Genomic DNA, 144,179 nt, shown 5'->3' with positions numbered 1-144,179 from the left:
AAATTGCTAGGACATTTTATATAGCTTTTAAATATACAAATGATGAATGGCTTCAATATTTTATCCCAGACCCATAGCAAAAGAGTCCTTAAGGAGAAATGCAGTCTGGCAAAATATGAGATACCTCTTCAGCACAAAGAAATATTCAGCCTGTCAATTGCAGGTTTTTAAATCTGTGGAGATGACCTGAATGTGACTGAAGAGAAGTAATTCCCTCATTTATACATGGTTTGATTTGGGATAGCTTCTGGTGTGTGTGTGTGTATGTATTCTTTTCCGCTCTCTCCCCAACCCCTAAACTAACCCTGCATATCCCCTTTTTTTTAAAAAAAATTCATACTTACTGCTCCTCGGGAGCAGAAGTAAACTCCACACGCCGGTCAGCTGCCTGCGCGCACTTCCCCAGGACAGCCGCTAATGGTGCTGTCCTGACCTGCCCCTTTTGCAGGGCCCAGCACTTCTGCTCGTGACGGGGGTTACGCGTGTGGCTGGGCCTGTTCTAAAATGCACGCAGTGCGCGCAAGGCCCCACCACGCACATAAGCCCCGGTTTTTACGTGCATGGCCCTTTTAAAATGGGGCCTATAGTTGATATTTTACAGACTTTGTTCAGGTCTACAGGAAAAGGTCTTGCTTTAAAAGAACACCTCCCATTTGATGGCTTTATTAAGACCTTTAGGTTGAAGAGTGTCCCGTTTGTATATGTATCTTTGCTCACATCTTTGAAGCTGAAGAGATATATTACCACCACTATTGTTGGTCATTTGTTATATCAGAAAAAATGTCAATTCCTGAAGAGTGTGATAATTTTTCATCCTGATGGTGTTTGTATCTTTTTTGTTCTGCTGTAACTGGCGTGCTGGGTAATATGCATTTCTACTCATCTCTTTGTGTGTCCTATATAGATCTGATGGCATGGACAGATCCCATGATCCTAGCCTTCAAAATGCTAGCTATGAAGGGTATAGGTGAAATGGAGAAGAAATCTCTGAAAGTGTTTTATAACTGCACAAAACATTAATATATACAGCTTGTAAGACTTTACAAAATGACAATTCTATTTTTATCTGCCCAGCTGACAAGGGTGGTGGGGGTTCTGGTTTTAGACACTTTTAAATATGAAACAGAGGCTTTATGCTAACTGCAGGATACACAGTTTTATGTTCTCCTTCTAAATAATCCCACTGAATGGTTAAACCGGGAGATTATAGAGGTTTGGGAATCTGGCAAAGATTAGTGTGTCCTTATTATGGGGTTATAAAGACAACGGATCAGACCCTCAGTGGAGAGAAATTCTGGGTAGAGACAGCAATTCATCCACTAGTCTGAGTTCCCAAGGACGTGCATTTATTAAGGTAGTTAGTAGTAATTCAGGGAAAAGAACATTCAATATGTACAGAAGTCCAATAAAATATTTACAGTTGATGATCCTTGGAACAGTTAAATATGTACTGTCAACTCTTTCCTTTTTATCTGAGCCATTTGTAGATTGCCACATTAACTTTCTCCTTAATTAAGGGACACATTCCTGCTTCTTAGGTAAATGCTAATTTATTCCTCTTGTACTCATTATATTTGCAGTGTTCCCTTGCACGTTCAAGAGTGCTGCTTCTTATGAGGTAATTGATTCCATTTTTTTTTCCAGCCTTTTTGATTAAGTGCATTCACTTATTACTTTTGGACCACCAGGTCGGTGCTCTTGGGCTGTCGCTGTTTTGGTGATACCATAGTCAAGGGAACTTTTCCTCAGCGTTCCCATGCCCTTTAGTAAACCTTTCACGATCTCTTCAGGCCAGCTTCCTCTGGTCTTCCTGCTCTCTGGACTATCTATATGGATGGCCCTGTTTGAAGGAGAGTGCAAATGGTTCTCCCTCACACTCCCTGCGGACTATTTTGGACATCCTATAGGTTACTTTAAAAAGGAAATCTTCTCCTGCTCCTTTCAGCAGCTCTCTTCCTCCTTTCTATGGACCACCCAGCTCCCTGTGCTGTTCAAGTCCTCTTTCTTTCTCTCTAGAATTCTCCTTGGAATACGTTCATAATCTGCTGGACTTGACTGCCTCTTAGATCACTACAGGGTGGAAAGAGAGTTGGCCCATTCCCTGTGTTAGGGACTTTTATTTATTTATTTATTTTTTTACTTTGTGTTAGGTTTATGGGTCTTACATGTAGATTTATTGAAAAACATATTACTTGACTTTAAAGAGAAAGTCACGTTACGTATTTTCTTGCTTGCAGTACTTATATTTATCTAAAAATTATTTCACGAGAGACATTTGAAAGTTTTCAAAATGATTCTGTAATAAGTTTTTCATGTAAGAATGGAATCAGTGTTTTTAGTTTATTGAAGACTTTAAAAAAAAATATTTGTCATATAAACGGATACCAATGACTGAGGAAAACAATCTTTAAACTTTGTCATGGCTTCTTGCTTGCATCCAGACTCCTTAAGAGTTATTTCACTGTTGAAGCTGCTGAAATAAATGGTGCAATCCTTGGGTTTTCTGACCTTGATCAAGGAGGAGAAAACAGCTGAACTGTGCAAAACTGCGGAGATGACATAAATCAAATCTGGACAGCACATGCTTCATATATAAAGGAAAAAGTTTTTCCTGCTCAGCCATCAAGCAGAAGGGCAATAAAACTTACTTTTGAAAAAATAGAAGGGAAAAAAAGCTTTAACCTTTAGCTTGTCTTGCCTTAATTCACTATTGCTTTGAAAGCTGTATTTTAATACATTGTGCTTAAAAGTAGCTAATCAGAGGCATTGATAGAAGACGGTGAAATGTGGGTAAGATCTTTGAACATGGACCAAGCTGAAAAGCCAGGCTGGCTGCTTAATGGAAATGGAGTGCTTCAGTAAACAGAACCATTTTAATCCATTTTCTTTCTGTGGAAATAAAGGAACTGGTAACGAAGGGTAGACAGTGATCACAGTTTATATTATATATGAAAAGTCCACATAGGTATTAATAGAAGGAATTCACTGATAACTGAGAAAAGGTATAGAATAAAAGAACTTCATAAAATCAGCTATTTAAAATCAACAAACTGATACTAAATCATAAGATCCTCCCACTATCCTTGTGTATGTGGCTGCCTCCCATTTTAAGTGTTAAGCAATGTAATTTGGAATTAGAAAATAGCATTTAACCCACATGGTATATACAGCTTTTAGAATAATCAGGCAGTGAAATAAACTATACATAATGGGGGAATTAGATCATATGCTTTTATATATATATATATATGTCAATATATTATATATTGACAATATTTCTAGGAAATGGCCAAACTGGTGAACTAGCTATTAATATCACCTTAATCAACAAAGCATTTTAGCATGCAAATGCCAACCATACATCAGGTTTTTTTTATAAGCATCCTCTAGTTCAGGGGTGGGCAATTCCGGTCCTCGAGGGCTGCAAACCGGTCGGGTGTTCAGGATATCCCTAATGAATATGCATGCGACTGAGGCAGAGTGCATGCAAATCTCTCTCGTGCATATTCATTAGGGATATCCTGAAAACCCGACCGGTTTGCGGCCCTCGAGGACTGGAATTGCCCATCCCTGCTCTAGTGGTTTCTAAAACCATTCATTTTAATTCTTACAAAACAAATAACTTCAATTTAGAATATTGTGATATCAACACCCAGCTGGCCGGTGTGAAGGGGAGTTACTCTGTTATCTTCACTTGGGTAACTTTACTGGGATGTTCAACATAACCTAGCCGGGAATCTCTTCTGCTGAATATACCTGGTTACATTTACCTGGATCTTTCTAACCACACCTACCTGGTTAACTTAACTGGGTCGTACTTAATATCGGCACTACCCAGCTAAAGTTCAGCCTTGTCCTGGCATGTCCCCAGTGCAGCCTGTTTTTATCCAGTTACATTTTGTGTGGGTATTGTTACCCAAACAAAATTTTGCCTGGGAGGAAGGGGACATTTTGAAATCTGTTTTTGTTTGGCTAACTCTAAAAAGGTACCCAGTCAAAGCCTTGGGATACCAACCTCTGTTTTTCCTTGTTTTCACACTCCCAGAAATCAAATATGAAGGTAAAATCTCTGCAGAAAGAAGACATAAGCGTAAGATGCTTTTCGCAAGTGTTCTAACTTATGATCTTGGGCCGTGTGAAGATTTTTCAGGGATGTTAGGAAGAAAATATGCAAGCATGACATATATGTATAAAGATTGTAAGAAAAATAATTATGATTTTAAAGAATTCTCCAATTTTTACTTTTTATTTTTATGGGTATCTTCATTTTTGATATGCCCATTACTCTACAGTTCATCCCAGCAATGTGAGTGCAAGAACAATACCAGCTGAGCAGGGATGGACACATCAACATTTACAACCATCAGATCTTGACCCACAAACCTCAACTTCCTGACTAGAGGACCATAATTCATATGAGAGTTTTTATTTCCATCCCTATAATTAACAAACTACAGTTTGTGAACCATACGTTTGTGCTTTCCAATTTTGTTTTGGGACTCGGGAGTTTTTCTTTACTGAGTGACAAACTTTTTGGCTTCCATTTAAAAATATACAAAGTCCCTATTCAGCAGCGCAGCTAGCGGACAATTTATCTGGCTAAAGAAAGCTGGATAAACCATCCGGATATTCACTGGCATACTGCTGATTAGGTGAGTTGCTGAAGATAGCTGGTTAAAATCCCAGCTAACCAGATAGACTTAGCTGGCAACTTTAGGTCTTCGCTCTCAGAGTTTGTCAGATAATATATTCACCTAACTCTCCACCCCAGAATGTCTCTAAAATGCCTCCATCTTTTCTGGTTAACTTTTTTCCAGTGAAACTGTTAGCCGAATATATTGGAGGTGGTCAGAATGGAGAGGAATTTAAAATCTATGGTTTATCTGACTAATGGCCAGATTTTCAAAACCCAGCGTGAGCCGAAATGGGGGGATACACGCGTGGCTGGGCTGAGCGCATTTTCAAAACGGCCCGGCCAACTGAGTATCTCTTGGTATGCACAGAAGTGCCGGAGTTCTGAAAAGGGGTGGGGCAGGGGCAGGGGCTGGCTGGGACAGTATCATTTTGCGCTATCTCAGTGACTCGCGCGCCAGCAGCCGGCCGGCGTGCAGAACCTACTTCGAAGAGGATATAAGTTTGAAAAATAAATTATTTTGGGTAGATAGGGTAGGTTTAGGGGTCACGAGGAGAGGGGAAACGGGAGGGAGCGGACTGGGAGGGAACTGGGGTAGGCCTGATCGCATCGCCGTGCATTTTTAACAAAAATTCCCCCTCTTGTGTGTGCGGGTTTCATATTTTATAACCTGCGCGCGGGGAATCACGCATGTTATAAAATCGGCATGGCCAGGTGCATGCATGACTTTTAAAATCTAGCTTTAAGTCTTAAATAATATCATCTGAATTTTGACCCTGAATACATACCTAGCACAAGGCAGAGTGCGTCTAAATATTATTCATCCTCACTCTCTGCTATTTTGGCTAAACATGATCTGCAAACCATGTTTCCTTTAATTGTGATCTGTGAATCTCTCAACCTGCATTTTATAATGTGATATAGAGGTTAATGTTCAATAAGATTTGTTCAGGTAACTTTTGTTACCAGACAAACTCCAAGATGTTAATTCAATTCCCTGCCCACTCATTGGCAAAATTTTAGTCAGGTAAATCATTACATTTCTACAATTTAGCCAGATAAAGAGGCAGGTCAGGGGGCATTAGCCAGATAAACTTAGGTGAGTAAGTCTGTTTAGAAAAATCACTGCCTTAACTTTCCCTGGGTAAACAGAGCCATGTATATTCAGCAGAACGCTTACCCTACTGAGTTCCACCGAGTATCCAGGTGCAGTTACTTGGCTAGACTTTTCATTCCATGTCTTACTCAATATGGACCTCTTAATTTTTTGGAGTCCATCCAGTGATTTCTGAATTATGATTTGGAGTGTGTGGTAGGGTCTTATTAAAACACATTAATTTTGCCCATTATCATAACTAAGGGGCGGATTTTAAAAGGCCCGCACGCGCCGGCGCGCCTAAGTCCCGGGGCTTTCGAAAAAAGGGAGGGGACGTGTCCGGGGGCGTTCCCGCAATGATGCGGCATTTTGGGGGTGGGGGCGGGCCGCCGGCCCGGGGGCGTGGTCGAGGCCTCCGGACCAGCCCCCAGGACCGGAGGACGGAGCGGGGCTGCCGGCGATGCGTGCAAAGGTAAGGGGGGGTTTAGATAGGGCCGGGGGGGGGGGGGGGGTTAGGTAGGGGAAGGGAGGGGAAGGTGGGGGGAGGGCGAAGAAAAGTTCCCTCCGAGGCCGCTCCGAAATCGGAGCGGCCTCGGAGGGAACATGCAGCTCGCGCTGGGCTCGGCGCGCACAGGTTGCACAAATGTGCACCCCCTTGCGCGCGCCGACCCCGGATTTTATAAGATACGTGCGGCTACGCGCCTGGTGCGCGGCTTGAACAAAAGTACACGCTCGCGTATTTTTTAAAAATCTGCCCCTTAGAAAAGAAAGACTCTGAAGAAGTAGGAACATGTATTGACTACTCTTGTCTGTCTGTCCCCTTCTCCTTTGGCAATTCATTTTAGCTGCTTTATCAGTTTTGTGTTAATAACACTGTTGTACATCATACTGCTTTAGGGGTACCTCCAGGTAGGCTAGGAAATACTGGGTAAGACCATAGTATTGAAAACTTAGAAGCTGCTGATTGATTGAAGCCCCTCGCCCTGGAAAATTACTTTGAAGGAGTATCTTCTTTTTGCATTTTGATTTAAAAAAAAAAAAATCAGTTAATCCATTGTTAAAATAAAAGGAGGTAATCTATGGTTTTGAACATTCTGTAATTAAACCATATTCCTGCTATCATTTTACATAGCATTTTGCTTCTATTTATTTGTAATTATGAAATGTATTTTAGACCATTTTTAAGACCCTCAAACTATTCTTGTAATTCTACTGAGAAAGCGAGAGCAGGTAAATAAGGACTAAAAGGAGCTGTTACTGTATGAATGAAAAAGAGCTATTTTCACTAGAGAAATAAATTGCGAGAACTATATCGGCAACATCAGGGAACTGGAATTAAATAAAAATTAAATGAAATGCCTGGAAGCGGAGTAATGATCCAGCTGTTCATTATAGCCTACCATTTTCAATCAAAGACAAAATCTCATTAAAAGTACATCTTTGATTAGGGAACAAATTTTAACTTCATAAAAGTTGCATTACTTTGTTCATAACCAAATGAACTGTGGAAGTATAGTGGGTTACTTAAAAAACAAAATAACAAAACAAACAAATAATTAAGGTTTTATTCATTTTGTATTGGAATAACATAATTTTTAGGCTGAAAATGCCTTTATTTTGTTAACAAACCTTTTTGTCACTATAATCATTGAAAGTGTCACTACTCTTTTCTCTCTGGCTTTCTGTGACCCTAGCAAATAGTAAAGTACATAATCAACTTTTCTTAATTTTTCTCTTTAAGTTGAGATTGTCTTTCAATGAGCATTCTTTTTTTATTTTTCCCATGTCAGAAGATCTCAGGAACTTATTTATTTAAAATTAAAATAATGTTTACATTCCCTAGAGCTTTACCATCCAATTATTTCAATATCAAGATCACCTTTTTTCCTAAAAATTTATCAATCAGTGAATTTAGAAGATTTAGGATTCTAAATGTTTAAGCCTTGTGAAACTAGGTGCTTACATTTAAAGCCTCAACTCTAGTTGGACCAACTGCCAAGGTTAGACTTGTGTATTCTTTGAATATTGAACACTGAGTCCCTAAATTAGGGCACCTAGGTTAGGTGCCTATTTAGATCCAAACTTAGGTGCTTAACTTTTCTGTAGAAAATGGTTGCTTAACTTCCAGCTCCTAAAACAGAGGCACCTAAAAGGCCTGCAGTTCAGTCACCTACATTGTTCCTAGGTTGTTATGTTAGCTGTCTAAGGCTGAAAATCAGTGCTGGGTGCCTAATATATGTATTCAAACCAAGCCTCACTCACTTTTTAGGTACCTAAATTTAGGTGTCTGGTAAAACTAGGTGCCTAAATTTAGCACTTAACAGGGGAATATTTTCCATCTCGGAAGATCTACCCATCTAAATCCTTAAATTAGGAGCTTCGATCTTGGGAATATCAACTCCTAAGGGGCAAATTTTAAAAGAGCTTAGGTGCCTAACTTTGAGAGTTAGGCACTTAAATCAGCCTCTTTGAAAATTAGCTAGGGTTGAGCTCCTAAATTTAAGAATCTATTTTTAATAGCCTTTATAAAGTGGGTGGCTATGGGAAAATAGGGTAGAAAAAAATGATAACCACTTAGCATTGATTTTCAACACTTAAGTTAGGGGGGTTATTTTCCAACTCACATTATGGCCTTTTTGCATGTGAAAAGCACCATAATTCTTGGTGCAATGCTAATTTTGAAAAGGGGGAGGAGTTTGGGGTGGGATTTTTATCAGAGTGGGCTGGCTTTGCAAAGCCATATCACACAGTTTTAACACCAGAAATAACTACACATTCTTCATTGGCATTAAGCTGTGCAATATACCCATAACACAGATTGCACAAATTTCACAAATTGCATTTTGGGGCTGGGAGGGAGAGAGAGAGAGAGACTAACTAAAAGGCCCTTCTAGTAGTTAGCTCTTTATATCTCTATAGGAGGCTCCCCTAGTAACTCGAGGTGAGGTTTAGGTAGTAGTGTAGGGGTTAGGGGCCACTTTGACATGCAGAGTGAGACGTACAAATAGAACAGTGCACTCTTGTGAAGATTTGACGTCCTTCGGAGTGAGGAAACTCACACAAAGATGAGATTTGTACAATGTTCTCTGAACCTAGCTTGATGGACTCATCATAATTGTGGAACTACCGCAAAGTGCAAAAAAGTTATCGCACTCTGCGGTAACACCTATGCGAAGCGCTAAGATAGTGCACATTGCGATAAATGGGCTATTATCATAAAACACGCCCCTCTTCCTTTTGCATGTGATAGTTTGATGAATTTAGCCCTTAGGGGTCTATTTACAAAGCAGAAAAATCATGATATCAGCAAATAACACACTTTATTTGCCTATTTTACAAAACAAATCCAATGTAAAGTGATTAACATGGTAATGAAAACAGAATAATGTGACTCACAATAAACATTAAGAGCCATGTTATTTTTGGAACCTTAGTTACATCTGATGAAGTGTAGCTAATTTTTCCCTAGAAATATCACCAAGCTATGGTTTTGTAGAATAATGGAGTAATTTATTCTTATGTTTGTTGCATTGACACACAAATATTGAAAATGAAAGGGCTGAAGACTTTTATTGACGTTTCTGCATTTCTTTAAATACACTACATTGGCAGTGGTATGCTGGAGATTGATAAGAACTGCTGAGGATCTGAAATAGCATGCAATATGCTGTTTTCCATCAGAGAAAGATGCAGTCAGGGACTGTTTAAAAATACTGCAGATGGACATTTGTTGCTATGTGCTACAAAATAGCCATGCCTATAGCCATAACTGTATATGCCTAGTAGCATTATATAGCATGAAGTCCTTTTATGAGAGAAAGACTTGGAACATAAAACCAATTAGAAAGAGACACTTGTTGTCAACTACATTTTCAAGGCATTGAGAAAAAGGTACTGTTAATATTGTATCATTGGAGACAAAGAGAAGATCATAAAAAGACGACACCTTGAAAAGCAATAAAAATCGTTAAACATAAAAAGACGACATCTCCGCATCCTGTCTCCCTACCCATCCTTATTAACCCATCAGGATGATTTGGAGAAAGTGTCAATGCAGAGATGAAAGACAGGAATTTAGAATTGCACGACATTACTATTATTTTACACACAAAGATCCCTAGACAATATTCAGGTAGATTTTAAAAGTGCCACACATGCACCCATAAACACACACAAAGATATGTGCTATTTTATAAACTAGAGGGTGAATTTTAAAAGCCCTATGCATAGCAAATCTGGGAGATACACATGTGACTGGGAAGCGCGTGGGCCGCATGGATTTTAAGAGGCCTGCAGCCATGCGTGTATCTCCCGATACACAAATAAAAAAGGTTTGATGAAAAAGGAGTGGGACGGGGTGGGGCATGAGTGGGCTGGGACTGCACCCATGAAGTCAGTCAGTTGCACTAGCATGCGCCAGGATCCCACAACTGCACAACTTGCTTCTGCTATGGACAACGTGTAAGTAGTTAAATAAAAAGGGTAATCAGTGAGGTTTTAGGGGTCAGAGTTAGTAAGGTAAAAGGGAGGCAAGTTAGGTAGAGGGTTTAGGAAGTCTTCTCCTTTACTGGGACAAACTGGGAGGGAACTGGGAAATAGGCCTATTGCATCACTGCTCATACCTACTAAAATCCCCCCCCCTTACGCGCTTCAGACGGGATTCACGTACACATGCATGATCAATCTAAAATCATGTGTGTGGATAGTCATTACTAGTACATATCACGTCGGTTTACATAGAACCAAAGTAGGAAATTACATCGAACAAGAGGGTACAAATAACAAGGTTAACTTCGTACAAATAGTAGATAACAGGCAGAGAACAGGCTTCAAAACTGTTTGAATTACAAATAAATGTCGATAAACTTAAACTTGCCTCAAACTCCACCCCTCTTGTCAAATCATTCCCTGGGGATTATTAATCTCCCCAAGTCCCTTTTCTCAGGTTTAACCATAATCAGAAGTGAAGAAAAGGGGAAGGATTGATCCCCTTCACTTTTTTTATTGCAGTTGCCCTAATACAACCTGGTGTAGAGTTACGCATTTAGGCTGCAAAAGGCAGAGAAGGATACAATATGGGGGGTGAAATTCTTCTAAGCACGAAAGAGGAGCAGGATCGAGGTGTGGTCGTATTGTAGAATGATGGAGTAATTGATTCTTGTGTTCGCTGCATTGACACTGCAGATACTGAAAATGACTTGTTTAATAACCAAAAGATCTGAAGACTTTGATTAAAGTGTTTCCATTTGTTCAAATACCAGACAATGGACCAGTAATACGTTGAAGACTGATGAGAATCTGAATAGTACACAATGTAATGACTTCAGTAGAAGAAAATGCAGACAGGTGACTGTGGGAAAAATACTACAGATGGACATCTGTTGCTAAGTACTACAAAATAGCCATGACTGTATAGGGCCAGTACTGTGTAACCTGGCTATTCATATAAATGTTGATTTTAAAACAAGCATGCGTGTGCCAATACATGTATGTATCATCGCGCGAGCAAGGATATACTAGAATTTTCAATTGTGCCCACTCTTACATGCTTATGTTTTCAAATGCACCAGCCACACTAAGTATGATCCTAATTTTAAAAGATTACTCAAGCACAGCTAGCAATCATGTGTCTTCAATAGGGTCATGTTGGCTTTTATACAAGTGCATCAGTGAATTTTAAAACATGATCATGTGAGGCACATTGTCAGTTTTCCAATTAGTCCACCAGTTTGACCAGTTAATAGCAAGATTTTTCAGACCCCTGTGGTTCTTCTTCCTGCATGCTGCCTAGTTGACCTTGACCCAGACCCCTCAGCATGTCTTATAAGTCCTAAAACTTGAAATCTACAGACTTGCTGCTCATCAGGAGCAGCAGTAAAGTTATACAATATGTAGCGTACACATGCTGAGGGTTTCACTTTTAAAATTCAGAGTTATGTGCGTAAGTATTGGCCCTGTCCCGGAATGCCTGTGGTCCGACCCTTTCTACCTCTTTATTCCTTATGCACATTTGTATATGTATGCACGTATTTTGTGGCTTTTTAAAATCTTCTTTGCTCGCACAGGGCCCACATATGTACATATGTGGGAGTTTTTGCATGAGCAAAGTTTTTAAATATCAACCTGAATAGGATGTTGTATATGAAGTCCTTTTATGAGAAAAAAACTGAACAGACATCCAATCTGAAAGAGACAAGCATTTGCAACTGCAGTCTCAAAGCATCTAAAAAAGCACTGTTGAACTTAAATCATCAGAGACAAAGAGAAGATTGAAGGAAGAAGACATCTCTGCATATTCAGTCTTCTCATCACTTAGATTTCTGAACCTCCTGATTTGGCCCATCAGAATGATTCAGAGTAAGTGTCAATGCAGAGATGAAAGACAGGAATTTAGAATTCCATCATATTACCTCTAGTTTGCCCTTAAAGATCCCTAGGCTATGTTATAAGAGAAGCTACTAATACATTATGTAAACTGTAATTAATAAGATAAGGCTTGTTTACTTCTTGTCATCTATCAAGTTTAACAATATATTATCTGATGTCCAAAACAATGATAATTTTTCTACATTTTCATAATTAGAATAAATCTAAAATGTTATATACACCGTTAGAAGTGATTTCCTTTATTATATTCTCCGATGACAAACAGGATGGCAGTCCTCACACAAGGGTTGATATCATTTTATTATGTGTTTCGTTTACAGAATTGTTTTTAATTTATTAAGATTTGTGTTACAAATAATTGAATTTTGTAAACCGTTATGATTGTTTGTCAGAACGATGGGTTATAAAGAAAATAAATAAAACATCGAATGGAGCCTGGCCTGGAACTTTGATCTCAAAGATTCTAGAGCTTTCAAACATGCCCTACTGAGCATATGCAACTGTAGTTATCACCCTGCCCCCTAGTCAGAGGACACACAAACTAAGCTACAGATGCAGAATTTGTTTATTAAGGAATAGAAGTAGACTCTGCCAAGCTGCTCAGTGACTAAGGCCCACCATGTGTCTGCAGAAAGTTGAAAGGAAGAGAAAAAATAAAATAAAAACCAAAAATAAACTACCAAAAGTAAAAGAAATAGAAAAACAGCTTCAGCTCCAGAAAAAATCACAACAAAAACTGTGAAGACAGAGCCAAGCTGAATATCATGATCACATGGCTCCTGCAACCAAATGGTTCAGTGGAAAAAAAAGACTGAGGGACTCTGCCTAGGGGGCAGGATGATAACTACAGCTGCACATGCTCACTAGGGAAAGCTCTAGAATCTTTGAGATCAAAGTTCCAGGCCAGGCTCCACCCGATGATGTCATCCTTGTATGAGGACTGGCATCCTACTTTCCTTGGAGAATACCTGTGACAGATAAACAACTCTGATTTCTCCGCTACAGTATCTGATGCTCTTAAAGTGGCCAAATGCATGGATAAGGTGACAGCAAAAACCAGAAGGATGCTTGGTGCATGAGGAGAGTAATGGTCAGTAGAAAAAAATGAGGTGATATTGTATAAGTTTCTTGTGAGACATCATTAGTAATATTACATACAGTTCGGGAGACCACATCTTCAAAAGGATATAAATCAGTTGGAGCCAGTTCAAAGTGTGGCTACTAAAATGGTAGCCACACTTTACCAAAGCATTTGGTGACAGACTTAAACATTAAAATATGTATACCCTTGAGGAAAGGCGGGATATAAAAGAGATATTTAAATACTTCTAAGATTTCCATGCTTAGGAGGTGGACCTCTTTCAATAGAAAGAAGGCTCTAGCATGACGCTGATAGGGGATAGACTCAGGAGTAATCTAAGGAAATATTTCTTTACAGAAAGGGTAGTGGATTCATAGAAAGGCTTCCCCATGGAGGTGGTAGAGACAAGGATGATATTTGAATTCAAGGAAACTTGAGAGAAACACAAAGGATCTCTGGTATGGATTGAAAATCTGAATATTTGGTGTGGATGAGTAGACTAGATAGCCTGTAATGATCTTTTTCTGCCACCATGTTTCTATGTTTCCATGTTGCTGGCTGACCCATGGGCCAATGTAGAGCTGCTGGTCAGCCAGCAAAATTTCAGTTATGGAAACCTCAGGGCAGAAGGGGAGTGGAGATTGCTATTGCCCCATTTTCACACTGCTGATTATGGGGTAAACTGGAAAGGGGTTTGGGAAAAGGGGGACCCATGGGGATCATTTGACAAAGGAGCAAGGTTTGGAGGCAGTGGGTGGGCTTAATAAAAGACACATTTTAAAAATATATTTATGAGTGAGGAGGAAATAGAATTGGGATATTTTCTCTACTCCCACTGATAAACAGGGAATTTGAAGAGAGGTAAGGGAAGGCCAATTTTCATTGCCTCCCAGTGCCTTTAATTTAGTGGTCCTGGGTAGGGCTAAGAGCACCATCACATCTTGCCATATCCAGGAGCACGCGATGTTCCCAGCCACAATAACATGAGTAAAATTCCTGTGATATTGACTAAACTGAAGTACTCTGATACCACAGATTAATAAATCCTGCAGGAAATAAATCACTGCAAAATAGCTTGAAAATACACTATTTTCTCACAGGTTATTAAATAGTCCCTGGGGGTCAGGCCACACCCCCCTTCGCCACCAGCCATTCTTTCAAAAATTCATGTTTCTTATTGTTTTGGAGGTCTAGGAGAGTGGTCTTCTACCTACTGCATGCACACAGATTCTGCAGACAGTTCTCAGGAGTTTCAGAAATATGTTGAGCATTGGTATTTCATGAGCATTGGTATTTTCAAGTATCCCATGTTGGTTCACAGACGTTAATTTGAGTCTCATCTTTGGTTTGGGGAATTGTACTTGGAACCTTGCCACATGTTCTAGGTCCAATATGTATTTCAACAGAACCAAAACTAACTGCCAAACCACTAGCCTTCCCCTCTCTACTCCCTTTTTCTATGACCCTTTGGCTTGTGAGATGTATTTTGCGTGTATTTTGTGGCTGCATAGGACGTTTTTATTTTTTTCATCTCTTTATAGGGGCAAAGCTATAATGATATTAGGTCAGAAATCCAGCCATGGCACTCTCTTTTTTAATATATTGTGAGGCTTTAGTTTTTGGTTTTTACCTCCTATCAGTAAAAGGCCTCAGTGAGTCCCAGGCCTATCTGGTTAAACCTCTCTGCTCTATGGCCCATACTTCCTGATGATGGCCACCTTATTACTGTCTATACTCACCTTTATTTCTAGGCTTCCAGTCTGTTTCTGCAGCCAAGTCCATAAGCAAAGCACATCAGGCAACACTGTTTGAATTTTCAAGAAAGCTCAACACTCAGTAAAAAAAAAAAAAAAAAATGTTGCTAGCTGCAATTTTTATGGGGCCTGGGGATAACTGCATGGAGCGGCATTTACTACCCTTAAGAGAAAAATGGGAGTAATCTTCACGGTTAATACCTTAAGAAGCTTACTGGGTAGACTTGATGGACCATTTGGTCCTTTTCTTCTGACATTTCAACATTGCTATGTTTCTATGTATGTTGCAGGTTACCAGAGCTCGGTCCTATGTTGGTCCTTATCCTCTAGCCTCATCTTTGGACTCTTGCTTCAAGTGTATGACTTGCTACTCTTGATTCCAGTATTTTAGGTTAGTCCTTCGTTGCAACCAAGGGCCCCAATTTTTACTGTCTGGGGAAACAAGTATGGGGGTAACTTGCAGATGCTGTGGTTACTACTCTTAACCAATAAGACTGTTACTTTGATGCAAGTCAAATATTGTTCTCTGCTTCAACAACAAGGCATAACAGGGGACTGAATTCAACATCAATCAATGAGGACTAGTCCGGGAAATAGATAAGCATGGGGTGGGAGGGGTAACAGGGAACTAGATTCAAACAGCAACCAATGAGGGCATTGCCTTTTATTGTCTGGGAAATATATAAGCATGGGGTAACCTAAATGGCACAGCAAAAACTACCATAAGCTTACTGGGCAGACTTCTAAAATATCTAAAACAAATCTAAAAAAAACCTCTCATAGAACAGTAAAGCATGTATATCAACTTTTAATTACAAAAAGTTTATCCTGTCAAAAAATTACATTTCTCAATCAAAACGTATTGTCCTTTCATCATTAAATCTAATCTACTAAAAATTCATCATATACAAATCATGTCCAAATAACCTCTAAACCTATCAAAAGCACACCTGTTACATTGAAGACCTTTAAAAACATGTGCTAATCATAACCATTACAAATACATATATAGTACAACAGACATAAACAGAAAAAAGGCTCAAACAATGACACCCCAAACAAAGCACAAAGACAAACGCACAACAAACACTGAGATTTAGTCCAAAACCATTGTGGCTGAAACACCCTGGGACACAATCAACCTAAAAAAACAGATTGGTATGACATATACAGAGTCCTAATAAAAACATTCTTGATTATACTGTCTCTTAAATGTCTTGCAGCTCTAATGATCATCCATCACTCCACATAGTTCCATCATGTTGATGTTATATCTATAATCAAAATTAATATCTGAAGATTTTATTTATTTATTTTATTTATTTATTTAGAGTTTTTATATACCGGCAATCATGAAAACATATCTTGCTGGTTTACATAGAATGGGGGTGCAATAAAATACATAGAACTTAAGAACAAAGAACTAGAACTGTGGTGACAGAAGGTACAGTTACATTTAACAAGGTGGCCAAACTTGGAGTAGGAAAAATAGAAAAGAGGATAGAAAATGGTTAAACAATATACAATTTAAATGTAGTATACAAAATAGATAAATGTTATAAACAAACGGCAAGGTGATTTAGGAGTTATTGGATTGTGTCATTGAGTTGTGTCCGGAAAGGCTTGCTTGAGTAACCAAGTCTTAAGTTTTTTCCTAAAATTTGGGAGGCAAGGCTCCTGTCTGAGGTCTGTAGGAATGGAATTCCACAGTAGAGGGCCAGCTGTGGAGGTGGCACGATCTCTTACGGTAATGTGTTTGGTCGTTTTCGCTGGAGGAACCAGGAGGGAACCTCTATATGCATCTCTGGTAGGTCTAGTGGAATTATGTACTTGGAGAGGGAATTGGAGATCGAGAGTGGTGAGTTGATGTATAGTTTTATAGGTGATAGTTAAGGCTTTATACATGATGCGGAAGTATACGGGTAACCAATGAAGATGTTAGCTCTGCCGCATAACTTTTATCATGGCAAATACGGGCAGCAAAAAACCTTTTGCATATGTCAGTTGCATAGAAAGAAAATGTCTCCAATTGTAGATAATGTAGAGAAATCCAATCATAAATAATGCCAGTATGCACGGATACATGCGTGATAATAATAGAAGTTGACCTCCCGTTAATCCAAGAATGGCCCCAAGCCTACAGATCTGGCACATACCACTTTAGGAGATCCTGATTTCAATACATCCCGTAAGTAACTTTAGCGGATCCCAGCTTCAACAAGTCCTGACCCTGCAGCGTTTTGGCACAGAAAAACATGCCTTCATCAGGTGAACCCTCATGTATCTCAGTAAGCAGTGAAAAGCTCACGACCATCAATCTGTTGGGAAGCTTGTTCTGGGCAGGACAGGGGGCAAGCTTGGATAGATTTGTTTTGGATTTTTTTTAGATATATATATATTTTTTTTTTTAGAAGTATCACATCAGGACATATTAATAGAAACATAGAAATGATGGCAGTAAGGTAAAAAAAAATAAATTCTAATAGTTAGGTATAGGGTAGGGTTCAGAGAAGAGAGGGGAAAATGTAGGAAGGTTAGCTAGGGGTATAGGGAAGTTCCCTTCCAGTCTGCTCCTTAATTGCAGTGGACTGGGAGGAAACTGGGGAAGTCCTACTCGCGTCGCTGCACTTTGCTTTGTAAAATTCTCTCATGAGTCTTGGGCCGCCTGCACATGCATGGCCATCAGATTTTATAACGTGCACACATGTCATATAATCTGCACTTCCATGTGTGTGCACCAGGAACTGCGAGCACATGGACACACAAGGTTCTTAAAAATTGACCCCTTTGTGAATTAGATCCTTAGTATGATAGTGTCCCACTGATGGTCCTCCTTTTGCCAGGTTTCTATATAGAAATATAAAAATGACGGCAAAAAATAATGAAATGTCCCATCCAGTCTTTGGAGATGCTTATTATCTTTGTGCAGTGCCGTATAGTCTAATTCGCAAATTTCATTCCTCAGTCTCCTGACATTTGTATACAGATATTTTAAATTATGTTTTTTTATTTGTTTCTATTTGTATTTATATTTGTGTGCACAACCTGCTTATTAGCAGATGATTTAGGCAGTGTGGAGTCATTCATATATTGTACACTTTTTATTTAAATCCATTTGGGCTACTTCAACCTTTACCACAGTCTCACGGGATATTCTGACTTCGCTGTTTTGCCAGTATCCTTCAAGATCCCTCCCTTCAAACTATCAGCTTTCCTTCATGACCTAGTTTAATAGCGGCTCATTCTCCTTTCTTAAATGTAAGCATTAGCAGCCGGGTTCCACCCTTGTTAAATTAAGCTCATCCCATTGGAACACCAGAATGACCCCCAGTTCCTAACAAATCAAAAGTCCTCTTCTCAGCACCATTGCCTCATCCATGTATTAGGATCCTGGAGTACAGCCTGCCTCCATGTGTAATGGATAATATTTACAACCTTGGAGGTTCTGGATTTCAATTTCCTACCTAAAGACTAAATTAGCTTCCAGAACCTCCCTCCTGCATCTTTCCATGTCATTGGTACCTACATGTACCATGATAGCCATCTCTCCCTGGTGTTCTATAAAATTCTATCTAAGTGACGCTAAAATATCCTATGTAGGTGACATATAAGGTCTACTACCTTTGTACCAGGCAGTCAATTATCAAGTGAGTTTTATGTCCACCAGCCATCCAGCTTTCTATATTCCTGATGATCAAATTGCCAGCTACAATGGCAGTCCTAATTCTTTTCTCCTGGGCATATACCCCTGGTAATACATCCTGAATGCAAGAGAATACCTCATCACCTGGAAAGCAGGTCCTATATAGAAGTTAATCTCCTTCCATACCAAGTTGATAGTCTCCTATTATGTGATCTTGCATCTCCAAAGCATCACGGGGGCTACAAGACTAGAATTGGACTGCTCTATTATGTCCATGAAGCTCTCTTCTATATATTTCTCTGCCACAGCTCCTCCAGGTCTTGAGAGCTAGGAACTCTTTGCATTGGGTGCACACAGGCAAGCTCTCTCCAAGAGGTAGATAATCATTCACATGGTAAAAGAATGGATAGTGCTCACTTTACTGCTGGTCTTTTGTCTGCATCTTCATGTTACTGAGGAGTTAAAATTATGTAAAGATGTTTAAGGAGTAGGCATGCTTAATCTAATTTAGTTGTGTTATATGTTAGCTTGTAAATGAATTGCAATAGGAGTAAAATCAGTCAATTACTAATAACAGGGTTAATTACACATTAATTTAAATTCCTAATTGATTCTTAATTAACTCTTTAATGGTTAACAGTCTACATACAGTATAAAAATGTGAATGGGGTGGGTGGGAATCAAATTATTTTCCCATCATACACTGCTATACTCAAAATTGAATTTAAACCCTAAACTAAACACAGAATGAATTAAAATACTTTTAAACTATTTTGCTGCACACAATATTTCATAACAATAATTGAACTATCAATTTCTATTGCAACCTTAAAACACAGAATTTTTTTTCAGGAAAACAAGTCTTGTTTACAGACCAGCAGATGCAACTTCCACTAACAGAACTCCTTGAGGCCTAGCAGTTAGGGGTATAGATGTAAATGTTTTTATTTTTTTAAATTTATTTTTCATATTTATTTTGTGCATTGTTTATTTGATTTTAAGACTAAAGCAAAAGAAAAAAAGGAGAAGAAGCAGTCAGATTTCCCCTTTTCTTTATGGAACTTGCTTCCCTCAGCACATCAATAATAATAAAAAATGACACCCCCCCCCTCCTATTCTATTTCCCCTTCCCTGACATAGCTTAACTTATCTCTGGGGTTCTAGTAGTCCAGTAGATCCCCAGTCACTCCTGCCCTGATTTGAAAATTGCACTGGCTGGCCTTGAGGCCAATGCCATTTTCATGTATGGCCAGCTGGCACCATATTCACATTGGGATCTGGTCTGGTAGGAGATCACTCCTGTCCTGTTTGAACTCCACAGATGAGGTAAGCTACATTGAGGGGTTAGGAGATGACCTGGTGAGGTAATCATTTTTTTATATAGCACTTGGCAGGAACGTGTGTGTGTGTGTCGTGAGGGGGGGGGGGGGGCATTGACAGAGGACAGAGCTGGGAGCAGTACATAACAAAATGAAAAGCGCAACAAATTTCATTGCTTAAAAATTGTTTCATTTTCAGATGACATGTAATAAAATGGTATGGTTTGTTACATTTGTATTGAGGTCAATATTCAGAACTAAACATTTAAATGGACAACTTGGAGTTAGATGGATAACTTGTGAGCTATCCAGCTAAATGGCTTTGAATATTGACCTCCATCATTTGAAGATGTATGCAGACTTCTAATAGCAAGGACGTTATGCCTTATCCCTGTTTAGGATCAATTTTTGGCTCCAGTACTCTTCCCTTGCTGTGACAAATACATAAGAATAAGCTAACAAATAATCACTTCCTACATACGTGTACTATGCATTCCTTGAATTTGGATCAAAGTGGAAGGATTGAGTGGGGACACAGTCAGAGAGGGGTCCACAACATTAAAATAGCTGGAGGTCATGTTGACCTTTAATGTTGTCCCCTTAATCCCACCTCATTTTCGTTTCCATGCTTGGTCTTACAAGCCCCAGGATAGTTGTGTCACAAGTAGGGATATACATTTGTTTGAAATGAAACAGGAAAAGTCCACAATATTTCTTATTTTGTTTCATTATATTTTCAAAATATAATTTTGTTGGATTTCTTTTTGATTTATTTTAGAAAAAAAAAAGAAAATTCTCAGAAGGGGGGGGGGGGAAACTGCTGCAGCCTACTTGTGGCCTCCTCAGGGTTTCCCCAGGGCTTCCCTGGGGCCTCCCTGGAGTTTCCCCGTGATCTCCCCTGGGCTGCCTAAAAAAAGCTTGCCAGCTGGGCTTCTTCCTTCATAAAAAGCATCCCATGGCCTATGGCCTGAGATCTCCAACCCCCTCACCCTCACACAAAAAAGGTGCTGAGGCCCCTCTGACCCCACTCCTGGAAAAGTACTGGAGCCGTGAATCACTCTGACCCCCACTTATCTCATCTGTGGGGGTCCTAAACAGTAAAAAAAAAAAAAAAAAAAAGAGCAGGACACACGCCCACTCGCATCCTGCCCCTTTAAAACGGTGCAGGTCAGACCTGAGACCAATGCTATAGTGACATCAAAATGGCACTGGTCTCAGGGCCAGGGGAGCATACATTTCTTATATAGCTGTATAAACATATGGCCAAACAAAATGACACCAATAGGCCCTGAGACTGGCAGCATTTTTATGCCAAATTGGAGCCTGATGCCATTTTAAAGTGATTATCCCTCTTGCCCCTTTCACTTATCTGGACCTCCACAGATGAAGGATGTTGGGGACACAGTGGTTCCCAACCCTGAATCCTTTTTCAGGGTACAGGGCTTCGGTCCTCCTGTTTTGTTTTATGTTTATTTCGGTTTGGCAAAGGAACCGAAATGAAATAAACCTTAAACAAAATGATTTTTGGGGAGGGGGGAACAAAACAAAAAAATACAAAATGGAAGTTTTTGGGGGCTTCACGTCACTACTCACAAGGAATACTGGGAGGGTTGAGGAGGAGGGTGTGCGGAAGTGCCAGGCGGCCACAATCATCTTAAAGCATGGTTTCCATACTCTTTAGCATGGAGTCATTTCCGGCTTGTTTTCTGATACAGTAACTCACATTCTTATGTTTTGTGAACGTGTGTAAGATACGCACATACCACCCCCCCCCCCCCGAAAACCTACCCCAAACCCCCCCCCTGTGTGCGCTGAGCCTATTTTGCATAGGCTCGGCGGCGCGCGCAAGTCCCGGGGCTTTGGAAAGGGGGCGTGCCGGGGGGGGTGTCAGGTGGGCGGCACGAATTTTGGGGCGGGGCGGGAGGCGTGTCGGGGGTGTGACGCCGGCCCGGGGGCGTGGTCGAGGCCTCCGGACCAGCCCCCGGGTCGGGTGATGGCGTGCCAGCAGCCCGCTGGCACGCGCAGATTTACGCCTGCTTTTGGCAGGCGTAAATCTGCCAACAAAGGTAAGGGGGGGTTTAGATAGGGCCGGGGGGGTCGGTTAGGTAGGGGAAGGGAGGGGAAAGTGAGGGGAGGTGGAAGGAAAGTTCCCTCCGAGGCCGCTCCGATTTCGGAGCGGCCTCGGAGGGAACAGGCAGCGCGCACCGGGCTCGGCACGCGCAGGTTGCACAAATGTGAACCCCCTTGCGCGCGCCGACTATGCGCATATCTTATAAAATCCAGCGTACTTTTGTTCGCACCTGGTGCACGAACAAAAGTACGCATGCATGTAAATTTATAAAATCTACCCCTTAGTGCATGCGAGTAATGTTAGGGTATAGGCCAGAGAGGTCTCCTTGACAGTCCTTTGGTAAGACAGGCCCGGCTGGCCCTAACCATAGACTGCCTTTTTGGTAGCAACCCCTAGCATTTGGAACTTTCTTCCAGAGGTATTCCACTTAACAAAGGATTCAAAGGCTTTTAAATCAATGCTTAGAACTTATCTTTTCAAACAAGCCTTTGAATAACCACTTTTGCAGGATTCAGGTATTTTTTTTTGTCTTTATTTTGTTGTCTGAAATTCTTTAACTATGTATGTTATAAATCACTTAGGTATCTGTAAGCAGTAAAGAAATGCTTTCATCATATTTTTTCCCATCGTAGAAGACTTCTTATTCAGTTTGTTTCCCTTTTTCTAGTGTTTGAATGAAAAGCTGAAGGGGTAGTCCTGGCCTCTCACTGTAACTTAATAACACTATTATTTCTCAATAAAAACTTAGTTTAGTACACCTTCCCTTGCTATACAGTTGTAAGAAGTCAATCCAGCGATTGTACTGTCTTTCTACAGATAAGAATTATAAATGCAAATAAATGACTTAGAGTTGAATATTCAAAGCATTATGAGGATAACTTTCAAAACTGCTTGTTTGCACCCAATTACACTTATATATGGGTGGACACAAAGTTGCCACTGTATCGTATAACTGGTGTGGATGTGATAGGTTGTAAAATGGGAGAACATATACGCATACAAATGCTCGCATATATAAAAAAACAAGAGCCGTGCAAGCTCGGGTTTATCCAGAAAAGTAGAGGCACTTATCTGGATAAGTTCTGATTTATCCGGCTAAGCTGAGGTACTTAACCGGAAAAGTATAAAAAACGCTACTTGTCAGTCTAAGTGGCGCTTTTTGAACTTATCGAGGTAAGTAAGACAGTCAGATATGTTTAAAAAAAAGTATTACTTATATGGCTAAGTTCAAATTTGTCTGTCTAAATAGTGGCAACGACATTACTTAGCTGGATAAGTCAGAATTTAGCCAGATAAGTGTGCGCAAATAGTATAACTACCTATTTGTATTTCCAATTTTAAAGGGAAATGCAAGTATTTATTTATTTTATTTCTTTAAAAAGTGTATAGGCCACATGTTTCAAAGCAGTTCACAGGGCTTTCATATTTTACATACATAATTATAGATTTTACTTGTGTTAAGTCAGCTTCTACATGCATAATTCAGGAGATTTTCTAACGTATGCGGCAATAAAATAACCGGTTTTAACAAATAGTCTACCAGTTTGCCCAGCTTATCTGCAGCTGATGAGGACCTTCCTGTTTCTTTAGCCAGGATAATGTCAAGATGTTAATATGCGCAAGTAAATGACTTGCACACATCACTTTAACAGGTTGTAAAATAGCAACTTATTTATGTAAATGTAGGCTCCTCCCTGGAACGCTCCTGGCTTGCCTCTGTATTGCATATGAAAATTTATTTGCAGATCCTGATTTACATGTGTATATTGTGGACTTTATAATGACACATATATATGCTTATATGCACGCAAGTGCTATTTTGTTATGTGTGCATCTTTTGAAAATTCACCTTCATGTGTGTAGATGTCCATATTCAAAAGTCATTTATACAGATAAAAGTAACTCATTTCAGGGGCATTCTGGGGAGGGGGTTGAGTTATCTGACTGACTTAGCTGAAAATCGCATATATCCAGTTAAGTATCTGCTTCTGAGTAGGTCTAAAGTTATCTGGCCTTGTATGATTGGATAACGGGCTAAGGAAACAAAAGCATGCAAATAGATGGGGCAGTAAGCCAATTCCCTCCTTCATATCTTAGAAAGGCCCTGTCGGGCTGTCCTCTCCTTACTCAAAAAACCTTTTAATGAAGTATAGGCCTCCTGTCCTGGTTTTTTATAAATTGAAAGAGAAAACTGCCAGCTTCCCACAAGGATAATAAACAGCAAGGATCACCTTCTTCCCATCCCTCCCAATACCTTCTTTTTTATTGCTGAGAGCAAGGGACCCTCTGTCTCACTCTCAGAGAGGTAGCACTAGAGCGTAAGCTTAAAGTATGCTTATGGGTTGTAGGGATATGCAGAGGGACACCATACATTGCATTTGGGATTCATATTCGTCAGGGGGCAGATACGTTGCATTCGGCAAGGGCCCCCCCCCCCCCCCCCCGATACGTTTATACGTTAATTCCTATTCATTTCCCCGCTAAAATTAAATTAACTATGACCCCCCACCCTCCTGACCTCCCCCCCCAAGACTTACCAAAACTCCCTGGTGGTCCAGCGGGGGGTCCAGGGGCCATCCCCTGCACTCACACCCTCGGCTGCCGGTTTCAAAATGACGCCGAAAGCCTTTGACCTACCATGTCACAGGGGCTACCGGTGCCATTGGTCAGCCCCTGTCACATGGCCATCAGCGCCATCTTGTGCTCCTACCATGTGACAGGGGCTGACCAATGGCACCGGTAGCCCTGTGACATAGTAAGGGCAAAGGCTATCGGTGCCATTTTGATTACTGGCAACCGACGGCTGGAGTTCAGGAGGTCTCTCCCGGACCCCTCGCTGGACTTTTGGCAAGTCTTGTGGGGGTCAGAAGGGTCCCCCAAGACTTGCCAAAAGTCCCTGGTGGTCCAGCAGGGGTCCGGGAGCGCATAAAATAAAAGCTCTGTATATTTTTTTAAATATATAGGAAAAGTATGCACAATGTATTGATATAAGTTCTCGCAATGCATTGCATGTATTCGTGCATAAGCCTACATATATGTGTATATTGCAAGACAGAAATACTCATATTTTATAAAATGCACAGGTTCTTAGCATAGATCTGCTCATGCCCATACTGTATATACACATATATGCCTCTGCGTGCATTTGTTTGAAAGTTATCCTCCCTGTATTCTTTGACCTACTAAACACTTAAATCAGATTTTATGTATAAAAATCTAAAGAATATGAATGTTTTTCTCACACACACACACAGGTCCGGTGCAAAGGGATTGGGCACCCTAGGCACCTTCAGCCTTGTTCCGCCCCCCGGTCGCAGCCCTCACCCTCCCAACCCCCCCAGAAGAAAACTTACAAAATACCTGGTGGTCTAGGTGGGGGCCTGGGAGCGATCTGCCACTCCCTGGGCCTCTGCTGCCACTAACCAAAATGGTGCCGTGGCTTTTAGCCCCTACCATGTGACAGGGGCTACCGGTGCTATTGGTTGGCCCCTGTCACATGGTAGGGGCTAAAGGCCACTGGCACCATTTTGCTTAGTGGCAGCCGAGGTCCCCGGAGCGGCAGATCGCTCCCGGGCTCTCCGCTGGACCACAAGGGGGGTGTCGGGAGGGTGGCACGGTGAGGTGGGGGCTGGCAGAATTTTGAAAGGGCACTTTTGGCCCTTTCAAAATTCTGCCACCTGCCACGGTGCCCCCTAAATTGCGGTGCCCTAGGCACAGGCCTAGCTCGCCTAGTGGTTCCTCCAGCCCTGCGCACACACACACACACACACACACACACACACACACACACACACACATACACATGTATATATTTTACAATAGTATTAACAGTACAGATTAGGGGGTATGATGCAAAAGAATTGGGTCTCTAGATACTTAATAGCAATTTCAATGGTAATCATTTATTACGATACTAATGCCAGTTTATGTACAATATTGTTTTCTCAGCTACTAAAATATAATATATTTATTTATTTGTTTATTGACATATGATATTCTGCTTTTTATTATGAATGGCCTCAAAGCAGATTGCAGTGGATTTAATATATGTTACAATAGTATTAAATCAACAAACAATATTGGTTGAGGATCTATTTATTTAAAGACAGATACATAGTTAGGCCATTTTGTTGTTACTGTAGAAATAGGAATGCTTCAGTGGTAATTAGGTTGCTGGAAAGGAAGTCTCTGTGGGGAATGCTTGGCTAAAAAGCCATGCTTTAGCTTTCTTCCTGAAGATGAGGTAGCTGGGCTGCAAGCGATGGGATAATGGAAGCATGTTCCAGATCTTTGATGTGTAACAGCTAAAGGCCCGAAGCCTGGTGCAGGACAGTCTAGAAGCCAGAGGCGGGGTAGAAAGTAGAGCCAGTTGGGAAGACCTGAATTCTCTCTTGGGGGCATAAGTGAGGGAGTTGCAAGAGATATTCTTGGGCCTGTTTTTTCATGCACTTGAAAAGAAAGCAGAGTGTTTTGAATGTGATACTGATGTCTATTGGTAGCCAATGTAGCCGAGATAGAATAGGTTTTATACACAGTGAGGGCAATATTGCAAAGAATCTAGCTGCCTAACTACAGAGTTAGGTGGATAGATCCTTGGAAATGAAAATTGCCTTCTACTGAGCAGCTAAGTCTGCTCATAACGTGGACATTTTTGGGGGTGGGATTGAGCTGAGGGAAGAACAGTCAGTTAGCACTGTTTTTCAGTGCTTGTGGCTAAATTCAGGTAAGCTAGATTTTGTACAGCCAGGTTAAGTTTCAGTCTTTACCTGACTAGATTGCAACTGAAAATTAACTTAGCTGGCTAAGTCGGGCACTTGTACCCTGTTGAAAATCCACTTCACTACATATGTGGAATATTTATTTATATATATATAGATAGATAGATAGATATATTGTAGAAAAACAATTTGGAAAAATAAAATGCATTGACTTTCTAACCTGAAATGGTTAGAATTAAAATGTTAATTTGATGATAGATAAACTGTAAATTGGCTTACTGTGCTGCTTTAGCTCACTCATATAGCCATAAGATGGCAGTAAAGGATAAAGAATATGGTTATGGTTAGTACATTTACTGTACAACTGTAATTACCTAAGGGATAAATAACCTAGTTTATTTGATATGGGTAATGTTTAATACAAGTATCTAGGATTTAATTTTCTTTGAGTCCTTTCTTTTCCAAGTAGCTGTTAGAAGCTATGTAAAATGTCTGCTGCTTTTCAGCAGTGAACACTTTGCCTACTCAATATTTCTCTATCTATCTATAAAAATGTTATTATATATAAATTGATGTTAATCTAGCAACAATTGATTATCATTGAAAAAAGTAAAATCCTTCTCTAGAGCCCTAACTCTTTCTTATCACTTCCACTAATATGTGCTATTAATACTATCCTAAAACATACACAATAATATACACACATTTACATATTAACACTTATAAAGATTGATATAAGTGTTAATTAGGTCATAGTATACTAAATCATTTATTTTCAGTTAGAAATCTTACATATACCTATATTTTTTGGTTAGACAGACAAATGTTGAATGACAGATATAGATTTGTTTATTCCAGATAAAGGTGATCATAGTTATATACTAAAATTCTTCCACACCTGTGGTATCAAAATGTCATCTGAAAGAAGCATTGCCTTTGTGGTGAACAAAAAATGTATAATTATTGCTATAATTTTTAAAGAAAAGGTTATGCTGTCGTTTCAGTGGTCAGAGTAATATTACTAGAAGAAAGGCAAAGGGTCTTCACTGTCTTCAGTAACATAATGCTATAAATAATTATTTTGTCATGAGTGTTGGGGACACTTTATTGACATGAGTATCTATGAAAGGAGGACAATTTGTAGTTGGGGACACTATAGAACCAGTTACTGTCATGACTTAGAAAGTAGATTCCACTGAAGAATTGACCTGTCAAAGAGGCCTTACATACATAGCGAGTTATAATTAAAATAAAAATATTCTCCTTATGAGGAGCATCTCTTCATAGCATGGAAAACAAAAACATGAATGTGAAGATTTATGGCTAATGCACTATTTGGTAATGAAGATAGTTCAGAAATTCTTATCTCTCGTTTTCCCATGTGTTCTTCTCAGCTATAGTAACTGTCATAATTTCACATATGTGTTAAATGAAATTATGAACATATTAATTGGATATAAGAAATAATCTTCTTTACAAGAAGTGCAAAACCCATAGATATTATTTTCCATCTATGATTTACCATGAGAAAATGTCTATTTTTCAAATTTCAGTGACAATATCTTTTTTAACATGTTACCTGTAGGGATTGTGCTGAATTATCCTTGTCTACCTTTGACCCATTAAATTAATACTTTAGGGACACAGATTGTTGACTACCATATCCTGTTTGACACTTCCTTTTGCAATCCTACTTCCATTAGATCATTGAATACAAAGCTAAAAAAAGTGTTTGATATAATAATCACAGGGATATTTCATGAAAGAATTACCATAGAAAAAAGTACCCAAAATAAATAAATAATAGGGGAATTAGAATGAAAGTTATCACTATTGTCTGAACAAGTCATATTGCAATCCTTTGCAAACAAAATCTTAAAATTATTTTGGATTATGAAAGCTGTAAAAGCAGTTGAAATGGTAGAAGAGAGCCATCAGAAACTAAAGTTTTTGTTCTGGCAATAAAACTGATAATTCTGGAAAGAATAACTTGATATCAAGTAGAATACTTTGGAGATTTTAATACCTTACATTGTGTTGGACAAACTAGTCATACAGAAATACTATTGTATATTAGTGTTTGGGTCTCATTGCTCCCTTCTTCAGACCTATTGCTTAGTTCAGTAAAAGATATGTTAACCTCCAATGTATCTAATCTTTTTAGAGACCCAATAGCAACAAACATTTTAATCTTCTTAGGAAAAAACAATGTTCTTATAGCAGGAATCAAATAGAAGCCTGTATACAGTGAAGTGTTCTGTTCCACTTGAATGGAGCAGTGATTTGGATCTATATTTTCTACTTTCGATTAATGTTGACTAGACTTAATATTAACAGAATTAATTTGCATAGAGAATAATTTTTTGTAGTCTGTGTAAGTCATTCTAAGTCAGTGTGTCTAAAGTTATAGCAGTATTCTATAAACTGTGTGGTAGGAACCACTTGATTTTTAAAATACTGAGTATTTCTATCTCCATAGAACACGCATTTGTTTCAGTATGCACATGTATTTTTAATGCAGGAAAATGCATACTTTACCCATTTTGTAAAAGTATGGTAAAATGTGCACATAATAACCCTGAGTTATATGTGAGGGGTCATTTATTTTATAAAGAGTGTATATATTCTGCTTATGCAAATACTTTAACCTGGGCAACCATGACAATTTATCGCAAGGCAGGGGCGAAGGCCGCATGCACTCAGGACACGTTACACACAACCAGGAGACCTTCAGACCACAACAGAGTCTGACAAGGAACTGGTAGAAATAGGCTGCAGCTTTATTGCAGTAACTTATATTACAATGAAGTCCAAGGAACCCGGGCCATAACAGAGACTTCTAGCCAATTGTCAACAGGCAAGCAGCTCAGTAACTCTGGACTCCAGGGCGCGCCACTCTCCAGCAAAGCCATATCCATGTGCGAGGCACTTGATCCTCGTGGGCATACCGGTCAAACCTCCATGGACAAGCAACATGATGGCCCAGTTGGATGGGACATCTGGTTTGCTATAACCTGGGATCATCCAGTCCTGACAGCAGACAGTCCCTAGCGAAATGGTACAGCATATCAGTCATGCCACACACTGCCTCCAATAGTAAAGGACCACCGAGCCAGCTCAGGTACCCCCATCCCAGCTGCAACAGGAGGTTTTAACAAGGTATAACATTGGAAACTAGATAACACTGAATGTTGACTAACTACGAATCTGGCGAACTGGGTAGGAGGGTGGGGTGAAGTACAGGAGAGTAGGAGCAAAAGGGACAGATAGAGTCCTGGGCTCAGCCTCCCTGCATGGCAGGTCCACCCCTCCGCCTGCCCAATAATTCAAATCTCTTAATGGGGATCACAGCGCCTCCCTGGACCACCTCAGCTCCTCCCCAGGCCCTCCCTGTGCCACCCATGATCCTGCCTCTTGCATCCAGGGTCTCCTGCATCCCTGGCCCTACATCACCCTACAGTGAAGTCTCTACCTGTGAAACGAGGTGGCATGGGCCCAAGGCTCTGACTTGCAGGCAAGTGCATGGCCTGAACCTCTACCCACAGCTCCAGATGTGGTGACAGGGTAACAGTAGCATCTATGCACTGGCTTAAGCACCGTGTCCTAACCTGGGCAGCCATGACAATTTGTCTCAAGGCAGGGGTAAAGGACACTTGCACTCAGGACATTTTACACACAACCATGAAATATGCCTCGGCTTTATTGCAATAACTATATTACAATGAAGTTCTAGGAACTTGAGCCATAACCGAGAGTATTAGCCAATTGTCAACAGGCAGACAGTGGGTTAACTCTGGATTCTGGGGGTCACTGCTGTCCAGCAAAGTCCTGTCCATGAATGAGGAGCTCGCTGCTCATGGGCATACCGATAAACCCACCGCGGACAAGCAAGGTTTCTGCCCACTTGGGTGGGAAATCCGGTCTGTTATAACCCGGGGCCATCTGGCCCTGATGGCAGACAATCCCTAGTGAAAAGGTTCAGCATACCAGTTATACCACACACTGCCTCCAATAGGAATGATGAATCCTGCTAAAGGGCCCAGGTAGCAAAAGGCTTCCCCGGGAGCCTCCCCCATACAACTGTGGCCTCTGTTTCAAGCTGCAAATAGCACTTTTTAAATGGCCAATTTCAAGCTGTTCAAAAAGAGATCCTGGGCCATATCAGACAGACATATGACATCTTTGTGGAGCAAACCCATTCATGTTGGATGTGATGACCCCCCTCTATGCTCGTTGAAGTTGCCTATCTGTTTATTTAACTTGCCCAGGCAATGCCACAAAAGCCAAACATGTTGGAGCCAATGATGTGGGATGATCTCAGGCCACAAGACCCTTGTCCCAGGTTATGATGAGCCTGATGTTATAGATTAACTGGCATCTGGGAATGTCCCCCAGATTGTTGCCTCCCAGATATATGATGAGCACCACAGGTGGAGCCAATCTGACCAGCAGGTGTTGCAGAAGTGGGGATAAGCTGATCCCAGTGCTTTCCTCTTTTGCCCAACCATCACACCGCTTGGGGCTTTGCCTAAATGCATGCCGAGGGCACTCTTCTGCCCAAAACACAAATGAGTGTCCCGCAATCCATACCATCCGTCACCACCAGTGAAGACCTAAAACAAAATGGCCAAATTAATTAAGTCAAATGCCTGAGCCCAATGCCTGCTGATGAGCTAGCCTGCCAGGTTGCACAATGAGTGGGAACACCATCCCACTGCCTGATGGAAGATAGGTAAGCTGGGGAGCGCCACCTACCAATGTACTAAGTTGCATCACCGGGAAAGCCGGATGTGGCCACACTCAATGCAACACTGATGCTGAAAGTGTGCATCCCAAACTTCTCAGCCTGCATCCCGGCTGCATATAGTGCATGCCTTAGTATGGCACTAAATTGGAATCTGCTCAGCGGTAGTAAATTAGTGTGTACCAGAAACTGTACCCCCCTGGATGGGCTAATGGCAAAGTGTGCAGCATTCGCCACCAGGCACATTGGAGCTCCTGCACCGTGGCCAAAGTGATTGCTGCAACGCAACCTGCCTTGTGTGTCTTTGATCTCCCAGTTCTGCGTGTTAGCCTCCCATTGAAGACTGAGACATCTGATCTGGCATGAATGCAAATTTTTGGAAGGGGTGGTATCAGGGAGGACTTTGGGCAGGATTTAGGAAAATGAGGGGCAATATCACACTGTGTGATAGCATAACGCATGCAATTCGAGATACATTTTTAGATTTGCATTTCGGCCATTTCTGGGCTTGGGAAGGGAGAGGGGAGAAGGAGTGGAGAAGAGAGAGAGCGACAGACTCTGGGGAGGCTCTCAATGTGCAATTATTTATAACTCAATAGGAGGGCCATTTAATAGCTTGAGGTGAGGTGTTGGTGAAGGTTTAGGGACCAGTTTCTCATGTAGGCTGAGATGTCCAAACAGCACAGTACACTTCGGTGAAGATTTGACATCATTTGGAGAGAGGAAAGTCTCACAAAGATGAAAATTTGTACTATGTTATCTTGCCCTAGCTTGATGGTACCCTGTTATAGAGTCCATCAAGCTAGGGTGAGAGAACATAAAAGGAATTATTGCGGGGTGTGATAAGTTTACCACACTATGCGATATTACCAGTGTGCAGTGGTATGTTATTGCAATGGGCGGTAATTCTAAAATGTCCCCAAACATGCCCCTTTTTCTTATTGCGGGCATTATTAATGCATTAATAACACATTTTGATGAATCTAGGGGTTAGCCAGGCAGATGGCACTGAATATCAACCTCATTCTGCTTTGAGGGCAACTTTCAATAACTCATGGAAATTGGAAAATATAATGCACACTTGATGAGGATAATTTTATAGTACTGCCATTAACTTATGCAGCAGTTATGCATGTAAGTTGCACCAATTTTCAAAGCAAATATATGCACATAAGTTTGATTATGTTCAAAAGTAGGCACATAAACTCACCCACACAAAGTTACATATGCTCTGTGCAACATATAATTTGTGCAAGTGAATTTACATACATGCTTTCAAAAGAAAATATAATTCTAAACTCCACCCCATTGAAGGCCTCTCTTTTTGTGGAACTACAAGTATGCCCCTGACGCAGATTCATGAGAAACACAGGTCCGTGTCGGGGGACCTCATTGAGAACTGTATTATATTACAATGAGCTTTGGTTGAGCCGTATTGAATTGATGAACAATTAAAAGAAGTTACTTTTCATTTCTACAAAAATTTGTGGACTGTGTATATATCATTTGCACCTCCCTTTCGTTTGTGTGGATAATTTTTGGAGTGTTGTTAGTGCCTCCTGTGTGTTTGTTCAATTTTGTAACAAACCATTTTCTCCCATAAAACAGTGTTCTATGCACGTAAAAGGTTTTGGAAATTTACCTAGTATATGCAGTCCTTGAAGCTTATTTTCAAAAAGAAACTACTTGGATAATTTCACTTTGAATCTTGCCTAGAAGGTATCAGATGGATTTTAAAAGCCCTGCATGCACCAAAAGCAGGAGATATGCCCACAAGTTGGGCTGGCATGCACTGAACGGATTGTATAAGCTGCCATGAATGTGCGTATCTCGCACTACACGCACAAGTGAAAAGATTCTTAAAAGGGGTGAGGGGTGGGTGTAGTTTGGGCATGGGCATTTTGGGGGAAGACCAAGAGATTGTGGTAAATACATGCACAGGCGCACGTCTGGGTCCCCTGCTGTGTTTCTTTACTATTGCTATAGATGGCGTGTAAGTAAGAAAACAAAAGATCTAGGCTAATCAGAGGGGTTTTAAGGGTTGAGGCTAACAGGCAGAAAGGGTGGCTTTTAAATTAGGGGATTTGGAAGTCTTATCCCCTAACTGGGCGAACTGGTAATGGACTGGGAAAATGGCGTCGGCGTGCATCCCTTACAAAATTCTACCACTTGCGCGGTAGAAGCGGCATTTGTGCGCACATGTACATGCATCCAGGCTGTTTTATGACATACACGCATATTCAAGCATTTGTTATAAAATTGACTCGTCTCTGAATGTGGCAGGCCTACGCGCCTGTTTAAAAGTTACCATCCATATGTGTATCAAGTGACTGTGCACATTTGCACCTGACATTTCTGTGGGTGGCCGATTAGGGTAAAACCTTGTGGTGTTTGGAAAATCAAGTATGCACGCAGAGTTTTCCTCCCCCCACCTCCCCAGGAATGTTTCTTTTTAGTCCAGAAGAAACTATGCATGCTGTATTGCCCTTTTATTCTTATTATTATATTACATGTCTAGTCTCTTCTTTTGTACTTGATGTTTTTTGAAGATATTCATGTAACAATAGAGGTGAGCAAATATAAATTAACACAGAGGGAATGGGTTTCATTCAGATGCACCTGTTCTTCATTATGCTACTATATATTATCAAAAATAATAGGTAAAATGTCTCAAAACAGGTGTGAAAAGCTCTGCAAAATGGAACCTTTCGTTAATGCCTATTGTAGTTTACATTTATTGCTGTAATTTTCTTAAGAATTGAAAATGTCTCGAAAGTCAACAGACCACCTTAATGTAAATTCACTGCCTTTATTTCTATTATAGTTATTAGCTCCTCAGAAATATTCAAGGAAAACCATGAACAGCCATGATAGAAGAATGTCTTTTAGAAAATGTTCCTGTGTTCTTGGAGAGTTATATAAGAGTGAAGAATATTAGAGATATGCATCAGGTGCCCGATCGTTTCTGCTTTCGGGTTCATGTGGCCACGGGAAAATCTTGTATTCCCATGGATCAGCATTTTTTTTTTTTTTTGTGAAAAATCGTTTTTCGGCTTAGTGCGCGCTAACTCAAACTAACAAAAAGTAACAAAAATGAAACCCTGTTAGCGCGCACTAAGCCGAAAAACGATTTTTTACGAAAATTCGGGGAAGTGCAATCGTTTTATCGGTTTCCTGATCCATGACGATTTAGGAAATATCGTACGAATTTCCTAAACAGCAAAAAATGATTGCACATCTCTAAAGAATATATTTTTAAGAAGAAATTGAAAGTTTTTCTTTTTGTATGTGTATGTATGTAGATATGTATTTGTTAGCTATGTTCTCAAAGGTATTTTTTATAATAAGAACATAAGAAATGCCATACTGGGTCAGACCAAGGGTCCATCAAACCCAGTATCCTGGTTCCAACAGTGACCAGTCCAAGTCACATGTACCAGGCAAGTACCCAAACATTAAATAGATCAGAAGCTACTGTTGCTTATTAATTACTGTAATAGCAGTTTTTTTTATTAAACCTCTAGGAACGTATCCAAACCTTTTCTAAACTCAGTAACACTAACTGCTGAAACTACAACCCCATGGTGATGAATTCCAGAGTTTAACTATGCACTGAGTGAAAAAGAATTTTCTTTGATTTGTTTTAAATGAGCTACTTGCTAACTTCAAAGAGTACCCCCCTGGTCCTTCTATTATCTGAGAGAGTAAATAACTAATTTATATAACTCGTTCAAGTCCTTTCATGATTTTGTAGACTTCTATCATATGCTCCCCTCAGTCATCTCTTCTTCAAACTGAACAGCCCTAACTTCTTCAGCCTTTCCTCAAAGGGCAGCCATTCAATGCCCCATATCATTTTGGTTGTGTTAACCTATGCTGAGCGGCGAGTGGGAATGCAATACCACTACTTTTAAAGCCTTTGCTTTTAAAAGTACTTGATCAGAATACTGTTTTAAAAGCCTGCTGTGTAATACTTTTCTGACTTTGCTACGCGATAGTTTTGAGATGATTTAAGCCAATTCAAGTGGCTTTTAAGCCCCTGAGGCAGCTCTTTGAGCGAAACTCAGCCAGAGTCAGGCAAGCTTCAATAAAATCCTGTTTTACACCGATCCATCCACTTGTGTTCATTGCTGACAGCCACCTTAGATCGATTACCGGTTTGATTTCTCGGACCATCACTTTGCACTTGTCCATGTTAAACGTCATCTGCCATTTGGAAGCCCAATCTTCTAGTCTCACAAGATCCTCCTGCAATTCATCACAATCCGCTTGTGATTTAACTACTCTGAATAATTTTGTATCATCTGCAAATTTGATCACCTCACTCGCCGTACCCCTTTCCAGATCATTTATAAATATATTAAAAAGCACCGGTCCAAGTACAGATCCCTGAGGCACTCCCCTGTTTACCTTTTTCAACTATGAAAACTAGCCATTTAATCCTGCTCTGTTTCCTGTCTTTTAACCAACTTGCAATCCACAAAAGGACATCACCTCCTATCCCATGACTTTTTAATTTTCTTAGAAGCTTCTCATGCAGGTCTTTGTCAAACGCCTTCTGAAAATCCAAATACAGGTGAAATAATGCTGAGGACCTGGATAAAAAAGGGGTCAAAGGAAAAAGTAGTGAGTTTGGAGGAGGAGGAGGGAAATTCCCTCCACTATGGTCTCAGAAAAGGAAGAGAAGGTGTCAGGGGACTAGCGTAAGAGGAGGGGAATGAAGTAGTGAAAGGGGAGGTAGTGGTGACCTAGCTTTGAACTCAAGACTAATTTTGTGAACCTTGTCATGGATTGGGGGAGTAGCCTGGTGGTTATTGCAGTGGGCTGAGAACCAATAAAGCCACTGTTTTGTTTGAGCTTGGGCAAGTTACTTCACCTTCAGTGCCTCAGTTATAAACTTAGAATGTAGGCTTTATGGGGACAGGGAATATACCTACGGTACTGAAGCATAACTTTCCTTGAGCTACAAATGAAAAGGCATGAGATAAATCTAAGGAAATAAGCGGCTATAGTCTGGGCATCCAGACAAGGTGGTGGGGGTGGGAGTTTGAGGAATGAATTGAGTGTGGCAAAGTGATGAAAAGTGTTGGAGGCAAGAGAGTTTGTCAGATGGGCATACTATTCTTGATTGATAATGTATTTATTTATTGGATTTATATTCTGTTTTCAGCACTTCAATGCAGATTATATTCAAGTACTATAGATATTTCCTTATCCCCAGAGGGCTTACAATCTGATTTTCAAAAGCATTTAGACACTTAAAGCTGGGTTTTACATGTGTAAATGTAATTTACCTCTGTAAGGGGCTTTTGAAAATTGCTACAAAATATTCCATTGAATTGTCAATAGGTTTTACCTGCATTAAGTGCACTTTACACAGATGCTTTTGAAAATTGCTATGATAGTATGTTATATCTACATTCATAGATCCTTTGAAAATTAATTTGTATATTAATACCTGAGGCATAGGAGGGTAAAGTAACTTGCCTAAGGTCATAAGGAGTGAGAGTGGGATTAGAACCCTAGTATCCCTGGCTCTTTGCTTGCTGCTCTAACCACGAGGTTAGGTTACTCCTCCATAGCAGATTGGATGGAGCTCAACATGAATTTGAAATATATGAAGTCTCTATTTGTACAATATTTTAGCCAGAAACATTCTGCAGAGTGGGCATAAGGTTGTAGAGTGCAAATTCAGTGAGTGAACCAAGGCTGGGGTTTGGTTTGCCTTACAGAACAGGTAAGGGGCGGAGCAAGAGTGTCTGAAGCAGAGCAGAATATAGTATTGTAAGATGAAACTGCCTCCTCAACTGAATCAGACCATGTACTGGAGGAGAGGAGAGATGAGACAGTAGTAGAAAGAATACAAGGGTTGATAGTCTGGAGATTTCTGAAGTGGTTGGTGGTGATGACTGGGCAAGGCTGTTGTAGAGGATTGTTTAATGTGAAAGTTATCAGATGATGGTCTGAGAGGGAAGAATTGAGTTGGAGAAGCCTGTGAGACAGCAGTTGGAAGAAAGAACTAGGTCAAAGCAGTGGCCATGCTGGTCAGTAGGGGCAATTGACCAGAGCTGGAGGTCAAATGAAGATGTTAAGGCAAAGAGTTTTGAAGCATAAGAGAAGGAGAGGGCACTGGCCTGGAGGTTAATGTCCCCAAGTATCAGGGAAGGGGATGATGTTTCAAGGAAGAAGGAAAGTCAGGATTCAAAGTTGGGTAGAAAGGAGAAGGGAAATTTATTAACTACCTAAAAAGGTAGTGAGGTGAGTTGGCAAATGAACTGGAATTACAAAGTGGGACTAAACAGCATTCTCCGTCCCTTATATAGCCTGAGCATTGTTAGTAAAGTACATTCTCTTATACTGATTCAGCCATCAAATAATTTATATGCAGGTGCACTTTGGAGACCATATAACATTAGTGTAAACTGCATTAAAACGATATGGCAAGATTGACAACTTTTGGATCTCTTAATAGTCAATTAATACAGTTGTCTTCACGGAAAATAGTCTGCATTGTGCAGTCATTATTTACTTGGCATAAGCCATAGTAAAATAATTTGGGTCTGACTTCGCGAATGATTTTTTTTCCCATAGGCACAGAATGCAGAATGGTGTAAAATACATAACAAGTCACTCTTGGTTTTTATGCATTAGACATTTTCAGTTCCTGATCTCAAGGCTTGTAAACAGGTCTGTGTTTTAATATATATCTACAGTAAATATTCATGCAAAATACTTATCTATGTTTGGTTCACAAACTTGACTAATTTGCATAATTGGATAGAACCCCCTCCCCCCCCAAAAAAAAGAAATGCACAAAGAAAGCGGGTTGCTATAAATATAATACAGTACAGCATTTAGAGCCAGAAGGTGTTTGATGTGAGGAATCATTTGACTATTTGTAAGGACTAGAAATTAATGAAAAAAAGCTGAAATATTAATTTCTCTGTCAAATAATGTTTTGTAGGTTTACAAAAAATGTTTTTTTGTTTTTTTTTTTATGGGAAACAATCCAAAAGCGTTGATATACATTACTGTGGAAAATACAAAATCCTATGCAGAAATAGAATTCAAAACTTTAATAAAGTGGTAAAGACAGCCAAAGTTTTGAGCTGAACCATCTGGCTAACTAAATACATTTGCACCTCTTGCTGACTTGTTTACCACTTTAGTCCCTTAGCTGCCATTAGCAATCAGGTTTACAACATGGCCAGTGGCCTGGCTCTGCCTCAGGCCTTCCTTGCTTTCCAGCAACTCTTCTCATCTTTAATGGAGTTTAAGCATGCTTGAGACAAATGCAGAGTGCAATGGTAAGAGCAGGAGAGAGAAGAAGTGGCAGGAAAATGTAAGTTTAGAACCTTAAACTTACTCCAATCTTGTGCTGTAGGCAAGAGACACAACAGATAAAACATGGAGGAGGGGCCAAGGGGGAGACTTGAGGGGGCTCAGGGCATTGGAGAAGGAAAAGGGAAGTGAGGGAAAGAAGAGTACAGAGTAGGATGCAAGGGAAAAGTGTGTCACCCCATTCCCCCCCCCCCCCCAGATGCCTTGCTCTACAAACCCCCACCTTCACAATCTCTCACCCGCACTCTACCTACCCTACATCCCCTCACAGATACCACACCCATACAACTCCCCACACATGAACTGCAGCTACCCCACCCCAACTACCTCCTAGCCACACACAAAATCACTCCCTGTAACTCACACCCCATGTCCATTCAACCATGTGCACACCCAGACACACTTCCCTGTACCCAGCCATACGCAACTGCTCCAGCCCCATTCTTCCATCTCTGCAAAGAAACTTCAACCCACATACACAATCAGCAATTTTGTAACACACACGCTTGGATCATATTCAGGTTATAGAATCATAAAGTGCACTATTTATTGTTGCATCTCAATTCTAGACTTGTATAGTTTGAGTCTGAAACCAACAGGAAGAGTCATTGGACTCTGGAAACCAGCTGATAGCTGAGGGCAGGGCGACACTATGGCTTTGTGTTTTTTCTGCTTTTTTGCAGAATTTACCATGTCTTCAGGTCGCTGATCTCCCTCAATTCCTTCTGCCCTGATTTTGTATGACTTATACAAATCTGAATTATAAGAATTCTGTTGTCGTATTTCTTCCTTTTACCTGGTTTCTAAAGTTTATGTGAATCTTTAAGAGGGAAGTACAGTGAGGGGTGATATTTGATTTGAGTCAGTCAGAGATTCCAGCTGCCTTGCATTATGCAACAAATAGTATACGGTAAGTAATGTTTTATCTCCCCCGCCCCTTATTTTTAGAATGTAGAAATGTTTTGTGTTAATGGCCTACTGCACTTGCTAACATGTGGTTGTGTACAGAATTTTGTGCATACAACTTTACTCTTGATTTAACAAGGCCTTAATTCACAAAAGAGATGGTATAAATGTGAATAAAACTGCACACAAATTAGTGCTCCTTTATGCAAATCTCATGTTAATCAAAGCCTTAGCTACTGCTGCCCAATGCAGAGAGATACGTAAACTTAACTCATGATTTTTTAACAGTGGAAATTTAACTCCTGGTCAGAGGTGGAGGAAGGTTTCTGGTGCTAGTGTATATCTATGGGGCTGAACTCAGGATTTATATTCATAAAATTTCAATTTGTACTCAAATCATGTTGCATGTACATTAAGCATGTCTTTGTGTACATCTTCTCAGCAAAGCATGCATTTTTTAAACGTTGTGCTTAAGCATACCTTTAGCTTACTACATTGGGAGTTAACTCATTTTTTAGCGTACGAGTAAAGAAAATGTGTGCTAAAGTTCAACGCCCATTTTTTGCTCACATCTTATTGCATCTGAGCTAACAAAAGTATGTACTGAGTTCGCAATATTCCCTTTAGATTTGAGTTGATATTTTTTTTAAATTGATGCAAGAAAATGAGGCACACTCTATTGGATCATAATCTCTGATTTATTAATCATATTTATATTAGTTTGCATCCAAAAAAAGGAGCCATAAAACCTCAGAAGTTTCAAATATGTTTGAGAACATTTTTAAAATGTTCTTTTTTTGATGCTTAGAAAATAATTAAGAACATAAGAAACATAAGAAAATGCCATACTGGGTCAGACCAAGGGTCCATCAAGCCCAGCATCCTGTTTCCAACAGTGGCCAATCCAGGCCATAAGAACCTGGCAAGTACCCAAAAACTAAGTCTATTCCATGTTACCATTGCTAATGGCAGTGGCTATTCTCTAAGTGAACTTTAATAGCAAGTAATGGACTTCTCCTCCAAGAACTTATCCAATCCTTTTTTAAACACAGCTATACTAACTGCACTAACCACATTCTCTGGCAACAAATTCCAGAGTTTAATTGTGCGTTGAGTAAAAAAGAACTTTCTCCGATTAGTTTTAAATGTGCCCCATGCTAACTTCATGGAGTGCCCCCTGGTCTTTCTACTATCCGAAAGAGTAAATAACCGATTCACATCTACCCGTTCTAGACCTCTCATGATTTTAAACACCTCTATCATATCCCCCCTCAGTCGTCTCTTCTCCAAGCTGAAAAGTCCTAACCTCTTTAGTCTTTCCTCATAGGGGAGTTGTTCCATTCCCCTTATCATTTTGGTAGCACTTCTCTGTACCTTCTCCATTGCAATTATATCTTTTTTGAGATGCGGCGACCAGAATTGTACACAGTATTCAAGGTGCGGTCTCACCATGGAGCGATACAGAGGCATTATGACATTTTCCATTTTATTCACCATTCCTTTTCTAATAATTCCCAACATTCTGTTTGCTTTTTTGACTGCCGCAGCACACTGTGGAATGAGGGAATGAATATCTTGTCCTCTGGTTTCTGATCTTCACCAACCAGAAATGGTGGTGTTCTCGCTCATTTTCTTAAAGCGCAGTCAGTTAAACAAAGGTTTAGCCTCCTGACCAGCTGCCCTTCCTTCTATCATGCAATCTCTCCATCTTGCTGTCTTTCTCCTAAACACATATTTGTTGAGTTCAGATGGTTCACTGTAGTACAGCCGTAATCTACTCCTGCCTGTCCTCATCCATTACTACACAAGTCACAGCTCATGGAAATATATTTATGCATGGTGCATAACATAAGGTTTTGGATATGTATTATCTGCATTCAGGGTTTTAAAACATGAAAAAAGTCCAGTCTTTATGACTGGATGATTTGGCATTTGCTGGTATATAAATCCATCCCTGGGCCTTAAAAAATTGTCTTTTTTTTTTTTACCCCTCCATTCTATACCTATGGATAAACTATTTAATAAGGAATTATATTTGAAATGCACACCAGGCAGGAAAGCTCCTTATGGTGTAGCTTTGTATTATGTAATTTTTTTTTAAATGTGCTTTTTAAACTTTGTCCAGGATCTGTAGAAATGAAACTACTTGAATATGGACAGTTGCCTTTCTTCATGGCTCTAATGGGAGATATGCAAAGCAATAGAGTTCGCCATTTTATATAATCAACCCCAGATCTTATGAACTGCGGCACCAGACTGATTATAATCCTAAATCATAAAATGACTGCATTAAAAAAAAAAAAAATCTTTCATAAAGCTAGCTTCGTCTTTTTAAATAATGCCATGGTAAATGAAAGCTCCTGGATTCTTTCCTTTCCTTGGGTTTTCCTTGGGGTAATGAAAAATGAAAAATTTTGTGCAAATGTCAAAAACATCATAAAGAATAAATCACAGGGGTTGGCTAATGAAACCTTTCTGCCTGGTGGCAAGCAACAGGGTCTCATCACAGCCACAACTAGGATGCTTTCAGCTGTAATATCTTAAGGAGTGTGTGCTGCATTCTATCACTCGTCACCAGTTTGTCATCTCCTAGGAACCTGGCTGAGACAAACAAAAAGCAAACTGTTCTTTCAAAGATTCACACATCCCCACTTAAATGTCTTTTTTTTTTTTTTCTGATGCGCTTAACTCCAGTTTGAGCATTCTTTCAGCATGTGAGCCCACACATCCTCTCTGTTAGCTTAGTGACCCCCTCTATTTACTTTCTAAAATGTGGATATCCTATTTTGAAGATGGGTAGCCAAAACTGAACCCCACACTCCAAACATGGTTTGGCCAATGCCTTATATAGTGGTTTGATGACATCTTTTTTTTTTCATTCCTTGCTTCTCCTCCTGCATGTATGTGCTACTGGGTTTGCATACACATTTCAAATTTGTTATTAACTAACATGCCCAAATCTTTTTCCTGCATAGTGTTAGCAAGCATTGCCCCATTTGTCATGGTTGTTTTTTTTTTTTTTTTTTTAATCAATACGTTGTTGAATCCTTTTACATTCCACAAACATACAGGGAGATTTTACCATACCTTGTTAGATTCTTGGTGAAAATAAAATAAACACTGTGGATCCATAAAGTCTAGAGGATGCGAAGAAGAGTGGGTGGCACGTGGGAAGGATGGCTACTACCTGGAGATAATACCCTTATTCAATAAACATACACACGGTTGATGCGACTCCAAAATTGCTCTAAGCTTCAACAGCAAGAGGAAATGTGGAAAAAAAGGATTTGCATTCACAAAAAAGTGGGGAGTAGCTTGCTTGTTACGGTGCTTACTACCCCAAACCAAATAAGCCTGATACTTCATTTTCAATGCATATCCAGCATGGCTCTCTGCTTCAATGGCAGGGGAGAAAGTCTGATACTTCACGCATATCCAGCATAGCTCTCTGCTTCAACAGCAGGGGGAATGAAGAAAAGTGGATCTATATACAGACAACAACCAACAAGGACTGAATTACATAGTCTGGGTCAACAAATAAGCATGGGTGTAGCTTGCGTATTGCGGCGGTTACTACCCCTAACTAATTAAGCTAGATATTTCACTTAGATGCAGTTCCAACACTGCTCTCTACATTAATGGAGGGGGTAGAAGGGAAATAGAACCAAAAGGTTACTAAGAACCAAGAGTAACAGATAAATATGAGGAAAAAAAAGTGTGAAACTTGCTGGGCAGACTGGATGGGCCGTTTGGCATTCTTCTGCCGTCATTTCTATGTTTCTATATGTAAATAACTGATTAATAAAAACAGCTAAATAAATAAGTCTATTAACAGTCAAAATAAAAACCCCTTCCTGTAACACAATAAGAGATGCACATCAACAGATCTAAAAATTATATTTAGATTAAAGTAAACCTACAGTTATATATAAAATAATCCATCATCAAAAACCTATATAAGAACAAAATGAAGGACAAGGAAGGGTTTCATAGAATAAAGTCTGTTTTTGACTGTAGGAGAGGATACCAAATTTTATTACATTTTTTCATCTTTCCTAGCAGTAGCTCCTTTGAAGGCAGCTGTGATAAAACATCTAGCCATCGATTAAGCATATTTTTAGGAATCATTTTCTAATGTCTTAAAATAATTCTGTGAGCACCTGTGTTTTCTTGGTCTATCCATTTAAATATAGAAACATAGAATATGATGGTAAGATAAGGACGGTCAGACGTCCTTGTGCAATGCCACGAACCCCCATTGATCTCTGCATTCTTCTTCACAACTAAGGATCGTTTGTACTTATCCCAGACTTTCTTGAACTGTTTTATAGTTTTCCCCTCCACCACTCTATTGGGAGACTTTACCCATTGCACTTTCCGAGAAGAAATATTTTCTAAAGGTACTGCTGAGTTTACCATATGTGAGTCTCATATCATGACCTCTAGTTGTAGATGTTCCTTTGCAATGAAAATATTTGCTTCTTGTACATTATTTATACATATCAGACATTTTGATGTCTATCTTATGGCTTTCTCTTTTTTTCTCTTCTCTAGGGTATACATGTTAAAGTTCTTATATTTCATTTCTTAAGGATTTTAATATTGACTTTGCACGATTGTGGTTGCCCTCCTGCCAGTTCTTTATATTCTTATGGCGATATGACCTCCAAAATTAGACACAATATTTCAGATGAAGGCTCACCAAAGACTTGTACAGAGGCATTTTCACTCCTTTTTTTTCCTACTGGCTATGCTTTTCCCATAGCACTCTAGCATTGTCAGGTCCCACAGCTGGGTTGTGAGCAACTGACAACTGGGAACCCAGTTTAGGGAGTTCATGGCTGATACAAACTGTAGATAAGCCAGAAGCATGTTTTATTGCAAGAAGGCTCTTAAAGCACATCAGGCAAATAGCATATCCTTACCATGAAAAGAGTTCAAGCAAAAGAGCAAGATTACCAGCCAAGAGTTAGGCAGCTCTATTTTTTTTAAATTATTTATTTGATAAATTTATATATGGCTTAGACACAGTTCAAAGCACTTCACAATCTAAAAACATACATAAAACCTTTAAACAAAATAACTTTAAATTATATAATCTAAATTCATAAAAGATCATTAACCAAATAAAACATACTAAAATCACCACTAAATATCATTAAAAACCTTCAAACAAAACTCAGTAAAGAGCTAAAGAAGGCTGGGCAAGGGCAAAGCAAAGTCAGGAGCATGAGCAAAACAAGACCAACAGAAAGGGTTCCCAGCTCATGACAAGACAAGTTACGTACTTTTCCAGCCCCAGTACTAGGGTATAAAACTAATTCAAAGCCAAAGGGCTTTTAAAAAAAAAAATTCTTTGTCAGAGACATCTTACTTCCTTAGGCAGGGTGTTCCATAGGAGTGGTTCTGCAGAGAAGAGAACACATTCTCTGGTTTCCTCAAGGTGTGTGATATTTGGAGATGGGTCATCTAATAGCATTAGGTTTGCCAATATGAGGGGTCGGGAGAGAGTGTGTATTTTTTTATTATTGAGGAGGAACTCCATAGGGATTGTAGATTCTGATTCAAGGAGTGTAGGATCATGGTGAGTTTTTACAGTATACGGTAAGAGAATGGGAGCCAGTGTAGTGATCTGAGTACCAGGGAGATATGTTCATGCAAGGGAGTGCTAGTAAGAAGTCATGCAGTCAAGTTTTGAATAATCTGCAGTGGGTGGGTCACGTATAAATGTGGACCTGCTAGGAGGGAGTCCATACCAAAGAATAGTAGTGATTGAGGGACAGACCAGAAATGAGAGCGTTCAAGAAGGGGCTTACGGTGACAGAGTAAATGTAGTTTGTAGAAGGAGGAGTTAGTAATGGTTCTTATATGGTTGCACATAGAGATTGAGGGGTTGATTGTGACAGCCAGATTATGTATACTTTGGGAGATGGTGATGGAATGGGGATCAAAGGAGACAGTGTTGGGAGTGTTACTGATGGGGTACTGTGATAGAATAATGATTTCTGTTATAGAGATGTTGAGGCTAATTTATTGCTGTGGAGCCAATTTTTGGATGGTTGTAAGACAGTGAGGGAGGAAAGATTCTGTAAGGGCCCATGTTTCTTTCAGGGGATAGAAGAATTGAATATCATTGGCAGGTAAGTGAGGATGCAGTATAAACGAGTTAGGTAAAGGTTAAATAAGGCAGCAGAGAGATCTTTTGGTTGAGAATGGTTTCAAGGGGACAAGTTTATCAAGGGTAGAGGTAAGGGAAGAGTTCCAGAATTCTAAAAATTCTGTGGGTGAAATACAGGAGTTCTTGTCAAGAATAGATGTGAGGTTGGATGCAAGGGTCTCAGGATCTAAGTCCCCTCATTTCATGGTGGTGGTATTATTTCTATGGGGGATTCATTCAAAAGATTTGGATCTGAGAGTTAAGGTGACGAGGAAGTGATCACCCCAAGGAATTTCAGTGGGGGCTGCATTTGCTTCATTTATGAGGAAACCAATGGGGTTCACAAATACCATGTCTAAGCAGTTTCCTTTCTTGTGAGTGGGAGAGGAGATGATTTGTTTCCAGCCACAAGAGAGGAGGGTATCAAACAGGATATGTGAGGGGGATGCTATAGATGAGGTCAGTGGGTGGAGTTTAAAGTCATCTAGAATTATGGCTGTAGAGGGATTCAAGTTGAGCTTAAGGATAGACTCACTCAGGGGGAATGTGTTTTTGGCAAGTAGCACAGGAGGGCTGTAGATCAAACAGAGATTAATGTGTTGACATTACAGACACAACAGCTCATATCATGCACAAGTGGAGATATCTGTCATAGTAAATTTCAGATGAGATTTGAAGATCACAGCTAAGCCTTCTCCTCTTCACCCAAATTTTGGATTATGAATGTATGAGAAGTTAGGTGGGCAGCAGTGGTTGAGAATCAGAGTGTCATAGTCTTTCAACCAGGTTTCAGTAACACATAGAGAGTCATAAGTTCCAGAGGCAAGAAGGTCATAAATAATAGCAGATTTTATTTTTAATGGATTATGCATTAGTAAGTAAGAAGAGCAGGACAGTAGTTACAATGACAGGCAACATGGTGTTTAGCTCAATGTTGGTGAGAATTCTGGCATCTGGAGGACTGAACTGCCATCTAATAGTGCTTGCATCATAGCATCCCTGGCCTGTGATTACAGGGATAGAGAATGGAAGTGGAATAGATGGTACATTGTACTCACTGTTGTCCATGCTGTTTATGGTAGTTTAGTATGGAGGCACGCACGAAGGGACACATAAAGGGGCAGGCTCCTTTGTGCACGTACCTTACGGTGCAAACGCCTTCGGCATTAGCGCCGCGATTAGGTTTCACTGTGGCTGCTGATGACATCAGCAGTGGGTGGGGTGGTCCCATGAGGTGCGGGAAGCCACCCTCCCTCCTTTGGTGTGATTGGGGCAGTCTCCCTCCCTCTCTTGGATCATCAGTCGGTGGCCGGAGAGTCACAGTGGTGTTTGGGGATGTGGCAGCAATGGCGGCTGCTTCTTTCTTGGCATCTGTGGGGCAGTCCCACAAGGCACAGGCAGCCTCCCTCTCTCTCTTGGAGCGACGGGGCAGTCTCCCTCCCTCTCTTGGAGTGTAGGTTGGTGGCCGGAGAGTCGCAGCGGTGGTTGGGGACACAGCGGCAATGACAGCTGGTTCTTTCTTGGCATTGGCCCTCAATCACTGGAGATTTGTCAGCTCTGTAGTTTTATAACAGTGTTAGTAGAAGGGGCCTGTTGTGAACAAGAAGTAGCAGGTGGAAACCTCCATATTCTTTGGATATGCTCCTGTTCAGTCACCATCCAGTGAAGATCACCATCTCTCACCGCTAACTGGAAAGAACTTGAATGCCCCTAGAAGAGGTGTCTGTTCACCCTCTACTAACAAAACCATACTACTGCAAACACGGAAGGGTTCACAGAACTGGATCACTACCATCCCTGGTTTAGATCTGGATTTGACTATTTCTGAGTTAGGAAATGACTTTACATTTAGTAAAGCAAATGAGTCTAACAGAAGAATGGCTCATCCACTGGAAACTGTAAAAACTAAACAGTATAACATGGCAGAACCATAGAAACACTGGGACAGTATTATAGAGAATGAAGAAGTTGAGGACATGGAGAATTCACATACCAAGAGATGAAAAGCATAATGCCAGAAAACCAGAGATAGGTGTCAAGAAGAAAACCTAAGAACAGCTTTGCTAATAGAGTTCTCAGTAGGGATGTGCAGAGCAAAAGTTTAAGTTCATATGTCCATATGTCCAAAGGGGGTCCCATTTGCGGTCAATATGGACATAAACAGAATTCAATGAGTTGAGTATATGTTCTTATATGCAAATAAAAATTTAAACCCCTCACCCTCCTTAATCCCCCCCCCCCCAAGACTTACCACAACTCCCTGGTGGTCCAGAGGGGTCAGGACGCCATTTCTGACCAACTTTGCAAGGAGCACGTGACGTCGGCGTCACGTCGGAGTGACGCGGCGTCACGTGATTCCCCGCGGGTTCGCGCCGGAACGCTCGTTCGGCCCAAAAGGAACTTTTGGCCAGCTTGGGGGGGCCTCCTGACCCCCCAAGCTGGCCAAAAGTTCCTTTTGGGCCGAACGAGCGTTCCGGCGCGAACCCGGGGGGATTCACGTGACGCCGCATCACTCCGACGTGGTGCCGACATCACTTGCTCCTCGGAAAGGCTTTCAGAAATGGCGTCCTCACTCCTCGCTGGATCACCAGGGAGTTGTGGTAAGTCTTTGGGGGGGGATTAAGGAAGGTGAGGGGTTTAAATTTTTATTTTGGATCAACAATCGCGATTTCCAACTTATTCAACATAGCTATGTTGAATAAGTTGGAAATCCGATCGTTTATGTCTTATCACTTTTTTAAGTTAAAAAAAAAAAATAAGTAGCATTTTACATTTATGTTCAATACGAATGCACACCCCTAGTTCTCAGTTCCAAGTGGTTGAGATGGAGAGACAGAAGATTATCATGTACCAAAAGAATCAGTCAGAGAGCAGGAAGATGTGGCAGAAAGATACAGAAAACATCCCAGTTTTGTTAGATGCCACCAGCCTGATTAAAAAGAACTTCCAAGTGTACCTAAATATGCTATTTGCATGAACACCAGATGGTTCACATTTCCAAGGAACCTAAAAGGTAGATTTTAAGACCTGAGTCAGGCATCCATGTGCGCGCAGTTACTGGCTCACACATATGACCGTGGTGATTTTATAACTGCACGTCGACGCACGCACATTATAAAATCTGCTACCCACGCACACATGCTCACATGATTTTATATCGGCATGCAATCGCGCGTATAAGTCTGTCTGTGTGTGTGTGTATGGGGGGGTGGATTTTAAAGCCTGCACGCGGTGAAGCAATCTGCTGTATTCCCTGTTCCCTCCCAGTCCGCTCCTTTACTGGGGAGGACTGGGAGGGAACTTCCTAAACCTCCTACCCTAACCTGCCTCCCTTTTCCCCTACTAACCCCGACCCTTAAAATCCTGCTAACTACCCTAGATTTTTTTGTTTTTCTACTTACCCATAGTCTGGAGCAGCAGCAGTAGGATGTGCGGGCCGGCCAGCTTCCGACATGCGCTTCAGCGGGACAGTGCCCTAGTGACGCTGTCCCAGCCCGCCCATGCCCCACCTCCAGCCTGCGCATTTTTCCCAAACCCATTCTTCCGCACGTACCCAAGAGATACGGGCACGGCTGCGGGCCTATGAAGATGCACGTGGAGTGCGTGTGGCCCAGCCACGTGCGTATCTCCAGGATTTCACGCCCACAGGGCTTTTGAAATTGGCCCTCAACTGTGTTGCATATAATGCAGTAGGAATAATAGCTTTAAAGTGTCATAATCCACCTAAGTCCATAAAAAGTACTATTCAGTAAATAAAGCAAAACTGTGTATGTATCAAAAATATGAGTTGACATTTCTGCCTCTGAATAAAAAGAATCTTTGATTTCAGATTTGTACTACATTTATGAGGCAAGTTATTTTTATTAGATTGTATGGCAATATATCCTGTTATATATAGGTAAATCTATATGCTGAATTGGAATAAAATGCACAGATTACTAGGGTGATACTGTTTCACATGGGGCTCTTTCTCATGAAGAAATGAGTTTCCCATGGGTACTGCAGGTTTGGGCTGTTCTGGGGCTTTAATATAATAGCATCATATGAAAATGCACTGCAAGGTGACCAAAGCAGACAGAAAAATATCATTAGTGGCTGATAAATACCATGATAGGTGCTATTTTTAGGGCCATGCTAAATTACCCAGTGCTAATGCACATCTGGCAATTGGAACCCCATTTATCAAAACCAATACTAAATTTTCTTCCCCGGAAAAAAAAGGAATTTAATGGGGTTTACAATGCATATCAGAGTGTGCAAGGGGCTCTGATATTTTGTATAGGAAAGTATTATTAGTTCTGAATTGTTTCTTTCTCATGATTTGAAAACTGTTAATTGCTTCACTAAAGAGAGATAGGACACCTTTTAGCCAAACACCTGAGTGGTTTGCTATGACAATTGTGCTGTTCACTTAATTTTGAATTAATCAAACATTCAATAAATCATTAGTATAATTATACCTGTTCAGATATTCTTGCCACCAGCACATTAGCTCAGCTCAGGCAGACCTTTTTGCTGGCTGCCTGGATGTATTCATTTATCTGACCCAGTTGGTTGCACACCCTTGCTCCTTATGATGCTTGAGAAATGATGGGCAAGAAATTTTAATTATTCATAGCTCTTGAAGTTAGTTTGTTTCTGTCTTCCCGTGTCTCACTAGAATGCTTCAACAGCAACAGCAAACATCAGAGAAACACGACTGGTTAATTTCTGAAGCTTTTCTTAAATCATTTTTATTCCCCTGCTATGCCACTTTTCTAATTACAATATCACCCCAGGTGTGCAATAATTCCTGAATCACCATATACTTCAAGCACAAATTATTAAAATAATATAGCTTGTGTTATATAAATGTAAAATAATGTAGCTTAAAGTTGCTTTATTGAAAGCCAATAAATTGGTTCAACAAAGTAATATTTAGGACATTGTGTTTAAAGGTATGAAGCCTGGTGCAAAGGTAGCAGACCTTGCACATCCCCTGTATAGGATTTCAGACATGGGAGGATCCGGCTGTTGTAGTATATCTGGAAGAAGCAGGAGGGAGGCTCTGGGAGCCAAATTTAGGGATTTTAGGTAGAAAGTTGAAATTCAGAACCTCCTGGGTAGTATTCTCGGAAATGCTCCCCCTTCCACATGCGGAGCCCCAAGGCAGGTAGAGCTCCAGAGTCTCAATGTGTAGAGGAGGTAATGGTGCAGGAAAGAGGGAATCAGATTTGATAGGAACTGGGCAAAATTTTGGTGAAGGGCTGCCTATTCTGAAAGGATGGGCTCCACATTCACCAGAGTGAAACTGGTAGACAGAATAGTTTTAAAACTAAATCATGAAGGAAAGCTGACAGCCACTCAGGAGCATGATTCGGTATGAGCTATGGTCAACAGATACTAGCATAACAGGGATAATGCCTATAGTACCTACAAAAAGTGGAATATAAAACAATAAAATAAATGTTAGAATATCGTGATAGAGGCAGAAGGTAGCCCAGGAGCAGACAGAGATATGGTTCCAAACTACCTGTTTCTGTTTGTGAAGTAAACTAGAAATCTTATAGGTGAATTTTCAAAGGAGTTACACGTGTATAAGTTACATACTATTGTAACAAAAATGACACAAGGTAGGTAGCACCTTGGGCACCCACTTCGTACATGTTTGCTACAGCAGACTAGTGTGGCTATCCCTCAGGATGCTAACATAACAATTTTGATAGCCATTTACCCAAATTAAGTGCATATAACACAAGTAAAACCTTTTGACAATTTAGTGGCATATATTGTAGTCATTTTCAAAAACTCACAAGAGTAAAGTGCATTTATATAAGTAAAATCCCATTTTAAGCATGTAAATGCTTTTGAAAATTAGGCCCATGCATTGAATTGTCTGTATGTCATGTAGAGCTGTAGAAATTTAAGTAGTAGTATGTGAATTTCAGAAGTCTAAAAAATAAGATTGGTTAGTTGGAATGTATGGCATTGAGCAAGGATGTAGGCATAATAGACATCTCAGAGTCCTGGTGAATGGAGGATAACTAATGGGAAACTGTGATACCAGTGTTCACAATTTATTGAAATGATAGGCCAGGTGCAATTGTTGAATGAGTGGCACTGTTTGCTAAGGATGGCATTGAATCAAACAGGATAAAAGTCCTGCAAGAGGCAAAACAATGTGGAATCTCTATGGATAGAAATTCCATATGTGATTGGGCAATGGGATTATTCTACTGTCTACCTGGCCAGGATAAAGAGACAGACAATATGCTAACATAAATTAGAAAGCGCGATAATAATGTATAACTACCCTAATATAGATTGAGTAAATGTCTCATCAAGACATGCTAGGGAGACAAAGTTTCTAGATGTCATAAGTGGCTGTTTCATGGAGCAGCTGGTCCTGAAACTGAGAAGTGGTAGACTTCTCAGGATCCTTCATTGAGATGCAGGGTCTAGAACAGGGTTTCCCAAATCTGTCCTGGAGACCCCATAGCCAGTCAGGTTTTCAGGATATCCACAATGAATATGTATGAGATCAGTGTACATATACTGAGTCTCCATGGTATGCACATTTATCTCATGCATATTCATTGTGGATATCCTGAAAACCCGACTGGCTGTGGGGTCCCCAGGTCAGGTTTGGGAAGCCCTGGTCTAGAACTAGAATAAATGGTGGTGGTACTAGTTGGCAAAATTGGTCATAACTAAATCAAATTTAACATAATCTTGGAAGGAAGGACTTTACGGAAAACTACTGCAGCAACATTTAACTCTAAAAGGAATGCTATGATAAAATGAGGAAATTAGAAAAAAACAAAAACTAAAAGGAGCAGTTTCAAAGTTTGCATGTTGCATGGACACTGTTTAAAAACACCATCTTGGAAGCCCAGGCTAAATGTAGGAAGAAGATGAAACAATTGCCAGAATGATTAAATGGATAGGTGAAAGAGGCTATTAATATCAAAAGGACATCTTTCAAAAACCGGAATGTGGATCCAAATGAATAAAATATGGAGTCTAAGCCCTGCTAAAATATCAGGGCTGCAGCCAAAAAAAAAAAATCCACTCCCAGCCTCCAACCCCACTCTCTAGATCTTTTTACCCTCATGCATTTTGAAAACTTTTCATGAGACAGGAGAGATACCCAGTCACTCCTGCCCCACTGATGCACCTATTACAAATGGTGCCAACAGACCAAGGGATAGCACCATTAGCACCCATAGAAAGTGGTGCCAACCAGACAAAGATGGGTATCGCTCCTACGATGTGAAAATATTCTCACGTAAATAAAATGAAGGAAAATAAACCACATATTGTTTTGTTTTTCCGTGTTTCATTTTAAAGTGAATTGAAATCAAACCAGACATTTTGCTAACATTTACCATTTAAATTCAAAATGAATGCACATCCCTTCTGACCTTATAGTTTAGAGCTTCAACATGCTTTCACAATATATTCTAATACAGCTCATGAGCTACTCATCTGAACTCATTACCTACCATACTCTGGAGATGGCCAAACATTTGCAAACTTGGTCTGAATGCCATTTGAAGTGAAGATCTGGAGAAGAAGGGTTTGTATAAAAAGAGACAAACTGGAACAAATCAGTTCTGATAAATCCAGGAGAGAAAGAGATTCTAAGAAGCAACCAACTGAGACATAGAAAAGTATTGGAATGCTTCTCTCTCATTCTCTCTCCAGGTATGTGTGAACTCCACAAATCTAATTATCTTCACAGGATTGGTTCAAAAATATTATGTCAGATTCAAGCCAAGCCAATGCTGACTTTGATTACTTGAAAAAATATTTGAAGATAAGATCCTGTATTTATTTATTTATTTATTTGTATTTAAAATATTTATATTCCACCAATAACAATAAATAATGTGGGCTAAGTATTTAAATGGTAAAGCACGTTAATGCTAAAAGTACTGTTAGTGCATGCAAGCTAGTTTACATATGTTAACACACACAAATTACCTTGCATAGTTTTAATCTGTAATTTATACTAAATGGGGTAATAATATGCAGAGTATACAAAATATATCATTCCCTATTAGTGAAGTGAAAATGCATGCCCGAACTGCATAGCAGATGCATTGACACAAAAATACCCTTAACTTCATTTCAGAGATGTGTAATTAAGTTTTGGAAATACTGTTCATATTTGCACACATACTTATACTCGTGTACGGTTTGCCTCAGTTGCATGTCATTAATATTAATCATTAGTATGCATGATAAATCCTCCATTTTAGCACCTTAACAGTGGATTAGCTAGTAGGTGATTTCCAAGGAACAGATGCCTGAAATAATTGCAATGTGGAAGATCTCTGATATTAGATCTAGTAAAAAAAAAAACAAAACAAAACAAAAAACCTCTGAGATTTGTAGTCATGTGCTTGGAGGATCTGGTGGCAAACTAGCTAATATAATAGCAATGGAGGAGGTGATAGATGGCAAAAATAGAGGAAAACAGAGGAAACTGGGTGGATGGCATAAAAAAATAGATCTGTGGAAATAGAGGTCAAATAAAGAAGAAAGCTGCACACAGAAAATAAACTGGAGGGCTATAGCGGCCAACCTTTGCATCCAGCACTGGCATTTTATGAGGATGATTATGCTATAATAATATATTATTGTAATGAGGAGTAGTATATTAGTAGAGCATGGGGGCTGCGATTCAGACCTTCTGGGACATGAGTTGAACGACTCCTCTGTCACTGACTCTGTATGGCCTGTACCAAGTCACACTCTTATCCTTTGCCTGCAGAAAGCAGTTTAAAATAAGAGGTTTTAAGCAACTCTGACTTTTCTGGTCAGCAGATAATTTATTATTACTGCTTGCACTTTTGTTTTGCCTTCCTCTCTCTTTCTCGCTCACTGTACAGAGAACCATTTCATGAATGCGCTGAATTTGGCACGCTTTCTTACATTCAGTCACCCAGCAAAATTGTACAGTCAGGATGTTTGCTTTAATCCCCTTAATTAGATGGTTGAATAGAGATATCTGAAACATCCATTTTATTTTCTGATTTATTGTGTTGAAACAGAGAACAAATTGACTGCTATAAATCAACGGGGTATTTTTTTGTCAAACAGGTTTTTATAATTTCATGGAGTGCATTTTAAACATCAAGTTCTTGGTGCAAATATCCTGATTAATTAAAAAAAACCATTAGATTGAAATGTATCATAATGTTTTACTTCATACAGTATAATGATTTGTATGGGTAGTGCTGTGTTGATGCATTTATCAATGGAAAAATGTCTAGTGGATCTGACAAGTGACAAAACAGTTTGATGCCCTGTTAACATTTTCAAGACCATATTGTTACTTATCGATGAAGTCAACTCAAGAGCACATTAATACACTATTTGAATTTGCTACAGTTTTATCCAATATCTAAAGATAATTAAATGAAAGCATTAGTAGTATCTATGAACTGAATTAAAATCTGATTATTCATTAATTTACACTTCTTAACCCTATTTACTTGCATGCATTTCACAAGTAATAATATATCTATATGTAAAAGATGTAAAAATAAGTCAGCTTGTTAATGCAAAAAACATGGCCTAAGAAATTCACTGCAAAAAAAATAAGGCATTGTACAAGGTGACCTGACAAAACAGTGGCAAACTGAAATGAATATGTACATTTTTATTAAGTGCAAGACATTGATTTGTTTGTTATATGATCATTCTAAAACAATATGTAACTTCCAGATAAATCTGAAATATTTACAGTGTACACAGCTACTTGGGAAGTGTTAAACTGGTTTTGTAATTCACTAAAAACAAAATTTTATAGACTCTATAATCTAAGTACCTTAAAGGAGCACAGCCATGCATTTTTTTAAAAAGTAATAATCTAAACCTATTTTTACCCACATAAAAAACCCCTTTGAAAATCAGCCCCTCTCCTGCTTCAGTGCAGGTAAAAGTATCACCTGCCTGATAAAAAGGGGCATAGTTAGAACAGGAAGTGAAAGTATGTGCAGAGATTTCATTACACCGGCTTCAAAGGGGGAGCAAAATAGACAGGTACCAAAGTACATACACTCCCTGCATGCCTCAAATTTTCAAAGGGGCAACACTGTGGAGATCTTCCTTTTGAAAATGAGCTTGCAGGCTTCCACAGGTTCAAAGTACCTGCGAGCCTGCAAGCTCTACAGGGAAATTAAACCATTTCTATACATGTAAACACTCCCTGCATGACGCTGTGATTTTAGAAATTGCATTTGTTTTAAAAAGTAAATCATGCATCTTTATTTCTGGATTTTTAAAACTCTCCTTAAATGTTGCAATTCCAATAGAAATGCCATAGAGGGGATCTTGCCACGCAAGGAGGAACAGCAGCAGCAAAGTCATTACTCTAGAATTTTATATCTGTTAAACTCAGTGGATTATGGAAGCTGGCAGGGGAAGCCACTAGAAACAAGTAAAAGAGTTAGAGAAAAACTCCAGTTTCCAAAACAAGCAACATTCTTTATTTCATGCATTAGTTAAGCCTTTGTTTTGCAGGTTGAAATGAATATAAAAAATCTTTCTATGAGATGTTTATAACTACATCTAGCGAAGCAAGTCAAAATAGTTGAATGTCTAAACTATTTTTGTAAATGTTATTTATTACTATTTATTTTGCTATGCATCTAGGAGATCATTTTCTCAATTCCATGCATTAAAAAGATTCTCTGAGCAATTCAATCTGGATCTGCAAAAAAAAAAAAAAAAAAATGTATTTGAAAATAAACTAACTGCTGCTATACTGGGTCTGACCAAGGGTCCATCAAGCCTAGTATCCTGTTTCCACAATGGCCAATCCAGGTCAAAAGTACCTAGCAAGGTCCCAAATAATTTGATTCTATGCTGCTTTTGCCAAGGGATACGCAGATTCTTTCCCCATTCTATCTGGTTAATAACAATTCATGGACTTTTCCTCCAGGATCTTGTCCAAATCCACCCTTTTACACAGTGCATTATTGATATACTGAGAAAACATCTTGCCAACTATCAATTTTGTCATCAGTTTTCTCTTCCTAAATATTATATTTATTTATTGAACCAGCATTATGAACAGGAGCCATTTGCAATGAGAGAGAGAGAGAAATAAAATCTGCAATCTTGTTGCGGGAGCCTGGCACATGTTTTACTCATACCAATATGTTATTATGCAAGCAGCAGAAAATTAATTTGTATAAGAGCTTAGAAACCAAGGAGCACTTGGCAGAGCTATGGTTGGTAACTTCTACGACCACCACACTGTTGCACCATAAAGCTACCCACTTGGCTTGCAAGCTGCCCCTCCAGATGTGCAGGACTACTACAAAGTTGAATAGCTCAAGAAAGATTATGCTTTGTGAGACTCCCCCATTCTATCCAATTAAGAGTCCATTACACTGCATACCATATGCCCCATAAATAAATCTTGAAACCTATATCCCCAGATGTGTTGACATGTAGCTGAATGTTGTGGTTTGTAAAAGGAGACAGCAACCAGGCAAATACACCATTCAGGTTTGCAAAGGAAGGCTTGCCATACCACAATGATCCTCCCTCATCAAGTGGTGATGATCTTGTGAAAGGCCTGTGGTCGCTCTGGTCAGGTGATACAGGAGTTCTTACCCATTGATTTTACACACACCGCAAAGGCCAGTTAGTGAGTGCGTAAGCTTCAAGTGACTTTCTTAGCTTATATGGTATTAGAAATCAAGGCAGACAGCTTTTCCAGTGGTAATCTGGACACAATTAGCATGGAGTCCAAATTCATGCCCGACGGTAATGATGGACGTAAGGCCCTGAGATTTATCATCAGCCAATGGGGGATGCCAGACATTGAGGACAAAGAATAAAAGTTACAAAACCTTTCACATTTGATAGATTCCCCCCTCTTCCCATGGAAAGAAATTTGTCTAGACTTAGATCCATCTTTCTTCCTCACTACCCAGTATACAAATGTAAGCACATGAGATGAAGCAGCACATTGGCATGCACTTATAGTATAAAGCCCATACAAAAAGAAATATCAGCAAACAGAAGCTGTCAGGGTGCACCAGAAGCAACTGTAATACTGATTTGATGTCTGCCTTGACCATAAGGGCATCTTGATGGCATTCCCTGAGCAGCACAAGGGCACTTTTGAAGGAAGAATGCTGCATAGTGCAGTCTTCCAATGGAGTGTTGTCTTGTAGTCGTTCAGTGAAATTCCTTCAATTTAAAAAAGGGAGAGGTCCTTTATCAAAAGGATTTGTTCAACTCTTCCAAAGTTAGGGCTAGATGAGGAATCCAGCAAAAAGGGGGGGCCACAGCTGTTCACAACCTCAAATAGCACCACCGTAAAAGGTAGTGCTATTCACTGTGTTACTGCTGGCGATAATATCCCTCACATTGGCCAACTCCTCCCCCTTCCCACTCCGACTTCTCCCCTCCCCACCTCGACTCCTCCCCTCCAGCTTATTTTCATCCTATCGCATGCAAAAAGGCCCTTCTCGTGTGCGATAGGGATTTATCACCTGCGTTAGGGCCTTATTGCATGCGATAAACGTTTAGAAAATAACCCCCTTAGCCAGCAAAATATGGCATCTAAATATACTCTTCTGCCTTGACAGAGCAAGTTTTAGCCAAATAAATAATTATCCGGCTAAAACTTAGCTAGATAAAAACCCCAGGTGTTCAAGGGGTGTTCCTGGGCGGAGCAAAGTTAGTCAGCTAACTTGGCCAATATTCAGCTGCATCCAGTAAATAGTTGTAAAGTTACCCAGCTGCAAATGGCCAGATAACATGCCACTTAACTGGATATATTTGAAATGTATTGCAAACTGGAACAATGAAAGGTAAGACTACTGGGCCTTTAGGCCTAGTTTCCCAGCTCCCCACCCTTGAAAACACACAAAAATAATTGCAGAAAAATATAACTTTATGGTTCAATTTAATGATATGCATGTATTGCTATCTATGGCCTGGATTTATCAAAATGTGATAAGTATTGCATGTGATAAAAGGAGTGTGGTTTATGCTAATACAGTTTATTGCAATTTGTACTAATTAGCTATGTGAAGAGCTAAGTTAGCGCATACAACCACTGGGTGGGGAGAGAGAGAGAGAGAGCGCCAGCCTAGCCATAATGTCCTCTCCCTAGATAGGTATTTGTATCCCTATGGGAGGCCCACCTAGTAACTCGAGGTGAGGTTTAGGTATTAGTGTAGGGGGTTAGGGGCCACTTTGACATTCAACGTGAGATGTACGAACAGAACAGTGGTCTCTTGTGAAGATTTGATGACCTTCAGAGAGAGGAAACTCACCCAAAGATGAGATTGGTGCAATGTTCTCTCCACCTAGCTTGATGGACACTCTCTCTCTCTCTCCACACAGATGGCTAGGCTGGTGCTCCAGGAGCTTCAGACCTACTAAAACAGGCCTTTCAGGAGACATCGCGAAATGCACTAACACCTTACCGCCCCGTAATGCAAGCTATCGCACAGCTTAATGCCACTGAAAAAGGTGTAGTTAAAATTGGCGTTAAGTCTGTGCAATAGCACTTCGCAGACTGGCAAACCCAGCCCACTACCGCCCCTAACTCCTCCTCTTTTTCAGATTTGCATCGCACCATATGATATGGTGCTATCACATGCGTTAACGGGGCTTTTCACATGCGATATGCCCTTAACGCATGCGAAAATGCCTTAGCACATTTTGATAAATGACCCCCTAAGATTGTTAAAAATGCATACATTAAAAATTAAAATAATATTAATTGCAGATTTAGCACCAACCACACCCTTTCCCTCTAACCCACAAAATTAAAAAAAATTTTCAGCAAACACTAGTGCATTGCACCCTGCCCAAACCCCAAACCCTACTGATCCCATCCCAGTCCTTGAAACCTCTGTCAGGAGCATGGTAATCTCTTACCTGCTCCCAGCCATTTCCAGAATTGCTCAGACAGGAATGCTGGAAGCGTAAAATAATAAGCCAAGAACTGGATTGAGAATCATGGTCATAAGGAACCGGCTAATTTAGTCATGCTTACACCTTATTTCATGCTGGGACTTGCAGCTATGATTGTCCTGTTGATTTACATAAGATAATCAGATCTACTATTTCCTCCATGTAATAGGGTAAAACCAAGACTAAATTATCTTTTTTCTTATAACACAGCATCACCAAATTTGTGCTATTCCATAAATTTAGGTAGAGACTAGGGATGTGCAGACCAAAAGTTTAAGTTCATAAGTCCATAAGTCGAAAGGGGGTCCCATTTGCGGTCAATATGGACACATGGAGAATTCCATAAGTTGAGTCTATGTCCATATGTGCAAATAAAAATTTAAACCCCTCACCCGCCTTAATCCCGCCCCCCCCCCCCCAAGACTTACCAAAACTCCCTGGTGGTCCAGCGGGGTCAGGACGCCATTCCTGAACTCCTTTGCAAGGAGCACGTGACGTCGGCGTCATGTCGGAGTGACGCGGCCTCCTGACCCCCCCAAGCTGGCCAAAAGTGCCGTTTGGGTCCAACGAGGGGTCCGGGAGCGGAACCGCGATGGACCACGTGACGTCGGCGTCACGTCGGAGTGACGCGGATGTCACGTGATTCCCCACGCGTCCGCTCCCGGACCCTCACGGAACTTTTGGCCAGCTTGGGGAGTTTTGGTAAGTCTTGGGGGGGGGATTAAGGAGGGTGAGGGGTTTAAATTTTTATTTAGATCAACAATCGCGATTTCCAACATATTCAACATAGCTATGTTGAATAAGTTGGAAATCCGATAGTTTACGCCTCATCATTTTTTTAAGTTAAAAAAAAAAAAAGTTGCGTTTTCCATTTAAGTTCAAAACGAATGCACACCCCTAGTAGAGACTGGGATTGCCGTACCAGTTAAAGAATATTGCAGAAGTGTAGAATGAATAGGGTAACACATTTTTAGGAATATGCAGCGGCAAAAATTTCATGTCAGTTCATTCATTCATTTCATAGGTCACCTCCATTCATTTCCCATTAAAGTCAAAAGAGGAAGCAGTGCAGCCTCTTTTAAGCTTCAAAATTGGGGTTTTTTAAATAACAGGGTCATTTATCAAAATGCATTAGGGTGTTATTGCACGCATTAGGGCCCGAATGCTTGTGATAATGCCGTAACGCCTACGATAAATACAACATCATGAAATGCGTGTGAAATTTAAAATTAGTATTCGAGCGGGAGGAGTTTGGGCAGAGTAAATGGAAATGAGGGTCGATTAACGTGGTGTGCGATAAAGTAACCCACCCTATCACAGGATTTAATGCTGGAAATAACTGCATGTTTTTTCTGTGCGTTATGCCTGTGTTAGCTGTGCATTACCGGCCGAAATACTGTTTATCACAAATGCTAGTTCAGGAAGAGAGGAGAGAGAGAGAGAGCCTCTGTGGAGGCTCACTTATATTTGAACTTTTTATACTGTAAGAGGGGGCATTATGAACCCTGGGTGAGGTTTGTGGGGCGAGTTGGGTTTTGGGGGCAGTTTTACATGCACAGTCATATGTACAAACAGCACAGTTACCATCAGCGAAGATTTAATGTGATTTGGAGTGATGAAAGGTGAAAGAAGAGTAGATTTGTTCCTTGTTCTCTCTACCTAGCTGCAATCAAGCTAGGTGGAGAGAATATGGTACAAATCTACTCTTCTTTCACCTTTCATCATTATATCAAAACTGTTTCATGCATATTCATTGCGGATATCCCGAAAACCTGGCCCGCTTGGGACTCTCAAGGACCGGAGTTGGCCACCCTTGGACAAAAGGCAGGAGCTCTCCAAGGCACCATCAGAAGAGAAAAGCAGCATCAAAAGTGGCAAGAACACCCCAAGGTTTCAAAAGAGGGCACCAACAACAGTGGCATGAACCCTCAAAGGCAGCACAAAAGGGGCAAAGTATAGGATGAACATGCTAAGGCATCATGAAGGGAGAACAAAGCAAAGGTGCAGGAAAAACTCCAGGACACTGACAGAAGGACAAAGCAGCACAAAGAGTGGCATGAAGACAGCCTCCCTCCCCCCGGCAAGTGCTATACCTTTCAATGGTGAAGGCTGGCTAAGCCACACTAAACGTTTTATACCATTGTCAAAAACTGAAGTAAGGATATTGGAATGAACCCCTGCTAATGGCAAGCCTACTTTGGAGTCATTTTAGACTCCAGGCTAATGATGTATCCAAAAATTAACACAGTTGTCAGGGTTACCTTATTAAAATTTAGAACATTTCATTGCTTTAAAAGCATTGCTGGGGTTATCTGAATTTCGAACAGTTTTATAAACATTTTTGTTTATTATGGATTGATTACTGTAATTCTTTGCATCTTGGAGATTCAATGTCCACGTTGCGAGCATTGCAAATTGCACTCACCTCTGCAGTCCATGTTTTGACAGGCCTAAATATCTGTTTTAGTACTTTCGGAAAGCTAAATCAGTTGTGCTGTTTGCGCACACATGTTCTCACTGATAGGCATGATTATCGGTGTGCACTACTGTAGGAGGTTCATGTTTTAGTTCGGAAAATAGAAACAAACAAAAATATAGTTTGCATGTTTTCTAATTTCCATTTGCCAAGCCAGGGGGGGGGCAGTACATTCCTTTGAAATGCATTTGACATTTTGTACGAGCAGAATTTTTTTTTTTTTTTACACCTATAGCATGTAGGTACATTTCGCCGACAAGCATCAGTCGTATACTAGCTTGCTTTCCTTTACAGAATGCATTTCCAATTCATTCTTCAAATAGTCAACAAATGGAAAGATGGTGGTGATATTAAACATATATTTCTGTCTCCTAGCCCTTTAAAGATCTGGTAATATGTGCCTGAATGAGTGACAGTATCAGAGCCTTGGAAATTTATAAAATACACATACATAAAAACAAGGGAAGAAAAATGAGTCCGAACTTTGTTTATCCCCAAATTGGAATAGCTTTACTTAGAGTGCTGTAATGAAGTTTTCAACCACATGCATGAAACTGACATACACAATAAAATTTCATAGCGTCTTTAAATAAAATACAATACAATGAAAAGGCACATTTGTACCATGCCCAATATATCTTTAAGTAATCCCCCACCCTACCTCCAAAGAGTTAATGCTATTATAAAGCATCAACTTAAATAATTCGTTTAATTTTCTTTTTTCTATATTTGTATACAAGGGAAGTTTCCTCACATATGTACCTACAGTAAATACATGCATGCACCCCTTAGTTTGGGAAAATAAGCATTTAAGGGCTTGATTCATTAAAATCTTTTCCCATAGACACAGAATGGGAAAAATAGGCTTAGTGAATCTGCCCCTAATATCTGTGCAAATTTACTTTTCCAACCATGACATGTCTGAGTGGCATTATGTAAAAAAAAAAAACCCACAAATCCCGCATATTATCTGCCCCCATGCACTTCATTCTCTGTCTTGGATTCAAATTTAGCATCGCATACTTTTTACTTGTCACGGTAGGATGAATTGGGGGAAGAATGGAAATTATCGTTGACAGATATAAATGACAAAGAGAAGAAAGAAACACAAATTAGTGGCTGAAAACTTGATTCACAGTAAGGGTGAATTTCCATTACAGGTAAATCCTGGCTGCAAGGCATATTTTGTATATACCTGAGTACATAAACTTAGTTTGAAAGAAAGCTGTTAGTTTATAAAGTTATTTTAAAATGAAATCCGTGGCACTGAAAACAAAATGAAAGGAGCAGAGCTGCCAATTACGTTCTTGTTGCAAATAAACTTCTTGGTCTGCAGCCCTAACAAACAGAGTGAATGAAGAGATGTTTTGTGCCTCTATATGCAGTTCTGGCAGTACAAAGCCTTCAGAAAAAAAAAAAAACCCAACTATTTTTAATATGAAAAATTTTCAGATGCTTCTTGTTTTCTGCTTTTGAACTTGAATGCACCTTAAATTCATATGTGTCATTTGACAAATAGGACATACAGAAAATAAAAATAAAACAAAAGGTGAAAGATCCAAAATAATTCAATACAGTTTATTAATCTTCTTTACTGTTCTTCCAGTATTATTGTGGGCCAGGATGAATTGGATTTAATGTGAGGAACCTATAGGGGCGGATTTTAAATGCCCTGCGCGCGCCGGCGCACCTATTTTGCATAGGCTGCCGGTGCGCGCCTGGTGCACGAACAAAAGTACGCAATCGCACAAATTTTTAAAATCTACCCCATAATGTATAAGTGGGAGCTAGTTCTGTCCCATGCAGCTTAGATAAAATCTTCAGCTGGTCCTAATTGACTTAAGGGACATAATCCACACCATCACTGATTTAGCTCTGAGTCTCATTTTGGATCAGATATGTTGACCAAGACATGGTGGACTCTGAATTGGGAGTCCTACTTGATATCTAATGATTGTAATACCGCCAGAAGCAGGAGAATAAGTGACAGAGCTATAGCACACAGAGAATGAGAAATTTTCAAACCACTGTCTCACTTGGAAAATATGAATGGCTAACATCCTATCAATATGGGTTTTGTATTTGATTAAAAAAAATCCAAGACAGCTCAAACTGAAATCCAAGAAAATGTGCTTATGAAATATGAATGCAAGTGTTCTAGGTGAATTCATTCTGGCCCTAAAATGTCTAAATGGGATCCAATCCAGATTCCAATAGACTCTGAAATCCATATAGAATTTGAATAGAGACCAGCATAATCTGCATTCATAACTCTACTGAATTTCTACCCAGTTCTTTCATCATTCGGTGTAGAATCATGAGTGTGAGTATGGCTAATAAAGAAAGCATGATTTTTGAAGTGTGAGCAGATGAGTATTGTTTGATCAAGGATGCTCCTGGGTTTATTTTTTTTCACAGTCCTTGACTGGAGTTTTGAAAAAAAAAAAAAGATTCTTCTCAAAACCAAAGTCCCTGATTGCACTGAGAATTATAGTTTACTGTCCAGATAGATTTCCAGATTGCAAAACTGAAATCATTGATTGCAGTCCAAAAATGGAACCAACCATTACATAATACACCCAGGTAATGCCTATGCCCTGTTTATTGTGACAATTATGATCCAAAAATTGTCCCATCTCTTATGGTAAGAGTGGAGAGTTTTGAATATGTCCTAACTGGTACTCTTTGTATGATTATCATTTAATCCTCCTGTGCTTATGCTAGCATTAATATATGTTCTTATTGGCAGAGGCCTTGGAGCTTTATCCTTAATTTAATCATGTACTGCACCATGCAGATTAATAATGATTTTTTTTTATATTATTGCTTTTCCTGTGTTTATACATTTCAATGGGATATATGACACATAAAAGATCAGCTATAATTTGAGGAAAAGGTTAAACTTGGAATATACTGCAACTTTAACATAGTAATGGAATAAAGAGATGTGGAACTGGTGTTCTTGAAAATATAAGTAAATATGTAAAATTAGCTCATATGCATGTAAGTAGCCTGTATTTGCATACATCCTATTTTGTAAACATTGAAAGTATGCATGTATTTTTGGTTTTGTATGCACATTTACCTGCGTAATAAAAAGGGTGATCTAAGGGCATTCCAGAGTGGGCCAAGAGGTACATGTGGAAGTTTCTGTTTTATAAGAGATTTATGCAAATGTTTTAGGCAGCTTATTTGCACAGTTTTACACCTGCTGACTAAGTAGTGCAATTGATTTTAGACTTGTCTGCTGTTTTTGGGTGGGAGGTTTGGGTGAACTAGGAGAACATCAGGGTGAACTACTAGGATGTTCTTAGTAAACTAGAGACAGACTGAGTAAAATTGTAGGGTATCAGCAAACTGGTGAATTAATGCATATATATTTTAAAAGATATCTGCCTCTGTATATAAATCAGAGTTTTACATGTACCTGTTACAATTTCATATCTCATTTCCAATGAAAGCACATTGCTAATAGACAAGTAAAAGGTGATGCACATAGGGGAAATCCCCATTTGTACTTTCATGCACATACTTTTCAAGGTGGATACAAAGGGGCACGCGCGTAAGATATGCATAAGATACGCACATACCTCCCGAAAACCTGCCCCAAGCTCCCCCTGCATGCACCGAGCCTATGTTGAATAGGCTCGGCGGCACACGCAAGCCCCGGGACGTGCATGTCGGGGTGTATCGCAGTGGCACGTCGGCCGGGGCCGCAGGCGTGGTTCCAGCCAGGGGGCATTTTGGGGGCATGACCGAGGCCTCCGAAACTGCTCCCGGGCCAGGGAATTGTGCGCCGACGGCCGGCGCACACGAGTTATAATAAAGGTAGGGGGGGTTTAGGGAAGGTGGGGGGAGGCGGAAAGAAATTTCCCTTCGAGGCTGTTCTGGGATAGGTGGAGTTGTCCTTTCGTGGATTGCAAACTGGCTAAAAGACAGGAAACAGAGAGTAGGATTAAATGGACAATTTTCTCAGTGGAAGGGAGTGGGCAGTGGAGTGCCTCAGGGTTCTGTATTGGGACCCTTACTTTTCAATATATTTATAAATGATCTGGAAAGAAATACGATGAGTGAGATAATCAAATTTGCAGATGATACAAAATGGTTCAGAGTAGTTAAATCACAAGCAGATTGTGATAAATTGCAGGAAGACCTTGTGAGACTGGAAAATTGGGCATCCAAATGTCAGATGAAATTTAATGTGGATAAGTGATGCATATAGGGAAAAATAACCCATGCTATAGTTACACAATATTAGGTTCCATATTAGGTGCTACAACACAAGAAAGAGATCTAGGCGTCATAGTGGATAACACATTGAAATCGTCGGTTCAGTGTGCTGCGGGAATCAAAAAAGCAAATGGAATTTTGGGAATTATTAGAAAGGGAATGGTGAATAAAACGGAAAATGTCATAATGCCTCTGTATCGCTCCATGGTGAGACTGTGCCTTGAATACTGTGTAAAATTCTGGTCGCCACATCTCAAAAAAGATATAATTGCGATGGAGAAGGTACAGAGAAGGGCTACCAAAATGATAAGGGGAATGGAACAGCTCCCCTAAGAGAAAAGATTAAAGAGGCTAGGACTTTTCAGCTTGGAGAAGAGATGTCTGAGGAGGGATACGATAGAGGTGTTTAAAATGATGAGAGGTCTAGAATGGGTAGATGTGAATCAGTTATTTACTCTTTCGGATAATAGAAAGACTAGGGGGCACACCATGAAGTTAGCATGTAGCACATTTAAAACTAATTGGAGAAAGTTCTTTTTTACTCAACGCACAATTAAACTCTGGAATTTGTTGCCAGAGGATGTGGTTAGTGCAGTTAGTATTGCTGTGTTTAAAAAAGGATTGGATACGTTCTTGGAGAAGTCCATTACCTGCTATTAATTAAGTTGACTTAGAAAATAGCCACTGCTATTACTAGCAACGGTAACATGGAATAGACTTTTGGGTACTTGCCAGGTTCTTATGGCCTGGATTGGCCACTGTTGGAAACAGGATGCTGGGCTTGATGGACCCTTGGTCTGACCCAGTATGGCATGTTCTTATGTTTGCCGACTTGCCACCTGGGATGCAGCTGTTTTATAAAATATGCCTGTATTTGTACACATGTTATACAATAGGCTGAATGTGTGCATGTGTGTGCGATTTTAAGTAACCATCACCTATGTGCGCAAATGCTACTTCTACAGTGTAAGTGGGGGAGGGGGGTTAATAGACATATGCATCAATGCAATTTCCCATTTTCCCAGTAAATTCCCAGTTCACCTGGGCAAGGAACAGAACTTCCAAATCCCACTACTTTAATAGAATTCTTTCCCCCCAGTTAGCCCCAACAAATAAAACCCCACTGATATATGTATTTTTTTTTTATTTTATGATTTACACATCATCTATAGCAGAAGTAAAGTTACATGGCAGGGGACCCCGATGTGCCCTTAAGCATATAAGTATTTAAGCACTGGTTTCAATAAGAATTCCAGAAATGTCCATGCCTAGACCAGACCATACCCATTCCCTGCCACTTTTTTAGAAAAAAATGTGTGTGTGCATATCAGGGCAGCTTTTAAAATCCAGTCTGCATGCACCAACCTAACATATTTTTCTATCTTGCAGTTTTGGTGTACATCAGGGTTTTAATATTCACTTTAAAGAATTTGACTATCAGTTCAAACCAATACTAGTAACAATGAAAGCAGTAATGGAAATGTACCAGTGATGCAGCAGGAACATGTAAATTCATCTGGTGTGATAATGAACTTCTGAAGGTGAATTACCTTGTGGTCCATGAGACAGGCTGCGTGGCTCGGTGCGCGCCGGCTGCCCAAAATCGGCAGCCTTGCATGCGCCGATCCAGGATTTTAGAAGATACACGCGGCTACGCGCGTATCTTATAAAATCCAGCGTACTTTTGTTTGTGCCTGCTGCGCAAACAAAAGTACGCGAACGCGCTTTTTTTAAAAATCTACCCATATGCTTCCAGCATAGCCGCTGTAAGATCAAGGCTTCAAGTACCCAGGAGCTGGTAAGAAAATATCTTGCACCTGGCCAGGGTTGTGACAGGGATTCATGGGACAGTGGCTTACAAAATGGTTTCAGCTGGGTAGAGGATGGGAAGGGAGCCCGAAGGAAGCAGGATGAAAAATAAAACAGGGAAGGGGGCACAAGGTGTTGGGGGTCTCATCTAGTAGGGCCATTTATTAAACATTTGGGTGGTGAGAATCAGGCCATAGGACCACATGCAACTTTATTTATTTTTTTTTAAACTGCCACTTATCCAGATATATTTTGAAGATATCTAGGTAAGGGGCAAGTTATCTGGCCACTCGAAGCTGGATAACTGTACATCTGCTCTGAAGATATCCTGCTAACTTAACTGGATACAACTGAAAATCAGCTAATGGGATAGCTTAGGCTCACCTCATAAAGTCACCGGGATGCTTTTTATTTTTTTTTTAATGCAGCTAGATTTTATCAGGATAATGACTTATCCGGCTAAATCTAGTCAGATATAAATGGGGTAAATAAAATTAAAATAAATACCTACCTGATTATTGCTGGGGCCATGGGAGCCTGGGGAGCTCCCAGCAGCCAGAGTGAACCCAGAAGTGCCATGATGAGTTTAAAAAAAAATAGATAAATGCTGCTAAGTGTGGCTAGTACCACATCGAAGCAACAGCATTTGGGAATGCAGCCACTGCCAGCTTAATCCATCAGACAGCATCAGGGTTGTAATTATGGCCCCGGTGTAATTATGGTGTAGGCCGGGGGGTCATCACAGACTTGGGGCAGTGACATCAGCAAGAGGCTGCCTACACAGTGCCTGTAGGAAAATTAAAGTTTAAAAGTTACTAAAACATAAACTAATGATCTTAAAAGTGTAAAAACCTGATGTTTTAAAAGGAGAGTATATAGAGAGGCCCCCCATCTTCCCTGGGAAGCACCCTGGGAAACCGGGTGCCAATAAATTTAATAAACCTTTGCCTATTAAAAAGAAATTAACATTTTGCAAGTGTTGGTATGAATTAGGGGTAATTGTGACCTGGCCACATCTGGAATTTGGAGGCAGAAGTGAATATTAATTCAGGTATCCCACCCATTTTTCAAGGAGTCCCTGTGATTGAAAAGTGATTAAAATCTGTCAGAAACGGGGCTTTTTTTGTGGTCGTCACCAGGTGAGATTGTATAAATATGGAGTTAACTCTTGGTTTGGGGAAATTGTGTTTAAAATATAATTAGCTGTAAAATGTTAAAATAGCTTATATGGTGATGAAAAGACACAGGAGCAACCTGAAAGTTTGATATGATTTTGAACTGTGCAAGTGGAGGGGTTTTTTTTGTTGGTTTCATTTTCTCATTGATTTTAATGGGCAATCTAAAAAGTGGTAAAAACAAGTTTTATGCAACTCTCAGAGAAAAAACAAACAAACCTCTTTGCCATCCCATAGACAATGCCATAATAACACTAGTCCACCTCAGTGTCTATGCAAAGCAGCTGAGTGTTCAGGTCTGTGTAGCAACATCAAATTGAGGCCAAGCACAGAAAAGTTTGAGAAGTAATTTGTCTTAAAAGAATGTTTTAAACATACTAGAAATTATTTTCCAAGATGTGTTCCTTAATCAATGTGATTTTAAATGGTTTCTTGGTGAATATGAAAGTATTTTAAATTAGATGAGAACTATTTCTTGAAAAGACTTCAGAGGAGCAAGGATATATTCTGAGGATTTTCTCAGAAAGCACGTGAAAACTGCAGAGAGAGCTGTTTTGGAATTGGTGGCAGAGCTGTTCTAGAGTCTGCAGGAGAGAGACCCAGTTGCAGGTTCCTGGCACAGAGGCCTAGACTAAGTAGCAGAATACCCAAGCAACCTAGGAAACATTAGCTGTGTGAGTAACAGTGTGTGAAAGTAGTGCTTATTGTAACTCTAATCTTTTCTGAGATAAGAAATGAAAATTAAGGCTAACTTTCTATAGCTGGTCTATGGTGTTTTTGCTAGCTTTGATAGATAAGTGAATGTGAGAAAAGCAGATCATTGATGGTCTGTTTCTGAGCTGATTTAATTGAAATACTATTTCAGAAAGAAACAAATTTCATTAAGTCCCACAGACTTCAGATGGTGTACACTCCACCTTTAAATAAAGTGCTACAGTGGTCAATCACAGGACATATAAATAAAGGTAGCTCTGTGTTGTTCACTTAAGCCTGGATTTTCAAAGTCCCGTGCATGTAAAAACTGGGCTTTACGCACATGGCAGGGCCTTGCATGTGCTGTGCACATTTTCAAATGGGCCCAGCCACATGCATAAACCCTGGTGCTCACACAATTGCTAGGCTTTTCCAAAGGGCTGGGGTGGGGTCTGGGGGGAGGAGTGGGGACAGGCCAGGACAGCGTCATTCTATGCTGTCCTAGGGAAATGCGCACCGGCAGCCAGCCGGCACATGCAGATTACATCTGCTCCAGAGGAGCACTAAGTAATGAATCAAAAAAGTAAGTAGATAGGAAGGGGTGAGGAGAGGGGAAGAGAGAGGAAGGTTAGGTAGGGGTGTAGGGAACTGGGGGAGGTCTGATTGTATCACCGCATGTATTAATCAAAAATTCACTTCCCAGCACACACATCCCGCACATGTGCACGCAGATTTTAAAATCTACCGCGCATATGTGTATGCATATCTTATTTTATAACACAGGCACACCGATGCATGCATGTTATAAAATAGCCGCATCTATGTGCACACACTGGGAACTAGGTGCACATGGACGCTTGCGTGCTGCTTTGAAAATTGATCCCCTCTGAGCAAAAAAAAATCTTTGAAATAACTTGGAATATAGAAGTCCTACAACTTGCTCTTGTCTTTATGAGCAAATAAGTGTGGAAAATGAGAGAGAAAGTGTGATTAAATATTTTCTTTACTTTGTGAGTTTTCTCAAAGCAAGTATCCTTAGGCAGGGTTGAAATAATTATTTTTAAATTTTTATTAGCAAATACTCTAGTCTCATTTATATGCACATGCTGGCAACATTGTAGACTGCAGAAGATTGGCGGTGTGAGGCACTCAGTGTTTATTATTGATTTGCTTTGAGATAGCATAGTAGGTGAACCACTGTATCCTGAGACTTTGTGGTAAAGAGTGGTAGATCAGGTCCTGTCGGCACCATCAAGCAGCGTGAGCTATTCCTCAATCACAAGCCACCAAATCTTCACATCATTCCTGGGTCAGCACGCTCTATCCAGCGTTCACAAGCAGCACTCTTAAAAATTATTACCCAGTAATCAAAGATAAATGCACACAAATGTACTATGACACAGTTTTGATAAATTGCACTAGTGCAACACACATGGACATACAAGAGTTCAAAGTCATTGAGTTAAATCAGGTTAAAGATGGAAGTTGTTAATACAGAATTGCCTGAAGCGCATTTTATAAAATCCAGGGTCGGGTGCACACTTGTGCACCTTGCGCGCGTCGAGCCCTAGGGGAGGCCCGATGGCTTTTCCCGTTCCCTCCGAGGCCGCTCCGAAATCAGAGCAGCCTTGGAGGGAACTTTCCTTTCACTTCCCCTCCCTTCTCTTATGAAACCCACCCCCCAGCCCTACCTAATTCCCCCCCCTAACTTTGTTCTCTAAGTTACGCCTGCCCAGCTGTCGGTGCGCGAACCTCCGGCACGGCCGCTGTGCCGGAGGACTAGAGACCGCCCCCGGACCTCCCCCGGATCAGCACCACGCCCATGACCCCGCTCCCTTCCCACCTCTTTTTCAAATCCCTGGGACATACGTGCATCCTGGGGCTTGCGTGCGCCGCTGAGCCTATGCAAAATAGGCTCGGCTCGCACAGGGGCAGGTTTTTGGGTTTTACGCACGGAAGTTACATGCGTAACCCTTTGAAAATCTACCCCTTAGCTTGTAATTTCTTTCTTTAGCTATTTCTCATTCATCTCAAACAGTGCTATTATAGAGAACAAAAATGTCTCCATGCTACAGGCATGTAATCCACAGTGATATCTGCTTGTAATAAGTAATGCCCACAATGATCGAAAGTGAGAATGCGACACCCCAGGTGTGTTTGCAGGACAAGTGCCTTCATCAAGTATCTCAAATGGTGGCAGCTGCTGAAAAAGATCATTATTTAATGTCACTAAATTTGATATATTCAACAAAATATGACACTAGTTCTGGGCTCCAGCATATCTTTCCTCCTTTATATTGGACATAGGTCTCATGTAGGGTTCAGAGCTATTTTACAGAAGCTTTCTATCTCCTATGCCATGGACAGACCATTTTTTTAAATTATATTTTTTCTCTCATTGATTCTCCCTTCTCTGTCCATCATTTCCAATCTTTATCACTAGTATCTGAGTTTAGTGAACTCTAGGGACCAATTCCTGATGAATATTTAGGGCTAGATACTTCAGTTTTAGCCTCTTATTGGAATGAGGCAAAGATTTCATTTTTGGATAGAGTAGCTTCTAGCAAACGTAAACTGCTAATAAAAAAAAAAAAAAAAAGGTCAGGGCTTTAGTTTTTATCTGAGCTTAGGGATTTTAAGTAGAAAGTTCAGAGGCTGGAATGAACTTGGTGTAAATCCAAATCTGATGTCTCAAGATTAGCTTATACAATGCAGCTTTTACAGTACATTAGTGCTGTTAAAGGGGCTAAAGGGACTTATTTCTCTAAAAAAATTTACTCAGTCTAGGAACAGACTTCCCATACTTCTCCTTCTCCATTATTTTATAACTCCTTTTCTTTTTAAGCAATTTTAACTTTTTCTTTTTGTACAAAGTATCAAAGATCAGAAATAGTGGCCTTGAAAATAGAGTGGAGGAGCATACTGTGATGACAGATGAGATCACTGCTTTATGAGTTGCTCTATCAACCAGCCTGTGGTTGATATTGAGAGCAAAGAAGAATGGGACAGGATTAGGGATGTGAATCGTTTTTGAACGATTAAAATTATCGTCCAAAATCGTTAGAGTGCACGATACAATGCAAATGCCCCCGATTTATCGTCAGGGGCATTTGTATTATATCATTAAATAGGGCACGGGAATTATTTGGGGGAGGGCGGGAAAACCGGCACACCAAAAAAACCCTAAAACCCACCCCGAACCTTTAGAACAAATCCCCCACCCTCCCGAACCCCCCCAAAATGTTTTAAATTACCTGGGGTCCAGTGGGGGGGTCCCGACGCGATCTCCCTCTCTCTGGCCATGACTGCGTTGAGAGAAATGGTGCCGGTGGCCCTTTGCCCTTATCATGTGACAGGGCAAAGGTAGCGCCGGCGCCATTTTGAAGATTGGCAATACGGCCCGTGCGCAAGAGGTCGCTCCCGGACCCCCGCTGGACTTTTGGCAAGTCTTGTGGGGGTCAGGAGGCCCCCCTCCAAGCTGGCCAAAAGTCCCTGGGGGTCCAGCGGGGGTCCGGAGGCGATCTCCTGCACGCGTGACGTCGGGACCCAGGAACCAAAATGGCGCCGGCGCTACCTTTGCCCTGTCACATGATAAGGGCAAAGGGCCACTGGCGCCATTTCTCTCAACGCAGTCGTGGCCAGAGAGAGGGAGATCGCTTCGGGACCTCCCCACTGGACCCCAGGTAATTTAAAACATTTGGGGGGGGTTCGGGAGGGTGGGCGATTTGTTCTACAGGTTCGGGGTGGGTTTTAGGGTTTTTTTGGTGTGCCGGTTTTCCCGCCCTCCCCCGATTTACGATTTTTAACGATTTTTAAAAAAAACAAAACACGACGATAAGATTTCCCTCCCCCCCCCAGCCAAAATCGATCGTTAAGACGATGGATCACACGATTCACACCCCTAGACAGGATTGCTTCTACCACTATTTCATTTTTGCAATTGATTTTGTGATCCATGAGAATCTCTGATTTTGTATTTGATATTTGAAAGAGCTGAAAGACCCTTATTGGAAAGATTAGTGATTGTCATTGGTAAAGGATGGTGGTTAAAGCATGTTTAAAAGAAAAGATCATCCTGATCCGTTAGATAAAAATAACTATCAGCCTATTTCGAATCTTTTCTTTATTTTTATTTACTAAATATTTTGACCTCAAATGACTAATTTTCAATCAGGTTTCCATAAATATTTTAGGTAGGAAAACATTATTGACATATCTGCTTAATTCTCTAAATAGTATTGTGGACCATGAGCAGAGTTCAGTGGTTGTCATTTTAAATCTTTCAGTCGCTTTTAATTTAATAGATCAGGCCTTCTTGTTAGATGGTCTTGGGGCATTAGGATAGGAAATATGATTCTCTGTTGGTTCTCCACCTTATACCATAGAGATAGGCCACAATTTATTTTTATGGGCAAATTCCAGTCCTCTTTTTCGATTTTCTTCTGTGGGTTCCACAGGGATCCATTTTGGCACATAGTTTAACATTTTTCTGATTCCTCTATGTAAACTCTTAGGGGTTGACTTTATAACACGGACGCGCCAATTTTATAACATGTGCTTCCCCAGGAGAGCGGCTAATGGCCGCTGTCCTGGCTGGCCTCTGTACTGCCCCACCCTGCCCCTCCCTTCACTGAAGTGGAAAAAAAAAGATTAAATGCGTTAAACCCCTGAAAAATCCCCAAATAAATAAAAAAAAAAAAAAACAGGCCTCCAAAAGGCCCTATAACCCCTTCCTATCCAGCAAAGAGAAACTGTGGCCTGGGCCTACCTTGCTGGGTCTCCATCCAGATCTTCCATGGGTCATCCCTGCTGGTACAAAATCCAGTCTAGGGCTCCAGCCTACCCAGCCAGACTTCCCTGGACCCAGCCAAGGCTTCCCTGGGGTTCAATGACCCACATCTTTACACACTGAAATTTTCTAGGGGCCAGAATCTCCTCACTCCCACTTATCTCATCCTTTAGGCCCCTCATTCTCAGCATTTTAAAAATGGCATTAGAGGCTTCACTTTTGCATTCATCTCAAGGACAGTCAGTGCTATTTTCCTATATGGTATCAGGGGTCTGGAAAGACTGTCTGGGTAGGCCTGGAAACCTAGCTGGATTTTGTACAGGGGGTTGGAGGGGTCTGGGTAGGCTTCAGCTGGGCCTGGAAAATACCAGCCATGTAGGCCTTTGCCATAGGCTGGATTTTGTACTGACAGGAGTAGGAGTCCTAAAGGTCTGGGCAGGCCCCAGCTGGGCACCGAAGTCTCAGTTATGGTATATCCAGGTGCTGGACTTCTCTTTGCTAGATGGGATGGTTTATAGAGCTTCTTGGCAGTCTCTTTGGGTTATTTTTTTTAAGCATGTAATATATATATATATATTTTCTTATTTTGTGAGGGAATTAGAGAGCTTTCAGGAAGATTAAAATAAAAAATTCCCACTATTTTTATTTTTGTGAAAGGCCATTTTGGTGCATTTCATTTGGAATGAACTGAAAATGACCTCATTCATTTTTGTTAAGCATTCCTTCAAAACAAATGCACATACTTAATCCCTGGTGATCTCCAGGACTAAATATAATAACATGATTTTCTTGGGTCTATCAAAGAAGTTACTAAAATGACTTCAGATTATTCAGACTATAGTTTCTAGACTGATTAGAGGCCTTAAGATATCAGACTCAATTACATTGTTGCTTAAAGAACTTTATTGGCTATTTCCTATTGTATTCAATTGAAGATGCTAGTTTTGATGTTCGAAGCCCTTTGTAATATAGCTTCAAGCCATATTTTGAAGGGCTTTAAGCATTAAAGCAACAACATTGCTGAGTTTACGAGGAGGCACTGCGGGTTAATCTGGAAAGAGGGAATGGAACTTGTATTTATATATTGGTGTGAAATATAGACCTTGTGATATATAGACAACAAATGAAGGGAAAACAAGAGCACCAGAAATCAATGACAACATAATGCTCTTGCTATTAATTTTTATTCTTGTTATAATTTATGTGAGAAGAAAGGACCTGAGCATTAGATGGAGATGTCATAGTTTGAATCCATATTCCAGTGTTTCAAAGAAGGTTCCATATAATCCCTCTAGAATTTTAGATTTTTTAAAAATTGAAGCTTTCATAAGTATTTCCTTGTGCTGTAGTGCTACTTATCTTGGGTCCATAATTTCATGTTGTGGATTAAACATTCAAATATTTAATAATCCATCTTATCTTTTTGTGAGCTATAGCTTTCCATGCTTAGCACCTATGTTTATCGTGCTGAATCTGCCTAATAGGATCTTGGATGCAAATGCCATGAAGAAATGCCGCCGTTGACAATGTTTCACCAAACTGGCTTTTTCAGGGCTAATAACGGCTTCTATAACAACAATAAATTGCATTAATGTTATAGAAATTAAAGGCAGTAAAACAACTAATTGCTGCATTTACATTTTGTTCCTCTATCTGAACTTTCATGCATTCCTTCTGGACCATGGCACAACTGGCGAATGAGTGCTTAGACTGTTTTTTTTTATATAAGGAATTTGATTGTCATGTGAATTATGAATCTTTAATCTGATTGGTCTTCTTTTCAGAAAATCCATCTTACATCATAGAGCAACCAATCGTAATGTTTTAATTATAAACTTCTTAACACTGAAGTTTGCATTTCTTAAAAAAGTTTATTATTCTTAAAAAGTCCATTAATAGTTGCTCATATTTTTTCTTGTGTGTGACCAATAGTGTTGTAAAATATGTATTCTTTCAATTTTACTCTTTATTATATGCCAGAGTTATACAAATCACTAATGAAGTAACGTATTCTACTCGATGCTGACATTAAGTCCTGTCGGTTCCTCTGTATGTAATTGGTAAATCAATTTTTGTTCACTCATATATAAAATCTGATTTCTATCTTCTCTCCTTATATGGCTCAGAATGTGATCTATTGCAAATCATTTGAGATCTTCTACTGTGTCCTGTGGTTGTGCAATGTTGTACAAGCAGAGCATTCTCTTTGTTATTTTGAACACAACTCTTATATTCAGCCAAATGAGTCCTCAAGGAATGTTGTGTTTTTCCTACATACATCTTAGGCCACAGATATGTAATTACATAGACTACATGAGAAATAGTGCATGTTGTAAAATAGTGCAGCTGATAGGTGGTCTTAGTATGTGTGCATTTAAATTCTTTGATTTGCAATGTTTGGTGACAGACTGCAAAGTTTTCACATCTTTAATGTCCATATATTTTTTTGCGATCTATTGTGGAAGTTCCATTATATTTAGCTTCTAGAAATAAAGCTGAGCATAGAAATTGATGAAGGTTTCTCAAATATGCCATTCTGAAATCAGTGTTCTCAAAACCTGGTATTAACTAAACTATTCCCATATGTTCTCTCATACGTTTGGCAATTTTCTTGGAAAGAGGAGAATACTTGGTGATACAAGTGACCATATTGGATTCCTGGCTTTTGCTCTCAGATGCGGAAACTGTTGCCAAGAATAAAGTGTTGCTCCTATAATCCCCTTTTCTAATCCCTGAGGTTTTATAGATCTTTGATTAAGATTGCATGAAAGCTCTTCTATCTTGCTCTTCGTCAACTTATCAGGGCCAGGCAGTAGCTCAAAAGCAGAGCTCTTGCCTAATATTTCTGCACCAGACCATTTCAAGTCTGGCTAGAATACATGTGCTCTTACAGATATGTTACTGGCTATCTAATATTATTATCTTAAACAATCAAATCTGATAAAAGCAAATTCAATATGGCCTTCAAGGTCTGAGTCTCATTTTTAGACAATGACATTGTTGCTCAGCAGAATCCTAATCGATGTCTGATATATAAGTACTAGGGAAGTGCATTCATTTAAAATGAATGGCCAGTCCAAAGTGAATGGTGCCTATGCATTTCTTTCATTGGGAACTAAAATGAATGGAGAGGGACCCACAAAAATAAATTCTATTTGTTTGATTCATTTTGTTTCCCAATCTTTCCTATGGCCCATTGAAGTCTGTGGGCTATAGGAATCAATGGGAAAGAGGTTTAAGTAACTGTAGCAACCAGCCTTTCCCTGCGTGTCATGTATGACCTCACTGCCTTGTCAGAGTCTGGGCAGGATGTGTAGTCAAGGAGTCCACAAACATGACATGACAGTGAATTGTTTTTCTGATGTAACCAATCACTGGATCAAGTGATCTTGAGCCCTATTGTCTGAGTATGTACAAGAAGTACTATGCATATCTTCTGTAGATTTTGTCTGTGAAAGATGCAGTATTTGAAATCTCATAGATTTTAATTTTAGAAAAATCATTTTGGCTGCTGCTAGTCCAAACTGCACTGGTTTCACCCAGCCCATTGTGATAGGAAGCAGAAAGGCAGGCAGTGCCAGCCAGCAGTAACAGTTTGCTGATTTTTCTCTTCCATTGGTAAGGTAGAAACAGGGTCTGGGACTGGGTGAGAGAGAGTGGAGATAGTTGTAGCATTGTTTTTTACCTCTGTCTGGGCAGTGGGCACAGGACAACTGAGATGAGCATTGTACAAAGAATAAAACATACTGGCTGCCAGGCTGTTTTTGTGTATAAAGCCAAAGGGGTAAATTTTAAAAGCCCTGCGTGCGTAAATCCAGCTGGATTTACGTGTGCAGGGGCCTTGCGCACCGGCGCGCCTATGTTACATAGGCCACCGGTGCGCGCAAAGCCCCAGGATGCGCGTAAGTCCTGGGGCTTGCATGGAGGGGCGTGGCGGGGGGCATGGTGGTCATGACGCGGCGTTTTGGTGGCATGGCGCGGGTGACGTGACGTTTCGGGGGCAGCACCACGGGCGTGGTTTAGGCCCGGGGGCGTTCCGGGGGCATGGCCGCGCCCTCCGGAACAGCCCCTGGGTCGAGTGATGGCGTGCCAGCAGCCCGCTGGTGCGCGCAGATCTACATCTGCCTCCGGCAGGCGTATATCCGGCGATAAAGGTGGGGGGGGGGGTTAGATAGGGCCGGGGGGGTGGGTTAGGTAGGGGAAGGGAGGGGAATGTGAGGGGAGGGCGAAAGAAAGTTCCCTCCGTGGCCGCTCTGATTTCGGAGCGGCTTCGGAGGGAACGGAGGCAGGCTGTGCGGCTCGGCGCGCGCAGGCTGCCCAAAATTGGCAGCCTTGCACACACCAATCCCGGATTTTAATGGATATGCGCGGCTACGCGCATATCTATTGAAATCCTGCGTACTCTTGTTCGCACCTGGTGCGCGAACAAAAGTACGCGTTCGCGCTAAATTATAAAATCTACCCCATACATTATAAAAACAGTATGAACAGATAATGCAAATTTACTAACATGATTTACCTTTATGTAGCATGCATTGCAGGTAGGGTGATTGTATGTAGTGATTTTTTTCCATTAAATGTATCACAGCCTACAAAGATTGACTTAGAACAATAATTAAGTTTGAATGTCTTTTAGGAAAATTGATCCTGGGGTTAAAGATATGTCACATTTTAAGTTAACATTTGCAAAACCTGGGGTAAGCAAATATGAGCATCCCATATGAGAATGTGAGTATAAAGATAATTTCCAAGGTTTATTTTTATAATAACCCAGGCTGGGGGAGAGAAACCAAAGATGCTTTCAGTGCTTCTTTTGCTCCATACCACTTGTTCCACTTTGTAAATTGAAACACAGTCTGGCTGTCTCCCCTGTTGTCTGCAGGGTTGAGGGTATGAGGAATTTGTGTTAAGTCTAGTAATATGATTATTATTATTCATTGTACTTATTATCCACAACATCCAAAAAGTTGATCAGTGTGGGTTACAGAAAAAAATACATATGATTTAAAACAGACATATTAAGCCTGATATTAAAAAATAATTTAGCTGGATAAGTGTGAATTATCTGACTAAGTGCTATTGCTGAATATCTGGCTAGAGTCAGCAGGCACCACTTAGCTGGATAAGTCACTTAGGGCTCAATTCATCATTCTTCGCAGAATGATGAATCCAGCGAAAAAGGGGGCAGGCCTGTGAAAGGCCGCAGCCATTCGCATCACAGTTGTGTGGCTGGCTGCAGCCTTTCGTACAAATAGCGCCACCATGAAAGGTGGTGCTATTTGCTGCGCTACTGCCAGAGATAATGTTACTCACATTATCGCCGGCAGCGGTGCCGTGGCTGACTCCTCCCCCTCCCCGCCTCCTACCCGCCACCTAATTTGCATTATATCGCATGCGAAAAGGCCCTTTTCGCATGTGATAAAGCTTTAGTAAATAACCCCCTTAGCCAGCTAATATTTTTGCCTGATGACTCAGGGAAGGGGAATGGGCAGATCAGGGAGGAGTTGAGTTAGCTGGAAAAGTTATCTGGCCAACTCTGGTTGGGTCATGGATCTGTCCTAAAGTTAGCGAGATATATTCAGCTGAATATGCCGGCTACATTAGTCAGATAAGTGTGTTCGACTGGCTTGCCGAGCCACACAGTGGCTCATAATGGACCCTATAACAAACAAAATACAAACTTAAAACAAATTAAAATTCATCAGTCATATACTTGTCTAAAAATATCAGTTTAAAGTTTCTTCCTAAAAACCGTACAGTCTTCCTCTTTCCTAAGTTGAGAATCAATCACATTCCACAGCACTGGACCCATTAGTTAAAAAGCTCTAGATCTCATCTGAGTATGACAGACCTTCCAACTAGGCACACATACTTCCAATCATTTTCAAAAGTTGTCTTCTATGGTATGTACTCCTACGTTCTTGATCAGGCAACGATTATGAAAGAGAAAAGTTGACAGCAGCATATTTCAAAAGAATTTTTATGCAAGTATTTCTGTATTAAATCAACCATTGCTTTATCTTTTAAAGCACGCTTTCCTCTTCTCCTCTTCTCCTCCTCCTTTCTCTATGAAATATAAACACTTTAAGGCAGAAGGCAAAAGATGTAGTATGTGAGTAAGAATAAAAAAAAATATGTAGATAGTATAAATTAAGCAGCAAATATATACCAGAATTTACTTCCTTCTCAATCATGGTGTTGTTTGTTTTTTTTTTTTTTAACATGTAGAATTACAGCTCTACAAGTACTATATGTTCATTGTATTATTGAACGTACTGTGTATAAAGCCATTATACAGACCCTCCAGTGACTATTTAAGCGCATTAATATGATTAACATGACATACAGGTTGATGATAGATGTACAATAGATTCCGCATGAATTCTCCCATGGAAATAATTTGGATACATGCCTAACATATTTAACTCATGTTGTGTGCTGCATTTTTAGTCTTTCTGTATGGTTTTCCTAACAGAAGGAGCAGAACGACAGCCTTAAAATGGAAATACGTTGTGATTTAACAAGTGAAGAAAGGGTTCACATAATCTTGAGGTGAAGGGACACTATGGATCTATAAAAATGTGTGCTAGTTGGGGGCTGCTTTGTCCATTCTGATGAATAAAATGATTTCTTAGATATAATTGAAAAATAAATAAAGGCCCACAGAAGTGGCAAACCAAAAAAAAAAAAAAAAAGCCCACCGATAAAATACTTGCTCAGAACTTACGAATATCAGGCATCCTTAAAAGGCTTTCCGGTGGATCACAAGATCCATATTATTTGATACAATCCACTGAAAAGGTAGCAAGGCTGGTTTGTTTTCTGCACTTAAAATAGAACTAACATGCTTTTCCCTTAAAATATATTTAGTTTCATAAACTTTTTTTTTCAGTGTGAAAATTGTATTACAATTTTGAAAATAATAGAATTAAAGTGGTACACCATATTCTTTCAAAATTGAATTAACTTTCTTGACATAGTTTAGACCAATGTTCTAACCCACAGTGTTTACCATGCATTAGAGGACTATTTATGTGTGATTTTGCTATAAAGCTAATTAGCATCCATAGCAAAATATTGTGTGCGTTGCCATGACCAATGACTTTGGGTGTTCCCACCGCATGCATGTTATAAAATCAGAAGATCGCGCACACATGCGCGCTGGATTTTAATATTTGAGTGTGCATGTGTGGGCGGCCTGCAACTCGCGCATGGAGAGGGGGTGGGGGAGAATGTTCAAATTATGCATGTCGACGCAATCGGCCTTTTTTCCAGTTCCCTCCCAGTCCTATCCAATTAAGGATCGGACTGGGAGGGAATTTCCCTTAACCCCTACCTAACCTTCTTCCCCTTTCCCCTCTCCAAACGACCCCTAACTCATACCTACCTACCCTATTTTTTTGTTCTGTAACTTACATGCTCTAATGAGCAGACGTAAGTTATGCACACCAGCCTGCTGCCAGCGCACACTTCCATTGGTGCTGTCCCGGCCCGCCCTCCCCCCCCCCCCACTCTCCCCTTTGGAGAGGCCCGGCACTTCTGCGCATAATGGGGGTTACGCGCATACTGGGCCCTTCCGAAAATGCGTGCAGTGTGCGCAAGGCCCTGCCATGTACGTAAACCCCGTTATTTACACGTGTGGCCCTTTTAAAATCAGGCCATTAGGTTATTCTCCCATGGCAGTTTGTCATGCATAGAGTGTTTATAATCCAAGCAGATTTTCAACAAATTGACTTGGAACAGGCTCCTTCTACCTCTGAATGCATCCATTTTGTGCCAGCAGAAGGAATAGTTATTGCAAATTCAAGGTTGCCCAATATCCAGGCAGGTTTTTCCAAAGTGGACATTAGCAAAATGTTACACCCAAGCTGAATTTAAGTAATTTGCAGAGAGATCCAAGCTGCTATTGTTAACTAAGAATATCCATTTTATTCCAGCAGCAGAGCAGTGAGTGATGTCACGTTTAACAATTGGAGGGGAAGGGATGACATCATTATTATTCTGCTGCTGTAGCAGTCTGCAGAGGTTCCTAGCAGTTTCAGGAGTCCAGTTCATGGAAAGTTAGCTCACAGTCTGCGTGGGTTTAATGACTATGGTCCAGTCATTAGGGTACTTCCACAATGCTGACCAGAAAGCCTTTAATTCTAGATATATTTCTAAATGGTTTTGCTGGTTTAATATACTTACCAGTATTTTTTAGCTAGTGATACAGATGTAGATTTGTTTTCTACAATAAACTTTCCCTTCTTTTTAAAATAAACTAGTTGAGGTTCCTGAAATTAGATACATTAGTCATGTCCTTTAAGCATTCTTCTCTTAGGAGTAATTTAGAGTTCATATTAACAGTGTAATTTGCACTGAGCAACTAATGAAGCTACTACAATGCTTGGAGCTTTAGAAATTTAGTAGCTCTTCCAGTAAGCTAAATGAATCCACCTGGAACATTGTTTTTGTGGACTATTGTTTAACTATTAAAACCTGTGAAAAAAAGATTTTGGTATCATAAACATTAACATAGTTATGCACCTGTGGATTTGCCTCTCTTACTTAATATTCTTCCTTCTTCCTTAAGGAGAAAAACTATTAACCTTCTCTAAATCCAGTAAAGTTCTTTAATCACTGAGATGGTATACATTACTCAGACTGTGCCTTCTCAGAACCTCATCTCTCAAACCACAAAGTTGCCAGTAATATTATACTTTAAGGCTCCATTGAGTAAGGGATTTTGATGTGGAAGTAAAATGTAAAAAAGCAGATTCTAAACTAATGCTCTACTCTGTATTGGGAAAATGAAGAAGGGATTTATAAGAGCATTTAAGTCAGCAAGGCTGAAATTCCACCTGCTATTGAAAGGCTGCAGGGCTGTGCTAATATATTCAATTCTACTACACAGGTAGTTTGCTAATGCAGTGTATGTTTTTACATTTGTTCCAGAATGTTCTCCAAATTCTAACTAGTTTGTCTTCTGATAGTTCATAAAATTGAACTTTCAGGCACATCATTATTTACATATTTCTTGAGGGCACTTTCTACATTCATAGTTTATGAAGCTAAATGAAAGGACAACAGGGAATATAGAAGAAAACATATCAGGCAAACACATTCAGTTTACTGACTGGAGAAAAGTGGGTGCCTGCATGGTCTCTGAATAATCCTTCTAAGGTGAGGGAAGTACTGAAAACTGAACTAAACCATGTTAAAGATTTGTGGTTCTCATTCCCTGGTATGATTCAGTCCAGTTCATATTAGTTTGATTTCTCTCGGTTTGAAAAAGATTCATAATATTGCCCATTTCTACTTTAATTTTGCGGTAACAAGCTTTTTACTTCAAGGGACATTATGAGGTTGGATAAAATGAGACTTGCTAGCTATGCTCATTATATCAGTCTGATTGTGTCCATGCAATGAACTGTAATATTGAGTAGTGGTAGAAAAGTAGGTGAATAAAGAACTTTTGTAAAAGTTCACAGTTGTACATCATAAAATGCACTTTAATAAGGTTCCACACAGTTAACATTGGAAGAGGCAACTATTCACATAAACCTACATTGAAATTTCAGTCCTTCCAATAAACATCAGGCATATCAAAACACCAAGAAACTTTGCAGCTGCCTGCTTGCATACATCAGGATTTCCCAGAAATATTTCCTCATTTACCAGTTAAAATCTTACAGTGTTTTACAGGAACTCAAAGTTAAAGAGCAGGCATCTGCCTATGCAACTCATAGATCTCATTCATGCTAAGTGACTTTTATAACCTGATGGACATTTTAAAACAAATACATTACTGCCTAGTGTGTTTTTGCCATTAGCAGTTGGAAATCTATTGTACAAAAAGAAATAACCACAGAGTGGAAAATTCACCATCTAAAGAGTAGGAAAATAACCTTAATCTTGTCCAAAGAACGTACTTCGATGTATAAAAAACCATTTACTACTTAATACTGAGAGAGGAAAAAAATTGTCTGCTCAAGCAACTGAAATGGTGATGCACAGCAAACAGCCCATTATCATCAAGACAATATGCAATTATTTAATATTGAAAAATGCAGCTTTTAGATGCTTCTGAGCCTTTTTAGATTCTCAAGTATACCTAATGTCTGATATTGATTCTGAATAATTTAAATGGCAATAAAATTGGGTTTCCATGACAGTCAATCAGAGGCATTTTAAAATTAATGTTCATTTAAAGAAACATAGTGCCTTCTTACCTTCTGAATATCAAAGCCATTAACGTAATTGCAGGTCATTAAGCTAAATTTCTTTGAATAATCATGACAGTTAATCTAATTCATGCACCATTCAAAACAGTAGATGGGCAAGATGGAGATGCTCAGCAGGATTGAAAAAGATTCAGCTGATGGAATTAAGCAGTATTATAGTTACTAATACTCAAAGGGATATTGTCAGAGATTTTTTATATATACATATAATGAATGTAATAACATTTTTGTGATGCTTTGCATTTTTTAATCTTTTTGCTGGGTTTTTTTTATGGAGACTTGGGATTGTTTTTAATGTGTTTGTTATAAATTTAGAAGCTTGAATCTTGGTATGCCATATTGCATTTACTTAACATTAATTTACATTTTTGTAGTATTATCCAAGTTTAATAGACTAGGACAATTGAGTTGCTTTTCTACCACTAGGAAAAATGAAGGTAAAGCAATGCAATCACTGTTGAATTTCTGAAATAGCAAGTTCAATTTAATACAAACTGCATTATTTGAGAATAAAACAACTTACTATTTTTTAAATTTTTGCTTGACTTTCAAATTTCATTTTTTTATTTTCCTTTGTGATAAAACAGCATAGATCTGCAAATCAAAACAAAAATATAGGTTTGTCCATTTGATCCCAAACATGCAGAGCTGTAGTTGAATCTCTGTTAATTTAAATTTCAGGTCATTGGTGCTATACCATGTTTGTAAGAAATTTCAGCCATTCTAATTGTACAAAAGCTCACCTTTTCCTCAGTGTTCTGCTCTTCACTGATCTATTTTGATCATGTCTTAAGTTTATTGAATTTTCTGCTTAAGAATGTATTAGGTTGAATATTGGAAACCAGGGCTTGAACATAATAATCTCAATCCATATCTGCCTGTGGCATTCAAAGACTAGAGTTGCCTACTCTTCTCTTAAGTCATACTGTTTATGTAAAGGCTCTGATTTCTCCAAAACTATTGTTGAATATTAACTCACTTTGATAAGATCATTGTGAACATGATTACTCATGTAAAAACCTTAAAAAATTACCTTTGATGAGTTTATAGTGCTGTCTATATAGATCTTACATGATGATTTGATTATTATAACTCAGCCCTGGTTGTTCAATACCCAGTGTTTTGCACTCTTTAGGGTGAAAGACACAATACTACCATAAGATGTACTAAAAACCATGAATCTATTTACATCATAATAGCATCTTTTCTTCTCTTTTACCATAAGATGTACTAAAAACAATGAAACTATTTATATCATAATTGCATCTTTTCTTCTCTAAGTCTTTGATTGAAAATTGTATTTTTATTATTTAGAACCTTAAAATAATTTCCCTGTTTCCTTAATGTTAAGTCTCCAGGACCAGATGGATACTCAATTGAATTCTACAGAAAATATTTACATTTAACCTTCATTCTATGATTCAGAAAGACTTTAAAGGCTTTCTTGTTTTCCAAAGCTTTTTGTTCAGAGTAAATTATTTATTATGATTAGTTGCTAGTTTAGCTTTTTATTAGTTTAATATGTATTTTTTAAAGTATTTATTACTTTGCTTTGAAGCTTGTTCTATTATTTTTATACTGTTTAATTTTACTTGGACATTTGATTAGTTTTTAATACCTAGTCCTAGTGGTTTGTTTTGCGTCTTAATTTAAATTTTATTTATATATTTGGCTAGTTTTACTGTTGTATTTTAATTTTAATTTGTTCTCTGTCTATCGCTTTATTTTACTGATGTAAGAAAATGCAATTAATCAAATAATAAGAACATAAGAGCTTGCCATACTGAGTCTAACTGTGTTCATCAAGACCAAAATCCTGTTTCCAACAGTGGCCAGTCCAGGTCACATGTACCTGGCAAGATCCCAAACAGTAATAGATACCATGTTGCTATCACACAGTGATACGTAGTGGACATTTCTTAAGTCTACTTGGTTAATAACTTAAACATAAGCATCAGTTTTCATTTAGGCCAGTTCCTCTGCTATGCTGCTTCCCATCTGTGGGTCTGATATTATGTCTGTTATATTGGAAATGGGTAAAAATCAGTTAAACAAAGGTTCTTATTGTCCCATGTCTTTAATAAGCAATGACATAAAAATATATCCTTGCTCAAAGATATGATTGTGAAGTTAGTCTGTTTTGACCAAGCTTGCTTTATGAAAGCCAAGCAGACTTCTGACAATGTGCAAACAGCCTTGTAGCTAATTAACACCATGAATTTCCTAATACCTGGTATTGCTTTACCTTTCTGCAGAGAATACCTTTAAAACAGTAGTATATGCTTTCCTAAGTGTTGTCTTAGACTCATATGATTTACAACCAGCTTTATTAATGCCATTTCTGGATTAATAATAACCAATAGCATGACTTTGGCTCTCTTTGGTTTTCAAAGGTCTGTCCCATCTCACCATATTCATTTTCTCTTTCAGAGCCCTAATTCACCTGATCTAACATTTAATTAATGCATAGAGAATCAAGGCAGGTATTCTTCACCTTAAAGTGGTCCTTTAAGGGGATGATGTATTGTTGTAAATTACTGATCAATTAATATCACTTACAAACCTTTCTAAATTCCATGAAAGAAAAAAGGGTTGAATAAGCACAAGTGTGAAATTTATGAGCACTAACACTGCATAGAATATCTGATGATTGGCACCATTGCTTACAAGTCTCAAGTATTATATTGTTGTATTAAACTCCATGAAGAACTTGTTGAAGTTTGTTATAATCTATGCCAAATCAAAGGTGATACCTATTAAAACTCCTGAAACTATCTTTCATTAAAAAAAAACAACAACAACAACTTTTTATTACTCTGGGAAAATAACTATCTTACTGAGAATCAATTAAATAGTTTATATTTCACAATTATTTAATCATAATTTTTCCCCTCCTGGATTCATTTAAAGGAGGCGTACTATGGATTGCACTATATTGCTATTTCATAGGTTTTTGAGATCTCCCATTTAAAATACATTTTTCAATATTCACATGGAGCCCAAAATGCAAAGCACATTCAGTGCTCATAGCTGAATAAGTCACTTATCCAGCTCTTTTTTACCCAGAGAAAAATTGGACAGGCAATGAGCAGATTAGGGTGACACTACTTAGCTGGATAAGTTATCTTTAGCCTTAGATGGATAACTTATTCGCTAAGTTAGACCTGCTCAATACATAAAAAAGGTGCCGTCCACTGGGGTGAATATGCCGGAGTTAATTAACTCCAGTGTGACCCCAGTGGACAGCGTCAGTTGAAAAAGAAAAGAAGAATGAAGAGGATGCCATTAGAACTGTTCTGAGGCCTGAGCGCCAGGCCAGGACCTGACCCTAGGGTGAGGCCCAGATGTCAGGACCCATCCTCCAGACCTTGCCACAGCATCAGGGCCTCGGGCCTAGGCCGCAGCCCCTGCTTTGGGTCTCAGCCTGGGTCCTAGGTAGGCCTTGACCTCAGGCATATGTTTAGGCCTGATGCATTCATTTAAAACAAATGCAAAGAATAAGGTTTGTTTCAGTTGGGGGTCCCTCGATTTATTTTGGGGCCCCCAAATGAAATGAATTGCCCTTATTTGTCACATTTTCTGCATTTGTTTTAAATGAATGTGCAACCCTATATCCTATAGCCCAAACTATCTGACCCACACAGACAGCCCTGCGTGTCGCTTGCTATGTAGGTTTGTCCACTCATTGTTAACCTCCTCTTATCTACCCTTTCATCAGCATTCAGATTTGGTTACATATTGTTAACATTGCGCCCATAAAACTGCTACTAGAAAGGAAGACTTCAATTATGAGATTAAAATCTGTATGTACCCCTCCCCCCAAAAGGACACCAGATATGAGTACTGCCAAGCCACAAGCAGGGGTTTAGTGTTTAAAGTAACAATTATGTATCCCCATAACAGAAATCACAAAATAGGAAGTTAAGGAGCACACATGAGGTTGCATTTTCTGAATTGCTACACTGTAAAACATAGAAGAGGTATCATATACCAGTAGATGTTCTGATAGGAGCTGAATCACTGTAAGCAGACTGCTGCTAAAATGTCATTTAAGTTACCTCCATGTCCCATAGGCTTCAAATGTCCCTGAAATGAAATGCTATCTTTCCTCTACTACAGAGATTGAAGACCCACCATCCTTAACATAGAAACATAGAAATGACGGCAGAAAAAGACCAATCGGCCCATCCAGTCTGCCCAGCAAGCTCCCACACTTATTTACCCATACTTATCTGTTTCATCGACCACCAAGTTCAAGGCCCTGTTTTTAACTGATTCAAATTTCCTGCCACCCCTGCCATTGATGCAGAGAGTAATGTTGGAGTTGCATCAAAGGTGAGCATAAGGCTTAATGGTTACAGGTAGTAACCACCACATCAAGCAAGTTACCCCGATGCTTGTTTACCCAGACTGCACCGATCCATGCCTTGTTGGATGTTGTCTGAATGTAAACCCTCTTTTCCACATTTTCCACATTAATGCAGGTGTCTGAGGAAACGTACAGGAACAAGCCTACCCCTCTCCATTCTGTCACTGGCAAGCTTGGCATGCAAGGTATCTTTCAAGAAATCAGCTTGGTTCCATCTGCTCAACCCTGCATGGAGTTTCCCAGAGCTACCTTGCAATGCAGATCTGCCAGAGTGCATTGCCCTGTGTTCTAATTCACATCAAGGATCATTTGCTATTTGAGTAACCCTTACACAATGCTACCAGCTGTGAGTTATCAGGGACTCCTTGGTGTTTCTAAGATCTTGCACCCCTCACCCATGGCCAATACACGTAATCCCTTACACCAAACATATTCCAGCCAATCATTAAGGATTGTCTACCACCTGAAGCTGTTTCAGACCTGTTAATTTAATTGACAATTTCACAGGACAAAGATCTGGTAGGGTGCAAGAAGCTACAGTTAAATTCATGGCCACAGCATACATGGAATTAACTGAAATAAAAAAATTAGAAAAGAAGGCTGATGTTCCATATGGGGAAAAAATCTTTAGAACTTATAAACAATCACTTTACATCCTACTACAATTCATGGAGCTTAACAAATAATATTTTTAAGAGCAGAAGATGAGAACATTATATTAGGTTTTATACCGTACTTTGGATTTTTCAGTGCTATATTATAATCATATGTCCCCTCCATTATAAACTTAGTTCATGTGACCCATTTTTTTTTTTTTAGAACTTTGTTTTCAATTGCATTATTTTCCCCTAAAGAGCATGCAGCCTGTTTGTCAACAAATCCTAGAAGTTAAAATGTCCCACCTTCACCTGAAATTTCTACAGGGGAACTCAAGCACTTATCTTAAATGCGCTGACACTTTGATATGTTAAGTACAGGATCCAGTTCAAGATCATTACTATGGTTTCCAAAGTTCTCTGTGCCGAGGGTCCAGTCTATCTGCCTAATAAATTAGTGCAATATCTTCCCCAGTGCACCTTAAGATCTGCTGATAAAAGACTGTTAATGGTCCCCACTGTTAAAACTTGTCATTTACAAATGATTCCTCCCAGGACTTTTTCAATTGCGGGCTCCACCCTGTGGAATGCTCTACCTCTTCAGCTTAGAAACATTGCTGAGTATCAGACATTTCGGAAACAGCTGAAAGCTCACTATTTCCAACTGACTTTTTCCTAAATTTCTCCCCTAGTGCTGTGCTTAACTCTCTGCTTTTGTTTTTAGGATTTGCTATGCCTTTTTTGTTGCTAGTATGCAGGGTCAGTGCGAGGGTAGTAGGTGCCCTAGATGACTTCTGCCTTGCGTCTGTCCCGCCCCATTCACACCATGCCATGCCAACCCCCCCATTCTGCCACCCCCACTGGTCTTGGGCCCGACTCCTCCTACATCATTCACATCGCCCACTGTTTGCTTCTCAGGGCTGCGAGCAGCATGCGCTGCTCGTGGCCTGATGAATCTCTACTCCTCTTTGCTGCGAGCAGCTCCACTCATGGTACCAGCTGGCTGCTCTTCGGAGCCCCCTAAGGGTCGGCGCCATAGGCGACTGCCTACGTTCGCCTAATGGACGCACCGGCCCTGCTTGTATGTTGTCTGTTCTATTATATTATTGCTCTGTTAGATGATTTGCTAAGCTGCTGCTGTCCTCTGTGTGCTGTTTGTTTTATTATGCTAATGTAAACCACTCAGCATGGAGCTCCGACCGGGGCGGCATTAAGAATTTGTAAATAAATAAAATATTTTTGGCATATCCAAATGATACCGGATGCTGGCCATTTTTCGATGGCCTCCTTTGTCAGGGTTACAATCACATATGCTGCTTCCGCTCAAACAAAAGCTCTCTGGTTGTGCCGTGGCACCATGGAACTGATGTACTTGTATTTGCGGCCAGCTTCTGGTACGTTTTGGACATGTTGACCTTATTGAAGTGTCATCACTTTTAAGATAAGTGCTCTGACTGATTTCTGAGGGGATGGGAGGGGGTTGGGAGGAGAATGGGGAGTCACCAGGCTTGACCTAACCAGGTATGCCTTAACCCTACATTAGTGGCAGGGGCTGTGGTTATTTTTTTCTTAGCCCAAAAATCAAAGGTGAAATAAGGACAAGATTTAATAGAAAATGAACAACAAAGTTCCTTTTATAAATATTTAGACATCAAAGTAGTCAATCATAATAGGCACTTCCGGTACCAGTTATGCCTTCATTTGCCTTATGCTTAATCCTAGGCCAGCAGATCGTCTGTGTGTTTGTTTGTTTTTTCCTTAGGATATTAGTATACAAGTCTTAAACATCCCCAAATTTGCAAGGTTTTCATAGGGCTGGCCCATTTCTTTCAGGTAATCTGAATTAAAACAAGTTAATCTTTGATTAACTTGATTACTGTGAAATGTCTCTGCATTTAAAAAATTCAATGAAAAAGATAAATTAAAAAAAAAAAACCAAAAAAACCAAAAATGGGTGATTTGGTTTGCATTACCCATTTGTTTGAATCAATTGCACATCCCTACTGTTTATTGGGTGCTCACTGATCCTGATAATTTAGCACTTGCCTTGGACCAGGTGTTAACATTTTGCCCTGCATGTTATTTCAAAGGCTCAGCTGCCAGAGGGCATTGTGAGTGAAAGGTGAAGATGATATGCAAAAGATGGAAAGTGTAAAAGCGAGGGAGAAAACAACAGAAGGAGGTGACACATACCAACACACACTTGAGTACTTCAAAAATAAATCAACAATTATTTAAAGAATTTCAATGTATTTACAAGCAAAAGGTTAACAGAGAACAAAGTTGTTGTTTGTTTTTTTTTAATTTCTGTCATTCGGATGATTTATTTATGTGTTAGATTCTACCTTTCAGACATTTTGGATTACATTCAGATTCCCTTGTCCCCCGGAGGTGTCCCAATCTACATTTGTACCTGAGGCAATGGAGGATGGAAGTGGCTTGGCCAATTTTCCAGATGGTGGGCAGGGAACTGGAGGGGCTCAGCGGCCCTGGATGTGCTTGGTTTAGGGCAAGCTGGGTAGGCTGGGGTCCCACTTCATTTCCAGGGTGGGAGGTAGTGCTGGAGGCAGGTCAGAGAGAGCAATGGAGGCACCAGTTGTGTGTTTTGGTGGGTGGAACAGTGCTAGAAGGCCTTGGGGAGGCCTTTTTTTTTTTTTTTAACAAATATATAAGTTCCCACAAATGTTTGGTTAGTTTTGTCAGAGGCCATTTTCATTCCATTCAAATTTATTTTTATTTATTTATTTAAAAACTTTTCTATACCGTCGCTAAGTTATATACCATCGCAATGGTTTACAAATGGGCACATAGACTAAGGTAAGTAAATGTAGGATAATCTTACATTCTAACAGGTGCCAATAAAGTTCGGTTACAATTTCATAAATAAAATCATTATTTGAGTAATGTTGGTCAAATCCAGGTATATTATTGAGTTACTATCACTTTGAAATATTACTTCTTAAAAGTAGGATTGATTAAATTCATTCTCATCCCTACCCTCCACACAAATTGATCAAAAAATGGCATAATTCATTGCTTTTTTTTTTTTTTTGTGGGGCAAGAGGGAAGGCAGGCAATTCTCACTTGCTCATGCCCTGACTGGTGGTACTTTAAAAAATGGTGCTGATCGCACTGAGACCAACACTGAAGGGATGTCACAGGTTCAAGTGGTGGCAGGGAACCTTCCCGACCCACCCCAGCAGTTTTTCCAGGGAATGGGCTGAGGGTGGTGGTGGTGGTCAGATGGGCTCAGGGCCTGCATCTTCTTTTGCAGAGGTGGGAGAGAGGATAGGAGGGCAGTTGGGCCACAGAGGCTTCAGCTGTCCTTTTAAAGGGTTGGATGGTGCCAGAAGGCCTTGGGAAGGCCTGTTTTTGTTTTTGTTCAATTTTATGGGTTTTTTTGAGGGGGGTTTAGGTTGAGTTAATAGGGTTTATTTTGGTTCAGTAAATGAACTAAACAGAAAATAAAAGCAAGCATTAAATGAATTGATCCTCCCCCTTCCTCTCCAAAAGAAAAAAAGAAAATACTGATCCTCTACAGCCCTACTAAAATTTATTGCATCATACATTAACAGGTAGATTTTCAGAAGCCTACACACATAAATGGGGCTTTTGCGAGCCGGGCAAATTTTCAAAGAGGCCTGGCCACACTCATAAACCTCGGTACGCACGCAACTGCCGGGCATCTTCAAAGGGGTGGGCGGGGTCTGGGTGGGGCGGGCCAGGACAGCACCATTGAATGCTGTCCCGAAGACTCGCACACCGGCAGCCGTGCACAGCTTACTTCAGCCTGGGGACATGAAGTAAGTTCTGAAACAAACCAAAAAAAAAATAGGTAGGGTTTAGGGGGTGGATTAGAGAGGGGAAGAGGGAGGGAGTTTAGATAAGGGGTTAGGGAAGTTCCCTCCCAGGCTGCTCCTTAATTGGAGCGGACTTGGAGGGTACTGGGGAAAGCCCGAATGTGTTGCCACGTGGAAGTTGCATTAATTTTCCCCCCCTTGCATGCACCGCCCACACATACGTGCACGGCCATCAGATTTTATAACAAGCATGTGCTGGTGCGCGCCAGTTATAAAATCGGCTCGTCCATGAGTGCACATCGGGAAGCGCGCACACATTTTAAAATCTACCCCTAAGTGAATTTTAGCAAGCATGTCCAATTTTTTACTGACTCTCATAGTAAAAAAAAATGTTTAGAATGAATTTTATTGATTAAGTCGCAGAATGTTACCATTATTTTATTAAAGTTCCAGATTGAACGAAGTCTGTATGAGAGAACTCAAATACATCCTGTAATTCAAAAGTTCAATATTATATATTTGCAACAGAAAAATGCAATAGTTACTAGTATTTAGGGCCTTCATCAACAGTGGGTCATTGTGCTCACGTAACCATTGATGTAAGAAGTCCTCTGAAACACCTCGTGCCAGGTATATTGGACATTAAGCTGAAAAGCATTTGAGATAAGTTCATCTTTCTACAGAAATCTGTTTACAAAATTACTGCATTGTGGAAATATTTGGTATAAAGAAGGAAGAAGAATTTTTTTCAAAGGTTTTAAAAATACCAAAAAGTAAGATGAACCTGGACCTATGTTTAATAAGGGCATGAAAACTGGATGTAATCAACCAGTGGTTATGTTAGTCCAATTGCCCACTGTTGATGAAGGTCCTAAATACTAGTAACTATTGCGTTTGTTTGTTGCAAATATATAATATGGAGGTTTTGAATTACAGACCATTATTTCATTGCCACTTGTTGAAAATTGTCCCAATTCATCAGCGTGATTTATTGCTATTGCTGGATGTGCATTTACTACTTTTTTAGTTGTCTCCACTGTCATACTTTCCTAAATGTTTGATATTTCCAGGACCTGCAATAAATGCTAAAACTAATGTTATTAACCCTGGCAGATATTTAGTTTAATACATTTGCAACTTTGTGCTCATAGTAGACCCAGCTTATAATATAAGCTTAAGCCATTGAATTCAGTTCTAGTGATGAGCTGCTGCTTTGATCTTAAAGTTCTTCTGATGAACATATGAGTACTAGTTTTAATAACTTATGATTCAAGTTACTTGTCCTTTTTCTCAAGTTAAGTTTTGGTTTACAGTTTGGAGCTGATGACTTACTAACCAGTTACTCTGGGTTTCATTCAGAATGGTGCTAATTTTTCAGACTCCTGCTGAGTGTCGATCAACTTTAGTGACCTGCTACCTTCATGTCTCATTAAAAAAAAAGTGTTTTACATTCCATTATCTTCAAAGTACAGCCTTTTTAATCTGCATATTTCTTGCAGGCCGTGCTGGCTTATTTCCACTAGAATACATTAGAATGGAAAAGTATTAAATATATTGATTTATCATTTATAATGCTGAAGTGATGTATTGAAATGAAATTTGGATGTTTTCCAGCCCTCCAATAACTTTGACATTATTGGATGAAACAAGATGATCTCATTCTAATTAATATGCTAGTTCCAGGGGAGAAGCATAGAACAGAAAGCCAATGGGTTCCAAATGGAATAATATTCAGATTTATAAGGATATAAAATACCTGTCATTAGATTTGCAAGATGGAGAATAAACATTTTTCTGTTTCCTTTTTATATGTAAAGCATAATTATTCTACATATGAAAACTCGATGGCCATCTGACGTTTTTGCTTTTTTTTCTTGGAGAAACCATTAATCATCCCTCCTATGATGGAGAAATTAAAATTCGCCTGAAGGAGGACTGCAACCTTACCAAGGAACTAGAACAACTCTAGTCTTCGTTGATATAATTTTGCTTTAGAAAATAATATAGATCAACATTCATTAAACTGGTCACCCTTTAAAGGTTCCAACAATCTGTGGCATTCCGCAGAGTTGTCAGTGCTTGCCATGACAAGATACTAATTTCATTAATTTCTGTTAATATCTGTGGCATGTTTATGGTTCACTGACCACAGATGGAGAAAAAAGAAAAAATGGCATGCATGATCTAGGTCTCCTGCTTCTTCTTCAGTATGTCTATATCTTGTCACATTAAAATGCCAGTCTATTATGTGGCTGAATAATAAAACACATCAGTTAGTAATATGATGTTTTCAGACTTTTTTTTTTTTTGGGAGGGGGTTAGAATTTGAAGGCATGAGATTTCATATATATAATACTTACTGCACATATAGATAACACATAATACATAAATGACTTAATGATAATAATGAGGTAGATATTCAAAGCTGGCCATGTAAATAACTTAGCGGTTTATAACTAATTGGGCTAAGTTAAGATGTTTATTCAGTGGCATGACAAAGCCGCTCAGTATACGCAAATATGTACACACTTCACTGGATAAGTCTACCTGGCTACATTTAGACCTGCTCTAAGGGGCATCTAAACTTAGACAAAACTTATTTGGCTAACTCCATAAGAACATAAGAAATTGCTATGCTGGGTCAGACCCAAGGGTCCATCCAGCCCAGCATCCCGTTTCCAACAGAGGTCAAACCAGGCCACAAGAACCTAGCAGTTAACCATATAAGTTATATGGCTAACTCGCTCCACCCCCGATCCGTCCAGTACTCATCTACTTTTTGTGCATTTACTTTTAGCCACATAAGGGACGTACGGCTAAGCGGCAGCCACTGAATGTAGATGCACACTCAGCAGCCGCTACTTAGCTGCACAAGTCCTGCTGATCCAGCTAAAGAGCATTGAACGTGCTTTTGAATATTGGACCTATTAAGTCTATATGAATCTCTGCTATACTGAGATTTTATAATCCCCCATGGGCTTTAAGGTCAATTCATCATGGGCTGCTGGAAGTTCCCTCATTACAATCTGCCAGTCATCAAAGAATTATGAAAGGGCTTCCTCATTGGCAGAGCCTGCCTTGTGGAACTCAATACTGGACACTTTGAGAATGATTACTTGTGGGCAGTCTTTCAAGTGACTACTAAAAGTTAAGTTTTTTCACTAAGACTTTGAGTTCTGGAGTTAGAGTAATTTGATTGGCTGAGTTATTCTCTATTGTTGCTATTGATCATGCAGGCTGTATATGTTTTACTTTTTTGATTGTAATTGTATGTTTTTAGATTATGAATGTTTTAATGTATATACATAAACATACACAAATATATATATATATGTATGTATTGTGTATATATACATATACCTACATTAAAAGTATGGACCCCATTTCATGCAGGAGTATGTTGAATTCAAAACCAACCAAAAAAATTTAGGTGATGTCTTTTGATCAAATTAAGATAATACATATCTGACTTGCTTCCCTCATCAAATCTTTGATCTGATAAAGGGAGTGTAGCTTTGGAAAGCTTGTCAGAAATTTATGAATTAGTACAACAAAAGGCATCAGCTATAACTTTTCTGTTCACCATTATTTTCTTGGGTCCAATTGGACTGACATAGGAACCAAAATTCAAATATATTTGAACTTATGAATGGATAACTCTTCTATTTACATTTTAGGATTTCTTTTCCCTATCACTCTCCAGATTTATACAGTATCACATATCTAACAGTTTTAGGTATTTCCTTTTCTTTCTGCCAATGGATTCCTCTTCTTTGAAGTAGTGGGGTTGCTGAGTTCAGTCTACTTGAATGCACTATCAATTAACAATAACCTACAGTGAAAGTATGTTGGATTCTAAAGGCATTTTCTTTAAGACAGTACATGCCCATTACACATCTTCTGCTCGCACAATCCACTTCTTTTGTTCTTGTGAATAGAAGTTAATGGAGTAAAACAGGCTATAACCATACATATGCTAAGTTGAGAGTAAGCAAATGCTGCCATCATAGAAGTTGCTGTCTATTTCACATTGATTGAGTTTCCTGGGCTTGAGGGATTTTTTCCAGAACTGAGTTTTTATGGTTGATATGCTTCTGGTCATTTGTCATAAATTCATTCCAGCCAAGCTGTTTACTGGTCTGAATCCTTAATTACTGTAGTTGCGGGGGAATGGAATGAATTTTGTTTTTCACTGAATATTCAAGTAAGAATGCTACTGAAATGTTAGTTTTCTCTTGCTTTCTTGTGAGTGGAATCAAACAATATTTTCTATTATTTTTTTGCTTCTGTATCTGATGCTGAAGAGAATTTGATCAACTGGGGCATCTGGATCCCTTCACCTGCCCTCCCATGCAGTCAATAACATCAGACCAACAGATGCACTGGTTATAAACACACATGAGCTACTGGGTTGACTTGGAATATAGATGGCCAGAGCTTTATTAACATCAAACAATACAATACATGTTCCAGGGCTAAGCCTCACCCTCCATGCCCCCCCTTTCTCCCTACCACCTACTCTTGTTGGTGGGTTCCTATACCAACCCTTGATCCAAACCCTGTTTCCAGGGCCATCAAGGCAACACACCCTGATCCAGCTACTCCTGCAGTCCCATTTTCCAAGTCAACCATGTATTGAAGGCCTACCAGGCCGTAGCCTAGACTCGCAATAGATGGCATTCCGTCATTTCTGAGCTGCCAAGATCCACTCCCTCTTTCATCTCCCCTCTCAGAGGCTTAGACACCTATTGCAACAAAGTTATATGATTCTGAAACCCATGATAGACTTTATTTTTCATTAAGATTTTTATTATGCTCACAGCAAGAGTTATACAACATAACTGGAAAAACAATAATACTAAATAAGCATAGTATCAAATACAATGAAACAAACTCCTTCTGCCTCTCCCCTCCCATCTCAGCAGATACGTCCATGAAAGATGGAAAAGTGGCCAGCAGAAGTAGTAAATGCACTGGGCTATCAGGTAGGAGAACCTCCACCCTTGCCACTGAAAACAACCTATTGATATTCAATGGACCTTTCTGTTCTGTCTCCAAGCATCAAAAGGAAGCCACATTTTCTCAAATTTATGCAACGACTTTCTCTGCCATGCCATCAGCTTGTGCAAGTATTATTAGTCTTTGTTTGACCTGTTCCACCAGAGGGGATATCTTTTGTTGCCATTGGTATGTTATCTCAGATCGAGCTGCCAGGCAAAATTACTAGATCAACTGTTATACGGGAAATGAAAAGTGAGACTCAGAGACTCCCAGCAAGGCCATTTTAGGTTGCTTTGTCACTGGCAGTCCTGTAACATCTTTAATTAAACAAAATATCCTCCCATAATATAGCAATATGTAAACATTCTCACCACATGTGGAAAAAGGCACCTCATTCCCAGGGCTGGTGCAAAGGTCTGTAGCACCCTAGGAAGACAAATGTAACACCCCTCCAACCCACCCCACTCCACCCCAAGTTGAATGATAGTGGTAGATATATAGAGTTATGGTCACCTTCTTACAGCGTGCTCCCTCTCTCTCTCTCACCTAGCGAGTATTCCATGCTTGCTGTCTACCTCTTTCACATTTTGAAAACGTCACTTTTGAGAACCCCAGCAGCATACCAGGATAAAACCTGGAAGAGGCCATGTGGCAGAGCATTAGCAAGGGAGGGGGGATGGGCAGCCCTAGTCACAGAACTCCATCAAGTGCATTCCTTCCCCCAAGAAGGCAACAGGAAGTCCCGTCAACACTGGTGGGTGGTAGGCCGCTTGCTGCCACTCTTTGCAAATGGTGAGGGAAGAGGGGGAGACTGACCTACCAGACACGGGGTGGGGGTTTGGAGACAGAGGGAGGCCCAGGTGCCTGTTGCCAGTGGTGCCCATGCACCTCAGCATAGTAGCCACCATCTTGTTTTCTTTCCCAAAGTAGAATATCCTGTCACCTTATACTGATCAGTAGTCACACTAAAAAATATTTGACTTGATAATCTACTGCTGATTGTTCCTATAGTGCTAATAGACATAAGCAGAGTTGTAGAGATAACTGTAAGGTAATCTGTTATATGGAGCTTAAAATATACATTGAGATAAACTTTATAGGCTTATAAGGGAAACATTAACTGACTGTTTCCAAAAAGTTCATAATTAAAATAAAATTGCAGAACTTGGCATTTTCCTTGTCAAAGAACTAAGGAAATTCATCTTAGAAATAGTGCAAATTTCATGCAAATTGAAAATTCACCTAAGAACTGAATCTATGAAAAGAGCGTAGGGAAATCAGCTCCTGAAGGACTTATAGTCCATTACCTTCAGAGAGAAAAACAGCAAGAGTAAACAACTTGCAAATTACTGTTGTTTTGGAAAAACTAGGTTGAACCAGATTCTTCTTCCAACTTTTATAAAACTTTTCAAACTAAAATGATTTGTCATCTTTTATGCTGCAGTTAAAATAAATAAATAAATAACAGTTTAAAGTGTTATCATCTATGGCAGTGTTTTTTAGCCAGGTCTTTGGGGGTCCACCCAGTTTGATTTCCATAGTCAATGTGCATAAGATATATTTTCACGCACTGCCCCTAGTATATGCAAATATATCTTCTGTATGTTAACTATAGATATGCTGAAAAGCAGACTTGCTGGGTGAACCACTGATCGATGGTGTGCCTATGTGTGTTCGTGTGTGTGTAGCCATATATATATGCTTGGATGGTGAGGTTTGTTTACTGTGTCACTTGTTTAAAAAAATGACTATTTATTTTATGTTGCTGTTCACACACTCTAACAAAATAACATGGAAGTATATTATAGTATGAATGTATACATTATTGATCATTTAGAATGTCTTTCATATCCAAAACACAGTTAACCAGTCTTCTATCTTTTTTGCTAAACCAAACTAACACTGCTATCCCTCTGAAGATTTTTCACCAACAGTACATTTGTATCATTGCTATAAATCTAAAGATATAGGACCACAATGTAGAGTAGGATATCACTATCCAAAAGAATCTGGCTAGCTAAGGGGTCAGTTTTAAGACCCGTGGGGTTCCTGGTGCGCGCACATGGATGCACCGATTTTATAACATGCATGCGCCGGCGCGCATGTTATAAAATCTGATGGCCATGAGCACATGCGTGCTGGATTTTAAAATCTGGTGTACATCTGCGGGCGGCCCGCAACTCATGCATGCAGAGGGGGAATTTTACAAAACAATGTGCAGCAACACGATTAGGGCTTCCCCAGTTCCCTATACCCCTATCTAACCTTCCTACCTTTTCCCCTCTCCTCCCGACCCCTACCTCCTACCTATTAGATTTTTAAAAATGTATTGCCTTTCTACTCCTTTGGAGCAGCAGTAGATTCTACACGCCAGCCAGCTGCCGGCATGCGCTTCCCCACAACAGCAGCTAATGGCATTGTCCTGTCCCACCTCCTGCCCTTCCCTATCCAGAATTACCCCCCCCCCCCCCCCCACAGAGCCCACACCTTTTCCCTCCGCTGGCACTTCTGTGCATACCAGGGTTTACGTGCATGGATGGGCCCACTGTAAATTGCACACGGCATGCGCAAGGCCCGGCCACACACGTAAAAAATTTTCGCGCATAGCCCTTTTAGAATCTGGGCTTAAGTAAGGACAGCTGACTAGATCAAAGGCTTTAAAATTTGACTAAACAGCTAAATTTAGCCCCTAGAATGTAATTAGGTGCTTAAAATTAGTCTGTCAAAATCTGGATACGTTGGGAGTGGGGTTATAGGGGGAGAGAAAAGGTAAGATGGCTAGCCATCTAAGTTGACTGATCAAAAATACGCACTGCCAGCTTACCTTCCACCATGATATTAAAAATAGTCTTCAGTGCCCCATTTCCTTCTCCCTACATGCATTTAGAAAACCAAATGCAGTGGCCCCAGACCCTCATCTCATCCTGCTTTCCTTCTTTATATAATAAATATGGATGCCGTAAAAGCCTTCCCCCAAATCCCTCCCCTGGAGGCTGGAGACTGGATGGCTAGGAATGTGGTCTGGGGCTGAAGACTCACTGAGGGGGTTCTGAGGCTGGAGTCTGGTTGGCTAGCTGGGGAACACTAGCATACAAGACTTGGGGAATGTCTGACTAGGGATTTAGCTTGCAGGCTGACTGGCTGATAGGGAGAAAATGGTTGGGGACAGACTGATTGGAGGGGACAAGACTAGACGGAAGGAATGACTGATGAGGACAGAATTACAAACGTGTGGTTCAAGGGAAGGAAGTGTGTATGTGAGAGAGAGCAAGCACATAGGATTGGGGGTGAGAGAGAAAGATATGCTGAACTGGAAGAGGGAATGGGAAAGGACACCACACTTTTCCTCTTAACCCATCCCAGATTCTCCCTCTTCTCCTATCTGCCCTCCCCAATCCTAGACCTCTTCCCATCTCCTCATCAGGTTCTCTCTTAATCCCGTCTTTTGGTGCGGCAGGGGAGGACAAAATAGAGACTAGGGGGCGGAGCAAGAGGGAAAGCTGCTGTGCACAGGGGAAAGAGGCTTCTTGGGGTTTCCATTTCAGGTTTCGTCTATAAATTTGTAATTTGTGGTCAATTCTTTATTTGGTGAAGATTCTGCAGTGCTCCCATTGTTGAGGTTATGTGTGTGTGTGTGTGTGTGTGGGGGGGGGGGGGGGGGTGTTAGCATTCTGTGGATACAGAGCATTCATTTACAGAATTAGAGGTACTGGATAGGATATATAAAGTTTTTCCTGCTTATAGAGTGACAAAAATGAACCTCAGTCCTAAGTCAAGGTACAATATGTTGGGTTTGATCGCAGTTTCTCAGATTTACTTCTAGCACCCTTTTTAATGCTTGCTTTGTGTCTTTCTGAAGCCTGTACAGGTGTAATATACACAAGCAACATATCTGCGAATGTGGAAGTTCTTTTTAATTGGGCAAGTGGTGCCCAGTTGTGAGACTCTCTCTGTATCTAGGCTGCATTTTCTTGGTCTCTGATTGCATCTCTTGGTACTTGATTATCTTCTCTCTCGCCATGCATAGTACAGAGTAGTTCGCTTAGTTCTGACATGTCTATTAGTTATACTGTTTTCGTAGTTTTCTCCTTTACCACTATGTCTGCTTTTCTAGTGCCATACTTTTATCGGTTGGTTTTGGAATGGATAATTATACTCTGATTGTATGTAAGAAAGAGGAGCATTAACTGTAAACATAAAGTAAGAATATGGCAGTTAGAGCTGGGGCAGAGCTTGGTTGTCTCCCTCCTCAACCATGATTAAATGTATTTCTTTCCTTTTTTTTTTTTTTGTTGATGGGATAAGTACAAAGGACCCTTAGCTAAAAAGGAGAGAAAGGAAGTCTTCAATCATCTGAGCCCTAAGGCAATAAAACAGGAATTTTGGGCAGACTAGATGAGCCTTACGTTGTTTACCTGCCATCATGTTCTACATTTCTTTGAATGACTGGTTGACATTTTTGTATGTTATCATTTTTTTTGTTTGCCCAGCACAGAGGGTTTCCAGCTTATACCAACTTATCTTATGATTTCGAATTGCCAACTTGTGCTGGCACCATCTTGCACTTCCTCTTCAACGTCATGGCGGATACGGCATTAATCTTCCTTAAATGCTCTGTATAATGACATCACATTTGGGAATGTTCATTTCAATTGGTGAGCGGTTTTTGGCAAATAATATTTATAGAAATATCAATTTAAAAAAATCAGTTTTAACTGCTGAAACAGGCACATTATCAGTACATCAATAATCCTTTCTGGATTGAGCATTTGCTGTCAGTTAATGCCTGGTCTGGTTTAAAGACCTGAAGCAAACTATTCTACTCCTGTCCGGAGGGAATTCTTACAGGAATATTTGCCTTATTCTGATGATGCACACCGTGAGTGAGACATATTTAATGATATTTTTTGTTGTGCATGTGTACCTCCTTGGCAATCTGTTGGTTTCTGAATATGCCAACCCGTGATGTTCAAAAGTTTCCTTTGCAAAGATACATCCAAGAATATAGGGTGAGAAGCTTCCCCCAAGTAACTCTATTGCGCTCTGTCAACTAAACAAAACTGATGCGACTGCAAAAGTGGACACTTACTGAACTTCCAGTTTCTGACCACAGCTAACAATTTCAAACTGGCTGTAAATTGGCCCTTTCAGTCTTAAAACTCAGGATGTTTCTACCTGAGAAAGTGCACAGGCTGCAGTATTCAGCAATATTGTCTGAAAAAAAAAGTCAATTTTACCTTTTGACAACCCTGGAGGAATCCTGATTACTTAAAACATAATAGCTCAGAATGATGAGGACAACAGTTTAAGAAAAAAAAAGGTTTTATTAAAATAAAGCAAACTATCAGAGACTGGACATTTTTTTTTTTGCGTGGAGTCGCTAAATATTGTATACATGCATAAATTTTCTTTTCAAATGAAGTTAAAATTGTCCCAGAACAGCACAATAAAGAAGTGAAATAGAATGGATTGCTGACTATCAGATAAATGTGGCATCAAAACTTTAATAGTAAATATTTAAAAGGATACGATTGAAGCAGAATTACATTCAAGCGTTTTTTCTGTCCATATATGTCTTCAGCTGGCAACAATTACATTGCAGTAAAGATGAAAAGTCAGCTTTCAATACCTCTTTTGTATATCAACATAGGAAAATAAAAGAAGATAAAGCAAAACCCAGAAGTTCACAGCAATTTACTGGTCAATACACAGGAAAAACGATATGACAAAAGACAGTGTACAGTTATACTGTAATATAAAATAATAGTACCAGTGGCATTCACAATCCAGTAAAGCCACTAGGGCCATCATGCAATGGGAGGTTAATGTGGGTGTTTTTTTAGGTCCATGGAGACCCGTAACCTTTAAGTCATTTTCGACTCCATACATCCAAAATACTGCTAAAATGCGCCATTCTTTCTCTATAATATCACAAGAATCTGTTCCCCCTTTCTGAACACACTTCCAGAAGTCTCATCCACTCTCTCACACCTCTTGCTTGGACTGTAGCAACCTGCTCCTCATAGGTCTCCCAGTGAACCATCTCTCTGCACTACAATCTATCCAAAATTCAGCTGCACGACTTATCTTTCGCCAAGGTCGCTACACCCAAATAACCCTCTTCTGAAGTCACAACATTAGCTCTTATCTGTTCCGGCATACAATTCAAGCTCTTCTTACTCACCTAAAGGAGCCTTCATTCTGCAACTCCTCACTACCTCATCTTTCTTATTTCTCTTTACACCCCTCCTCGTGCACTCTGCTCATCAGCAAATCACTCTTATCTATTCCCTTCTACTCTACCACCAGTTCCTGACTGCTTGCTTTCCACCTGGCTTTACCATATGCTTGGCATAGACTTCCTGAGCTGGTGTGTCTTGCTTTTCTCTCTTGCCTTATTTAAATCCGATCTAAAAACCTACATTTTTTAGGATGCTTTTAAATCTTAACTCTTAATTGTCCCACTTACAGCCTCATTAATTTTTTGTTGAAACAATTTTTATTGGGTTTTTCAAAAACATACAACATCACAGAGACAGGTGTGTTCAGATCCCTCTCCACAGTAAACATACCCAACAAACAAACAATATATCTACCCCCTCCCACCGTCCTCCCATCTCCTCCCAACTGCCCTCTCCCACCCTTTGCCCCTCACCTTACAGAACAGACATATGCAAAAAGACATTGTACACAAGATCATCGGGATGACTGGCCTGGAGGAACCCAACTCCATTCAATCATTCAGTACCAGACTCCGGGCGCGGTGCGGAAGCCGCTGAAGGTAAGGGTTCCAAATACTGGAGAAGAAGCGTCGTCTACGTGGAGAACCTCGTGCCGCCATGCTTTCCATGGTCATCATAGCATGGAAATAGTTCCTCCAAGCCCCAAAGGACAGGGCATCTGAGGACCGCCAAACCTGTAATATGGTCTTCTTCCCCACTAAGCTTGCCTTTTGTAGCAGCAGGCGAGAACCAGGATCTCTAACTCGAAGTGGAGAAATGCAGCCAAATAAAAACCACAAGGGGGAAAAAGGCAAACCCACATCAAGCAGATCTGCCATATAATCCACAATCCTACGCCAAAACCTGGGTACCGGGGGGCAGGTCCAAATAACATGAGACAAAGGGCCCTCCGCATTTAAACAGCGAGTACACAACGGTGAAGTCGCTATAGTCAATTGAAAAGCTCTTTGTGGAGATACATAGGCCCGACTTAAAAACCGAAACTGCATTTCCCGATAGTACATGTTGGAGGAGATCCTGGTTATTCGCTGAAAACATATGCGTAATATAAAGCTGGAGATACAAAATACTCCATCCCCATTCCAGCGAGCTACCAAGGGGGAGCAGACATCTACCTGGGTTTTTTGCCGTAGAGCTCTATAATAGCTAGAGAGGGATGGGGCACTGGGCTTCTCAAAATGAAAAATACTGTCTAGCGCAGTGTACGATGCCATCTCCTGTGCATCGGTTGATAAAGCCCGGACATAATGCCGAACCTGCAGGTATGGAAACGTGTGTGAGGGCCCCAAATGGTAAAGATTTTGAACATCTGAAAACTGCATAAACACCCCTTCTTGGGTCCATAAATGCCCCAATCGTGTTATGCCCCTGGCTTCCCATGCCCGAAACATAGTAGATTGAGAGCCGGGTGGAAACTCAGCATTACCTTGGAGTGGGAGAAAGTAAGCACAGACCACAGGAATATGTAAAAGATTCATCAAGCGACACCATGTTCGCCTCAGAGGCTGCGTAAGAGCTGAGGTGATTATGAATGAGGGGAGGTAACAGGCTTTAGCCTACAGTACATATGAAGGGGCCAACGGATGTAGAAGAGCCCGTTCCAAAAGCATGGGAGCATAATCGGAGGTTTCTAGTAACCAATTGCGGAGTATCCGCAGATTGCTGGCCAGGTTATACTGAGCTAGGTCGGGAACCCCCATTCCTCCCCTCGCCCATGTATTCTGTAGCCACTTAAACGGAGTCTAGATTTCCCACCTCGCCATAAGAATCTGCGCATTGCACTCTCCACCGCAGCCAGGTCCCTTTTCCTCAAGAATAACGGCACGTTTTGCAGGAGGTAGAGCCATTTCGGGAGCAGGGTCATCTTGAATAGTGCGACTTGTCCTGCAACCGAAAGGGGCAAAGCCCCCAGCCTCATTAATTTTTAACCTTTGTCTTCATAAATTAAATTCCCAAAGTCTCTTTTGCTCTGTTTGTCTTGATTAAATTGTAAGCTCTGCTGAACAGGGCTGTCTCTGATATGTTCTTGTACAGCACTGAGTACACTGAGTAGCACTACTGAAGTTTTAAATAGTAGTAGTAAGCATGCTAGTTAATATCAGAGAACCATTACATGAGGATTGTGTTGTTCTATGTCCTAGGGTTGTGCAAGGGAAAAATATTCAGTTAATTAATTTTCTATTCAAACACAAATTTTCCATATTTGTTACAAAATATCCATTTGTTCTGTTCATTTTTTTTAAAAAAAGATTATGGGTCAGAGTTTCAAATGTTTTTGCGCGTAAATCCAGAGGATTTGCGCGCGCAACCGGCCTTACGTGTGCCGGGCCTATTTTAAAAAGGCCCAGCGATGCACTTAAAGCCCCAGGATGTGTGTAAGTCCCGGGGCTTGCAAAAAGGGATGGGGACGGAGAATGGGTGGGGCGGAGGCATGGCCAGAGGCCTCTGACACAGCGGCCATTTGGGGTGAGGGGGTAGAGAACAGGGGAAGGCAGAGCGGCTCGGAGAGAGCTTGGCGCCGGCTTGGCGCATGCAAGGTGCACAATTGCGCACCCCCTTGCGCATGCTGATCCCAGTTTTTATAGCATGTGCGTGCCTGCATGTCCATGTTATAAAATCAGGCGTACATGTGCGCGTGCCAGGTAGCACGTGAACATGTAGGCCTCGTGCGCTTCTTTTAAAATCTACCCCATGTGTACAAATTCTCTATTAAGTGCAAAACTTTTGATTTAATACATACAAAAAATGTACATGCACATATCCCCTACAAAGGGCTAAGCACTTGGACTCTACCCTTTGGGATCCCACCAAAGGAAAGTACCTTTCCTCAATCCAAATCACATCAAATCTTCACTGTGCTGTTCGTACTTTTGACTGTGCATGTAAAACTGCCCCCAAAAACCTAGACCACCACCAAAACCTCACCCCAAGTTACTGGTTGCCCGTCCTACAGTGGTATAAATAGTTTACTTATATGAGAGCTTTATAAAGAGTCTATCTCTCTAACATGCTGGAGAGAATCTTGAAAATTACCCTAACCACACCCTTTTTTTAATGCAGGCACTATTCTTACAAAATCTATAGCAAAATGATAAATCTAGGTCTATGTATCTTAGAAATGAAATAAATTGCAAACCAAGAATAAAAAGAGAGGAAAAAAATGAGGAAGGGGCTTAAGCACACCTGCCACTTAGAAATTGAAATCTGCCCTCCCCCCCTCCTCCTACCAACTCCCCAAATGGCTCTTTCCCCATCTGTGGGCTTCTCCAGTGTTGAAATGGAGCAGGAATGATCTCCAGTCTCTCCTGCCCTGCTGGATCCATTTTTCAAAATGGTGCCAGCTGGTTGGATTTTGTTGTATGGCTGGTCAGCATGTCGGTATCCAACAAAATGGTGCCAGTCTCAGGGTCTGCAGGCACTATTTTGAAAATGGGACCAGTTTGGGCAGGAGGGCCTGGGGATCATTCATGTCCCCCTTCTCTCTTTCAGTATTGGAGAAGCCAGCAGATGGCGTAAAAGCTGTCCAGGGAAAGTTGAGAGCATAAGAAAAGACCCCAGGGAGGGTGGTTTTCAGTTTTTAAATGTCGGTGGTGCTGGACTATTTTTCATTTCTGAAATGGATAAAAAACTAAAACAAAACCCTGAATTTTGATATGAGTGGGGTTTCATATTCTAACTAAATGAAAGCTAATCAGGGTTTTCATTTTATTTTTTATTTAGTTAGACAATTAAAGCATGTCCTAAGATGTCACCCTCTTTGCCCTATAGTCATTCTTAGTGAGGTGTATAGGCTTTGTTTGCTCTAAGGTTTGTATGCTCATAAGAAGAATATTGCCTGTCCAAATCTTACAGAAGGGTTATTCATTTGAGAGATTGTTTGTCCAATCTACTTTCAAAGTTAGATCATTTCTATTAGGTAATAAAACAATTATCTTTAAATTTCATTTGCTGAATTGCAAATACAGTGCAAGGTTTCAGTTATAGGGAGAAATCTGATCTTTCAATCCATTGAAGTTTATATGTACTGTTCAAATAACTTTAATAAGATTGATAATATCTTCAAGGAAAGTTAATGGCACACCTCGGCTTTTATTTAGAAGACTTTTATTTAATTATCCAATTATTGGAAATATTTCTCAGTTACAGGAAAAGGCAATAGAGAGGAGCATAGGTTATGGAAATTCAGTAATAATACCCGTCCTTTCAATAATATTTCTCAGGCATTTATAATATTAATAACATATTATTGAGAATCTCAAGAGATCATTAAGAGAAAGACCTTGTAAAGTGTTGTAAAATCAACATGAAAATAAAGAAATATTTTTCCAAAGGAAGAAATCAAATCCTATGTTTCTGAAAAAAGGAGAAAAAGAAATACCCTTTTTATTGGACTAACAATACATTTTTTTTCTGGGGTGGGGATATGGGGCTGGTATTTTCTGCTCCTTTATTTTTATTCCAGAATAGACAGAACTAATATTGGGATCCTGAGATAAATGAGTGACAACTACCTAGGGATTTTCCCCCTTATTTTAATGCCCCCCCCCCACCCCCACCCCCAGGTCTGGTCCTTGCAGCATTGATCTTGAGGCTGGGAACCATGCACCAGGGCTCATTCTGGAACTCTGTATCATGGTCTGTGATCCGACCACCAGGTGTCACCCTTAATAATGACCAGCATGCCAAGTCCAAGTCAATCTGAGGTGTGAAAGGCCTGAGTCATGGATTGAACTACATATCCTCCACCTGGCAGTGCAGGCACTACCAGTGCATCACCCGGCCTGTCTGATGCTCAACACATTTTTATAAGATTTGAAAGCTGTCTCCTTCATTTGGTCAGTGAAGGAGTAGCAGAACCGTGCAGACTTTAATGGTACAGGATGAGGAAGACACATGCAAATAAGTAACAATTTGCATTGCAATTGGATTGTGGTAGTGTCAGTTTAGGAAAGAAATGGGATGAACAAAGGTGACAAATACTACAGCTGTGTTTTTCAGTTCCAGGGGAGTTTTGTCTCATAATGGATTTATGAAAACCAGGGTCCTTATTTAGTCTTTTGGATTTTCTTCTGAAGTGTTTGGTCATAAAAAATTCATTTAGTCCAGTTAAAGGTATCACCTACAAAGAATTTATTTTTTTCTGTATTCTAACATGGCGACCAATCTATATTATATGAATTATATTAAATGAGAAATCACCACTACATTATTCAAGCGATTACACTATAAGTGTAATCGCTTGAATAATGTAGAATATTTTGGTAGTTTATCTTATGTATTATTACTGATAATTTCTGGACCTATTTGTCAGCTGCTTGGGGGTTGACTTCATGGCTGAGTGAAGGTGCAGCATACTGCTATGTTGAGGACATGAGATTGGGCCAGGACTCTACTCCCTCATCCAATCAGTGCAGGCAGCATTAAAATCCCCTGGGAAAAGGAGTCTCTGTAACTACTCAGGTGTAACATTTAGAGGCCACTCAGAGTCCATGTTAACTGGGTTCCAGAGGGAACCGTGGCCCATCATCCCCAGCCAAAGGCCATCACTACCATGACTGAGTAGAGTTGGGAGGAAGAATCCCAGGGTAATCGCAAATGAAGGCTCATGGTGCCATTAACCAGTAAGGGATGGTTCCATTGGACTTAGAGGAATCCAAAGAGGCAAGAGAAAACGTTAACGCCCCACCACCAAAAAAAAAAAAAAAAATCCTTGTTTCCTGGTAGAGAAGCATTATAGCTTTTATCTTTCCTATATAAAAAGTTGAGTAGCTGCCTTGAACATTACCCTCAATCATTTCAGATTCTGCAGTCTAGCAAGTTGGCATATTACAAAGATTTTTATTGATTTACATGTGTAAGTAGTGTCAAGGAAAGCTAAATCAGTTTTAATAGATGAATCACTTTCTCTCTTCAGTATTTGTGACAGGTATAACCCCAACCTGATAAAGACCCTAATGCCATTTCCATTCATCACACTCTTCTTTTTCCTTCACTGATCAGAGAATGCTGACTTGTTGCTAAGCGTAGTGGTTTGTGTTAAGCCATTAGAAATAAGGGGATGTTATTAGCAACAGCAATGTCTCAACTGCTGCTTTCTGTATTGAGGCATAAAAAGGCACCCAGCTCACTGCTAAAGGAACAGGAAATGAATAACCTAGAGGCCATGATTTAAAAAGAAAATAAAAATGCTAGTCTTTCAGTCTAAGGCTTTCATTGTAAGTCTGGTGACATCACAAATCATTGGCAGGGACTGATTTAGGATTTTTCTTTCCACCCCTAGGCACTGTTGATGCTGTTATTCTGCTCCCCCCCCCCCCCCCCCCCCACTCCCATGTCCACCAACATCTCTTGTAAGGGGCTGTCATAAGGTGGTAGAGGGCTGTTCTCTGCTAAATGAGGTTCAGCACAGCTGGAAGGCAGCAAATCTTTAACCAGCCTGCTGCCACATTAGACATGAGCCTAATGGGTGCCTGTTGATACATCCAGAGCTGATCGATTGTTGGACTTGAAGATGTTGAAATTTGGTCCAGGGATTGAGCGGCCACTTCTGACCCAGTTGGAAACTCATTATGAATATGTGAATAGTTGATTTGATGTTATTCAGATAAACAAAGTTGGCTTTAATGTCAATCAGGTCTGATTCTGAATAATATATCTACATTTGCTTGTGTTCAAGTGTATTGTTTAACTGGACTAAACAACTACAGTACATTGCTTTTGGACTGGTTGAAATGTTTATGGATATTTGTAGATATGAACAATTTGAGATATTCAAAGATATAGTGCCAAAGTGATATTTTGGATGCAAGTGAAAATCTGAGAACATGCACATCTAAGTCAGTTAAAAATGATCAAAATTAAGCACACACGATGTTAAATTGCACCACATCTATTTATTTATGTATCTTATATTCCACACAGCCACTTCAAAGTAGATTGCATTCAGATATTGTACGTATTTTCCTTTTCCTAGAGGGCTCACAATATTTTGTACCAAAAATGGTTTGGGTTTATTCATATTTTTCTGAACTAATCCACAGCTGTCAAAGATTAACACACAAAAAAAAATCCTAAAACAAGAAAAAAATTTAATTTTCCTTCACTTTTTTGGAGGGTGGGAGGTATGTGGAGGGTAAAGGGCAACAATTGATAGGGGGATGTGTCCTATTATCTTTTTTTGGAGGAAGGGGTCAAAGTTCCCTTTCTTGCGTCTAGAGGGGCCCTTAACTTCGGTCAATGCTCCTGGAGGAGGAACATCAATGTGTTCAGATGAGGCCGAAAGAGAGAATAATGGACATTTAGTCAGGATGCCTCAGAGCAACACAGGAAAGAATTACACCTCCAATAGGGGGGCATATCTTCATCTCCAATGCAAACCCTTGGAATTGCATGACTGCATCCACTAGTGTCCATGTCTCAATTGTAAGACTCCAGCTCTTTGTACAGCCTGCTTCATGCTCTGGGATATCAGAAAAAAAAGAAGGGTGAAGATACTCAAATACAAGTGGATATCAGTTACACTATGAAACATAAACAAGAATGGAAAGGTAGGATGCACAGGAAAGAGAAAACAGTCAATGTAACCAATAAATTCAAGCAAAATAGATAGGAATAACATAAAAAGCATGTGGCTTTCATTGCATGCAGTAGAGGACTGCACCTACAGCACAGAAAGGAAACTATGCCAAAGCATGCGTGCATATACACATACACATGCATAACAGAAAGGGAGGTGCATACATTCAAGAAAAGCTGAATCAATGACACATCCAAACAAGACAAGCCAACCTAGCAGATACCATAGGAGTACGCCATAGAGAGACAGATAGCATTGAAGAGACACAGACAAGACTCCATGATAGGCAGCAGACATGTATAGGGAAATACTCATGGACTTTATCTCCTTAAACAGTCACAGGTGGTTCTCTGAACCCTTTCATTCTTGAGGGTTGTCCATCAACCAACGGAACCCTTTTGGTCAATCCATTTTTGCCTCCTAGTGTACCCTAGAGGCAGAGTGCCCCTGCTCTAATGTTCAGACCAGAAGCAGGTGCCTCAAGAGATCTGATCTGATCTGAAAAGAAAAGATAACACTCCTTAAAGGTCTATTTACTAAGCCCTGTTAAAACCCAGGGCTTACTGGGTGTTTCTTTTTTATTATTATTTTATATTTTCCATAAAATTGGATCCAAGAAATACATCTTGTTCATTATTTGCATTTATTTATTGAAAAGTTTTTATATACCGTGAATTGGGCAGAATTCTGGCCAAGTGGTTTACAAATAAACCTACATAATGACATTAGGAAAGCTAACAAGTCAACCTACTATAAAAGAAGGGAAAATAAAGAACTAGAAAGTGAACCACATATGTTAGATTGGACTTTAATGCCTGAGTCACTAAAATAATGATATACAGAACACAGCAGCATTACCATAACTGGTTTAAAGGAAGTGTAGCCATAGTAAAGCTGCCACATTAGGCAGCCTGGGTTTCTCCACAGTAACCAGCTCAAGGTGAAAGAACCAGTTAGGAAATCTTTACCTTCTCACCCCTGAAATTAGGGCCCCCTCCCCCCAGGAACATGACCCTCCAGAGAATCCTAAACATTCCTGTCTCAATCTCCCCTCCCCTTCCACCACCACCATTAGTTGCTGACAAGAAGAATTCAGACCCTGTGATTCCCCTTCCCTCCCCCCACATTCTCCCAGGTACTGTGTCAGAAGTGCTGGTCTCCATCCTGCAGATCCAAGCACCAATTTCAAAATGGTGCCTGAAACACTCTGATCCAAATGTCCAAATGTCCAAATGACACAGATGTCAGGTATTCTGTGGCATGCATAGTAAGTGAAAGGAGTCACTCTTTGGCTTCCAGATGTGTACATGAGTATTGACTCACAACCCTGTTTAATTCAGTGACAGCAGGTTGCCCTAGTCTAGAAATGGTATCATGAAGCCATGACAGCAATGTAGGGTTTCACAAATGGTAGGAATGCCCTCTCAGGCGCAGGGCAGGACCACAAGGCAGGAGCTGGATCTGTCTTCTGCCTAGCTAGCCTCCTCCCCCGCAGGTCAAGCCCTTGGGTTCTGGGGCCAGTAGGACTTTGCTATGCTAACTGAACATCATGGTGAAAGCTGGGCTGGTCTTCTGCCTAGTCAACCCCCTTCTCTGCAGGTTGAACCCTTGGATTCTGGAGGCCAGTAGGACTTAGCTGGACAGGCTGGATAAGCTAGTCAGGGCCAAATAGACACAGGCTGGAGGTAGTGAACAGAAACAGACTGGAATAGGTAACAAATTGATGACTAGACGCAGAAAAAGGCAAGGAGATGAAGACTAGGTAATGGGACAGCCAGGGAGCAGTGGACCAGATACTGAAATAGACAGGAGGCTGTGGACAAGATCCTGGGGACTGGACTGGGCAGGGCATGACCAGACCAGATAAGGACAGGACTCAAGGCAGGACGACAAGGTAAGAACCAACAAGGATCACACAGAACATACAAGCCCGGATACAACAAAGCTTAGCGGCTCGAAGGCCACTGAGCAAGGCTAGGTCAGAGAAAGCCCCAGAGTTAGGTACAAGACAGAAGGCCTGGCAGCTACAGAGCTGGATACAAAGAAGGTCCAGAGGCCACAGAGCAGGAAGGCTTGAGAAGACTACAAAGCTGAATACAAGACAGAAAGTCCAGAGACAACTGAGCAGGAACAAAAAAACAGAGGCTAGCACAAAATCCCAAGAATGACCCCATGCCAGTGAGGAAATTCTGGCAAGGCAAGTCTAAACAGAGCTGAGAGTGGGTGTGGTGCAGGCAGGAAGGAGGAGACTGGCAAGTTCTGGAAGCCAAGCATGCTAAGGACTTCTAGTGGAGAGAAGGCTTCGCCACAGGTTGAATCAGGTTGGTCACTGAGGAGCTGACTCCAGAGGCTAAGAGAGAATTCGTTAGAGGTCTCTGCTAGTGAGGAGGTGTCATAGCAGGAGGCAGCAGGATAGAATGAGGCTGTGCCGCAGACGAAATCCTAACATAGGGTTTGAGGATTGCACAGTATGTGTAATGGAAAAGTGTGTGACTAGTGTCCTGTGAATGCTGTTACTTAAAAATGACAACTGTGTGTAAAAAGATGGAGAATAAAATTTGAGCAAATGGGAAACATGTTTTTCACAGAATGTTTGGACTCATGCTGGCTTTGCATATCACTATTTCCTCATACACTAACATAACACACTGAAATCAGCTTCAGTGAAGTGTGGACCCTGGTTTTAAAGGAAAACTTTATGCTGTGACATTCAATATTTAAATTTGTAGGTATGTCTAACTTTTATGAGTGGATCTGCTGTCACTGTAGGTACAAAAGAATATCTGTATATTATAAAGATTGATAGAGAAATCAGAAATAATGTTTTTTGTTCATTTCAGCATTGGCTGTTAAATTTGTATGCTATCAAGTTGCTTTCTTTCTATTCCCCAGAGTGGTGTTTATTAATGCTACTCTTTAATTAAAATATGATGAACCATTTTAATTGTCAAAGCTATATTAAGCTAACACGATTACCCCATACTGAAATCAGATCTAGCGTTTCTAAATCACCTTTGCAGGAACTGTCAAATCTTGGCAACTAGGAAAAGTGTATTGAACATTGAGTTATCATATAGATGATGTATACTTTTGGAGCTTCAAATAATTTTTAAACAAATTATTGCTATATTTTCAGTGTGGTGTGTTGAGAATTTAGAGTATAATTCCTGCCATGGTTAATGAGAACTGAACAACTAATTCCCTATGTGCTATGCAGAAAATATGTCATAGGACCTGTCCAAAACTAGGTTTGCACTATCTAATTTTAAACTGGAGATAACACAGGTACTCGGGACCAGTCGTTCAGGCAGGCGTTCCCCCTTCCTCCCCTTGCCCTGTACCAATAAGACACTACAACTGATTGGCATAACAAATAAGGCCGCAGTTTATTGAAACTAACCCGAGCCACAATTTAACATTATTCCAAACGTTAACTCCCCCACCTCCACCGCCGCATTCTTCTCTTCACTTGCCATCGCGGCCCAATGGCAAGCAGCTTGGAGCCTCCCCCCCTGTTACCTACCCCGCCACGTCGTCGGCGAAGGTAGGCTTGCGGCCTGAGCATCGGCCCCCCCCCTTGCTCTTTAGGCCTTCTCGTGCAGCAGCCCCAAACTGCACGAGCATTACCCCCCCTTCCAACATGCCCTTCCCAATTTCAAACAATCACAACCAAATAGGGCTCGGGTTTCTGCCTACTGCGACAGTCCTTCAACAGAAACAGAAGCAACAAAACAATAAGCCATGAGGGAGGGAGGGAGGGAAGCAAAAACACCTCCGCTTGCTTCGCTGCCGGATTCCGCACTGCCCGATCCCTGCTAGTCCTACTCTCCTCCTTTCCCTTCGACCAATGGCAGTGCAGCTTTTCAAATTGCTGCACTGCCATTGGCTCCTCGTCCCTTCCTCTCGGCCCCCTCCTCCCCCCCCCCCCCCCCCCCCCTCCCTTCCGGCTGCTGTACCTCCCGCCCGATCCCGTGTTACCTTTGGCGCTCCGGGACAGGCCCGGTTCGCCTCCTTTAACACAGGTACTCGGGACCAGTCGTTCAGGCAGGCGTTCCCCCTTCCTCCCCTTGCCCTGTACCAATAAGACACTACAACTGATTGGCATAACAAATAAGGCCGCAGTTTATTGAAACTAACCCGAGCCACAATTTAACATTATTCCAAACGTTAACTCCCCCACCTCCACCGCCGCATTCTTCTCTTCACTTGCCATCGCGGCCCAATGGCAAGCAGCTTGGAGCCTCCCCCCCCTGTTACCTACCCCGCCACGTCGTCGGCGAAGGTAGGCTTGCGGCCTGAGCATCGGCCCCCCCCTTGCTCTTTAGGCCTTTTCGTGCAGCAGCCCCAAACTGCACGAGCATTACCCCCCCCTTCCAACATGCCCTTCCCAATTTCAAACAATCACAACCAAATAGGGCTCGGGTTTCCGCCACCAACAAGGCAACTTAAGTGCCCTTGTTCCCCCACTGCGGCCAAACTTGCAGCTGCAACTGAATGGCTTCCACCAAGGCATTGTTAAACAAATCCATGCCGAGCTCGGAAAGGTGAACCCCATCGGCTAGGAAGTAGCCCCCTAAGACCTCCCAGGACCATTCGTGGCGGATCCAAAACCCGCCTTCCCGCACTAACCATTTGCCGATTTGGCGATTTAATTTCTTGACGCCATGGGGCCACATGGGCTCCCCGTGGTGTCGCAAGCGAATGATGATGTCCGACCAACCCACTCTCGTGTGGGGCAAGCGATTCAGGAGAAACGCCAGGTCTTTCCGGATAATTTTGATAAACTGACGACACGTGAGCCGCCCAATGTCGTTCCCACCCAAATGAATCACGAGAAGTCGCGGAAAGCCGAAGGCCTCCACCCTGCCTTGCAAGAAGCCACAAAGACTCCCCCATGTCATGCCCCCTTGGCCCATCCAGCGCACCGCGCCCTCCAGTGCAGCCACATTCAGATTCTCCCCATAGGGGCGCCTCCGTGCGCGACGTTGAGCCCGATGGACAAAAGAGTGGCCCACGATCCAAGCACAATCTCTGGGCGACACGACCCCAAGCAGATCTGAAAGACAAAACACATCCATTACTCCCTGATCCAACCGCGCGGCGCCCCCCGCCCTGGGGCCGCCACCCCTACCGCCACCCCTACCGCCGCACCGCCACCCCTACCGCCACACATAACCCCGATAAACAGTCGACTTCCATCTACCCAAGGCTTGAATATGAGCCGCGGGCCATCCCAATTCGGCCACCACCGTGGCCGCACCGATCCGGAAGGAATGCGAGGTATACCGACGCACGTCCCACCTGAAGGAAGCTATGACCTGCCGCAGGACGGCCGCAAATTGAAATCGCGTTAATGGGGCCCTGTCGGCATGCACGAAGAAACGCCCACTGCCGTGCGGCCGCAAGGCAGCATACAACAATGCAGTGCGAACCGGACACGCCAGGGCATGGGGGGGCGCCGAAACGAAATCCACGCACCGGCGCCGGCTTGATCCGTCTTGGATCACCGAATACGAACTGTCACGCAATGTTCATATAAACAGACATCGCCCACCCCGAGACCCCCCTCGTCCCCGCGCGACTTCGCCACGAGTTCCCCCAAACGAAAAGCACCATAGAAAGCCCACACGAAGGCCAACCGAAACAACCGTAACTCGTAGGCTGAACGACAAACCCGCGGCAAACCCGCAGAAATGCGGAGCAAATCCGAATAACGGATGGGCCGGCGACGATCCGGCCGCCTACCCGCGACCCGGCCCCATCCTGCCAACAGTTTCCGCACCAAAAAACTGCGCAACGGGCTGCTGAACCCGGCCAATTTGTGGAAGAACGCAAAACCAGCCAACTGACTCCGAACCGAGGCCACCGAAAACCCCGTCCGCCGAGCCCACAAGATGTAACGAACGACCGCGCCCTCACCGACGGCCCCCCCAGTCCACCCTAAGGAGAATAAAAAAGTGGCCACGTAACGTCTGCCTGAGAGATAGGCTTTCCAGGTAGCCGGCGCCACGGACCGCTGGATCAGGTCCCACGTCACTGCATCCCCAGTTTCCACAGGCAGGCAGGCACCTGGTCCCCAGTCAGGTGGGCGTGCGGAGCCGCGGCACGGAAGACGTCCCACTTAAAACGAGAGAGAGCGTCGGCAATGAGGTTCAAAGTCCCAGGAACATGGCGCGCTTTAACGGTGACATTGCGTTGGAGACATAATAGCACCAATTCCCGCAGCAAAGCCGATACCTTGGGGCATTTTGCCGCCAGCTTGTTGACCACCTGAACGACCCCCAAGTTATCGCACCACCACACCACTCGTTTGTTGGCTAATTCCTCGCCCCACAGCGTCAGCGCCACCAGGATGGGGAAGAGTTCCAAGAAGGTAATATTCTTGACCGTGCCGGCCGTGACCCAACCCGCCGGCCAACGCTCGGCACACCAACGGCCCCGAAAATACAAGCCCAGTCCGGTCACCCCCGCGGCATCCGAATACAGTTCCAGGTCCAAATTAGACACCTCTGGGGCTTGCATAATGCAAATCCCATTGAATGAAACCAAGAAGTCATCCCAGATTGCCAACTCTGCTCGCACTGCGTACGTAACCCTAAGAAAATGATGGCCCGCCCAGACGCCCGCCGTTCTGGCCGACAGACGCCGTATAAAAGCCCGGCCGATCGGTATGACCCGGCACGCGAAATTAAGGGAACCGATTAAGGCTTGCATCTGGGTTAACGTGAGTTTCACCGCTCTTTTAACGACCGCAATCGACCCCTGGAGCTGCAGGAGCTTGTCGGCCGGCAACCTGCAAGACATGGCCACAGAATCGATCTCGATGCCGAGAAAAGTCAGCCGGGTCGTCGGTCCTTCCGTTTTATCATGGGCGATCGGGACCCCGAGACGCCCGGCCGTCCGCAGGAACCCCTCCAACTGACGGCGGCACAAATCATCGTCCCACGGCCCCACAAACAGGAAGTCGTCCAGGTAGTGCACGGAGGCCGCGCAGGCATTATGCGCATCTGTCGCCCAATGAACAAAAGTACTAAAGGCCTCGAACAACGCACAAGACACAGCGCAACCCATGGGCAGGCACCGATCAATGAAGTAGTGACCGTCAAAATAAAAACCGAGCAGCGGAAAACAGGACGGGTGAATGGGAAGCAAGCGAAAAGCGGATTCGATATCCGCTTTAGCCAGCAAAGCCCCCGGACCCGCCGCACGGACCAAGGCCACGGCATCGTCAAAGGAGGCATATGTTACTGCACAGGCCGCCGGAGGGATAAAATCGTTGACGGAAGAACCGTCCGGAGAAGACAAATTGAGGATGAGGCGGAATTTACCCGGAACCTTTTTGGGGATGACCGCCAGCGGCGACAGATGCATCACCTCATATGGCTTACGCGAAAAGGGGCCAGCTATCCTTCCCCGGGCCAGTTCGTCCGCCAACTTGGCCCTGGCCACGTGGGCCAAACGGGCGGCCGATCGCGAATTCCGCGCCCTTCCCCCGGAACCCGGACCAGCATAAGGGATGAGAAAACCATAACGAAAACCATCGTGCAATAGCCAAGCCGCCGGACGATCAGGGTAACGCTGTAAGGTCACAAACAGCTCCTGCAGCAGGATAGGGGAATCGGCTTTGCAGTGAAGGGACGCATCATTTAGCTCCCTTACTGGCCCCAGCACTCTGTCCCTGGGTGCATCGAAGGGCGGAATGGGTTCCTCCACACGTGGAGCACGCATGTCGGAATTTACATTCGGGGAACAGGAAAGTAAGTTTATTGAACCGCCAGCAAATGTCGGCCCCTCCCCCCGCGTTCTTAACCCCGGGCTCGCTCCTACGCCCTGCTCCGATCCGAAAGGACTGCGCCGCGGCGACACCGGCGGAATCCGCGTGGGATGGGACCCCCCCACCCCCCACAGGGGGGCCTCCCCTATTTGCCGCCGCTCCTTTATTCGTCATTTGCGTGAGCCACAGGTGAATGTCCTGTGACCCCCAAGACATGAACCGGTTCCCTGCCATTTTGTCATGAAACTTCTCATCATAGTTGAGCCAAGCCCAACCGTCGTAGTCCTTAAAGGCGCCGAGGATACTATCCGCATAGGATAATAAGGAGCCATACTGAGAAGTGTCAAAATGACTAACCACGCTAGCCAGCCGCAGGAAACCGCGGACCCAGTTAACAATGTTCTTAGCAATACGCGGCCCTGCACCCCGCCGGCGGTCACATTTTTTGGCTTTCTTGGACCCCTTCCTCCCTCCCCGACGACCCTCCAGCAACTTGAAAATATTAACAAATTTCCGTTTGCGGATGCGCTTCACTAAGCGCCGAGGCACCTCTTCCCAAAGTTCGGTTAAGGAGGCCAAAGCCGGTTGGCCCGCATCGCATTTAGGGCCCTCGTCTAAAACTGACCGCGGGCGTGCTGAACCTGCACTGGAGCTAGTAGACGAGGAGGGAGACGGGGAACTAGACGCTGGCCGCGACCTCTTACCCCGACCCTTTGCCCCCCGACCCCTGGGAACTTTACAAGACTTACCTGCGGCCGCATCGTGTCCGCCAACGTCACCATCCTGGGAGCCGGGGGCCGCATCACCCGCACCGGCAGAGGGAGCGCCTCCGGGCGCAGACCAACGATTGGCATCAGGGGCCGGGAAGCCGGCCGCCACGTGCTCCCGCCATGCCTCCCGGCTGGAGGGACCCGGGCGCTCATCATCCGTGGGAACAGGAAAGGATCCCACCGCAGCCTGATGTCCGGCGCGCCGATCAGCGGCCGACCGAGCGCGAGGTGCCTGGGCTGGATCGCTGACGTCGGGACCCCAACCCGCATCCACCCGGGAAGGAAATATAAGGCCACCCATCGGGGGGGCCTGCCCCGCCTGCCAGGCCCCAAGACCCAGGTTGTCCCGCGCCTGGGCGTCCGCAGACACCGGGAGGAACCCATAGCCGGCCCTGGCCATGCGCTCAAGGAACGCAGACACTACAGCCGCCTCATGAGAGGCAGCCGGGATGGCAGGAGTGGGGGTGTAGCCTGGGCTGGGCACAGGCCCGGCCGGGGCCGAAACTACTGAGCCGCCACGAGGCCTGCCGGCCCTGGCGGAAAAAGGCTCCTTCCCTCCCTGCTTTCTGTGAGCACGGTCCCTGGGGGGGGGGGGCACGCCGGCGCAGCAAAGGGGAACCGGGGGGGCTGGAAGGGCGCCGCGTGCGGGCTGTGGAGGGGCAGGCCGAGCTGCGTCCCCGGGTACCGGCGAGCCCCGGGTGTCGCGGGGACTGTGGAGCGCGGGAGGGGGGGATGTCCCACGTGTCCCGGGATCGCGTGCGCTCAAAAGAGGCAGGGACGGCCGGGGCAGGAGTCGGCGGCACAAGCCTGGCAGCCGGGCTGGGGTCATCACGCAAGGGGCGGCCTAGGAAGGTGAAGGCGGAGACGGTCCCGGAGACGCTCGGGGGTGGGGGGGGGGGGTGTGGGCACAGGCAGGTGAGAGGCTGGGAAGAGGGGGTGGGGCAAGGCACCGAATCTGCCTCGGGGCCGCTCTCCCCCGAATCAGAGAAATAGGGTAGGAGGGAGGCAATGGGGGGTGCAGGAGCAGGTAGGGGGTCAAGGGGAGGCCGGCTGGACGGGGTACTCACGTCCGAAGGTCCTGGGTCGGCGGTAGCAGGAACCGTTCGTGCAGCCCGGGACCGCGCCGGAGGACGGGCGTGCGCTGCCGCCATCGGCCGGGAGGCCGTCTTCGATTTTGACTGCCGCATATGGGGACCAGTCCGACACAGCGAGGGGAACCGAGGGAACCGCGACGTCCGCAGCGAGGGATTCGGCACAAGCAACTAGAAGCAAAAACACCTCCGCTTGCTTCGCTGCCGGATTCCGCACTGCCCGATCCCTGCTAGTCCTACTCTCCTCCTTTCCCTTTGACCAATGGCAGTGCAGCTTTTCAAATTGCTGCACTGCCATTGGCTCCTCGTCCCTTCCTCTCGGCCCCCTCCTCCCCCCCCCCTCCCTTCCGGCTGCTGTACCTCCCGCCCGATCCCGTGTTACCTTTGGCGCTCCGGGACAGGCCCGGTTCGCCTCCTTTTGTGTCTATGAGCTACCCAGTTCAGCAGAATAATGTGCGATAGTGGTCGAGATTGTGTTCTCAGTAACTAAATGATGGTGTCTACGTACTAAAGCTTAACACGTATGCTAAGGCCACTTAATATACCAGTTGGAATAGCATTCAGTGCACCAAGAGGTTAATTTTCAAAAATGTTTACAAGGGTATACAACCCGTGCAAAAAGTCCCATCGAAAATTCCCTCCCTCCCCCCTTCACTGCAGTTAAAACATGTGTTTAGCATTCAGGAGAACATAGCTTGTGACCAAGAAATAGTAAAACCAGAGCAAGTCATTCTGGTTCCTCATTTTAAAACATGGGGAGAAACATTTTCAAACACATGTGCCCGGATAGCTACTTAGTTACCATACTTGAAAATTTCCCCCCTCTCATCTTTGCCATGGAGGAAGTGGCAGGGCTAGAGGTGGGGGCTACAGAAGGGGAAGGCAAAGTGTGCATGGAATTCCCGAAATCCCCATCTCTGCTTTACTGCTCTTACTTTGCAAAGCACCATATGCAAAGTCTGCGGGCACTTTTGTACCCGTGGTCTCCCGCTGGCTTCAGCCTTTCAAAGGGAAGTTATTTGAGGAGATTCCCTTTGAAAAACTAGTTTGCAGCCCCTTACTCCTTACCAAACCTTTTCTGTTAACTTTGGATGCAATCTTTTGTTTTATATTAAATTTTCTCTTCATTGGATTTAAATGCATTACTGGTAGGCTGAAAACATATCACTTGTATTTAAGCAGAAATACTTAAGAGACTTTTCAAACAGTTAATCGCCTTTTAATAATTTCTATTTGGCTCATAATATTAAAGCATATCTTCTTTCCTTCTCTCTGTTAACATGCTATTTCTTATAATCTGCATGTCTTCTTTGTTTATTTTGTATTAAATAAAAGTAGACATGTTTTACTATGATTACTTTTCCGGTTTTTTAATCTCCCCCTCCAAATTCATGATTTCAGCTTTTTAATGCATGTTTGATACTTGCTGCACTCCATTTAGATTTATAATGGGGAGGCCTAGCTAAATAGGAGAAGCTTAATGAGAGAATAGTGGACTGATATAATTTACAAAATAATTGATCAAATTGAATTATGGCATTAGGGTCCTAACGCCTGCGATAACACCATAACGCATGCGATAAATAATGCGTTGCAAGATGTGTTTGCCAATTTTAAAAATGTAGTCAAAAGGGAGGAGTTTGGGCAGAGTTTATGAAAATGAGGGGTGTTTAACATTGTGTGCAATAGCATAACACATGCTATCGCATGATTTAACACAAGAAATAATACCTTTTTTCCTGGCATTATGCTGTGCGTTATGCCGTTTCAGACAGGGAGAGGGGGGAGAGGCACACTTATTAGTCAACTTTTTATACCACTGTAAGAGGGACTTCTCTGAACCCGGGTTGAGGTTTTGGTGGAGGCCTAGGTTTTGTGGGGCAGTTTTACATGCACAATCAGAGGTACAAACAGCACAGTAGACACTGGTGAAGATTTTATCTGATTTGGAGGGATGAAAGGTAAACAAAGATGAGATTTGTGCATTGTACTCTCGATCTAGCTTGATGATAACTCTACCTAGCTGTTATTAAGCCATTTGATGCTGTCCCGGGGCAGCGTGTGCTGGCTGGCTCCTGCTCCAAAGGAGCAGTAAGTACTAAAATAAAAAATGTGGGGATGGTTAGGTTTAGGGGGTGGGGAGGAGAGGGAAAGAGGGAGGAAGGTTAGGTAGGGAGACAACTGGGGAAGACCTGATTGTGTCACCACACATGTTTTGCGAAATTTCTCCCCCGCCTGCGTATGCACATGCAGATTTTAAAATCCAGTGTGCATGTGCGTGTGGCTATCGGATTTTGTAACATGTACACGCCACTGCGTCCATTTGCGCGCACACTCTGCTTTTAAAATCTACCCCTATTTTATATAAAAATTGACACGCTCTTCCACCAAGAAAGTTCAAAGCAAATTACAATTGAAAATGTTCAGGAACAATGCATCAGACAAGGAGGTAAGAAAAGACAGGCATAACAATTCTGTTAGTTTCTTTTATACAAAGTACAACATATAAAAAATATTCTGATAAATCTTTAAGGATTCCCATTATATACAAGTGAATTTCATCAGGAGGTACTCAAGATGAAGCATGCATTATATGTATGCCAAAAAAAAAAAAGCTATTACTTTTACATTTCATATCTTACATTTCCAGTAGACTGTGGTTCCCCAAAATAAAATTTGCATGACTTAGCACTTATTTTTAAATGCATTGTTTATAAGTGTAGTTACATAGATTTATATCTGCAGAGGTGTCATAATTTCAATTAATAAAATGACACTGAACAGGCCATAAAAGTTTGCAGCTTTCACTTCACAATGAAATTATGTATTGATTATCTGGTACTGTTATTTAATTTTCAAACAACTCCCCTGAGGTTTGTTTAACAAAAATTAATCGTGGAGTATTCAGCTGACCTGACTGGAAAGGATGCATCAGCATATTTTGGAAAGAAAGATGGCAATGAATTTCAGACATAGTAATGGACAAATTAATCTTTTTGTTGTCACACCCAGATTTTCCCTTATATTAGGTCATTGATTATCATTGAGTGGAATATTTGAACAATTGTTGTAGATTTGATGTACGTAACATTTTTCTTCTTTTACTTTAATTGTATTTGGTCAAGGAATGTAGATTATATATGGTATGTACAAGGGCTGTACTTTACTGGTAATAGTGATGCAGAAGACTTGGATTTGATTTCTAGGGATGTGCATTCATTTGAAATGAAAATGTAAAATGTGATAAAGGACCCCATTTTCATGTTTCAAATAAACCCAAATATTTAACAAAAAAAAGTTGAAAATAGTGAGTATTATTTGCAAAATTATGCATTCTATTTGCAAATAGGTTGCATGCTTTGCTAATAGTGTGCACTGTCTGCAAATAGGGCACCTATTAGCAAATACTTTTTGTAGAATGTCTAGCTTGCAGTAATAAGCATGAAGGCTTTTAGATGTGTAGACTTTAGACAACATCAAAAGTGTTTTTTCATTTAAGTTTGATAAGCTTCATTCACAAAATACTTGTACAGCTGTTGATAGTGTCAGAAGATGTTTGTAATGTGTAAACAGTGTTGTATAGGAGAATAAGCTACACTTTTCAGGTTTTAAGTGTGTTTATTTATTTACTTATTTCTGGATTTTTATAAACCACTAAAGTGGTCAAAGCGGTGTACAGCATTAAAAACATAATAAAAATAACTAAAAATAAAATCCAATAAAATAGAACAAAATCCCAGCAGAACTGTCAACAAAGTCAAGTACAACCAATAGTAACAACATAATCCCAGACACTTCTATATAGAAGTACTCAACCTCACCAACTATAATGCAAACAGCCAAGCATTTATTCTTTTTCTGAAATGCAAAGAATTTGATTCCAATCTCATCTGCATTCCATAGCTTTGGCCCTATTATAGCAAATATTATTTTTTCATGCACCATTTTTCGTATCTCCTGCTTTGAAGGAACTTAGCATAAGGCTTCATTCTTGGAGCGTAAATTCCAGTTAGGGAGAAAGCATGTAATGCAATCCTGTAGACATTTTCCTCGTCCTCCCCTTAATACCTTAAACATCAAAGTTGAGATCTGAAACTGAATCCGTTTCTTAATTGGCAGCCAATGTAGTTAGTGCAGAAGTGGTGTAGCACTCACCCTATGTGGACAACCATAGATCGGCCAAGCTGCCATATTTTGCATTGCTTGTAGCTGCTGTATTCTTTTTTAGGAAGACTCACCAGTAACACATGCTCTGAATAATGAAAGGTCCAAAAACAAACGCATCATGCACAACTGTCTGAGTCTTAAAATGCCTCATATAATTGAGGATATGTGGAGGTCAAAGTTGAAATCATCATCTATTAACACTTCCAAATCCCTAACCTTGCTACTTTTGACAACAGATATATCTCAGATCTTCAAATATTATGTATCATAAATCTCCCTTTCCCTCCCCACCAACAACCCCTCCATTGTAGCCACATTTAAAAGCAGTTTTTGGGAATCAAACCATTTTGAAATTTGGCAGAACCCCTCATTGATTCTCCCTATTGCCTTTCCTGGGTCTTTCCCTGCAGTGACCACCAACTGCACATCATCTGCATATAAAACCCTCTCAAATCTAGAGATTTAATGAGAGGACCCAGTGGTTGTCAGAATAAGTTAAGCACCCGTTTCCCTAACGCATGCGCAGCCACCTCTTCTGGGCATCCGATGTTATATTAAAATGAGCTGGTGTGGTAAAAAAAAACAAACCCAAAGACACGCTAGGGATAAATTGTGAGTCCCTAGTGCTCAAAAGCATCGGGTGCCCAGGTGATGTTTGTGTGCCCACAACAGCATCGGGCACCCAGACCAGCACCAGCGGCAGACCTCTCCAAAGCTCCCTCCCCACCCCCAAGTTCCTGCCTACGCTTCCATCATAGTATCCTAGTAATCTGAAAAGCGCCAGTCCTGGATCATGGTAGGAGGCTACCGCTGTCCTGGAGACCAACTTGAACTAAAGGTATGGGGCAGTGGGTGGTGAGGGAGAAAGGAAAGGTTTGGGGGTGAATCTGCACACCACAAAATTGAAATTTTTGAAGTATAGAGGGAACAGGGGGCAGGGGAGGGGAAGGAGGGACTCAGCAGAATTTTTTTTTTTTTTACATTAAAAAGCCTGTTATGGTGGAGGGGCCTCATAGGGCCTTTGCAACTCAGGTAGGAGGGATGTGGGGGACAGGCCGCATTGTTTTTGTTTTTAAATAGAACATAACATAACCAGATATTTTCTTTTTTGGATATATTCGGTTAAGTCTAAAGTTGTACGACCATGCAAGGCCGGAGAACTTTAGAACTGCTTCCGAGCAGTTCTAAAGTTATGCAGCTAACTTACCCTGGGATTCATCATTCCGCTATAAAAAATAGAGGAATGATGAGTTGCAGAAAAAAAAGGGGCAGGGAGGTGATAGTGAGCCGGTGGCCGCATTGTAGCGGTGTATTTTTGCCTGCCGCAGTTGTAGCTGTGCTGCCCACTATCACCCCCATAGCACCAGTGGGAAAGATGTAGTTAATTCCGGCGCTATTGTTTTACAAATTATCACCTGCAGCAGTATTAGCATCAACATTTTTCTAAACCTGCCCAAATCCCGCCCTAACCCGTCCCCTTTCCCTCATTTAAATGTTAAAGTCGTGATGTGGTAGTTATCGCACGTGATAACAACCCACCACATCTCGATGAATGACCCTGTTAACTGACATACCCAGAATACCCCCAAAAAGCTCCTTTTACATCCGACTAAATTATAGCTGGGTAACAACATATCTGGTTATAATTTAACCAGTTAAAAGGCTCAATATGCTGTCTAAATGGCTTTTGAATATTTACCCCACAGATTTTTGCTTTCGCCAGCAGGTGAAACTTAAGCAAATTAGAATATTACAGTAAAAGTAATGAAAAAAATTATAATTGCTAAGTTTTAACTTAATTGGAAATATATGTGGAATTGACCTGGTAATATACAAAAGTTTGTTGTATGTATAGCCTAATTACTTATGTGAGCAATAAGACATAACAACTATATGATTGCTACAGATCTACCTGCCTGGGTGTTTTATGAGGCACAAGGCTTATTTTTGAGTTTTGAATAATCCAACAATTATAATTAATGTGCAGCTTAAAATTGCTTTCTGTTCAGAATCTGATGGAGTGGGGCAGAATGCCATTTTGTCTTTAAAGTAAGGTTAGTTTCTGTGGAATTCCTGTTTATTTTCTCCATCGTATGTTTTCCGATGATTTTACTTTTATGGTATGTAGTTTTTGGTGTACTATTCCATGGTTCATGATTAAATACTTTGAATAGTTTTGAATCTCCAGTGATCTGCATATATCTTAACTGAATCACTTAAAGTTGTGTATTAATTTAAAATACAAAGTTGAATTGCATCCAACATTTGCTCTTTTTATCCTATCAAGTTTGAGTTAATTACTCACAAATTTGAATCTGGATTCAAAGTAGATCCAAAGAGGTTCCTCTCACCCAACACTGTTACCAAAATGTATCCACTCGCTGAGTTTACAATTCTTTAAAAAAAAGTGTTCACTCACAGCCTTTAGTTTAACTTGTATTTTGGCTTCTAAAAAATTCAGTGGTTTGAGTTGTAGTTGTTATACAAAATAGTCTGGGTAGTTTTATTTACCCATAGATCTGTCTACTATCTTATTTAAAAAAAAATGTCCTTCTGGTGTAAAACATTGGGAAGTGCAATATAGAAGAAGTCATCTCCAAAATGCTGCTGCATCCCATAAGAAGGCTGAGAATAAAGATGTCCAAAATTACTTGAAGTAAAAGTAAAAATGCAAAGAAGAGTAGTGTTTGTAAATTTGCAAGAAATTTGGAGAAGCGATACTCTTGCTTTTGTTTTAGTTTAATGGGAAAATATTTTAATGAACAAGGGAAAAATGGCAAAAATCACCCATCTTGTACATTTACAAATCACTGCTTGGTTAAAAAAAAACAAACAAATAGGAATGCCATGGAGCAGACATATTTTGGCATTGTGTTTTACCTTTTGAATGGAAATTTTCCATTAGAATCTGTGACAAATAATTAGGGGAAATATGTATTTGGCAGAATGAAACCTTAATTTGTAATACAACTGTATTTAGAAACCATGTCCTGTAGTTCATCCTGCTAAGCCTGCTGTTCCTTTCAACTGTTTCTCTATAATTTTGTTTCACATGTATTTGCTTTTCATAGTACTGTTCGCTTCTTAAAATAACCTAACATGCACATAAATAGATGATTAAAAAAGGCAATACAAACATTATAAAGTGACTAGTTGTACTTCAAACAATTCAGGTCCAATGTACAAATCCTATGATGGCCCCAAGTCAACAACAGGGCTGACCCATAGGCATTCACTCCTACCTCAGACTCAAATGGTTGCCATTCACTTGCTCCTGCCATCCAGGTCTCCATCATAGACTCTGTCCAGAGGGGGAGGAAAAAGGAGAAGGGATGAAGATAGTGGGGTAGTTGCCGGGCAGGTATGGGGCAACTGGCAATCTGATAGTGGATCCTTCCTGCTACCTAGCAAAACTTTCAAATCAGAGATTGTAAAGGAGGGGCAAGGGTGACTGGCAATCATGGCTTCTTAGGTTACTGCCAGCTCCCTCAGTACCATCTGGCATGTGGTCATGCAACCCACCCATCCTACAGCTTAATATGGCAATTTGCTAAGATAGCATAGCCATTAGGACCAAAAACATGGTGATAATCATAGCATAGTATGGAGTGACCATGTTGAGGGCACACAGCAAGTAAAAGGAGGATTATTAAGTTGAGTAGATACTTTTGTTGGGACAAAGAATCACTTTCTTGTCTTCTTCATTGTCAAGTTGTTATAAGAAACAAGAGCACAGTCTGGAAGATCTTCAGCTTTTATGGGTGGAATGGGTTTACTCCTGTCAGAATTGATTTAATGGCTGAGATCATGCCAGGTCCTTCTTTTATGGATGGGGAAAGAGTCATTACTGAAGATAAACTGTGATCAACATGTGATGAAGACTCAGTAATAAGGATCATTGTGCAGGAGGACAGTAGGGGGCTTGGCTTTGATGGTCATTCTACTTTAGAATATAGGAAGGGTGATAACTCTTTTACACAACAGCATTAAGGTTTACATGCAATTGGCATTTGTAAAAATTGATCAGGTGGTTCTGGGTGCAGAGGGAGGCGCAGGGCCTGCCTTAAGAAAATTAGACACTTTTATGTATTTAAACATTTATATCTCACTCATATCCTGGTGTATTACATAAAACATATACATAATAAAACCACTGAAAAAGCTAAAAATAAGACAAAGATAAGACAAAAGATAACATAATTTAAAAGACAAGAGCAGCATACAATACAACGAATATAAAAACAAGAAAATCAAGAAAGAGACAATACCAGTGATATCTATGGTAGAGACCATACTCTGAACCACATAACTGCTATTTTATCATCCACAAGTTAACGATATAAAGCTGGATTATGTTAGCAAACACATCAACATGACTACTATTTTACCATCACAAATTGACAATATGATACTGGGCTACATTAGCAAACTCATCAGTGACTATATAAGAACATAAGAACATAAGAAATTGCCATGCTGGGACAGACCAAGGGTCCATCAAGCCCAGCATCCTGTTTCCAACAGAGGCCAAAACCAGGCCACAAGAACCTGGCAATTACCCAAACACTAAGAAGAACCCATGCTACTGCTGCAATTAATAGCAGTGGCTATTCCCTAAGTATAATTGATTAATAACCATTAATGGACTTCTCCTCCCAGAACTTATCCAAACCTTTTTTGAACCCAGCTTCACTAACTGCACTAACTACATTCTCTGGCAACAAATTCCAGAGCTTTATTGTGCGTTGAGTGAAAAAGAATTTTCTCCGATTAGTCTTAAATGTGTAACTTGCTAACTTCATGGAATGCCCCCTAGTCCTTCTATTATTCGAAAGTGTAAATAACCGAGTCACATCTACTCGTTCAAGACCTCTCATGATCTTAAAGACCTCTATCATATCCCCCCTCAGCCGTCTCTTCTCCAAGCTGAACAGCAAGACCATCCTGACTTAACATCATCAAAAGCAGCTTTTTAAGGCCTTTTTTAAAAAAAAGATAGCACAAGGAATGACTAATCAGTTGAGACAGTTCATTCCATAATGATGGACTAATGATGGAAAAAACACGGTCTTGAGCTTCAACTAAATGAACAAGGTGATACAGTTGAACCTTAACTAAAGAAATGATTGGCAGATGAAAGAGTATGAGTGGTAACATAAAACATTAAAATAGAAGACATCCAAGGAGAAACATTATGATATAAAGGTTTATGAATGTGTGACAATTTTGTATTTGATTTGCCATGATATGGGGAGCCAGAGTAGTGACTATAAGATTGAGGAGATGTGAACATGGGGACCAAGGCCAATTAAAATTCTGGCAGCTTAATTTTGTACCATTTGGAGCACTTTCAAAGAGGTAGCTGGAAAACCTACAAGTAAAGAATTGCAGTAATCTAATCTGGTTATCCCCAGAGCATGCAATAGGGTCCTGAAATCATGAGCAGAGGTTTTAGTCTGCTTAACATTCTAAGCTTATAATAATGTAGAAAAAGCCTTAGTGGATGATACGAGAGAATAAACTGCAACGAACACGTATTCATCAAAAATAACACATAAGTGAATATTTTTCTATGGGACCATCATATAAACCACAACTGTTGATATCTTTTAGAGCATTAAGGGCTAGATTTTCAAAAGGGTACATGTGTACGATATGCGCGTACCCCCTGAAAACCTGGCCGAAGTACCCCCTGCCCGCGCCGAGCCTATGTTGATGTGCGTAAGTCCCGGGGCTTTCCTGGGGGGGAGGCGTGTTGGGTGCGTGTCATGGCGGCGTGTTATTTGGGGGTGGGGCCTCAGGTTCTGGTCTGGGGGCATTTCGGGGACGTGGCCGAGGCCTCCAAAATGGCTCCGGGACCTGGGAATCACGCGCCGGCAGCCGGCTCGGCGCGCGCAAGTTACGCCTGCTTCGGGCAGGCGTAACTTGTACAACAAGGGTACGGGGGTTAGGGAGGGGAAGGTGCGGGGGGTGAAAGGAAAGTTCCCTCCGAGGCCGCTCTGATTTCGGAGCGGCCTCGGAGGGAATGGAGGCAGGCTGCATGGCTCAGCATGCACAGGTTGCCGATTTTGGGCAGCCTTGAGCACGCCAACCACGGATTTTAATGGATACGCGTGGCTATGCACGTATCTATTAAAATCCCGTGTACTCTTGTTTCTGCCTGGTGTGCGAACAAAAGTACGCACGGGTGCAGATTTATAAAATCTACCCCTAAATGTGCTCCATTGATAGCTCAAAGGGGTATGGTTTTAATCATTAGTCCAAGTTCTTTGAAGGATTTTTTTTAAAGCATTTCACACACATTTTTTTTTTTAAAGTGCACTACTTCCCTTAATCAAAGAAATGAATTCATGCCCAACACCGCACCATGTTTTGCAAAGCTGCTGCTTCAGGGGCTGGAGTCAATATATTTCAGAATCCACAAATTTTCTCTTTTCTTTTCAGACACATAATTATTTTTCTGTAAAACAATAAACGCATGTTTCAATGTCTCAATAAATGTAAAACAAAAATTGTAATGGGAAAGCAACTTACATGAGTTGACACGGCTGCTTGTTTCTTCAAAAAGGCATTTTTACCCATCACAGTTTCCTTACTAGATGCTATAGAAAAGGTGTCCCATACAGTTGAAGTCATTGAAGTAGCTGAAATAGAATTTAAGGCAGAAGTGTGGAATCTATCACAACTTTTGGAAACCTTATCTTCAAAAAAGGTTGCAAAATGTTCGCAGAGATCCGGATTTAGAGCCATGTCTTCATCCTTTGCAACAGAAGGATAGGAAGTAAGTGTTCAGACTAGATGGAATAATTGACTTGAATTATTGCCAATAATATTTATTTGTGCTGAGTAAGAAAAGCATTTCTTGACCATATCAGTTTGAGATTTATAGTTGGCCAAACAGATGAGGTATTTTTCAAGACACTCAGTAGAATAAGTACACCAGTGACACTTCAGTCATTGTAAACATTGCTTGAGCTTCCTAAGTAAAAGCGTGAACATGGGGCATTATGGAGGCACTTAGGGTAGATAAGCTTTTAGGAGCCAACTCATTGGAAGTACACACTAGTGTATCTAGAAAGGAACTGACAGCATCTGTTGTATTAATCGGATTAAAATCTATCGATTTAGGAAGCAAACTTTCTTTAAATTTTATAAGATTGATGTCATGTCAAGGCAATGTTTGTTGTGCAAAAGTTTGTTTACATTTGGTTTGTATTGCTAGTATAAACTTCTGCCCTGCATTCTCCATTATAAAAGACATTTCTTTTGAATCAGGAGTGCATGTGTGTTCAAAGGAGGGTTCTAAGGGCATGATTGGGAGGGGATGTTGGCAAGAGTTTACATATTAAGAGAGCCCCTTTGACTATTGCTTTTACCAGTGGCAGGAAGAAGAGATGCTGGGGGTGGTGCCAGGGTTGTCCTTGCAACGTTTGTACAGAGAGTTTATTTTTAAGACCCCATGGGTACTTCTGCACATGCAAACTCTGAGTTCATTATACCTGCAATCCCTGCTGGATCATGGATTCTCAAAGGGAAACGCCATAGGGAGTTTCCCTTTGAACATGAACTTGCAGGCCCATGGATATTGAAAATGGCTCTCCCCAAGCAACTCAGGATGATGCATATTCTTTATCTCTTGTAGAGAAGTGAAGTAGATACACACATGGCCATTATTGTTAATAGGCACCGTACAGCTTCCTAGCTTCAAACCTAAGACTTAGTATTGTTGGGATTTATTGCCTGAAAGGACATTGTTGGACTTTTAGGATCAATACATTTTAATACTGACAAAAAAACGCATCAAAAATTCCATTATAATGTGCTTTTCTGAGGGATGGGGGAAAACAGCTCAGAGGGTTCTGTACTCAATATCTTTGACTGCAGTGTTGACAGTTTTTGAATTAGATCTGATTTCAAGATTAGGTTTTTTAATTATAAGATGAGAACATTTTGTTTGATTCTTCAGTGTATAGAAACAGAAAAAAATGTTAAACTTCCTTCTCTCAGCTCAGCATCAGAGAAATAGGGAGTCTGCTCAGCTATTATAGTGCAGTTATAACATTACTCAGTTGTAAAAGATGACTGAATTGACTGTGTGCACTGCTTGCTAGAAATACTGAATTCTAGGAGTTAATCTCACAAAATTTCAGGAGAACCATTTTGTATTTTAGCATAAAATTACAAAATAGATATATTTGGACCTTAATCCGAATATTAACAGTAGACAGAATCATTGCTGAAAGGTTGTGCAAATTTCCCCTGTAGTTTTCCAAACCAGTAAATTGCTAAAATATTACAGGCAAATTTTAAAAGCCTTATGTGCACCAAAGCTAGGAGATAAAACACAGAAGTTGGGCCAGCACGTGTAAATGTATTATATAAGCCACCCATGCATGTGCATATCTCCCACTACTTGCATAAGTCAAAAGTTTAGAAAAAGGGGTGGGGTGTGGGCATGTCAGGGAAGACCAAGAGATGTGTGCATAAGTACTTAGGCGCATAGGCACGCTCTGGGGGCCCCTGCCGTGTAACTTTGCTACTACTATGGATGGATCTGTAAGTAAAAAAAAAAAAAAAAGAATCTAGGCCAGTCAGTGGGGTTTTAAGGGTTGGGGCTAAAAGGGGAAAGGGAGGCTAATAAATTGGGGTGGTAGGGGGTAAGAAGTCCTATCCCTAAACTGGGCAAACTATCTATGGTATTGATGCGCATCCCTTAGAAAATTCCCCCACATATGCAGTAGAACTGACAATTGCACGCACATGCAGGCATCCATTTAAAATTGTGCGCATATGTACGGCGCATCCAAGCTATTTAATAACATGCGTGCATATACACGCGTATGTTATAAAACGGACACATCTCTGGATGCAAGCCAGCAAATGTGCGTATATGTGCGCCCATGTGCCTGTTTCATAGGTTTTTATCATTGTGGTGGAAGCACTCATTCTTGCCTCCAAAACCATCATGGAGAAATCTTATGCAGTCACTTTTGCAAAATCTCTCCTTTTTATAGCAAGAATCTACATCCGTTCCCAGTCTTTTCTGTAGTGGCAGCTGGTAGGTCAAGAAACAGGTACAGTGACGCTAGTGCTCTTGTACAATGCCAAGCCTCTACCTGGCTCTTTCTCTCTCTCCCCAAAGCATCATCCTTCTATCTCCCTCTCTCTTTTTCCACTTCTCTCTATCCCCTTCTTCTCTTTATCCCCTTCTTCTCTTTCTAACCCTCACTTCTGTCTCTGTTTCCTGCATTTCTACCTCCCACTCTGATCCTTTCCCTAAGTCCCTTGATCTACCAAAATCTTCCTAGATCCCAGTGACTGGCTGACCTCAGGTCGGTTCAGTTTCTCTCTCCTATATGTACTTTGTTCAGCCTTGCTTCTCCTTTACTTCTTCAGGCTCTATCAGGGCAGTTAGCAGCAGCTACATCCTGCCATCTCCTCCACTAAGAAGGTCATAGACTGACAGCAACAGGACTGGTTCTGCTCTTTCTTTTTACGAGCTCTATCATCCAGTCCTCCTCAGTGTCCTAAGTGCACGTTGTCGTCCTCCTCTCCTCTTTAACTCCTACAACAGTTTGTTCTGATTCTGCATCATAAAATTGAACTTGGAGGAACTGAAATGATTGCACCCCCAAGGTCTTGTGACAGCAGTAATGGGATTGGTCTACAAACCACTGTAGAGCTATGTGGCCTTCGGACCTCACTGTTCTGCACACAGCAGTTCATGGAGCACTCAACAGCATTGACTCAACAAGGGAGAGATACACTAGGTGAAACTTTGGACTGCTCTATAGAGAATTGTTCTTTTTATTTAGAAGATAGCTGGTTATAGTGCATTTTGTATTACAATACAAACCACTTCAACAGAATAATTGGTGTCACCAAAGCTTCCAGATTTTAATATGTTTTCTGTTGTTCTTATTGGGGAGTATTAGGTTCACTGTTCTTGTATAACCTGTGAGCACTTGGCTAAACAGGATCAAAATTCACTAGTACCTGGATGGAGGACTACCAGGGAGCACCAGGTAACCATACACAAGAAAGTCCTCTAATTTAGGGATCTTGGAAATAATCTTGTCTCCATCCCACTCCAGTATTTTTTTGGTGAAAGTATCAGAAAATTAGTCAGAAGCCTGCATGAACCAAAGTGGGGATATATTATTTTTAACTGTATGCTTATTGCTAAATTTCCCCTTTAATGCGTATTATTAATTGTACAATCTTTTATGTAAAATAATATGCTGCCACCCTATGAAAAATCATCCCCATTGCAGGGTAAAGGCTGGAAATATTTGGGAAAGTACTGCTTTCCAAAGAGGAAGGCTTATTAGGGATCTTTTAATATGAAAGGCTGTAAAAAAAAAAAAAAATATCCCTTGCAATGGCTATTTACAGAAATATGACTCCAAGCTTTGAAACATAGAAACATAGAAATGACGGCAGAAGAAGACCAAACGGCCCATCCAGTCTGCCCAGCAAGCTTCACACATTTTTCTCTCATACTTATCTGTTTCTCTTAGCTCTTGGTTCTATTTCCCTTCCACCCCCACCATTAATGTAGAGACCAGTGATGGAGCTGCATCCAAGTGAAATATCAAGCTTGATTAGTTAGGGGTAGTAACTGCCGCAATAAGCAAGCTACACTCATGCTTATTTGTTTTACCCAGACTATGTTATTCAGCCCTTATTGGTTGTTTTTCTTCTCCCCTGCCGTTGAAGCAGAGAGTTATGCTGGATATGCGTGAAGTATCAGTTTTTCTTCTCCCCTGCCGTTGAAGCAGAGAGCTGTGCTGGATGGATATGTGTGAAGTATCAGTTTTTCTTCTCCCCTGCCGTTGAAGCAGAGAGTTATGCTGGATATGCGTGAAGTATCAGTTTTTCTTCTCTCCTGCTGTTGAAGCAGAGAGCTATGCTGGTTATGCGTGAAGTATCAGTTTTTCTTCTCTCCTGCCGTTGAAGCAGAGATCTATGCTGGATATGTGTGAACTATTAATTTTCAGGGGGAGAGAAGGGATTAAAAGACACAACTTTTTTTTTTAGCATTGAGGGTAGGTCCCTGGAGGCCATAATTGTTTCGGGGAACTTGGAATTAATTGAGGCCAGAGACCTTCAGCTTTAATGTTTCACAGGCAATGGTTCCCTGCACCTACCATCTATTGCACTTTGTGCTGGTTTGCACAGGGTATTTTTTCATATACAGTGTGCAGTTGGTGAAAGGGCTATGTTGCCTTTACCATAAACCTTCTACCCTCTCAATACTCTTCAGATCTAACCTGTTGAATCAGTTGCTAATGCCAATTTTAGCATGCAGAGCAATAATTTTATTTATTTATTTAAAACTTTTCTATACCGTTGTTTAGTAATGCACCATCACAACGGTTTATAATTAGGCACGTAAATAAGTTTGGTTCATAAATTATCTAGAGGGTGCCAATAAATTTTCGGTTACATGTTTCAATAATATACTTATTATGGAGAGTGGATTGGAATTTCCATTTATACGATTAATAGGATAATCATATACATTTTATATTGTCCTTCTCTTAATTTAATATCTTTTTGTCCTTCTCTTAATTTAATATCTTAAGCACATAAAATATGCCAGTTTTGTGCACATGTATGCTGTGAAAATAATCCCTAAAATTGCACACAAACTGACCCACTCAAAGTTACTCCTGCTGTTTGTAAGGCAATGTTTTTTTTCAATAAAAAATTTGTGCAAATCTTAACTACCCATGGAATGCCTATTATTAATGTGCATGAAAATATGTGATAAATCAGCTTATGCACATAATCCTCACACAATTTTATGACAAGCCATTGACATGTATAAACCCATGTTTAATGCACATAAATGGCTTGAACATGTACAATTTTTGTGTTTTAATGTGATATAGTTGCACTGGAGAACATAAGAGAGGGACAATCAAAATGATAAAGGGGATGAAACGGCTTCCCTATGAGGAAAGACTAACAAGTTTAGGGCTGTTCAGCTTGGAGAAGAGATGGCAGAGGAGGGATATGATAGAGGTCTATAAAATAATGAGAGGATTAGAATGGGTAAATGTGAATCAATTATTCACATCATGGAGTACCCCTTAGTCCTTCTATTAAGTTAGCAAATAGCACATTTAAAACAAATTGGAGACAGTTTTTCACTCAGCGCAAAATTAAGCTTTGGAATTCATTGGCAGAGGATATGGTTAGGGCAGTTAGTGTAGCTGGGTTTAAAAATGGTTTGGATAAATTTCTGGAGAAGACCATAAACTGTTATTAATCAAGTTGACTGAGGGAGTAGCCACTGCTATTACGGGCATTAGTAGCATGGTATCTATTTAATATTTGGGTACTTGCTAGGTACTTGTAACCTGGATTGGCCACTATTGGAAACAGGATACTGGGTTTGATGAACCCTTGGTCTGACCCAGTACGACAACGTCTGATGTGCTTATTTTACATATTTAACAGTTGTAGATCGCCTTGTAATTTGAGGCAATTAATAAGTTTTAATAAACATAACCCCCCTTAATGACTTAGCCTCCAAAAATCTTATATGTTAATAATTTAACAGTGGGACCCTCAGGCAGAAATTGCAGGGCTATCCAATGATGCAGCTGTAGTTTACCATAGTTAACTCCCTGTTTTCACTGGAATTCCATAATAGATTTGTTTTCAGTGGAGTCACTCGTGTGTCTCTTGTAACAGGAAACCACTGCTTTTTCGAATGGATGGCACTCTACTGTTTTGAGCACTTAAGCATCAAAAATGCATATTTTGAAAGGAAATTGTTATTGAATAATGTTTGCTTGTACTGAATCTCTGCAAATCACAGATGGTACTGCTTCTCTGTCAGAATACATTTTCCATATGCCTTTAAGCTGAGAAAACTGTAGAGTATTTCCTTTTTTATAGCAGTGATCACACATGAAAAATAATGTCTGCCGAGGTGCTGGAATGGAACTCAGAAGTGGAGATAGCACACAGGATTAGCCACAACTGTTTAAACAGAGAGAAGAGGTCTTACTGCTATCAGATCTGGTCAATAAATCCAAGCTAAGTACACACTAAGAAAATTGTAAGATATCTCATGGCTTCTGTGACATGGGCTTCCAGTTTCCTGAGGGCAAGTCTTCATATCAGTGCTATTAACTTCCCAGTACATTTCAGCTTGTCTGTGAATGATGAAATGTGCAAAAAGGATGAATGATTGATAGGACAAGCTTCTCCCAAAGTAGAAACAGGCTGGTTGGAAGCTTTTTTAATATCATATTTTATATACAACTGTGGGTCAGCTCAGGCCTTGAATATGTGATGACTGACCCTAGAACAGAAGATCTATTGATTGTGTTCAAACAGCTGGCCACCTGAATGATTTATTTATGTACCAATGCAGTTCTCTGCTACTCAGGAGGTGGGCTAAGACTGCAACAGCTTTATGGCTTGTGTGTGTGTTTCATGCACAACCTTTAAACATTTGTTCTGTTTGCATTTTACTCTTTAATTAACCCCTAAGAGATCAGGCTAATAAAACTATGCAAACAGTTGAATGTTCTATGTAGAAATGTTCTCAACCTTTCGTTGTATATGTAATATTAGTTTTATAGTGAAGAACTATAATATTGTCATTCTCCTCTTACGTTTACATCACTTGATAGAGTAAAATTGTCCTGCAGCCAACATTACTTTGTCCTGCAGCCAACATTCACCATATTTATATTGAACTTTTGTATATAATTATTCTCCTCTATCTCTTTCTATTTCTTACATTCCCAGTTCATTAGCCCTTGTTAATTGTAACTGCTTCTCTTCATCACGTTATTTATGTTTTTTGGTTGTATTATCCGCACCCCTGTTTTCTGTAAACCGACATGATGTGAACGAGTTCATGAATGCCGGTATAAAAAAACCTTAAATAAAATAAATAAATAAAATTATTGAAGTGTTAGAAGCACAATTTGCAAATTTCTTAGATTTCAGCATTCACTAATTTTGTTTTATAAATTAGGCAGGAGAAAAGTCTATTAGAAAAGAAACTCCTGTAATAACTAATGAATTCTCTCAGATTAATATGTTGAGACTGTTGATACAATATAGTTAGACTACATGAAACATAACAACTAGAATATGTATCTACAATAATGTTTATTTACAGAATCTAATTTACAGCCTGACTTTCCAAAATTTGATCAAGATAGGGTTCAAGTGGTACAATACATAATTATCATGGTGTGTGAGCCCTTGCACTGTGGTGAGGTTGATACAGCCCAACTGGTGAGCAATCAGGGCCCCCGCCGACATTAGGCAGTGTCACAGGAAATGTAACCAGGTCTGAGCTTCACCTTAACCAGCCCCTTCCTTTGCAGGTTCAGCCTTTGGATTTGAGGGCCAGCAGGACTTAAGGTGAAGGTCCCGTAGATAACAGGAAGAAGCCAAGGAGCACGCCGAGGTTGGAGCAGGCAGCAGACTGGGCATGGTCAAGGTCTAGGCTGTGATTAGGGCAGGCACAGTCAAGGTCCAGCCTAAAGTCAAGGCATGAGAGATCAGTCTGTGGAAGGGCAGGGCAGGACTGGGATGAGACAAGGAGGCAGGGGAGAGATAAGGCTGGGCAAAGCAGAGCAGAGGGGAAGCAGGAGCAAGGCTGGAAAGTAAAGACACAGGACAAGGCAGGCTTGAATACGGCAATGCAGGGATGAGCAACACACTGCAAAGCAGAGAGACCTGTTTCTGAGGCACCAGCTGAAGAGGTGAGTATGTTTAAAATGCCTGGTTGGGCTGCTATCATTGGAAGCAACCATGACTAATTTCCAGTTGCAGGGCCTTTTTTTGGTAGCATTGCGCATGTGCCTAAAACAGCTTGTGGCCGTAACTGAGGAGGTTGGCTTAGGTGTGTTCCTGGCAGCATCCTGCCATGAGCCATCGGTGGCATCTGGGGTGGATGCAGGCCAGCTGTGGTGAGGTGTCTGCGATCAACCCAATGTTACAATACTAAAGCACAATCAAAATCTTAAAAAACATCCCACTTAAAACATCTCAGATATGGGAGAATAAAATTAAACAATATGTAATAATAAATCATATTACAAAAACATTAAAAAATATATAAATCCAACAGATTATATAATAAAAATCATACTCAATCACTAATATGACCTAAAAATAACAATAAAAGTTCAAGATATCAAATAGAGCAACAGATAACCTAAAACCTAAACTTCAGTTAATTACAAAATCAACAAGTAATCTTTAAAAGCCTGAAAGAAAAGTGAAAGGATCTTGAAAGTATAATAGAGCTCATATGAACACATTTTTTTACGGCAGCAGATTACCTTAAGGTATTGTGATGAGGGGACTGTGTCTTCATCTCAGTTTTTCTCCCACTCCCACGTGAGATGATCGTGTGATGGGAGATTGGAGACAGGGAAATTAGGTTCCCACTTGCATTAGACTAGCCCAATGGTTACACAGAGCCAGAGAGAAATTAGCCAAGGGCAGAAGCAGGGCAGGGAACTGGAGCAGAGCAGGATAAGGAGGAACGCATGGGGCTGAACTGCCAGAGGTTTCAGCCTATCTGAAGTGGATTATTTGGAATGTATTGAGGCCTTGGCATCCCTCAGGTACTATAAAATTGCAAGAACTGAAAAGTGAATTTTTTCAGATAAATGCCGTTAGGAACAGAGTGAATATGTGGGTGTGGGTTTTGAAGGGAAAAGGCCTGTAATTAATTTCTGTTCATGGATATAACTGAGCAACAAACTTTAACAAGGGATTTTCAGTTGGCTGACTTATCAGGGCCTTCTCCCCTATAATGGAACTATTTTAGATAAAGCCTGTTTTTATCTCATTATTCTTAAGAGTAAACAGTAGGGTATGTGTTCATTTGTTTCCAATTTAAGTCTGACACATTGAAAAGTTCTGCAATGAGTAACCAATCAGTGCCTGTGTGAGGCAGGAGCCGAGGCAGGAGAAGAAGGCAAGAAGAAAGGATGGAGGACCAATCAAGATGAAACACTTTTTTAACTAGCTAATAACTGGCATCTGCATCAAGTGATGTTGATGTCCTCCTCCGGAAAGGTGTGAGAATGTGCACAGACACTCCTTTTTCTCTGTTGGATTTCAGAAGGAAAGTGTATTTTCTTAGATGCTTTCTTAGAGTCAAAGAAAAGCTTTAAAAAATGAGAAGAATTTTGGCATTGGCAAAGGGCTTTTTCTTATCTTCACTGCAGTCCTAGTGTATGTGAAAGACAAAAGGCCCTGCTTTCTATCTGTTCACTGGGGCAGGGTAGTGGACTGGAGATGGAGAAGCAGTGAATATTGGTTTTTTTTGTGTGTCTGACTCTGCACAGTACACTGCACTGTTTATCTGCATACATATTACAGTGAAGAGAACCATAGCCTTGCTAGCCTTCTCTGATTATTCTCTTTCTGACAGTTCTTTTGTTTTTTGTGCAGAAGGAGCAGTGAGCAGTGCACACACTCATACACTGTGTGTGTGTGTGTGTGTGTGTGTGTGTGAGTGAAAAAGATACATTTTTGCACGTACTGTGAGGGATCACACTAGAAAGACAAAGACTGAGTTTTTGCCACTAATAAACTGCTAACTCTCTTGGCAAGTTGGCACTATGCTTGCTAAGCACTGAAGTAAACTCTGTCATCTTGATTGAATGTGTGTGACAGACAGAGACTCAGTCAATATTAGTTACTGGTGAGTGGAATAGTATCAAGAGCATATTGTGATATCAAACCCTCCAGTAGCCATTTCCATCATACCACTGTGAGGAAAGGGGACAAGAGGGGAATGGTGGTTGGTGGGGGGGGGGGGGGGGATAGGCAGAAAAATGTCAGGGATAGAGCCATCCCAGCTTGTCAAAAAACACAAACAGTAGTAGCTATTAGAAAAAAAGGAGACCTGCCCCTAAACTTAAGAGACTTTTTTTTTTGCCACCAGAAAGCCAGGAGTGGAAGCCAGCTCAAGCCATAAGAAATTAAAATTGGAAGAGCATGTGCCACCACTGCCTGTTCCTCTCCCTCTTGCTTTGGAGCAGGGGCAAAAAATGGGAGAGTTATCTGAATCTGGTATTGCCAAGGAAGGGACAGTGGCAGCAGAAGTGCGACAACCAGAACAGCAGTGCACCCTTCCATGATTACTGCTTGTAAGGTAATAGAGGCAGTATTTTCAAAAATTGTTTCTCTGAAAAAGAGAATATTGAAGGTCTAGTAGCTGAAGAGAATTTAGGAGCTTTAGTCAGTAGCATCTTAGCCTCCACTGAGGAAGGTTTGTTTTTTTTTTTTTGGGGGGGGGGGGAGGGCAGAGGAGAATTGCTTGGCTCACACTACAATTTTAAAAGGTTTTCTAGCATGGGTACTCAGCACTAGTTTTTTTTTTCCTTAAATATTCATGAAGGGGCAGATTTAAAAAGCCCTAGGTGTGCCGGGCCTATTTTCAAAAGGCCAGGTGACATGCATAAGTCCCGGGGCTTTTCTGAATGGGAGGGCGGGGGAGGTGGACGATCTGGGACATGGCAGGAGGCATGGCCGAGGACTCAGGCACAGCAGCTGTGCCCGGGGATCTTGCACTGGCAGTCGGCCGGTTCGCGCCTGCTTCTGGCAGGCGTA

Source organism: Rhinatrema bivittatum, chromosome 14, assembly GCF_901001135.1.
Source record: "Rhinatrema bivittatum chromosome 14, aRhiBiv1.1, whole genome shotgun sequence".
Taxonomy (NCBI): Eukaryota; Metazoa; Chordata; class Amphibia; order Gymnophiona; family Rhinatrematidae; genus Rhinatrema; species Rhinatrema bivittatum.
Note: the sequence above shows the minus strand (reverse complement) of the source record.